The 110,000-nt window shown below is 44.0% G+C and overlaps 2 protein-coding genes across 4 annotated transcripts in view; one reads left to right on the top strand and one right to left on the bottom strand.

The window, feature by feature from the left end:
• The window catches only part of LOC147608751 (synaptotagmin-2-like), a 70,048-nt gene extending 69,391 nt beyond the window's left edge, over nucleotides 1-657 (top strand). For both annotated transcript variants that reach the window (XM_086788769.1, XM_086788771.1), the window contains exon 12: nucleotides 277-657. In XM_086788769.1, the coding sequence (XP_086644895.1) occupies nucleotides 277-405 (129 nt within the window). In that variant the 3' untranslated portion in view covers nucleotides 406-657. The remainder of the gene's footprint in view (nucleotides 1-276) is intronic.
• Nucleotides 658-37,593: 36,936 nt separating this feature from the next.
• Nucleotides 37,594-96,336, bottom strand: LOC147608752 (tocopherol cyclase, chloroplastic-like). 2 transcript variants are annotated; one of them, XM_086788773.1, is made up of 11 exons: nucleotides 96,007-96,336; nucleotides 93,743-93,959; nucleotides 93,121-93,365; nucleotides 76,629-76,708; nucleotides 76,435-76,511; nucleotides 73,679-73,848; nucleotides 73,415-73,512; nucleotides 70,650-70,754; nucleotides 70,431-70,547; nucleotides 70,135-70,284; nucleotides 37,594-38,250 (listed from the first exon to the last, which is right to left on the bottom strand). In XM_086788773.1, exons 2-11 carry the CDS (start codon nucleotides 93,907-93,909, stop codon nucleotides 38,074-38,076), a joined length of 1,386 nt encoding a protein of 461 aa, XP_086644899.1. In that variant the 5' UTR covers nucleotides 93,910-93,959; nucleotides 96,007-96,336; the 3' UTR covers nucleotides 37,594-38,073. The 2 variants fall into 2 exon arrangements, with proteins under 2 accessions (XP_086644899.1, XP_086644898.1); XM_086788772.1 differs by lacking the exon at nucleotides 96,007-96,336 and adding an exon at nucleotides 94,477-94,608.
• Between the last annotated feature and the right edge of the window lie 13,664 nt (nucleotides 96,337-110,000).

Raw genomic sequence — 110,000 nt, forward strand, 5'->3', positions numbered from 1 at the left:
CGAGCTCTCTCCGGCCATGCTCTTGTTACAATAGCTTTGCCAAACCCAAAGCTTAACTAGTAGCCTAGCAAGTTGATCTGTTGAAGACCATGCATTGGGAAAGGGGGCAACGTGACGCTCATTGTCACATGTACGTGCTTTCATGGCCTTTAATAGCAAAAAAGTAATGTAGAGACTACTAGTCCTAGTCCACAACAAGTTGAAAAATTTGATTTCTCTTTGTGGTCAGGTTTGTATCTGACTTCGTTGGTCTTTACCAAGTCTAGTTTTGTGCAGGAAATGTTGGGTCATGTAGAGATTAACCTTGCAGACGTGGTGAGGAATAAGCGCATAAATGACGATTATGTGTTGGTTGAATCCAAGAACGGAAAAGTGCAAGTGGAACTGCAGTGGCTGCCAGGCTAGGAGTTCAAACGGCTCAAGCTTAGAACAAGAATTTTGTATGGTACATTTGGCTCGTTGGGCATGTAATTTACAAGCAATCTACATAATATGAGGTATTCTGGCAGCAAGTCCATTAAGCATGTTAGTGATGCTGGAGGTTGGTTGAGATCTTTGCTTCTGGTTTCTTCGTTAGCCTGACAAAAGAATGCCTTGTAAAGTTTATTTAGAGGGTTGTATGATCTCTTAACATGGGCAGAAAGTAGTTGGCTTTAACAAGTCTCCATGTTAGTTTTTAAGTGCTAAATGTAATCAAAATTAGCGATTTCGAGCAGCTCTTTTATTGATGCAAAATGAGCCTCATAGAAGATGTAAGAGGATTATTCGGGTTGTAACCATTTTGATTCTGTCTGAAGCTATATGAAAGCCTATCCTCAAATGGCATTGCTGTAGGTGGCTTTATTTTATTTGATCTGTGTGATGATTCTAAGGACTCTTGTTCACATTTTCGTTTTAAAAATCTTTGTTTGTATGGTGGGGGCCAATCATATGCCAGAAATTGTAAGCAAATATTGGTGTAGAATTCAATGGATGTGGATAGGTTTACACTCTTGCAGCGTATGGCAATGACAGGTTCCATGCACATTGTTAAAGCAAAGGTCTGAATGAAATCTCTAATACAATTTCAATGGCAAGATTAACGAGGTTTCCTATGTCTTGCAGTAAAGTTCAACTTTTATATTGATTTAAAAAGACCATAAAATACTATTTTGGTAGTACAATGGTATATGCAAGAATTTGTACATGTTTCCTATCTCACGAAATGCATATCGTCAAGACATTTTTAGAAAGTAAACTATTGATGCATTTATTTTCCCTCTAAGTTAATGCAGAGAAGGGCTTATAACTGTATTACAATATCATGGTTTTGTTCTCATTGTGATTAGAATCTCGTTTCCTCTCTTTAGGATAGAAGGTGACCCATTAGGTTATGATTTAGTTAAGTATGCATATTTCACTAGCACATGTTGTTGGGGCGTGTCCCCTTGTGCATATAATGTTTGTCTTGGTTTACTAGGGTGTAGAGTGAAGGCATCATGGGGGAAGTTGATTGCTAAACTTGGCTAATAGGTATTTCTTAATGTGCTTTTGCTTTATACGGTCAACCATAGGATCGTTAGTAGATGATTGTTATTATTATTATTATTGGACGAGTACTAACCATAGAAGTGATGACTAGGTATGAGAAGTAATAAGTTAGAGTTTGGTACTTTCTCTAAAACTTATAAATGTGGGAATGTAGGTTGCCTTTTGATGGGCATCCTTGCTCTTCAAAAGTGTAATGGAATGAATTTGAATGTGAGGAAAAAAATGCATGGTTACATTTACTTTTTGAAAATGATTAGACATGTTTCTCATTGAGGGGACTTGAGACTTATGCAACTTTTCTAATTGCAAAAAAGTACTCTTTATTTAGGGTAGCATAATCTTGGTAGAAGCGTCCTTTTGGGTGCTTGTGCAACATCTCATATTGTGCCATTATTTTTCAAGTTGAGTTGCACGATGAGTGGGTCCACTTTGTATATGGGGTTGATTTGAAAGTGTTGTATTAAGGTGCATGTCACTAAGGGTAGACGCTCATGGGCATAAGTAGATGAGATTTACATTATTATGATCACCTTGTTCTTAGAAGATCTAAATTCTCTTGATAGATCAAAATACAAGATTTTTTTTTGTGTACTAAGTTATCATAACCGCCATTTTTTTTAAGTGTGTATTATCTAGTTTACTTAGCCTAGGCACTTTTACCTTGGATTTTGGGCATTTAATACACTTATAGAAGATTGTGTGGATATAAAAGTTGAGGGAGAAAAATTCATGGCTTTTTGGGAGACTTGAAGACTTCCTACATCACTTGTAGCACATCAAAGTCAATCCTAAGTATCTTTGCTAGTAGGTAGTTATTTTTTTTGAAGTTGTCAAGTATATGTATATCAATGATATAATTAAATCCTTGTATTTGTAAATTCTTTTTTATTTTAATTCTTTGGTTTTTTTCATATTACAATAAATAAGAAAATAAAATTAATAAAGCCTTTTTGACCTTTTTGTTAAGGTAATAATTAAATGTGTAAAAACCTTTTTGTTAAGGTAATAATTAAATGTGTAAAAACCTTTAAGTTGACCATACTGTAGATTATTTATAGTATTTATTAGATGGGTAACTTATTGATCTAGTCTTGCTTCTAATTAATATTTTATCTTAGTCCAGTCAAGGTAGATTATTAAAGTATGTTTATTTAGATAAACCTTTGTAGTATCTATGGGTAAGAAATTGTCATAAAAAAGCCTCTAATTTAGGAACTTAGGATAATTAATAATTCAAGATGTGTTTAAGACAATTTGAGTCCATTTGTGCATATGAACCCTATTTTTAGACGTAGTATGGTAGGGGAAAGCACTTCATCGATGTTTCACACTATAACTTATATACTATTATTAGTTTGGTTTTTTTTTCTAAGAGTAATTCAAAACAGGAGGATTGAGATACACATAGATATACCATCTTATTCGTTCATGAGAAATAGGCAAGTTATTCAAGATGTGCAAATGTCAAACTGGTGTAACCTAGATACACTTTTAAATGTATAGCGTCACATACCATAGCTTTCGTCCGAAAGAATCTTAGAAAAGGTAGTAAATTAATAAGGACAAATTCTCATTAATGACTTAAATAATGGAAAGAGAATCCTTGTGAATGTGACCATAGTACCAATAAAGTTTTAGTCATCTTTAGAGAGACAATACTTGCTCTAATGGAATTATCTCCATAGAAATCAGAATTAAAGATGTATTTTATGATAAAGGTAGAATTATATGAAAAAGAGCTTAAATTTAGAAAAGTCTAGAGTAAGGAAGAGACCTAAAATTCTACAAAATTCTAGGGAGAGGTAGTGAAACTCTAGAAATAAAAAGTTAGGATATAGAAATTAATAATTAGAAAAATCAAGGTCAGTAGAGGTTTAAACCTAAAAGAAATAAAAAGGATTTAAGACCTTGAGGAAAGAATGGGGACTAATACAAATGTCCATTAAGGATCTTTAGAGAAATCTAGAGTAATTTAGAGACCTTGTGCCTTAGTCTAGTGAAAGTATAGATTAACGCTCATTTTAGCAACAAGGGATCAAAGTAGAAACAAGTAACCTTGGGACTTAACCTAGAAATTGAAAAGATCAAAATATTCAAAGGCTTGGATAGAAAGTGGTTGGATCAAAAAACGCATTCGGAGGTTTGATGGTGGAGGACCGAGACTGTCTCATTGAAACTTGTGATGGTTTATCTCGTTTCGCCGATGCATGCGTGATGTATGGCTGCTTGATCGTGTATGATATTTATTTAGATATGGTTTGTAATACACTTCGTGAGAATTATTTAATTACTTAGTGGAACTTGTGAAGGTACCTCGCAAGTTGATATGATGCTTGTGTGAATGTCATCCGAGTGGTGAGTCCTGTCGCGCGAAGATGGTTATGAGACCTTTAACCATCTCGAGGGATGTGGGTGTGATCCTGATACACCTGGTGTGAGGAACAGAGGCGACTTTAGAGTGTATTGGGTAGGCAGGTCTAGGCTAGATCTATGGATTGATCAGAAGACTCTAGTGTGAACATAACTTGGAGTGTTCATGCTTTGGGAAGGATATGGCCATCAAAAGCGGCTCTTGTCGGTTTGGGATGGGAGACTTGTGGGCTCCTTGCCCGTTAGAAAGTAGCTTAAGTTGGAGTATTTAGACTCGGATAAGTTTATATCTTTTTGGTTTGAGAAGCACATGCGTAGTGCGAGGAGATATTTTGATACATGTGACATTACTATTTGTTAAATGATATTTAAGTGTTTTCAGTATGATTCTCAATATATATGTTTTTTATACTTTGAAAAATTTTAAGCACACAATACTTTTTTTGAAGAATTGTATGTTGAGTGTGTGCATGAACTCTTTTTGGTTGGGTGTGTAATGAATCAAGAATATTAATTTTATGAATGTGTTTCTTCACGTCGGCTCCATAGGCCCAGTGGTACAGTGGTAGGCTACACCCAAGGGTTTGGATGGGGTCTAGGTTGTGTCTATGGATCTGGTTGAAGTAGAAGTTGGGGATACATTAGGGGAAATATGGACTACAAAAAGGATCCTTTAGGATTAATTTTAATGATATTTTAATCAAGTTTGGACCAATGGGAGGGCGGACACATTCTATCCAGTAGCTTTAGGGCCTAAAGTAAGGGTATTTATTGATATACTTTAGGCTTGACCTCCTAGTATCCCAATCACATCACCTGTCTTATCTAGTAGTCCCACTAGTGTCACTTCACCTCCCTTGGGCCCCATCAGATTTGCACGACCAAATAGTAACCCTAAAATTTGATTTTTCCTCTCCAAAAATGCGATTTTATCCCCCAAAAAGTGCTTCCATATTATTTTATAGTGAAAAGGATTCTCCAAGCTTCCTAGGCCGTTTCTATGCTCTTAAACTAATTACACCTGTAAACCATTAGTCCTAGAGCTCTCTAATCCCTCTCGAATCTTGCATGTAACCTTCTAATCTCTTTCTAATCTTAGTTGTAAGCTTCAATCCTCTTGTATGTCTTTAATCTCTCCTTAATCTTGCAGCAAGTTTCAACCCTCTTACAAGCTCTATTAATCTTGCTATAACCTCTCTTAATCTTCCATGCAACCTTCTAATCTCTTTTTAATCTTTGCTGTGAGCTTGTAATCTCTCTCCAATCCTCTTGTGTGTCTTTAATCTCTCCTTAATCTTGCAGCAAGTTTCTAACCCTCTTGCAAGCTTCCATATCTCTACTAATCTTGGTATAACCTGTTTAATCGCTCTCTGACCAATTGTAAATATTGTTGCAAGGTTGAATGGCTCTCTAAGCTCTTTTCTAATCCTCTACCTTTTAACCTCCCTATTCCTCCTCTAATCCCATTCAAGTCAGTTCATTCTCTTGTAAGCAAGTTCTCAGCCATGGAAACATCGAATAAGAGAGATTTCATCTCTAAGTATGTTCTTAACAACTCTAGAAATGAGCAAGGTTTGTGGTGGGTTGGAGAGAGATTTAGGGTTAATGATTGGGTTTACTTATAGCCAAGCTCAAGAGGGCCACACAGTCAAAGCTTGTGGTGTTTTGGAACATCAGTGGAAGGAAAGATTGCTAGCTTTCAAGCAAACTCAAAATAAAGACATGGTGGTAGTGGTTCAAGATGTCTACATGGCTTCAGACATCCATCTTCCTTGTCAAATCGCAAAAACAAAGTTTCCTTGTAATTTTATCAGTATTTTGTTACTAATGTGGTTCTATTCAAATCATTTTGTTATCCCCTTGTTCACTTTTTTTTTGGGTGGTTTTGTGTATGCAGACATATTCCCATCAAGTTATATAGAGGAACAACCATTCAAGAGCATAACAGAGACCTTCGGTGCTTTCCCTTCCACCATAGGTGAGGTTTTATTTCCCAACAAGAACCCTAGGACACTTCTTGGTAGTAGAATATTCTTTTTGACACACACTTACATAGTTCCCTCTAGGCCTATGGAAGACTTGAAAACTTCCATTTCCCTCATTAAGCAGTATAGAGTGGCCAATCCCAGTTAAATGGAGTGTAGATGCCTTCAAACAAAAGATGATTCATGATATCCAATTCTCTTTAAAATTTACAAAGATATCTCGATCAGTACGTCTTAGTTGGTATGCTCCCATTCATTTTTTATGTGCACGTGTTTTGTAAGCTCTTGCCACAAGACACTCTAGCAATGTTTAGTAGCAAGAAATTGCAATCTGAGCATATGAATGATATATTTGGAAATGCATGGGATATAGTGGAAGGGGTGCATAAGGGAGATGTATATTCTTGCAGAGTTGTGATTTCAAGTATCATACTTCAATACTTGAAAGAACACTCAAATTTATACATTCGATTTCACTACGAGCGATGGATGAAGAAAAAGGGGGAGTGGATACCATTGTAGCCATGTGAGGGTATTGATTCATCCATAGAACTACTGGTGGTCAAACTACCCAATGGCACCATTGACCTTGTCAACGCTAGCAAAGAATGGAGCTTAGCAAATGTTCGAGAACACCTACTAATTATGGGATTTGAGGAAGTAGAAGATGCAAGCTTCAAGAAGATAAAACGTCGAAAGGTATTAGCTTTTTCCTCATTGATTTTTGAGTTGATTTTTCTTAACCATCCATGCTCTGGTGATATTTGTTCATATGTGTTTGTGTAGATTGGGAGACATATGGAGAAGTCCTTCATGGTTCGTGATTCTTGTTGGAGGGATAATGTAATGAATGGCACGGACTATTTGGATCAAGCTTGAATGATCGCAATAAGTTCAATTTGGATAAGTCTGTACAAAATCATTATTTGGATACACTTGATGAAATATATTCCCTACAGCTTGGCTTACACTCTCATCACGATCCTAATGGATCATTCAATTGGCGTATGAAAAATTTCTTGCATTCTTGGAGAGGATCGAGTGGGCTGGCAGCAAGAGCTATTTCACATTTTCTCTGGCACCATTGACTTCAAAGAAACTATCCTCCTTGCCGCCCGCTACAAGGAGAGATTCTTGTTGGAGGGATAATGTAATGAATGGCACAGACTATTTGGATCAAGCTTGAATGATCGCAATAAGTTCAATTTGGATAAGTCTGTACAAAATCATTATTTGGATACGCTTGATGAAATATCTTCCCTACAGCTTGGCTTAGACTCTCATCACGATCCTAATGGATCATTCAATTGGCGTATGAAAAATTTCTTGCATTCTTGGAGAGGATCGAGTGGGCTGGCAGCAAGAGCTATTTCACATTTTCTCTCGCACCATTGACTTCAAAGAAACTATCCTCCTTGCCGCCCGCTACAAGGAGACCTTGGAGTACATGGAAACATATATAAAGTCCTTTGCTGTGATCATCCCCGACAATAACACTCTTTGGGTCCCTTTGCGAGCTTCTACACTACATCAACAAAACGGATGCAAACTATCCTAAGAGATTGCATAGGTATACCAACAAGCCATACAAGAAGATGGGCACTTCAAGGTGCTCTCCACTCTCAGGTGCGCAAGGCCTCAAAAGAAACAATCAAAAGATTGAAAAAAATTGGGATGTAAATTGTAATGCTTCTCATGTAATCCCTTGTTTTGGTAATAAAAATACACTTTTTTTGAAGTATCTACACTAGAGCTAATTTTAATTTTGTAGTTGAATTTTACATGTGAATTTTTTAATTGTGCAATTGTTTATGACTTTGTAGTTGAATGGAGTGAGTTCAATTTTGTAGTTGAGTTTGTACTAATTAATTGAATTATTATAATTATTTTTGAAATCAATTACAAAAAAAAAAACAATTCGGAACATTTTTTTTGAGCCTGTACTACAGGGCTTGGGGGCTGCATGGGCCCAGAAGGCCTCAGGGCTGCACGAGGCGACCTGGGGCCCTAGATAGGCCTGTCTGCTGGCCCTAGGTTGCCCTCTGCTAGCCTGGGGGAGGGCTTCGAAGGCCTGTATAGGCAAAAAAAAAAAGTTTTGGATTTTTTGATTTTTTTCAAAAAAAGTTTTTTCTGAAAAGTTTTGTTACAAATTTAGAAATCAATTTTGCAATTCAAATGAACAAAAAAAATTGTAAATCTATAAACTCTCTAGAATAATTTACAAAAAATTGCACTTATGTGTTTTATAACTTTGCTGTGGAGAAACATGGTGCAATTGAGTTCAATTTTGCACATGGTACGTTAATAAAATATATTTCAAACTTACAGATTTTAACATGTGTCCCAAAACAAAAATCGATGACTATACAGGCTTAAAATGAGACAAGCCAAAAAAACTTGAGCTTTCTATTGTGATAAAGATAAGTTCTTACATATTATCACTACTGATTACAAGTTTTGACGACGCAAAAGTCTAGCTAATTTAAGATCCTTCGTCATTATAGTAACCCTAGTGGCATGGATAGCACAGAGGTTTGCATCCTAAAAAAAGGTCACTAAAAAAGCTTCTGGAGCTTCTTGTAAATCTCCCAAGGCAAGGCTTTGCACATGATAGTATTGAGAGTAACTATATAGGATTTCTTTTACAAGACATGTGAAAGGTGCCTTGGGAATACGGAGATCCATAGATTTTTGAAATCTGTGTATCTCCTGGAGTACCTTGACTCCATATTTCCTCCTCCTCCTTGGTGCACGTGGAGGCATATTCAAGTTATGAGCCCTTGGAGGAGGACGAGGAGCCTTCATCTAGTCAGGTCCCTTGGGGCGGCCACGGCGAGGTTGTGGTGGAGGTTCTACTACCTACTGTTGTGATGGTGGTGCGCTCCCCCACTTGTAGAGCCTCGTTGCCCTCTGCCTGACTGCTTGGACTTTCTCTCATGTTGGAATGGGACCCATATTGGTAGGGAGGGTCTTCCCAGCACGTTGCCCTCGTGGAGGTGGAATATTTTATCCTTCCCAGGGTGGAGGACCCTGCTCATGCTTGCTGTTAGTTGACGATTCTATGCTATTGGGATCGTGAGGATGCTTTCTAGTACCAGTAGCAGCATTGGCAGGACGAGGAGGTACTTTACATGTAGTATTCTTAGTTCGAGCCATTGTGAGAAAGTGAGGAGAGTGAAAGTGAAATGACAAAAATGAGGCCATAGAGTCTTATTATAGGCACTTCAGCATTAGGTCAAATTTTCAAAAATGACAATTTAGTGTGAAAACAAAAAAAATTTAATGTCCTTTATAATTTAATGTTGTTTCACCCAAAATTTTCCATTTCTAACCATTGTAGCATGCCATGTAGCATGGCATATTGGCCCACTACTTTGGTTCCATTTAGCCTTATTGGTCTTCTTCATGCGGAGTTGGATTGCTTTTGCAATTTGAGATGCCTTTGCTTTCTCCTTCAATAAGCTTCTACTCAATGTGTATCGAAAAAACCAATCAAACATTTCAATGAGGTAATTTGTTCGTGTCACCCCTCCACCATGACGAGTGTTCCTGAAATAGATTCCATTTGTCCTATAATGTGACTTCTCCATTCCTTGGGTGCTCCACATGTCGAGGGAACCATACTTTTCCAAGTAATATGATCCATGAGCGTAAACAATATGCTCGAAACAAGAAATTGTGTACATATAGATTGTAACAACTTGATAATAACAAAAAAGTACCATTCATTGAATGGGCGATTGATGTTTTTTCCCAACTATCAATGACCGGTTGAGTAAACTCGATGATTGTTGTCTTGAATACGCTTCGTTGTTCAGCGTTGGTAGTACTCAATAGCATGATCGACACCATCTTGTCAAAAAACTATCCCAAACCTTTGCCCACTTATTACGAAGACTTGCATCCTTGTGAAAATCAGTAGTACACTTGCATAACTCTTTCCATAACTCCCATCTTGCTTTGGAGTTTTTCCCCGACATGTGCAAAAAATGCCTAGCCTTTGCTCCACTCATTGATACTTGTTGCACCACAACGTGATTATCTCTAGACATCTTTGCATCTTTCACTATTTTGACGTTGCCCCCATGCACCCCTATAGAGTTGAGTAGATCCTCCACTTTTGAAATGGCTTCCATGGATTGAGCAACCGGCTTCATAGTGAATGCAAAGTCAATGTGCAATTTGAGCAACTTATCAAATATTCTCATCATGACATGTAATGTGCAGAAGTGAATTTTTTCACATGGGAATGAAATAATGGGATTCTTCACATGGGAATGAAATAATGGGATTCCATGTAGGATCCTTCACATCCCTGTTTGGTGTGCTTCCAAGTTGCATGACATGACTTCATCAATCCATCACAATTCATCTTCCTTCTTGCACTTTTGCTTTGATTTCTTCACGCATAGAGGGCAAGGAAGTAAAGAGGTAGCACTTGTGTCACAACTAAGCATACATTTGATTGTTTTCAAATCTCCTCCTAAATGCCAATCCACTACAAAGGCACTTACACCTGGAACTTCAAGTTGTTCACCATTTATTTGTTGCTTGATGACCTCAACAATACAAGGAAATCTTTGAAGCATCCAATCTAGCATTTCATGGTTCTCCTTTGGCACCTCAAAAGCTCATAACCACCAATTGTCTTTTTTAGATTGAACATTGAAAGAAGGCACCTTGTCCTTGTCCTTTGCATGTGCCATTGCCTCATTCATGAGTGTAAGTCCCATTCTTTTCAATCTGCGCCCTTTGACAATTTGACACTCATCTAGCTTCAATATGAAAGAGACCACTTCCATAGACTCTACAATCATGAAGCAACACATGATTAGATATACATGCTATTTGATTTTTCACCTAAATAAGAAAGTTTAATTTATACTAATCTTCATGAGACTTTATAAAATTTGATCATTGCTTGTTGAAGTCTCGTTAAATCCACAAAAATATTGGTGAAGCATTGTAATCTATCACCCTTTGATTTGTCCATCAATAATTTTGTTCCCTCCACATGGAAATACTCACCGCCTTTTTGATCCCTCCCTTGTGAAGAAGAAGAGCCTCCTTTGTGATGGCATGGATGGACTCATAGCCTTTGCGACTTATACCTGCTTCATCATAAGCACTTTGAATACCATTTGCACTCAAGTCCGATGGTCAAATTGAAAGGGTTAATCAAGGTATTAAAGATACCCTCAAAGTCTTTTGTGGACGTGAGCCAAAAAGATGGTTGAACTACCTTCATCTGGTAGAGTTTGCCTATAATGCCTCTTATCATTGAAGTATTAATATGAGTTCTTGCAAAGCCCTATATACAGTCAAGATTACCTTAAACCCTTGACTTGGTTTGACTCTCTAATCAAGGTAGAGGTTTCAAAGAAGATGCTTGATGAATTGGACAACCAAATGCAGTCTTTAAGAAAAGATCTCAAAGTTTCTCATCAAGGTAGACAAAAGATATTATGCAGATCCAAAAAGGTTAAGTCCCGAGTTTGAATAAGAAGAGTTGGTTTTCGTCATTATGACCCAAAAGGAGCTCCTTATCCTTAGGGAAGTACAAGAAGTTATCACCAAGATACTGTAGAACTTATGTTATTTACGAGGAAGATTGTAGATCAGGCTTATGAGTTGCTTCTTCCTCCACATCTTAAGGTTCATAATGTCTTTCATGTTAGCTTACTGAGATGAAGAAGTATCATCCGAATCCTGAGCATATCTTAGAAGATGATCACATTATCATGCCAGTGCAAAAATATGTGGAGTTGGAACCCAAAGAAATCTTGGATGTTTGTGAGAGAAACCTCTATGAAATAGGATTATGAAAGAATGTTTAGTTAAATGAAACTTTTTCCCTACTATTAAAGATGGAACATGAGAAAAATAAGAGGATTTGGCTAGAGATTATCCCTAGTTCGCGAGATGAGGACATCTTGATGCTTAAGTGGGAGAGAATGTAAAATCCCTCCTACCCGTGTTTAAAGAAAATGTTAAATAAGAAAAAAAATCAAATCAAAAACTATAAATTCTTGAAAAAATGCACATTGAAAAATTATTAAAAAAACAAGAAAAAGCCTTTGAAATATAAATTTTAGGTGATAAACCTGAAAATTTCTAAGGTTTCTATGCTCATAAAATTATAAAAGTGTAATTGTGAACATGTGCACACATGTGAGTGTACCCATATGTGAAAGCACTTAGATCCCATATGAATTTGAGAAATCTGAACCCATAATTAAACCCAAAATGTGGGATTTAGCCTAGGATCAAGAGCTTGGGCAAAGGTGTTGGTAGCATCTTGAGAAAAAATAAATTAAATCGGCCTAGCCTAAGTGTGTGCATTCCTTGGGAAAGATAAATTGAATATGCTTAGCCTAAGTGTGTGCATTCCTTTGAAAAATTAAATTAAATGGTCTAAGGTTCTAAGCTTAGGTGGAAAACCATAGTTTGCATTAAAACAAGGTAGAAAAGTGGAAATTGGTTTGGGTACTCATGGTTTTTGCAAGGTGGTTTTTATGATAATTGGAAAAAATTGATGGTTTTAGGTTTAGCTAGTGGTTTAGTGGTGTTGGGCTCCCTTAGCTTTAGTTAACTTGAGAAACCTGAGCTCTATTTTTGGCAGCCCACAAAAATGTAAGGTATGCATGAAGCTTGAGCCACCAAGTACTGGGCATTAACTCATAGAGCAATTGTGGTGCATGCATAGGGTAGAACTCTTATAAAAACCTCTTCCCCCAAGCTAAAAATCTATGAATTTTCATGTGTACTTCTAGGTTATCATAATTCCCATTTACTCTTTTTACATTGTATATACTACCTATTTTACTTAGCCACCTAGGTAATTTTACCTTGAATTCTGGGCACTTATTACACTTGTGGAAGCTTGTGTGAATACAAAAGTTGAGGGAAAAACATTTGTGGCTTTTTGGGAGAGTTGGAGACTTCCTACATCACTTGTAACACATTAAAATCAAGCCTAAGCATCTTTGCTAGTAGGTGATGCATTCCTTAGTTAAATTTTTTTGAATTTCTCACGTACATGTGTACCCATGATGTCATTAAATCCTTGTATTCGTAAATTCTTTGTTATTTCAATTCTCTGATTTTTTTATACATAGTATAGTAAATAAGAAAATAAAAATTAATGAAGCCTTTTTGACCTTTTTCTTTTTGGCTTTGTGAAGAAGCTTCTTATATGTCCAACTGATGCAATTTTTCTAAGCTGTTAGCTTTTTCTGCTTCTCCACCATATCTTGTATAGTTGAAATACCTGAAGTGTACTTGATAATGTGTTTTCTCCATTCCTTGGGTTGACCATATTGATAAACTACCATACTTCTTTGCAAACCAAGGAGTATGATTGTGGATAATGTGTTGTAAAAGAATAAAACAATACATTAATTAGTATATTAATCAACAGAAAGTTTAAAAATTTGTTAAATGTATAACCAATCGGATACCATATAGTGGGTGATGCGTTTATCTATTCATGCATCAATCATCGATCTCTTGAACTCGTTAGCACTGTTTGAAAGATGTCATGGTCCATCTTCTTCCACACTTTCTTGCCACATAATTTAAACAAAGTGTTTAGAGATTTCCACATGTTTGCTTTACATGTTCTTGCTTGGCCATCGTTTGCATGGTTTACTACTGCATTGTGAACTCCCTTTTCCATCGATTGTATTTCATGGTCTGCAGTGATGGTCTTCTTCTATGAACGAGGATTATCCTGTGGTGTTAATGGAGAAAGAAACCTTCTTGCTTTAACACCCCCAATGGAAGGTTTCTTAGGTACATCCTTTCCATCCTTAGACCTTTTTTTATCTTGTTTAATCTTTACATGTCCACCATGCAAGCTGATGTCTGATAGAACTTTCTTAGTGCCTTGATGGATTTGACCTTTGCTGAATTAGGCTATAGAGTCCATGCGAAACATATGTATAAGAACAAGAGTTTCTGCTACAAAGAGCATGTACAAATGTGGACTCTCGACAATGGAATATTGAGAACTGGCTTGTAATCTATCTTTCAAGTTCCTATCCGGTGCCTTTTTCCAATACATTGCACATGCAATATATGCAGGGACTTTTTGAATTGGCCGCCTTTGATGCATTATACATACATTTTAGAGTTTTAAGATCACTTGCCATATGCCATTCCGCCTTATATTTTCCCATGCTTTACACATCCAAAATTTTTCCATTTCTCTGCTCATTGATGATATCGGGTATAGATGTCGCATGAAAAACACAGCAAAATATCAAAATTCTCTGAGTCTACCAGCAACTCACAAAAAACATAAGAATGCAACATTCATTGCTTGTTATAGCTTTGCACAAACTGATCTCCAACAAATTTTACCTCAAAGGATTCCAAGGATAATATTTTTTTCGGACTGAACACTAAACCATATAGGATTATCTTTTTTAATAGATAGATCAAGTGCCTTGTTTATCAATGTGATGGTAACCCTTTCTAACTTTCTTTCCTTCACAATTTGACACTCATCAAGCTTTAGCATAAATTTGAGGACACAATCACATTCTTTAGGAGTAAATTCAAAAATTGGATAGCATACGATTGCAAGGCCTCCAAGTCCTAAAAATATTATTGTTTTATTGTAAATCACATCTTCTTTTGGTGCAGCATATGTGTCTTCAATGTGAAATGGGGTTCCCAATGCTTGTAGTACCTCTTCATTTACTTGTCTGAATTGAAGAAGGATTTGGCAATAATGACCCTTTCATACTAGAATCCTTCATCTTTTCCTACAAAGTCTTATAAATGGCTGAGTACCCTCTGTGTGATGCCTCATCAAGTATTGCATGGATGTCTTGTGGATTGAGTTGATTCTTTTTAATAAAGTCTTTGATTTGCTTTTCTGCAACCTTGTTATATTTCTTTACCTTCATCATTGCTTTTGCATATTGGTGATCTAAAAGAAGACTAAAATGTGCGTTAGAAGGTTCTATTGTTGATTCTTTATTAGGGTGTACCAATTCCCTGATGTTAAATTGAAATGAAAAAATTAATATACATGAATATATGTAATAATTATTGAAGTTTATAAAAATATTACAATAACAACAATCAGCCAATTAACATGAAGATTTTACCTTCTACTAAGATCTTCTTAAACCCCTGATTAATGGGGGGATCTTGGAGCAACATTCTAATCCCTATTCTTTTATGCTTAATCTGAGATCTGAATGCATGGTAGAAGACATGTAGACACTTCAAGAGAGAGTGAATGAAGTGCAGATTATTATGCACCATATTGTTGGTGTCATCACTCACAACAAACTATTATAAACACATTTGTTTCTGATAGCTAGGGTGGGAGATACCTTTAAGATCCTAGTTGTTCATTGCATCCTCAACCCCCCATCCTAGAGCATCTACTGCAATGTTGTACATTAGGGGAGCCAAAGGACATCCTTGTATTTATTGATCTTCTTAACATAAATGGATAAAAAAGGAGACCATTCACATACACTTTTACCCTAGCATTACCAAATAGAGTATATACTACTTTAATGAACCTAGGGCCAAGCCCCATGTCATGCATAGGCTGAAGGATAAATTTCCACTCCAATCTATCATAAGTTTTATCAAAATCTATCTTAAATAAGATAAATTCATGATTTGTTTTTTGAGCATATTAAAATAATTCCCACAAACTAATAATAGCATCTAGGATAAATCTTTCCTTTTAATGAATGCTTTTTGCTCCCTCCTTATCCATATATTGAGGTGGCTAGCTAGCCTTTTGGTAAAGACCTTGTAGGTTGATGATAACATAGTGATGGGCCTCTAGTTACCAAGCTCATATGGCATCCCTTTTATGTATGAGCTTAATGACCCCTTCATTAATAGAAGTTGGGAGATCCCCAAATGCTAGAGCTTCTTTTCAAATCAAGAGCAGGTAGGGAATCATAATATTTTTAAAACATTTGAAGAATTCATTGGGGAGGCCATCCAAACTAGGAATTCTACCATTTTTCATTCCCTGTCAAGGTCCTTAGAAGACAAATCCTTTTCCATCATGGCTCTAATTGAGGGAGGGACAATTTTTTTCTTGCATCTAGATATTTTGGTACATGCTTCTTGCCTTTTCTTTGAAATAGGATGGGAGGCACTAAAGATGCCTTCAAAATAGTCATGAACTATTTTCATATTGGTCTATAGAGATTGAGCCAATATCCCATCCTTATCTTTGAGCATTGGAATGACATATTGAGCATGTTTCTTCTTGAGAGCTACAAAGGTTTCTTTGACATGCCTATCCCCTTTGCAGCCCATCATTCGCCTAAATTTCTTTGAACTTGTTGTCTTTCTATCTCCTCTTCCTTTCTTAGATCTGCTTTAAGTTGGAGAAATAGGGGTTTCTTGTCTTAAAAGAGTCCTCAATTCCTAATTGTACTGATGAGGGAAGGCTGAACACCCTGGGGTTAGCATGGAACCATCCCGACTTAACCCCTTGTCCTGATTTCAGGATATGATTGAGGATTGGATTGTGGTAAAAAAGCTGAGTTGAATTTAGCACCTAGACTCTCGTTTTGTTGAAGGCTATAGCCATGGAGTTGTTTATGTAGCATTTGTCAAGACAGGCTTTCCTGATGTGCTCATTAGTTCTCCCATTTGACCAAGTAAATTTAGACCCATTGTTCATGGGTGTCTTCCGAGCTGTGATAGTTCAATGAGATCAACCAGTAAGAGGGAAAACCTAATCTGGTTTTTCCTTTGGGGGTAAGCTTATGTTGAGAGGATCTTGGGCCCTTCCTCTCCTGTTGACCTGTTGAAACCCATCTCTATTTATGTGAACCTCCCTGTCAAACCTCCATGTAAGAAGCTCTAGCTCTCTAATTCTAGCCTCATGCAAAAAAAGTGAGAGAGAGAAGAAGAAGAACTCAAAATTAGCCAAAACAAACCTAGCTTGGCATACCATGTTTAACCACCCAACCATTATATATATTAGTGACCCCGGGCATCCAGTGTGTACCTTACCAACCACACACCATACTCACGTGCCCCTGTGTCCCCGCCCCCACGGTTGGTACCCCCATGCTACACATCAATGGGTATTTGGCCTACAATTGTCACCCACGAATGTTACCCATTCACACTTATTAGTATAAACGATGATGTGCAATAGTATGCCCCTAAGCAACACCCGCGTGCCCCATGCATTACTAGCATCTTGTGTATTTGTTTGTACGCGTCCCGCATGTTGCCATGTGTTAGGGTCGTAACACTCCCCGGTAGTAGGAGGAAGATTCTCTTTTCCAGCATTGGCATGAGGATTTTTAAGTGGGAAATTCTTGAAGAAGTGACCTTGCTTGCTACAATGGAAAGGAACATTTGGGAGGTTTATGTATAAAAATTGGTTGATAAATGCAGTGATATTTGCTACTCAGATTTATGAGCAAGGTTTCTAGCAAATCCTTACTTAGGTCGATCTCTATCAAAGCTTGAGGGTGCCAGCTAGGATTAAGATCTACTACCAAGGGTCTTTGGCCAAGAAGTTTTCCCAAAGGTTCAACTATTAGCTTAAGAAGAAGAGGATGGAGGTGAAGAGGCACATTGGGAAGTGCCACCCATATGGCGCTCCTTTCGCATCTCCGCCCTTCCCGTCTTCTCCACCACCTACGCCCATACCATCCAGTGCCGCCGCTCCTCCCCCCGGGGTGCGGCCTCTAGGTGCCCTCTAACCGGCACTCCACCTGCCTGGGATTGTATGGGCTTGTGAACGTCGTGCCTTTGCCACCATTGATGTTGTCAAGGTTGCAAATGTTGCGTTTCGTTGCCACCGTGGGAATGCCTTGTTCCGGTGGCCTGTCTCTCCTTGGGGTTGACATGGATGCCCAAACTAGCCTATGTCAGTTCTCCTTTCGTGGGGTTGACATGGATGCCCTTCTTGACATGACTTCAGCGAGCTCGTCCATGCTCGCGCCTGGCTGGGCTCTAGGTAGATTTCGGGGTGCCTCAATACGTGGCACCCCATTGACCCCGGTAGCCGGTCATCCGGCTTTGGGACTTAGAAATTTTTCTAAGTCCTAGTGCCATGTCTGGACATTGGTTCGTGCAAAATGTTACGAACATATGTACAAACACATGTCGACGTCACGTGTATAGACATGTGGGAGGTGGGATTCGAACCCAGTACCTCCCTCATCCCAAGCACGTGCCTTACTAACTCCACTATGGCACAACCATGACCAACCCATGTTTGCGCATGTATATAGCCTGGTGTTTATACATAGGCACCTACACTGCGCGGGCGGGGGGCGACTACCGGCTGTGGGCCCGGTCAAATGGGGTGCCACGTATTGAGGCACCCCGAAATCTACCTAAAATTGCCTGGCTGCACCCTTTCTCCATTTGTTCCAAGCCCGTGGAGCAAAAAGATAAGGGCCCTCACACCTATAAAAGCATTGTACATGGTGGAAGTATTATCATAATACAATCATTCTTCTCTGGTGCAACTCCTATCTCTTGTTGTGTGTGTTATCACATCTCTCTCTGTCTCCCTCTCTTCCTTCCACTCTCTCCTATCTTGGTACCATGTTTATTTACATGGTATCAGAGCATGGGCCACCTCTTCGTCACTTTACTTAGTGCCACAGCAGATGATAACATTTTTCTTTACTACATGAAGCTACATTGGTCCTCAAACATAGAGCCACACAGGACCAACATGGCCATTGAGAAGGTTACTAGTAGACTAAGATCCCACTTCTTTTAATGTGAGGAGTATGGAATAGCATCAAAGGGACGGAGAAGAAGCTTGAAGCATATAACTAGAAAACCCTAATATGACAGGATAAGAATGACAAACCAATAACACTGATTGGCTTGGGGCTTATCGACAACCTCATCCATTGGTGGACTTCGACAAAACAATTGAAGAGATATGGGAGAAGCTAGAAAACCTATTTGGCAATGAAATCAACAACTCAAAGGTATTCCTTAAGCAAAAGTTTTTTAATTTAAGGATAAATGAGAATCAAAATTTGGGTGAACATTTGAGCAGCTTAGGCTCCATCATTCAACAACTCCATCACTCTGAAGGGGGGTTGGTTGGATATTCTCGGAGTCTAGTGGTGTGAACACTCTAGGTGTGAACAAGAGATAAAAGATAAGGGACCTAGTGCCTATAAAATAATTGTACATAGTGGAAGTATTACCATAATATAATCATTCTTGTGTGGTACAACTCCTCTCTCTCGTGTGTGTTATCCCATCTCTCTTCCTTCCACTCCTCTCTGTTGTATGTGGTGCAACTCCTCTCTCTTGTGTGTTATCACCTCTTTCTTTGTCTCTCTCTCTCTTCTGTCCACTCTCTCCTCTCCTGGTACCATGTTTATAATTTACAATTGTTTATGCCTCTAAACTTGTGCCATTTTCTAATCATGAGGATCCAAATATGCATTCACACTACTATCAAGGGGTTTGAAGCAATTGTCAGTATTCCTAGTCAGGTTCATAGCTTGGATGATCTGGGGTCCATGATTGACTTCTCAAATTTTAATATAAATGGTAGTGGAATGGCATGGATGGTAGCAAGTGTGAGTCCGTTGTTTGATGATGTAGACGTGATACTGGTGCAAAAAAATTTATGGAAGAAACCAAGGTTATTGGTGGGTAGGACTGGCATGGTCTCATACGAGTTTAATATCAATTGGATTTTAGGAGGGGTGTGAAAGATAGACAAGAGGCATAGTAAGAAAAATGTGTGTGTGTGTGAGAGAGATATCATCCTTTACACCAATACCAACCCCGGACTATCTAATGTCATCACCCCACCTCTATATCATCATCGCCAACCTCTCCCTTGGCCTCTTCGGCACAACCACACCAAGCTTGGGGCTTCACCAACCAAATCGCCACTAGCTGATATGTTGAGATATCGAGCTCGTCTAGTGAGGCGGTGGACACTGATGACCCGCCTAGGGGGTAGGCCCCACACTTACACCACTGGCATGGTTGGTGAGATCTTGGGTGATACGCGGCCAGTGGGTGACAGGCTGTGTGACAGCCATTCTAGAGACTGGCATAGTTATAGCGCCAGCTCATTTAGTTGGGTTCACACTATAGAGAACCCGTGTATGTATTGGTTGAGTACCTTTCTTATTGAGTATACTCTTATCTTGTATATGGTGTGTTGAGTGTTGAGTGATGAAGAAGAAGATATTCAGCCTCTCACCTTGTGTGTTCTCTATTAGGGTTTTGTGAGTGTGTGTGTGCTTGTTGCAAGAGCTCAAGCTCTCTTCCCCCTGCATCTTTTCATGGTATCAAAGCATGGTTCATGCTAAGGGTTGAGCTGCAAGCAAGAGAACCACAGGAAGCGGTACGAGGGTAAGAGCTTCAACTACTCTTCCCTATTTGTGTTGGTGACTACACCCTTGTCGGGAGCTCTACGGGAGGCACCGGCAAACGATCTCTGATTGAGGAGCTTTCTTCGCGGGAGTAAAGCTATAGGGCAACTATACTGTCCTATCGGACAAAATTCTGTCCTATTATTGGATAGAATTTTTGGGCCGAAAACGCGTTTCGGGCGCGTCTGGACCTCCATTTTTCAGAAAGCAGGCGATTTCGAGCACTGCGGGTAAGTCATCGATTCTCTACAGAACTCTGTTTTAAGAACTGCAGGAAGACAGATTGACTGTGCAGACACTGTGGGTGCTGCAAAGAGGTCAACAGTTGCCATTGGGTGTATGTATGCACATTGAAGTCACTGGTTGTGACATTTGAGAGTACTACAGTACCGCTGCAGAAAATACAGTAGTTTGTGCAGGAAAAACCAGAGTGCTGTTTCTGGTAAATTTGTGTATCTGGCAAGATGTCAAATGATGGCATAACCCAGATTGTGGCTGAGAAGCTTGATAAGAATAACTTCCATGCTTGGAGGTTCAGGTTGACGAATTTCCTGATGGGAAAGGGCTATTGGGACTACATAGAAGGTGAACATGAAGAGGCACCGGAGATACCGGACATAAATCCGACTGCTGCAGATGTGAAAGAGTTTAAAGACTGGAACCAAGGAGCCAGGAAAGTTATGTATTGGCTTTCCATTAGTATACAAGACACCATGATTGGGCACATTCAGGATGCCAAGTCCCCCAAGGAGGTGTGGAACACCTTGGTTAAACTCTATGAAACAAATACCAAGGCACGCAAGATACAGTTGAAGAACGAACTTCATACTGTGGAGAAAAAGAGCATGTCTGTGAATGACTATGCGCTGAAGATAAAGGGTATTGTGGAATCCCTTGCATCTATTGGTGTGTCAGTAGTAGATGATGATGATAAGGTGGAAGTCTGTCTACGTGGTCTCGGGCCACAATACAAGGCGTTCAAGACGTCTATTCAGACTCGGGAAAACATTCCTAATTTTACAGATTTGGTGTCTATGCTGATTATAAAAGAGAAGAGCTTGGGTGAAGACCAACAGTCTTCACAAACCAAAAACAGTTCGGAGCAACAGGCCTTCTACACAAGTTCAGGAAGAGGACGAGGTAGAGGAGGCCGTGCATGCGGTCAAGGAGGTGGCCGAACAGGTAATCAGAATTATGGCCAGCAGCAGCAACAACAACAGTCCCAGAATTCACAACAACAACAATAACACGCAGGTGGAAGAGGCAAATTCAGAGGCAGGGGGATTCAAAGAGGCCGTGGAAATTGGCAAAGGCAGTATAATGATGCACGTGAATGCTATTATTGTGGTAAGCCTGGACATGTACAGGCAGAATGGTATAAGAAGCAGGCTGACATGCAAAATGGGAAAGTGCAGCAAAACAACTGTGCATCCTCAAGCAGAAATAATGAGGACAATGAAAGGTTGTTTGTTATGCAGCATGTCGTGAATGCCATGTCTGAAAATGTTGAAGCAGCACAAAAAGATGATGTATGGTATGTAGATTCAGGTGCTTCGAACCACATGACAAGTCATGGGGAGTGGTTCAAGGAGATGAAAAACCCGGAAAGACCAGGTTTTGTGAAAACAGGGGATGACACTGCTCATCCAATTGCCCATGTTGGAGATGTGCCATTGTCTATGCAGGATGGCAAAGTGAAGTACCTTGCAGATGTACTTCATGTTCCAAACATAACAAAGAATCTGGTTTCAGTTGGCCAGATGATTGAGCAGCGTTTGCAGGTTCGGTTTAACCCTGATGGTTGTTATGTTGAAGACTTTAAAGACAAGTGCAGGTTGGTTGCAAAAGGCAACAGAGTGGGCAGAATGTTTACGTTGAATGTAGACATGCCTGAAATGAGTGCTGCGATGTTTGCAAATGGTTCAGGAATTGTTGCTGAGACATTTGGCATAAAAGGATTGGACATGTGAATGTGCAGAGATTGAAGTCTATGCAGACTAAAGGAATTGTGACAGGACTACCAAAATTTAAAGTGGAAGGTATGCAGAAAATATGTGAAGCATGCCAATTTGGGAAGCAAACAAAGCATGTGTTTCCACGTAACAGATATGTGAGCAGAAATGCACTAGATGTTGTGCATTCCGATGTATGGGGTCCTACGAAGACCATATCTATGGGAGGCTGCAGGTATTATGTGACTTTCATTGATGACCACACAAGGAAAGTGTGGGTATATTTCATGAAGGAGAAGAGTGAGGTGTTCACTCACTTTCAGAATTTCAGAGTTTTGGTTGAAAAGCAAACAGGGAAATATGTAAAGTGCCTAAGGTCAGATGGAGGGGGAGAGTACTTCTCCAATGAGTTCTCTGAATTTTTGAAGAAGAATGGTATTCGGAGACAGTTTACATGCAGATACACTCCGCAGCAAAATGGAGTTGCTGAGCGGCAAAATAGGCACATTGCTGAGATTGCGCAAGCATTGATGGAAGAGAAGAATATGCCGCATAGTTATTGGGCTAAGGCTGTTTCTACAGCAGTATAAATCATGAACAGGACTCCAACTGCAGCCATACATCCAGAGGAGAGGTTTACTGGCAGAAAACCAGATTTGTCTCATCTGAAAGTCTTTGGATGCATTGCATATGTGCATGTGCCAGATGAGCTGAGAACTAAGCTGGATCCAAAAGTTAAAAAATGTGTGTTTATTGGATATTTCCTTGAGCAAAAGGGATACAGGTGTTATAACCCTGCTACACGTGAGGTTAGGGTAAGCAGGGATGTTGTCTTTGATGAGATGAGCAGCTGGTATGCTGCTGAAAAAGAAGCTGTTGGGGCTGATGTGAGTGGAAGTGTGGTTGCACAGAATGCAGGTCAGCAATCACAGTCTTTGAGTGGACCAAGAGAGTCCTCATCTAGTGGGTCTGTTGATAGACCATGGAGTGGCAGGTTGCGTCATAATACCAATCCTGCAAATGTGATTAGTACATCACGTAAAGGAAAAGAGAAAGTGGTTGAGCCCCTTGGTATGCCTGACATTTCTGCAGGGCATTCTCATGTTGATGGAGAGTCTAGTGGCTCAGATATGAGCCTTGATGAGGAGCTTGGGATCCCAGCTATGAGAACACCTGGTGTAAAGAAGGCTATGGAAGCCATGAATGAAAAGCTACGAAGATCTGGGAGAGTGAAAAACCCTACCCTGTGTAGAGGTTTACATATGATGGTTATGTGGCACATCACTATGCATATACGGCAAAGGTTGTGCAGGTTGTAGAGCCCACATGCATTGATGAGGCTGTTGTGGAAATGTGTGTTGGGAAAAAGCTATGGATGAAGAGATGAATGCACTATATGGAAATGAGACTTGGGATTTAGTGCAATTGCCTGAAGGCAAGAAAGCCATTGGATGTGCAAGTGGGTGTACAAAGTAAAACATAACAGTGATGGAAGCATAAACAGGTATAAGGCTAGGTTGGTAGCCAAAGGATATGCGCAGACATATGGCATTGATTATGAGGAAACTTTCAGTCCAGTTGCCAAGATGGCAACAGTGAGAGTTGTGATAGCAGTGGCTGCGTCAAAGCAATGGTCTTTATATCAGATGGATGTAAAGAATGCATTCTTGCATGGGGATTTGCAAGAAGAGGTGTATATGTTGCAGCCACCTAGTTATGAGGATGTGAGTCACCCCGAGCATGTTTGCAGGTTGAAGAAAGCCTTGTATGGCTTAAAGCAAGCACCAAGAGCATGGTCTGACAAGATTTTTGAATATCTTGTCACTATTGGCTTTCATGTACCCAATGCAAATTTCTCGCTCTATGTGAGACATGGTGATAGAGGGGTTGTGCTTGTTGTCATCTATGTAGATGACTTGATCATTACGGGGTACCATGATGCAGAGATCTTTGATGTAAAGATCTTGCTTAGACAGAAGTTTGAGATGAAGGATCTGGGGGAGCTCAGATATTTCTTGGGCATTGAGGTGATTAGGTCACCACATGGTATTGGATTACTGCAGAGACAGTATGGCTTGGACATGTTGTCCAAGTATGGTATGACAGGCTGTAAGCCTATCTCAGTGCCATTGGATCAGAATGGTAAGTTGAGTGCAGATTTAGGAGAGATCTTGGAGGATCCTACTATGTATAGGCGCATAGTAGGAAGTTTGATCTACATGACGATCACCAGACCAGATTTGAGCTATGCTGTTGGGTTGGTGAGTCAGTTTATGCAGGTTCCACGAAAACTGCATTTGGATGCAGTGAGACGCATACTGAGGTATGTGAGGTCTACTTTGCATTGTGGACTATTCTATGAGACTGGGACAGAGATATGTGTACATGGGTACACAGATGCTGATTGGGCTGGTAGTATCTCATATAGAAGATCTACTAGTGGATTCATGTTTTCTTTGGGGAGTGCTGCTGTGACTTGGAGCAGCAAGAAGTAGCCTATGGTTGCTCTATCCAGTACAGAGGCCAAGTACAGAGGAGCTGCTATGGCAGCATGTGAGGTAGCTTGGTTGAGAAAGCTACTTGCAGATTTGGGTCTATCAGTGGATAGACAAGTTGTCATTTTCTGTGACAACATTAGCAGTATACAGTTGGCCAGGAACCCAGTTTTTCATGCTCGTACTACGAAGCATATAGAGGTCCACTACCATTTCGTTAGAGAGAAGGTCTTGGCAGGAGACCTTGACCTTGTTTATGTCAGCACAGAGGATCAGGTAGCTGACATCTTCACCAAAGCGTTGGGTACAGAGAAGCTCCACAGATTCAGGGCTTTGCTTTGGTGTACATGAGATGGAGTTGAGCTCGAGGGGGAGTGTTGAGATATCGAGCTCGTCTAGTGAGGCGGTGGACACTGATGACCCGCCTGGGGGATAGGCCCCACACTTACACCACTGGCATGGTTGGTGAGATCTTGGGTGATACGCGGCCAGTGGGTGACAGGCTATGTGACAGCCATTCTAGAGACTGGCATAGTTATAGCGCCAGCTCATTTAGTTGGGTTCATACTATAGAGAACCCGTGTATGTATTGGTTGAGTACCTTTCGTATTGAGTGTACTCTTATCTTGTATATGGTGTGTTGAGTGTTGAGTGAAGAAGAAGAAGATATTCAGCCTCTCACCTTGTGTGTTCTCTATTAGGGTTTTGTGAGTGTGTGTGCGCTTGCAAGAGCTCAAGCTCTCTTCCCCCCTGCATCTTTTCATGATATACCCACAAGAAATTGACATCCCAACCACATCATCAGCATGCCCACAAAGCCACCAACTAAGCACCATCCTATTGGCACATTCAACACACTGCCCATAACCCGACAAAGCTCCAAGATCCTCGGTAAGACGATTGAGATACCGGCACACTAACCTGAAGCTGGCATAATTGCAAGCACCCAATTGGCGCCCTGACCTTAACATCGGCAACAATTGGCGCCCTAACCCTAACATCAGCAACAAGGCAAAGCCCCTTTTGGCACGAAGTAGCTGGTGCAAAGAATACTGTATCTGGATGTTACTGACAATGCAATGATCGACGGCGAGCAACACGCAACATCAATGTCAATATCTTTCCAAATAATCAGTAAGTGTAGGTAACTATTTCACCCTCCTTTTACTGCTTGTTTAGTTTGCCCATTGAATGGGTAGAGTGCTCTCCACACAGAGAGTAGAGCTGATACAACTAGGATTGTTGTTGAGGTTACATCGTGCCTAGATAGCCCAATCGCTAAACCACCCGCAAACCTAAGAAGAAGAGAAAGCATACAAGCAACTTCAATCATAAGAGCAAGAAGACATAGCTTTGAGGAGGCTGTCAGAGTTGCTCGAGAGAAGGAGTGGAAGGTGAAGCGTCTGAGGCAAATGGGAATGCAGGAAGAGCCGAAGAGGTTTGTGAAGATGCCAGAGATTGAGAGTATGCATCCTGGAAGAAAAGCTGCTGTTGTTCCTAAACAGGAGGATTCTTTGAAGAGGGAGGTTCATGAAGCAGTGGAGCTCATGAAGTCTTTAAGCTTGAATTGGATAGACTCTGCAGGAAGAGGAAGAGGCATAGGTGTTATGGGAAGGAAGACTGATGCATCATCTGGTTTTGGAGGAAATTCAGCAGATATTGGAAGAGGGAGAGGGTATCCGAGTGATGTGCAATGCCGGAATTGTGGTGAGTGGGGTCATATCAGTCCACAATGTGAGAGACCAACCAAAGCTAATGGTGGTGTATATCAATTGTCTTTGGGAATGAGTGATAGGGTGATTGGCCCCAATATGCAGATGAAGGATGCAATTCACCCCAATGTTCATGAAGTCCATGAGGTCACATTTGCAGAGCAAGATATGGGACAGATTAACCTGTTGGAAATGAAGAAGGATAAGGTTTCTGGAATCAGCCCTGAAGAGTTTTCAAAAGATGAGGAGGAGGAGGATGGAAGTGTTGATGATACTGTGGATTGTGAAAGTGATGCTAATGCTAAAGAACCTGATGTGTTTGAGTATGGATATGACTTGGGTGATCTCTTTAATTCAGAAATGAGTAATGACTTGCATGTGCCAGTACTTCAGCCAGTCAAGGTGGAGTGTGATGATCAAAGTGTTACTAATGAAGATACTATGGATGGAGAACATATGGATAATCCGGGTGATGAGTTGGATATTGCAGCTTGTGAGAGTGTGGATGGTGAGCTGAACTGTATTTTTGATAATGCATTGGATGATCTGTTGGAATTAGTTTCCTTGGAGAAGGCAACAAATACTTGCATACCAATTGTGCAGGAAGGGAGTGATGGTGTGACTGATGATGAGTTAGATCCTATTTTGGATGCTGATGTGATAGATTCTACATGTGTGGTTGCTGATCATCATAAGGTGTGTGTTCCTTGTCATGCCCAAGAGAATGAGTTGGTTGTGAGTAGTGGGAATGCATGTGAGGCTATTGTTGTTGGTCAGGGGGACCAAGATGCTTTGCCTGGGAGTTTAGGGAGCTTAGACTTGGTAGGGATGCCTGTGCAAGATGTGGAGAATCTTGAAGGATCACCAATGGTCTTAAAGCTAGAGAAACTACAGGGAAGTGACAATGATGAGTCTACAGTGCATGAAGTTGCTATGTTTGATGTTGATGGGTTGAAGGGAAATGGGTTTATGGTGGACACACCTCATGTTGATGCTCAACATATGGATGAGTGGTTTGGCTATAGTTCGAGTCTGGCAGTTTGTCCAGAGGAAGAGTTGGAAACCAATGATGTGGGTTGCAAATTGGATGACCACGAGGTGGAAGTTGATGATCAGATGTTTGTTATTTCGGTATATGATTATGAGTGGGTTGCAAATTGGATGACCACGAGGTGGAAGTTGATGATCAGATGTTTGTTATTTCGGTATATGATTATGAGTGGGAATCAAATGTGTCAGAGAAGAGTAGAGGTGAGGAATGGTTGTTTCCATCACAAGACCATGTGAACTGGTATGGAGAAGGAAATGCAGTAGAATATATTGATGAGGCCATATATAAAGAGCCTAGGGGGTTGTTGAAAGTGGAAGACCATGACAGGGTGTATCAATGGTTATTTGACAGAAGAGAATGCTTGAAGGATTGGAAGGTAGATGCACCGAGGTTTCTGTTTGATCCAGGAGGATAAGTGATTTCTGTTTGTGCAGCTGCTCTGCTGGACATAAATGTCTCAGCAGAAGTAAGGGGGTTGCTAAATATGTGTGAAGTTTTTGGAGAACCTCAAACTCAACTTGTACATGTGTACATGAGTGATGTTCGTGTTGTGGTAGTCATGGGAGAACCCATTGACTCAGTGTGGGCGTCGTGGATACGGCAATCAGGCTTTTGGTTTTGATGGAAGTGTATGCGTAGGAAAAATGATGAAATCCTGGAAGCACAAGCTTGTCCGGAGTGTGGTCTGCTGGAGGTGGTATCAGCCTTTTGGTCGCTTTATATGTGTGCGCGTCCTAAAAAATAAATGGGCACCAGGTTGTATTTGAAGGAGTGCATGGAAACATGGGGGCTATTAATTGTAATTTGTTGGGATGCCCATTAAATGTGTGCATGAGCTAGATCTGAAAGGAGCATAAATGGAAGGAAGGTGATGACATGGCAGGAAAGGTGGCACAAGATTTTTTAACGGAAGGAAAGAAGCTGAATTCGTCCAAGTTGGCGGGTTCTTCCAGAAGACGTCCAAGGCGCAGTTGCTAAAAGCGCAAGAGACGATTACCTTGAGGAGGTCATCATCACAGTAGACAGAGAGACGTGGGCGGCTCTGCAGGGAGGAGTCGAGAAGGGAGAGGCCCGTGGAGCAGTGGTCGTGGGGGGATCCCACCGCCTGCAGGGACTGGGTTGCCGCCTATGGAGGGAAAGATTGAGAACGTGTGTGGTGGACTGGCTATGGATACAGGTGTTGCCTTAGTTTTGGGGAAGGGTTGCTTGTGAACTGGCAGAGGCTGCTGGCGGCGACAGAGAGACGTTGACAGAGGGGACTGGCGACTTGCTGGGGAACCGCCTAAAGTAGCAGTGGTCGTGGGGGGATCCGATTGCTTGCAAGGACTGGCTGTGGTCTCTGACCCAAGGAGGCATGGGATGTCTTGGTGGTGAAGCTGTATGAAACTAATACCAAGGCACGAAAGATTCAATGAACGAATGAGCTTCATACTGTGATGAAAAAAAACATCTGTAAATGATTATGCCTTGAAGATCAAGGGCATTGTGGAATCCCTTGCATCTATTAGTGTTTCTGTTGATGATAAGGTGAAAGTATGTCTACGTGGTCTCGAGCCGCCACAATACAAGGCATTCAAGACGTCTATTGAGAGTCGGGAAAACATTCCCAACTTTATAGATTTGGTGTCAATGTTGATTATTAAAAAGAAGAATTTAGGTGAAGATCAATAGTCTTCACAAAACAAAAACAATTCCGAATAGCAGACCTTCTACACAAGTTCATGTAGAGGACGAGGTAGAGGTTGTGAACGTGGCCAAGATGGTGGCCAAACAGGTAATCAGAATTATGGTTAGCGCAACAGCAACAATCCCATGAATCATAACAACAACACACAGGTGGAAGAGGTGAGTTTATAGGCAGGGGGAGTTAAAGAGGTCATGGTAATTGACAAAGGTAGCATAATGATACACGAGGCTGTTTTTATTGTGGGGCAAGTCTGGACATGTGCACGCAGATTGTTATAAGAAGCAGAATGACATGCGAAATGGAAAAGTGTGACAAAATAACTATCCGTCCTCTAGCAGAAATAATGAGGATAATGAGAGATTGTTTGTTATGCAACATGTAGTTAATGTTGTGTCTGAAAATAATGCAGCAGCATGTAAGGATGATGTATGGTATTATAATGATTTAGGTGCTTCGAATCACATGACAAGTCATGGTGAGTGGTTCAAGGAAATGAAGAGTCTTGAAAGACCAGGTTTTGTTGAAACAGGGGATGAAACTACTCATTCGATTACCCGTGTTGGAGATGTGCCATTGTCTATGCATGATGGTAAGGTGAAGTACCTTTGTAGATGTACTTCATGTTTTGAACATTATAAAGAACTTGGTTTCTATTAGCCAAATGATTGAGCAGGGATTGCAAGTGTGGCTTAACCCTGATGGTTGTTATGTAGAAGACTTTAAAGATAAGTGTAGGTTGGTTGCAAAAGGAAACAGAGTGGGAAGAATGTTTACATTGAATGTAAATATGCCTGAAGTGAGTGCTACAATGTTTGCAAATGGTTCAGGAGCTGTTGTTGCAGATATAGACATTTGGCATAAGAGAATTGGGCATGTAAATGTGCAAAGAATGAAGTCTATGCAAACTAAAGTATTTGTGACAGGGCTGCCTAAGTTTAAGGTTGAAGGTATGCAAAAAGTATGTGGAGCATGTCAATTTGGAAAGCAAACAAAGCATGTATTTCCACGTGACAGAAATGTAAGCAGGAATGTACTAGATGTTATGCATTTAGATGTATGGGATCCTGTGAAGGCTATGTCTATGGGTGGCTGCAGGTATTATGTAACATTCATTGATGACCACACGAGGAAAGTATGGGTATATTTCATGGAGAAGAGTGAAGTTTTCACTTATTTTCAGAATTTCAGAGTGATGGGCTGAAAAATAGATAAGAAAGCATGTGAAGTGCCTAAGGTCAGATGGAGGGGGAGAATAGGTCTCCAATGAGATCTCTGATTTCTTGTAGAAGAATGGCCTTCAGAGACAGTGGATGCAACGTTGGTGCATGCTCACTTTCGAAGATATTTTTGACTTCTACTAGAACTTCAGAGCACCTTCTACCACTAGCCTCCTATGGAGCTTCACTACTGTTCCAAGGATGGAACCGTGATTAGGGAGGGGAGTATGTTAAGCACATTGGCTAACATTACTATGGTAATTTCTTCAAGCCATATTTTTTGTACCACACAATGTGCTTTATATAAAATAATTATGAGAAATATCCGAGCTTACGACTTGTGTAATGCTGATAATGTATATTTAGACTAGGAAATTAGCCTAGACTAACTTTTTGGGGCCCGGACATCATTTGGGCAACTAGGCATTGTAAAAATGAGTCTTGGATATAAGACATTTTGACGAATGAGAAAATACATAATCCTATTCTCACAGTTGAGTTTGAGTCACCTTCAGACGGAGGGTTGGCTCTAGACCAGCCACATACCGCACCCTCTTTATCATCTGCGGGGGTACTTCAGGAATCAAAGCCTCACACCATAGACTCCACAGTCTACCAAACTCAATCAAATACTGATCCACATCCTGACTTCCCTTCTACTGAATGTTACACAACTCCTTTCACACTTCATTCAGACTCTTCACATGGACAAACTGTGCCAAAAATGCAGCTCTGGCTACACGGTACTCAAGATCTTGTTGATGAACATTCCTGTGTGTAGTCACAAACATCCGTAGCCATGCTTTTGCATCACCCTGCAAGCAATAAGTCGAAATCTGAGAAAGGATTTCCGGGGTTGCCTTGTCTTTCATCAAAGCTGTAAACTCCATCTTCTCCAGAAACCTGATTGCACTCTCCTGTGGCAATCCCCAATACTCTGGAAAATCCTGAGCCATTTCCCAAATCTTTCTTCACAAAGACATCTGTTCTCTTTCACAAACCGAAGGAAATTTCTTCCTCTGTGGAGGCACCAAAAAGTGATGACACGGAAGCGGTAAAGCTGTCTACGCCTTTATAGAGTGTCACACTTCCACACACGCATACAAACACACCCAGAACACCAGACCCAAGAGCATGAACAAGACTTATATTTCAGAACAGACCTTCCTCTCTACAGAGTTGGATATCCAAGATACCCTGAGGACCAGCTTTATCTGGCACCCACACACAATCAGCCCACTCCAGCTCCTGGTCGCTCCAAATCCCTTCAATCTTTTGCTTCTCTGTAGGCCGACCTCTTCGTTCTCTGCACTGCACCTCAGCTGAAGACCACTCTCTCCTACACCACCAGCACACTGCCAGTTCTCAAAGCAAAAAACCAGTCACCCTCCAAGCCACAGCACCAAGGCGGCTCTCTCTAGCCCGTCGCGCCAGCTTCCAGTCACCAGTCGCTACCAGGTCTTCTAGGCTTCTCTTCCCTCTTTGTCGCGCCAGCAGCTCTGCAGCTCTCTCAGCTCAGTGAGCTCTACGCCCAAAGGACTGCTCCTACATGGCCAGCCCAGCGCCACTCTGTGCTTCACACCAGTCGACGTAGAGATCACGTAGAAAACCCCAGCAACACCTCTGAACTCTCTGCATCTCAGAGACCGCAGCCAGTCCTTGTAGGCAGTCGGATCCCCCCACGACCACTGCTACTACTTTAGGCGGCTCCCCAGCAAGTCGCCAGTCCCCTCTGTCAACGTCTCTCTATCGCCGCCGCCGTGAGCAGCCTCTGCCAGTTCACAAGCAACCCTTCCCCAAAACTAAGGCAACACCTGTATCCACAGCCAGTCCACCACACACGTTCTCAATCTTTCCCTCCATAGGCGGCAACCCAGTCCCTGCAGGCGGTGGGATCCCCCCACGACCACTGCTCCACGGGCCTCGCCCTTCTCGACTCCTCCCTGCAGAGCCGCCCACGTCTCTCTGTCTACTGTGATGATGACCTCTCAAGGTAATCGTCTCTTGCGCTTTTAGCAAATGTGCCTTGGACGTCTTCTGGAAGAACCCGCCAACTTGGACGAATTCAGCTTCTTTCCTTCCGTAAAAAATCTTGTGCCACCTTTCCTGCCATGTCATCACCTTCCTTCCATTTATGCTCCTTTCAGATCTAGCTCATGCACACATTTAATGGGCATCCCAACAAATTACAATTAATAGCCCCCATGTTTCCATGCACTCCTTCAAATACAACCTAGTGCCCATTTATTTTTGAGGATGCGCACACATATAAAGCGACCAAAAGGCTGATACCACCTCCAGCAGACCACGCTCTGGACAAGCTTGTGCTTCCAGGATTTCATCATTTTTCCTACGCATACACTTCCATCAAAACCAAAAGCCTGATTGCCGTATCCACGACGCCCACACTAATTCAATGGGTGCTCCCATGACTTTACCACAACACGAACATCACTCATGTACACATGTACAAGTTGAGTTTGAGGTTCTCCAAAAACTTCACACACCGTCTCTTAAATAATCCTCGACCAACATGCACCTCCAATGAGCCCTCATGCATGTATCCTCTGCTTCGACTCCAATTTATCCCCAAAAAAATCTCACCCTACCGATGTTTTGGTCACGTAATAGCCCAATCTCTAGGCATCACGATGTGAGCTCCAAGCATAATACCTTGTCATCGCACCAAGATGTCATAGACCTCTATCTACTCATGACAATCACTCTATGGGGCCTTGGCACTCATTTCTCCATTGAGAGGGTGCAGAATGCTTTTATGAACTACCTTATGTTCAAGGGTCCACACCCCTTTCCTAAACCGCAGAGGCCTGACATGAAGAACCTCTACATCACCTATCACTTTCTATGCTGCCTCAACAAGCTGCCTACCATCAAGGCTACCCAATCACTATGCCCTACATCTGGCTACTATGGATCAATCCCAAACTAACCATTTTAGCTCCACCGCCAAACTCCATGGCCTGTCCTGGACCATGAACACTAGTTTCACCACCGATAGGTTTTACCATCGACTTGGTAAACATATAAATCAGTCTCACCATGTGCTTAATGTCAAATAGGGAAATCCTATGGACCATGTACATAGTTTCTTAACGCTAGTAATAAAGGCTAGACCATTTTAAAGTTTGGTTGGCCTAGTGTGAAAGCTATACATTTTAATCTATCTCTTTTTTTACAACAAGCAATACACAATTATTTCCTCGCAATAGTTTTCTTGTGAGTGAGCTCTCTCTCTTCCCTCTTCTTACTTACTTGCATGCTATTAAATCTTGCTTGCTTGCTTGCTTGTGATGGTTTCTCAATGGATGCATGGTAGATAGGAGTGATTGTAGGTTTTCTTCTTGCAATAGCTTCTTCTTCTTCCCCCACCTTTATGAGAGAGAACCACCGCTAAGACTGATCTCTTCTTGCCTTCATCTAGGTATTAAGAGCTCTTCCTTCACCCTTTTATAGCATTCTAGGGAGCTAATGCACACATGGGGAAGTTGCATTTGCGGCTGAAAGATAAGACCCGACAACACATGCTTCGGCAAGGCTAAAGGTAAGCTCTTGACGTAAATACTGTGCTAATCAATCAAGGTAGAGATACCCAAAAGCTCAAACCAATATTGCATGCCCAAGGGTGGGATTTTTTGGTAATCTAAAATTTCACCCCCAAGCCACGGAAGCTCTAAAATGCTTCCCTTGTTTCCACCAACATCGTCATGCTTCAAGCCACCAACATTAAGAACCCAGATCCATTCAGCGCTGTCTGGAATGCCATTCACAGTTTATGGTATATACCAATGTACCTGCCAGATTGGGTGTCCTAAATTCATTCAGCATTGTCTTGCAAGCCACCTATAGTTTATAGTATATACCAATGTACCTGCCAGATTGGGTGTCCTAAATTATTTCAACACTGTTTGGTAAGCCACCCATAGTTTGCGGTATATACCAATGTACCTGCCAGATTTGGTGTCCTAAATTCTTCGATTCTCCTGGACAACCCAACCTCAAGCCATCCATAATTCATTGCTTACCAATGTACCTGCCAGACTGGGTGCCTAAATTCTTCCATTCTCATGGGCAAATTGATCAGGTGCGTTACACATCAATCACACCAATTGCCTATCTCAAGCCATGTATAATAGTTGAAGAAAGAAAATAAGTGTCAAACAAAACAATGTATAAGAGTCAAAGAAAGCAAAAAAAATAAGTGTCAAAGAAAGTACAGTGTTGGAGTTTTCACCAAAAGAAGCTTCTACACATGCCCACCTTTTGCCCAATCCACGGACTTTGTATGTAATAGACACATATGCACTGTTCTTTCACAAACCTACATGGAGCCTCGTTAATGCCAACGCTCTAGGTACATTTCTTGAAGGGGGGACCATGGCAGGCGCACGCCTCACCTATGGTACAACCCATCACCAGGACCTTTCTTAAATTAGCAGGAACCTTCTGTGGCCTCGTCTTTGACCACACCACCCATTTGATCCACACAGCCCTCTATCCCAAGTTCTTGACAACACTAAATCCTTCAAGCCATAGAGGTCACCTAGCTCCATTGCAATAGCAGTTATGGGTACAACCCCACGAGAAAAGCCCCAAACAATGTCATAATCTTGACTCCCAAAGAAAAGGGATGTCAAGTAAATGTTGAAGAAAGCAGCAAAGAGAGTCCAGGAAAGCAGTTGAGTTGGAGAAGCGCACACACACGAGCACACCTTTTTCCCATTGCCCATGCATGTCACTTGTATATATTTACAAGGATCGTTGGGTAGGAACGAATCATAGTAGTCGAGAAGGCATATGTTGCCTTTGGCAACAACAGAGGTGCGGGTGGTTATGACACCATTCTTATCTCTTTTTTGGCTAGTGGGCGAATCAAATCCCCATGTCACTTATATATTTCACTATGGTAGGCATCACATTTTTATTTAACTATCTCTGCTTCAACTCCAATTCATCACCAGCACAGCCTTGACCTGTGGCCGAATGCATTTCCTATGAAGAAGCCTCATCTCTAAGCATCAGGATATACTCTCATGTGGTGCCATGGAGATTCTGACCACCATCTATCCATACAAATCATTCCATGGTGGTCGTGGTGCTCATTTCGACATTCATAGGCACTTCTACCCACTACCTCATGTTGAAGGGTCCACACCGCTTCCCCAACCAACCGAGGCTTAGCATGAAGAACTTCAATATCGCCTATCACCTTTCATTCCGTCTCAACATGTTACCTACCATCAAGGCTTCCCAAATCTTCTCACCACTTTGCCCTGCATTCCAGTCAACCTATACCACTTAACTTCTACCACCAACTTCATGGTGTATCTTGGACTATCCACACCTTTTCACCTAGGCAGTAAACTCACCACCTACTTGGGTGACGTGAGGACGTGATCACCACTAAGAAGGGGGTTATGTTAACCACTCCGTTGGTTAACATGGTTTCATCTACCTGACTACTGTAAGACGCTTTGCCATCTTACCTGCTTGAATGAGCACTTATCTCTTTTACAACAACACTGGAACATATAAAGCAACCTTACCATGTGCTTATGTCAAATAGGAAAAGTCTAAGGACTTCATGTACATTCTTGCTTAAGACTAGTAATAGAAACCGGACCATTTTTAAGTTTGGTTGGCCTAGTGTGAAATTCGGTCACTTGTATATAAGTAATTTTTGACAATAAGAAAGAAACAATCATTCCCTTGCAAAAGTTTACTTGTGAGCTCTTCTCTTCTTACTTGCTTGTATGCAATTGAATCTTGCTTGGATGGTATGGTAGATGCACCATGAATGTTGGGTGTAGGATACGAGACTTTTTTGGTTGTCTTGTTAGTGGATACTTTGTTTGTGAATGATGCAAAATGGGACAAGTACAATTAGTGATCTCACTTGAAACCTTTCCTTAAATTGTCTATATTTGCTAATCTTAGCTTGTGAGTACTTTTGGATGTTGTGATGCCAAAGGCCTCACATTTAGGGTTTCAAAACCGCAACAATTTCAAAATGGCTTTCTCATCCAAGACTTCTTGCCACACTCTGACTGTAGAATCAAATATCTATCATGTGTAGATAGACAATAATATGGAGCCCAACGTGTAGATCTGATTAAGATCTTCAAATTTTACTCTCTATTATTAAATCTCTATCCAAGGTCCATATCAAAAGATACAAACCCTTCTAGACCATCCATGTAATGTCCACCTTGTGAAAGGTGAGGAGAGATGGCATATGGCTTTTACACAGTCATATGAGGTGGACAAATGAGATGGATGTATGAAATGGGCACGTGAGATGGACAAAATAAGTGACACATGGCCGCATGCTTTGCAAGTGTTAAGGCTTAGGACACATGCTCAAAAGTATCGAGAGACCAAAAGTACTAATATAACATGGACCTAAACAAGACACATATCCATTAGGCTTGAATTTTATGGGTTGATTGTTGTCAATACACTAATTAGGATTTGATAATACGACACTAACCCTTTGTACATATCCTACTTTTTACCCACAACAAGGATTCATAGAGCTTCGCTTCCTCCTCAAGCGGTGTGCAAGTGTTCCAACCTTTGTTGAAACTCATTGCATGTCCTTGTAGCTCCCATGTAGACAATCATGGTATTTTGTAAGCCCATCGTTGAGCTCCCAATTCCATCTTTCAAATTATCACCTTCGTAAACTAAAGTTAAAGATTTGCTTGTGGTGGCAAGGCAAGATGCATCCTTTTTGTCTTGACATGACCTTGGTAGATAGGTTCATTTACCTCTTCAAGCAATCTTTTCTCACATTGAAATTCTAATATAGCATCAACCTCGTAAAGAAATAACAATGTCCCCCCCCTCTCCCAAAAAAAAAGCACAAAATGGATCTAAACCATTAAAGCAACTTGATTTACAAAAGCATTTTGGATGTGACATGCTACATCAACATGTGTTATTTAACAAAACCTTGGAACTGTTGCATTCCATATTTTAGTGGGTGTTCACATTTGTTTAGAGTTTTCAAGAGGTTTGATGTCATAACCTTTATATAAATTATTGAAACACTTTTTTTTCAAAGAAGTTGCTATCCATAATATGGAAACTTCAAGTGCTTTATAAGAAACTTCTATGACTAAGTAGTAACTTCTATCATGTGCCACCACCATTTCCCAAAAGGCTTTGGTTTGTGACTAGAAGAGAGATGCTCTTTTAGCAACTTATGCAAAATCTCAAATTTTAATAAAAGGACTAGTGGTTAAGAACATCAAAAACCAAATCATTTCCTCTCATAGGGTTGGTTCTTTTCCTTGCTAGTGTTCTCGCTCTCTCTCTCATGAGATGCTTTGATCCATTTTTTCTCCTCCTCCAAGGAAATAAATCCCAATTGTAATCAAAACCTTTTGTAATTTCGCTAATAAAATAATTGAATGTAACTGTTGTGAAATTGAGAGAGAGACGTCCACATGTTTGTATATCAACAACTCAATGACATTTGTGTGCCTTTGACTCTTGGCTTGCTTTCCTCACAGGTTACCAGCATGTTAATCTCTGGCTTTGTTAGCTAGAAAGTATGAATTTATGCTGTTGATTTGAGCCTTCTCAAACAAGGTACCACCAGCCAAAGATTCGTGGAGTAGGATTTCATGCTCAACCTTATGTCGTCCTTTAAATCACCTGTTGGCTTCATTCATAATCCAGGTGGCTTAAAGGATGGAGCCAAAGTAAATAGTGATTCCACATCAATCGGGAGTCCTAGAAGTGGCTTGATGGCACTTGCTGTTTCACTTCTTCTCTTCCAACTGCTGTACCAAGGCCCTCCACCAACCTCTAACGCTGCCATATCACTAGTTGCACTTAAAATTACCTGATCACGACAAAGGGTTCAAAAGTTAGCATACATCTTCCTAGCTCTAGCAGGCACCAAGTCTCTATTTCATTTGACACCTCTTTCTTTTTGCATTTAAGTGGTTGCATTACTTGGCTGTAGTTTTAACATGTGGCTTACATCTATGGTGCTTTGCAAAAACCTTGGTGGTTTTTTTGTTCAACATGAATATAGTATTTGTTTCTTTCTACAATGTATATGCAATTAGAAAGAATCTCTCTCTCTCTCTCTCTCTCTCTCTCTCTCTCTCTCAGACGACATAGGGACAGTATTGAGAAGACATGCTGAGAGACAAGGCCAGCCCATACAAGACGTTACTGAGAGATCCATCACTGATTTCTTCACGGAACAAGAATCCACATCAGCCACCCACACTGACACCGCCGCACTCAGCTAATACCAGCCACACGGGTGGGTAAGCGGCATTCCCAGATGCTACGCCAAGCCTCATCAGAATTCCCGCTCAGGAAGAATTGGCATAAGTCCTCGACAATGTGCTCATTTCTTGCAGCGAGTAAGGTACCAGTTAGTCTGTTCAGCTTCATGCTTCTGGATTTGGCAGGTAGCTAACTCACGCAAAAGACGTGCACGTGTGATATGGCATTTGTTGTCATACCAACAATTCTAAGGAATGGTACCTGTGCGGGTTTTAGCAGTGGACTGGCAGGTGTGGGGAAACTGTCGATGGCGGATGTGTGGATGATTGTAGTGAGCTGTGAGGTGAGGGTGGTGCAGAATGCAGATGGGTCTACTGTTAGCAGTCATCTCGTGTTTGTACATTACACCAAGGCCTCTGTTGTGGGTGTGCCCGCCAAATTTTGGTTTTCCCCCATTTTTCCTCACTTTCCATATATTTTTCCCATTTTTTCTGGGTGTGAGAGGCATGTTGGCTGTATCAGATGCTGGCCGATTGGTGTGTTGCTACCCGACCTGATCTGCAACACTGGCCGACTGCTGGTTTTCTGGCCGACTTGCTTGTTGCTGGTCGTGGGCTACTGTTGCTGGTCGTGAGCATATATGCTGGCTGTCGGCCTGTTTTGGGCTGCTGACCAGGAGCCTGGGGCCATATAAAATGGCCCCTTGCCCCCCAAACTTGCCATTGTATCATTCGGGATTTTATGGTGTATATAGCAGAGTTACACAGCTTCTCTCTCCCTCTCTCATCTGCATTTTGCTCTCTACAGCAGTTGTCTTCATTTCCACTGTGCATTCTGACATGGTATCAGAGCCCCAGGTGGTTTGAAGCTTGGAGACAGTGGGACCTCGAGGGTTTGCTGATTTGAGGTGCTGATTGGAGATTGCTTGGGCTGTTCGGGACTTGGAGATCGGGTAGAAGGCGACCATCACCGTTGGACAGCCACCTTGCTTATTATTTGCAGCCTCTTCTTCTTCTTTTTTCCCACCCATCCTCCCTTCACAAGACCTTGTCAGAGAAGCGCGTGAAGATCCCTACACTCCCCACGTTCCTGGTGGACTGACAGTTGGATGGGAACAACTACGGCATATGGAAGGTAATGATGGAGTCCGTTTTGGAGTCTTATGACTTGGCTGATTTCATTGTAGTTGGTGTTCCACGGCCAGAGTTGGAAGACAGGGAGTTACCCTCTATACGGAAACAACGGGAGGCTCAGGCACAGTTATGGGATCGTGTCAATGCCCATGTCTATTCTTTCATCTTCCTAAATTACATGCACACCACAGGTGATTAATCATATAAAACATATGACGCTTGGCCAGAGGGATTTGGTAGCATTTGGCTTCTCTGTATAACAGGGTATCACCCATGAAGCGCATCTCCTTGGAAGTGCAGATGCAGGTGATGAATCCTACAAAGTCGTCGACGATGCGGGAGCACATCAAGTTGCAGGCTCTTCAGCAAGAGGTTATTCAGGCAGGGAAAGAGATATCTTTAGAGGACATTGCCATCACATTGTTGTCCCATTTGCCCTCTCAGTACTAGCATTTTCCTCCTCTTTGATAACCAGTGGCAAGCTTAGCACCATCACGTGAGAGGAGCTTGTGCCTATGGTCTTGCATCAGGAAGAGTGTTTTACAAACCCTCCACAGGGCAGAGGTTTTAAGGCCTTGCCTAGTCAACGGTCGAAAGGCCATAAAAACAACAACAAGGGCAAAGGGAAGTCTTCATCGAAGAAGTCTTATGAGAAGAAGCCCGATTCAGACCGTGAGAAACTGAAGGCTGAGCGGACGTGTAACGATTGTGGCGAGAAAGGCCACTATTGGAGAAAGTGTCCCAACCTGAATACTGGGAAGAGTGCTGATTCTTCAACTTCAACTGCAAAGACTCCAGCATTTGTGCACTAGGAGATTTTGGACACGGATGCTTCATCCTCTTCGAGCGAGGAGGCAGTTGGCTTCACTGCAAGGGATACTCAAGAGTGGATTCTTGATAGTGGTGCTTCCAGGCACATGACTCCTTCTCGTGAGTTTTTACAGGATCCTAAACGGCAGTCAGGTCGCATTTTCATTGGCGACAATTTCACTATGACGATTCATAGTGAGGGCAGGATGGAGATCATTCCCGATGGCAGAGGGGGGAAGCATTCCTCTCGTGTTCTTTACGTTCTTGCACTTGGTTTTCATCTATTGTCAGTGCATGAGGTTTGCAAGACTGGCTTCTGGGTGGAGTTTGAGGAGCATTCTATTGCTCTATGGGACAGAGAAACAAGCCAGGTTGTTTGGGAAGGCGGAGTGGAGAATGGTATCTACAAACTCTCAGCACTCTCCTCTCCGACAGGCACTCTGATCGGTGACTTGTGGCACTTTCAGTTTGGCAACTTGAATGTGGATGCGCTGCGGCAGGCTTTCCGGGACCAGATGGTGGTTGGCTTGCTAGATGTTGGCAGCAAGCAGGGGACGTTGTAGTTCTTGCATTCGTGGTAAACAGCACAAGGAATCTTTTCCGAAGCAGGCTTCCACGCGAGCTTCCAAACCTTTGGAGTTCGTACACACAGACTTGTGTGGACCTATGCAAACCCCATCCTTGGGAGGTTCTTTGTATTTTATGCTGCTTGTTGATGATTGTAGCAGATTCACGTGGGTTTATTTCCTTTCCCACTGAGGATACCTTTGCACCGATAGCGAGGATGACCATGATTCAGACCGTTCTTGTCCTTGTCTCTTCTCAGAGGTGGCCCGTATATCAAATGGATGTGAAATCTGCGTTCCTTAATGGTGACTTGCAGGAGGAGGTGTATGTTGAGCAGCCTCCAGGCTTTGAGGTTCCAGGATCAAAGGGGATGGTTTATAGGTTGCGGAAGGCCTTGTATGGTCTTAAGCAGGCTCCCAAGGCTTGGAATCAAAAGTGCATTTCAGAGATCAGTTTGCTGATCCTAAGTTGTATCTCTTTCGAGAACGCGGTTTGGTCACGTTGATCATCCTTTATGTGGATGACCTCATTCTCACTGGCGGTCATGTGGAGCACACTGCAGTGACGAAGGCTACCTTGTCAAAGGAGTTTGAGATGACCGACTTAGGCTTACTCCACTTCTTCTTGGATTGGAGATCTGGCAGACCTAGAGGGTGTTCGTTGTATCTCAGCAGTGGTATGTTCATGAGTTGATTGAGGCCTTTGGGATGGAGAACTGCAAGCCTATCATGTCACCGATGGACCCGAACACGAAGCTGATAGTGAATCATCCTTGTGAGCCGGTTGATGCCTCTCTGTATCGGAATGGACTTAAACTTTCCTATGGGGCTGTTGAGCTCGTTCATGCAGACACCTTTGAAGTCTCATTGGGACGCAGGGTTGCGGATCTTACGATATTTGCAAGGTACGAAGGATCTTGGACTCTTCTACAACACTGGAAGGGAAACGAAGGACCGAGTTCGACTCCAAGGCTAGAGTGACTCAGATTGGGGAGGAGATCCAGACACAAGGAGATATACATCAGGCTACGGATTTACTCTCGGCTCAGGAGCTATATCATGGAGCAGCAAGAGGCAGCCGACTATTGCCTTGTCGTCAACAGAGGCAAAGTACTGGGCTGCTTGTGGTGCTGCTTGCGAGGTTGTGTAGCTGTGGAGATTGCTTGGCAAGATTGGGTTTCCACAAAAGGAGCCCACAGTCATCCAGTGCAATAACCAGAGCTGTATCGCTATTGCTCAGAACCCGATCTTCCATGCTCGGACCAAGCACATACAAATACAATATCACTTTGTTCGTGAGAAGATTTTGGCTGGTGACATCTTGCTTCTTTATTGTTCGACGGAGGACAATGCGGCGGACCTCTTCACGAAGTTCTCTACCTTAGGCTATGCTCCGGTAGCACTCCAACTCACTGGGGTTGGTTCCACATCCAGGAGCTGAGAGGGGGTGTTAGCAATCATCTCCTATTTGTCCATTACACCCGGGGCTCTGTTCTGGGTGTGCCCGCCCAATTTTGGTATTCCCCCATTTCTCCTCACTTTCCATATATTTTTCCCATTTTTGTTCAGTGTGGGAGGCATGTCGGCTGAATCAGATGCTGGCTGACTAGTGTGTCACTACCCGATCTCATCTGCAACACTGGCCGACTTGCTTTCTGCTGGTCGTGGGCTACTGTTGGTCGTGAGCATATATGCTGCTGTCGGCCTGTTTTGGGCTGGCTGACGAGCAGCCTGGGGCCATATAAAATGGCCCCTTGCTCCCCACACTTGCCATTGTATCATTCGGGATTTTTTGGTGTATATATAGCAAAGTTACACAACTTCTCTCTCCCTCTCTCATCTGCGTTTTGTTCTCTACAGCAGTTGTCTTCATTTCCGCTGTGCATTCTGACATCTACATCCAAGAGACGACGGTAGAGCTGATCTACATAGATAAGATCACAGTCATGGGTGAAATGTATCTGGATGTTGTGTGAGATGGTGGTGCTTGTGGTGTGGTAGGTGGTGTGCAAATGAGAGTGAAGGCGAGGTAGCTGTGGTCTGCACCAAGTGGGCATGGTGGGATGGTTAAGTCTTGGAGAGAGAGAAAATGAAATGATATATTAACGTCTCTAAGAGGCCATAATGGCCTATGAGACCAAAACTAAGAGTACATCTAAAGTTGGTGTCTCATCAAAGAGAACAACTTAATAATACTAAAAGAAACAATAAACTGATTGTCTTACAGTTATAAGAACAGAATTGTAAGACTCCGAGATGATACTGAGTAGAAAATACTGGAAAATGTATATCAAGTAGATCCATGTATGCTGATCAGTTGAAGTGTTGCCCTCTCCTTAGATCAAATATCTCCGCCATGGGGCTGTCTAGAATGGAGAGGTCGTAGAAGCGAGGTAGGCGCCTCCGATGCCGAGCAATAATGGCTCTGATCTAGCGATGGTGAGGATGCCGTGGTCGGGATCCTGGTGGGCGTGGCCGACGAGCACAACATAAGATGACTGCTCTATCAGTGGTGGTGACTCCCTGGGAGCGTGGTCAGTGCCCTGATGGCCCAATGGAGGAGGTATCAAGAGGTGTGTGGGCTGGGTTGCTAGTGCTGGTGCCGAAGAAATCTATCAGGGTCCTCTGTCTAGGTACATCATGGCTCGGTCTCCTGTTTGCCAAGAGGTGTCTCCTGAGCTCAAGCAGGAACAATCCCAGGCATCTTTGATCCTCAAACTCCATGACCCTGTGTAACGGCCCAAAACCCTCTTCGAAGAGGCAGTAATATCTCCCTTGGATCTCATAATAGACTGTACATCGGCAAATGTAGTGCTCCTCTGTCTCTGCCTCCTGGTAGCATAGCTGACAAATGCAGTCATCCAAGATCTGATGCACATATCGCCCTATCTCAATCCGCAACTAGTGTGATGAGGTTCGGATCTGTCCAATGGCACAATATATCCCATGTGATAGGTGTACATCCATGTACGCCGGGCGGGTGATAAAATCATTTGGTGAGAGGTGTAGAAAATGGCTCTTGTAATGAGCCATTTTCGTGCCTAAGGGCTCAAGGGGACTAGTCCATGTCCTCTCTGTGTCCACTCTGATGATATCCATCCTGATCACGCGGTTTCGCTCTGAGCGGGTGAGATCCAAAAATGGACAATCCAGACTGTACTGAAAGGGTGGTAGTGCCTCTAACCGCAAACCATGTAGGTCAAACCATGATCTCATCTAAGCGTACTAGCAATGAGTATCTCCATCCTCTGCCAACTGTATGGATGAGGTCAATGCCAATCAGGAGTACCTCTACTGAGGGAGCTCCCATAGCCGCTGCAAAAAGGTAAATGCCTGGAATAGGGCCTCGGTCACTACTGGTGCGGCACCCAGCTCAGCCCGAACAATTTCATGTGGTACTGATGATTTGCTCCGAATCATGCGGGCAATCATCATAATCAGTGGCCTCTCCATTTGCCTCCATCCCTCATCCGCCCCTCTTTGAGATCTGTGGTGTATGCTAGGCCCCCAAATTGGAGCTCCGTACAGGAGGGTCGGTGTGACAAGCGTATCAAATAGGCACAATTTGGTGCACGGCTCCTGAAACTGAAACTGTATGTGTGCACACTACCTCTCAAGTGCCCCAAAGGCTGCATGCCCTCGAGCTAATCTAGCTGCTGCTGCCTCCTTCAGGGAGAAACGCGGTCCTGTGAAAGTAACTCCCAAGTAGACATATGACCTGACGTACTCAACCGGCTCCCCTCAGAAAGTGAACTGAGGCTCTGATTTCGTCACCCATGCCTGTGTGGTGTTAAACACCATAACCTTGGTTTTCCCAAGGTTCACTGTCAGATCTCTATCCGCACAGAAAGTCTGTAATGCATCTAGGTGTCTCTGTTTGGAGAGTCTGAGATTAGAACAATATCATCAGCATATAACAAGATGGGTATCAACACCCCTGCCAGGCATGCCCCTAGGCCTCCCAATCTGTCTACATAATCGGAGACCACATCAATGTACAGTCCAAAGAGGGTGGGCGATAGCGGGCATCCCTGTTTCACCCCTATCGTGCTGGTCACCATATCGGATAGTCCGCCTGGAGCTCAGACTCTGCCTGTCACAAACTCCTACAAAGCATATATCCCCCACTGCATATCCTCGACTACCTCAATGTCATGCAATCTGTGCATAAGCCTGGCACGTGGTACGGTATCGAAGGCTTTGCAAAAGTCCACAAAGCAGCAGTATATCCTTCTCTCTTCTATGCCCTGCCCTCTTCAATAAGTGCCCGAAGTGTCAGTATGTGATCCAAGGTAGTAAATCCTCTCCCGAAGCCGGCCTGTCCATGTGCCCGATGACCATGCCTCTCTGCCCAGCGGCTCAACTCCGACTCCAATATAGAGTCATATAGTTTGGCCAAGTAATGACCAATCATGATCGTCCTGTAATTGCCTGGTACCATGGGGTCCCCACTCTTAAAGAGTGGTACAATGATATGCTCTGTCCAGCTTGCTGGGAAACCCTCACAAATGGCACGATTAAACACATGTACGATCGTCGATGAGCGGAGCCAAAGTGTCGCGCGCATATGAGAAATGCTCTCCAACTAGCCCATCATGATTCTGTGCCTTTCCATTCTGTAACCTGTCTATCGCATCTAGCACCATCCGCATAGTAAGAAAGGTGCTGCTAGCCGATCTAGCTCCCAGTGGAGGGGAGGTGGGGGGCTGTCCTGGTGCATCATATAGCTCTCTAGCATAAGTATGCCATGCCTCAAGTGCAGTAATCGGAGTACCAGGCTGTCTCTCCTAAAACATCTTCCATGCCCTCTTGCTATCCTTCCCTAGGAAGAGTTGGTAGATCTCCTCCTCTAGCTTAGCCAGGTAGACTCGTTTTTTCCTCCGCACAAGCCACAGAGAGAGAGAGAGAGAGAGAGAGAGAGAGAGAGAGAGAGAGAGAGATTTATTAACGTCTTCCAAAAGACCGAACTCGGCCTATGAGACAAATCAGTGTACCTGTGTGGGGTATCCTCTGTCATCCCAACAAAATGAAAAAGTACTGAGCTAGTGGGAGAGAGAGAGAGAGAGAGAGAGAGAGAGAGAGAGAGAGAGAGAGAGAGAGAAAAGAAAGAAAGAAAGCTGTATTAACGTCTACTAGAGGCCGAACTCGACCTATGAGACAAATCAATGTACAACTGTCAATGTCTTCTGGATGTTGAAACCGGCCTCTGGTAGAAACCAAAGTGCGGTGGACTAGCAGTCACCCTTCCACTTGTAGTCTAGATATGAAAACAAAATAGATTGGAGCTAGAGTGCCCAAATCTGAAAACAAAGCGACACCTGTTGGCCCCAAAGCTTGGCGCCCCTTGCGGTATTTCTTTATTCAATTTCAAAAGTATGAAAGGCTGAGTACAACAAAATCAGCCAAGAGAATACACCTGTATGTCCAATCTGACAGCCCACAATACCTCTTAGCACAGAGGATTCACGCACACAGATCTATGTATCAAAGCAACACTCTGTGCCTCCCTCTGATCAGCCAAGACTATTCAGCAAGACAGCCATGAGCATACATCTGGCATATCTCATGCACATGATCCAACATCTCAACACAAACATACATTCACTGTTCAGTCTCTGTCTCCACCCTTTTCAATCTGCAATACCCCTCCTCTCACAAGGGGCCAGATAGCTCAAATCTGCAACACACATAAGGCAATAGAAAGAGAAATAGATGAACAAACTCAGAGCTTACCAAAATCAGCTCGTGGATCTGCACCAGAGGAAGTAGTTGTACCAGTCTGTACTTGCACACTTGTTTCAACAGCTATGCTTCACACGTGTGGGTGTACCTGTCTGTACCTTCCTCTCTGCATCCACTTCCGTGCTGTATCTGTAGCCCTTTGATGCTGCACCGATTGTACCACGATAAACTCCGCCTGTACCAAGGAGAGCGCCGCCTGCAGCTGTACGGCTCTGTCTGTACCAAAAAGTACGCCGCCTGCAGCTGTACTGATGCGCCTGCTCCTGCTGTACCTGACTGTACAGTTCTGTACCTGCTGTACAGCCACCTGTCAGCAGTTGTACAGGTGACTATACCTGCTGTACGGCTTCTGTCAGAACCCACAGCTTCTGTACCTCCTCAGGCTGTCAGCGCCGCCTGTACCTACAGAGGAAACTGCAGCAGAGTAAAGCAGCCGTACTGTACTTGCAGTCGTACAGGGCTGTACGGGCTGCACACGTGGACTGTACGGCTGGTTTGCACAGAAAAACAGCAGCCAAAATCAATATTCAGCAGTCGACTTGCTCTCTCGTTTCTTCTCCACGCTTCCTCATGCATGATTCCCCCAAAAGCTAGAGAGAGAGAGTGTAGAGAAAGAGGCATGCACTCCAAAAGTGGAGTTGCCCCCTCCCCATATTAATCCTAGGGCTCCCAACTTTAATAGATATTAAAGTTCCCTAGGGGCCACTAAGGCCTAGGGGCAACCTTCAATAAAACATTAAAATGTTAATGTTCTAGTTCCCCCCTTCACACCTAGGGATGTCCACACATCATTATCTCTGTCCGGGCACCCCACATGTGAATCATTCAATATTTTGACTCAGCAACCACCATGCCCACACTTGTGCTGTTCCATTTTCACAGGGCCATGACATACCCCCCTCTTGAAAAATGGCAAGCGTCCTCGATTGCATTCTGGTGATACAGCAAAATATCCAAAGTGAAATATACAATATGGCAAGATCAGCGTTCCAATCTCTCTAAGCCATGCACATGTATCAACATTCACTGCAAACCAATGGCATAGTAATAGTCCAAGTTGTATACCACTGTGAACCTTACATAACCACAACATCCCATGTGACTAGTACACATATATCATAGAAGTCCCATAAACAGATGTACTGTCAGCCATCAGTACCTTCGGGTGAGATAAAAACTGCACCAAGCGACCTCTAGATGTCATCTGAGCCTGTCTGTATCAAGGGAGTGGAGGTGCTACCCCCCTCTTGAGCATCAGGTAATGCTCCAGACCCATGCTCTGCTGAACCTGAATGAGCCACAACAAGAGTCGGCTCTAACTCAAAGGCATCGAGATAAAGCTGCAAAACCTGAGGTGAATCTGGTAAGTCACCTTCCTCCATCCACTTCGCATCCATCGGTGAATAGTTCTTGAACTTCACAAGATAGTGACGAGAAACTTTACCTCGTACCTTCCTTTCTTTATGTGCCAGTATCTGCTCTGGAATCAGAACCTCATCAAGTTCCTCAACTTCCGGCTGAGCCTCATCTGATACATCCTCAGGCACATCCCCACGGAAAGGTCTAAGGAGACTCACGTGAAAAGCATTGTGAATCCTCCAGTGATCTGGTAGCTTCAAACGATAGGCTACCTCACCAATCTTTCCCAATACCTGAAAAGGCCCATAATAACGCATGCTCAACTTAGGGAATAAGCGCTCTTTACCCTTCATCTTCTTGAGTCTAGCCTTTTCAAAGCGCAAAAGAACCCAATCACCCAATGCAAACTCTAAAGCACGTCTGTGACGGTCTGCGGCTTTCTTTTGCTTCTGCTGAGTTTTCTGGAGTGCCAACTTAACTCTCCGATAAGCTTCATCCATGTTTTCCACATACTGATCAGCTTCAAAGATCTTATCCTTTGTATGCAAAATAGGTGGTACCTTCTTCCCTCCTTCCACAATCTCAAAAGGCGCCTTGCCTGTCGAGGTATGAACAGTGTTGTTATATGCAAACTCCACCAAAGGAAGATACTTTTCCCATTGTTGCTTGTGCTCTGACACATAACACTTGAGAAGATCCAACACTGTAGAGTTAGCCTCTTCTGACTGACCATCTGTTTGTGGATGAAATGACGATGAAAACTTGAGAGTTGTACCCATGTCAAACAACCCTCTCCAGAACAAACTCGTCATTCGTGGATCACGGTCACTAATGATAGATGTAGGCAAGCCATGATACTTGAAAATGTTCGCCATGAACAACTTCACCATATGATCCACTTTGATCGTCTTACGCACGGGAATGAAATGAGCCTACTTGCTGAATCTGCATATGATAGTCCAAATGCCAGTCTGTACTTGCACACTTGTTTCAACAGCTATGCTTCACACGTGTGGGTGTACCTGTCTGTACCTTCCTCTCTGCATCCACTTCCGTGCTGTATCTGTAGCCCTTTGATGCGATTGTACCACGATAAACTCCGCCTGTACCAAGGAGAGCGCCGCCTGCAGCTGTACGGCTCTGTCTGTACCAGAAAGTACACCGCCTGTAGTTGTACTGATGCGCCTGCTCCTGCTGTACCTGACTGTATATTTCTGTACCTGCTGTACAACCACCTGTCACCACAGGTGACTATACCTGCTGTACGGCTTCTGTCAGAACCCACAGCTTCTGTACCTCCTCAGGCTGTCAGCGCCACCTGTACCCACAGAGGAAACTGCAGCAGAGTAAAGCAGCCGTACTGTACTTGCAGTCGTACAGGGCTGTACGGGCTGCACACGTGGACTGTACGGCTGGTTTGCACAGAAAAACAACAGCCAAAATCAATATTCAGCAGTCGACTTGCTCTCTCGTTTCTTCTCCACGCTTCCTCATGCACGATTCCCCCAAAAGCTAGAGAGAGAGAGTGTAGAGAGAGAGGCATGCACTCCAAAAGTGGAGTTGCCCCCTCCCCATATTAATCCTAGGGCCCCCAACTTCAATAGATATTAAAGTTCCCTAGGGGCCACAAGGCCTAGGGGCAACCTTCAATAAAACATTAAAATATTAATGTTCTAGTTCCCCCCTTCACACCTAGGGATGTCCACACATCATTATCTCTGTCCGGGCACCCCACATGTGAATCATTCAATATTTTGACTCAGCAACCACCATGCCCACACTTGTGCTGTTCCATTTTCACAGGGCCATGACAGATGTCCAGAAAAAAAAAAGGACAAAATGAACACGAAATAAACTATTAAAGTACTGAGCTAGTGGGGGGGTGTGATGGATGGAGCACTACTGCTAGAGGCTCAGTATGCAATCTATATGCGCAGGGTATACAAGAATGCAATGCCTGGTGACACTGTCTCTCTAGCATGGCCAGAGCTGCATACCCTCGTGTGAGTCTATCCCTGGCTGCCTGTGCCATAGTAAATCTTCCTGGCGAAGTCGTAAATGTAATCCCCAGGTACACATATGAGTCTACCACCTCTACTTGTCCTCTTGCTAGTGTGAAGATGGCTTGTCGTCGAACCGGCCATGAGGTGTGGAAAATCATGGCCTTGGTTTGCCCAAGGTTCACTGTAAGAAGGCTATATGCAGGCTTCAGAATGGCCAATCATAGGATCAGGAGGTCGTACAGCTAAGCACCTCTCTTACGCAGGTGACACCCTGGCACCCCTCCTAGCCCATATGGTTAACAAGACCCTCTCAGAGGGCTTTCCCCCCACTTGGTCATCACACATTATTGCGCCTATCCATAAGGCGGGAGACCCCATGGATCCTAATAACTAGGAACCATCATGATCAGCCATATCTTGGCAAAGCTCTATGGATTTGTACTTGTGTCTGAGCTCAGCACACTGGCACAAAGAGAGGGATACGTGGCACCAGGGCAGGAAGGGTTCGAGAGGACCTTCTCCACGCGGATCACATATTCACGCTTCAAGCTATCATCCAGTAGGCCAAGGCACATGGCCGCTGACTATATTGTTGCTTTGTGGACTTCCACAAAGCTTTTGATACAATGCCTTTGGCCCGTCTCCTATAGCGCTCGAAACCCGCCTCTAGTAGAAACCAAAGTGCGGTAGATTAGCAGTCACCCAAACACAGTTGTAGTCCAGCAAATAAGACAGACAAAAGGGAGCTAGAGTGCTCCTACACAAAAAGAACAACGACACCTGTTGGCCCCAAAGCTTGGCACCCCTTTCGGTATTTCTTTATTCACATTCAATGGAAGAGTTTAACTGAATACATCATGGCCATTCATGGCTTATACGTATGCATGTCCAAGCTGTTAGTCCTCTGGACCTCTTAGCATAGAGGTTTCACACAGCCTTGTGCCCCAAAACACCACACTGTTATTCACCTCTAATCAGCCAAGATGGTACATCCACGAGGCCTTGAATAAACATCTAACTGGCCCATGCAAATTGCCAAAAACCAGCCATACGTCCGCCTGTGAACTCTTCCCAAAAACATGCTAAATTTATTCCTGTTTCTGCCCTCTTAGGCTGCAAATCCCTCCTCTCACACGGAACCGAGAGAAGAACCCCCGAACAGCCCTCTGACTGCAAGAAAGAGAAACTATGTACTCCTTAGGCTCGCATGTGTGTGATCAGAGCAGCCATCATCCTTGCCTCAATCTCCATCTTCACCAAGACCATCGAGAGAGAGAGAAGAAAGGCTTCAGCCCACACCTCCGCCTGCAACCTGAGTGTAGCTTCGAGCGTTGCCCTTGCAGTCCAGCAACTCACGAAGAGAGAGAGAGAGAGAGAGAGAGAGAGAGAGAGAGAGAGAGAGGAAAGAAAGAAAGAAAGAAAGATTTTATTAACGTCTTCCAAAAGACCGAACTCGGCCTATGAGACGAATCGGTGTACCTGTATGGGGTATCCTCTGTCATCCCAACAAAATGAAAAAGTACTGAACTAAAAAGCTGAATCTGGGTGTGCAATAAGTACAGTGAGTGGGGGAGGGGATGGAGCTCTACTACTAGGAGAATGCAAAGCTATATGCATGGAGTATACAATCATGATATGCAACCTAGCTAGCTCCATCCTGTACCATACTGGGGGTATAAAATGGTATACATCAATGAAGGGGGTGTCCACAGCTCCCTGAAGAACATGCCTGGGTCGGCTCTGAATCGAGCCAGTCGCTCCGCACCCTCTCTGTGAGACTGAGCTCTGATCTCTGTCATCTCTCTCTGGTATACGCGTGGTGTCCTCAAGCCAGGTGTCCTCTGTCTCCTGTGGGCTCTGAGTGTCTCTGCTCTCTGGAGAGTAATTCCCTGCCGTATAGGGGCTGGGAGTGGGATGGATCTCTGGAAAAATGTAGTAATCTGTGTCTGTCGTCCCCCCTCTGGAGCTGTCTGAGCCTGTAATGATGTCTCTCTGTGACGCTGTATGTCTAGAATGAATCTCCCCAGTATGCGCTGGTCTGCTGCCTCAAAGATCTGGCGTAGGGAATGTGGCTCTCTGAATAAAATGGGATATCTCTCTCTGATGGCTGTATATGCTCTGCATCTGCGTACATAATGCTCCTCACTCTCCACCTCCTCTCTGCACAATCTGCATACCCTCTCCTCTCGGGGGATCCGTGCTGCTCTGCCAGTCTCGATCTCCAATCGATGTGATGAAACTCTAAGCTGACCAATAGCCACTCGGGAGCCGTGTGGTAAAAAGCCCTCCATGTATCTAGGCCTCTCTATAAATCCATCATCATTGATACTCATTAAGTGATCTCTGTAGTATAGCATCTTCGGAGAGGCTGTGTAGGCGATATCCATGTCTCTCGTGTATAGATCTGCCATAGGTCCTGTCTTGATACTTTGTTCCTCTCACCATGAGAGAGACGGATATGTGGTGCATCCCTGTCATACTGGAATGGTGGTAGATGATCCGTGTCTAGGCCATGCTGTGAGAACCAATGTGTGACCTGTGCATACCATGATCCTCTGTCTCCTGCCTCAGCCAGCTGTCTAGATGCCTCAAAAGCTCTGTATGACAATCTGTCATGTGGCATCTCTCTGAATCTGTCTAGCAAGCATATAGTCTGGAATATGGCCTCTACCATCATAGGAGGCGCAGCAAACTCTGCTCGGATAATGTCATAAGGTACTGACGGTTTGCTGCGTATCATGCGTGCCATCATGAGGGCCTGTGGTCTCTCTATCTGTGTCCACCAATGGGTAGCAAGGCCTGGCGCCCATACCGCTGCTCCATACATCAGTGCCGGTGTGACTAACGTGTCAAATAGCCACCCCTTCGTCCGGGGCTCCTGAAAATGCGCCTGGTGGCACTCTCTCTCTAGCATAGCCAATGCTGCATATCCCCGTGTCAATCTAGCTCTGGCTGCTGAACCCATGGTGAAGCGGGTGGCTGCTCTGCAGAGAAGGTAATCCCTAGGTACACACCTCCACCTGGCGTCCTACGAGAGTGAATGTCAGCTGACTCCTGCCCTGTCTCGATGTATGAAAGACCATAACCTTGGTTTTCCCAAGGTTCACAGTAAGACCTCTCTGTGTGCAGAAATCATCGAGTGCATGTAGATGCTGCTGTAGACCCCCTGGAGACTCAGACACTAATACAATATCATCAGCATAAAGCATAATATGTACTGAGGTACCTGCTAAATCAACTCCATCTCCGCCTCCCCGTGTAATGAAGTCAACCACCTCATCAATGTATAACCCAAATAGCGTGGGGGAAAGTGGGCATCCTTGCTTCACACCAATGGTGCTAGCAATAGTCTCGGACATACCTCCTAAACATCTGACTCGCCCAAAAACCTGCTCATATAATGCATAGATGCCCCATGTCATATCTGTTGGTATGCCAAGAGACTGCAGGCGCTGAAAGAGCCTCTCTCGTGGTACTGTGTCAAATGCCTTGCGGAAATCCACAAAGCAGCAATAGAGCTTTCTCTTCCTCTCTCTGGCCTGATCAATCATACATCTCAAAGTGAATACATGGTCAGTGGTAGAGAAAGCTCTCCTGAAGCCTGCCTGCCCTGAGGAGCATAAACCTGCTCGCTCAGCATATAAGCTAAGCTCTTGCTCCAACACTGCACCATAGAGTTTGGCCAACACGGTTATGGTTGGCCAACATGTGGCCAACCATAACCGTCCTGTAGTTGCTCGGATCGAGCATATCCCCTGTTTTGTGAATCGGCACAATGGTGTGCATCGTCCACTCCGCAGGCAAACCCTCTACTAGTGCCCTGTTAAACAGGTGTGCAAGAAAAGGAGCCAAAGAATCTACTGCATATATGAGATGCTCACCCTGCAGGCCCATATGGTCGGCGGCCCGTCCATGCCGTAGACGGCGGATAGCTTCCTTTACCATCGAGTGGGTAAAGAAGCTGGCTGTGGTAGGTCGAGGCTCCTGTGGCTGAGGTATAGGTGGCTGCTGTGGGGCGTGGTATAGGCTCTCTGCATATGTGTGCCATGTCTGTGGGTTTGCAATAGGTGTCGGTGTTCGGGGCTCTCTGAAGTGCCGCCATGAGATAGGGCTATCTCTACTCATGAAGAAATGAAAGATCTCTAGCTCATGTATCTCTGCGAAGGCCCGCCTTTTGTGGCGAGTAAGTCTCCTCATCTCTCTCCTCGACTCCTGCTCTGTGATGGCTCCCAAGGCTCTCTGTATGCGGATCCGTGAGTATAGGGCTCTGCACTCGTCATCATACCATCTGTTCTGGGGCATAGTCCCAGATCTCGCAGGCTCTCCTGAGTGGACACGATGTGGGAAGCTCTGTAATGCAGTCGTGTGTAGGAGTGATGCCAGCTGGGCTGTAATGGTATCCATAGGTGCCAGGGGATCCATGAGTAGGAGCCCATCCTCTACTCTGCCAGTGTATATGTCTACCATGTCATGTGTGAAGTAGATGGTAGTGTGTGGCGTCGGTATGTGGGGGGCTGGTGATACTGGTGATCCGGCTAGTGAAAATGCCAAGTATGTATGATCTGCCCCAATAGGACGAGGTGGAATGGAGAATGAGGTGACAAGCTGTGATGCCTCCAAAGACCCCATAATGTAGTCTACCACTGTGCCTCCGGTCCGTGTATGACCCCCATGTGGGAAGCATGTCAGCCCTCCTGATCCCGGACACTGTAGCATCCCGTTATAAATAACGAGACGATGCCTGGCTCCCAGCTCTAGTAAGTGGTCCCCATAATGTCCTCTGTCTGGTCCAGTGTCCTCTGATGCCCGACTAGCCCCTATCTCCTCTGGATCCACAGGGTGGAGGATCTCCATGTCATCATAGTCATACACCTCACACTGTCTGCTCTGTGTGTGGGCATTGAAGTCACCCGTAAGAAATACTTCCCCTAGTGTAGAATAATGCATAATCTCCTCTGACAGACAAGTGTATGGAGAGCCTCCTGTGTCCTCCTCCTGTGGCATGTCCTCTGTAATGACATAGGAGGATCCTCATGGAGGAAAGTAACATAGGGCTATGTATATAACCCTGTCCTGTGAGAGTTGTAAGCTGATCCACATGTATCTGGCCTCTGGATCCTGTGCTACCACTCTCAGTCTCCCCTGTAGCTCCCGTCTGAATAGAACTGCTACTCCCCCCGACCCTCTCGAGGTACCATGGCGTGTGGTCCTCCTGTATGCTGACTCCCACTGGAATCCCTCTACTCGAGGTAGCCCTCTCTCTGGGCTCTGATGTGTCTCTATCAGAAGTATGATGTCTCTCCCCACCATAACATGCTCCAGTCGTCCAGGCTGCACCCATAGTGAACCATTACAGTTCCATACTGCCATGTGTATCTCTGTCAGTGGCCTGGTCTATGTCCCATAGGCCCCAAACCGCTAATCCATGGGCCGGCCATCAATGTTGACCCGACCATCTCGGTAGAAGGCCTTCTTGCCTTCTCTCCTCGCGTGTAAGACTCATGGCATGCAAGCTCTCCTATGCTCAAGCTGCATCCTCGTGAGATCATCATCCAAGAAAATAGGAGCTAAATCTAAATCTCGTAGTATGACCCTCTTCCTCATGAAGGTGAGTCTCTCCGTCTCTCCTGCAAACTGTAGGATGAGGGCTCGCTTGCGTGTTGAGTCTTTCCCGGCTCTCCATGCTTTGGTGAAGGGGAGAGGGTCCTCTTCCCTGTAGCCTAGCTTCATGCATAGAAGTTGTCCATCTTTCTCGGGAGTGGAGTTGGGTGTCTCGGCTATACCTGTGACTCGAATATTGAGGCGGCGGACATGCCTCATCTTCTCCTCCTCAATGGTGGTGTGAATGATTTGATGTTCTTCCCTTTGAGTCTCCTCCCTCACTTCTTTGCGGATGTTCTTCTTCACCACCTCAACCCATCCTGACTACTTGGCTTCGAGTTTTCCCTCCATGTCCTTTGTGATCTCCTTGGAGATCTCTTCTTTGATGGCCGTGAGAGTGTTCTCATTGATCTCCCCTTCTTCCTTCTCGGTGTTCTTGACGGCTACCAGTTCCACTTTCAATGCACTCACCTCCTCCTTGAGTGCTGTGTTCTCTTGTTCAAGGTCCGTGACCCGTGCTTCGAGGGCCATGATGTGCCGGTGTAGTTTGTTCTCCACCTCATTGAGGTTGGAATCGGATGTCTTCTTGTTCTCCTTGATTAGTGCCTTCATTGCCGTCTCGAGGGCCTCGAGTTTCTCTTGGAGACTCGGGGCCATTCCTCCAGATTACTCTGCAGTCCTTCCCACAGGCAGGGAGGGGAGAGAGAGAGAGAGAGAGAGAGAGAGAGAGAGAGAGAGAGAGAGTTATGTTGCTGCCTTGGGGGCCTGAGCAAGGGTGGGTGGGGAAAGGGCGCGAAGCGAATCAGTGACAGAGAGGCCTGACGAGAGAGACGGGCTACACACAGAGGGGGCGAATGCAGGCGAACAGTGACAGAGAGGCCTGACGAGAGAGAGGGGCTACACACAGAGGGGGCGAATGCAGGCGCACAGGTGCGATGGAGAGAGAGAGAGAGAGAGAGAGTATTTCTAGCAATGGAGGGTAGGCCAGCTCGGGCGGGTGGGTACGAATAGGCGTAGCACAGCGTGGACAAGGCAGCATCAGGCGCAGCAGCACAAGGGTACGCAGCGCGAGCAGGGCGGCACAAGCGGATGGGTACGAACAGAGGGAGACCACCAGCACGTAGCGCGAGCAGGGAGAGACGGGCTACACACACAGAGAGAGAGAGAGAGAGAGAGAGAGAGAGAGAGAGAGAGAGCGAAGATGGGGGAGAGAAACCTGCTGTCCTACAGTCCTGCCGCCAGCCTTCTCACAAAGAGAGAGAGAGTTGTTCACCTGAAGACTGCCCACCCTGTGCTTTTATGCAGCCAGCCAATCATCGAGAGAGAGAGAGAGAGAGAGAGAGAGAGAGAGAGAGAGAGAGAAAGGGAAAAATCTCCTGTCCAGCTCCCACCTGCCAACCTGCTGTCAACTGCCCCTCTGTCCAGCCCGTGAGCAGTACAGCTTGCTTTCCCTGCAGCAAGCCTGTCGCGAGAGAGAGAGCGAATAAAAACACCTGCGCACGTGTCACAAGCCAGTCCCTCCTCCATGTGCAGCATCCAGCCCGACTCTCCAAAAAGACACACCCAATAATAGCGTGGGCTTCCCCTAAAAAGGGCCATGATTCCCTTCAAAAGGTTTTTCTAAATTTTAAAGGGTTTAAACCTTTGTCCCCTTGTCCCCTCCACACATGGGATTGTTTTGATAAAACCCTTGCCCCAAGTATGAACATTAAAAAAATGTCTTGCTCACCGACCACCATGCTCACACTTATGCTGCACAAATTCAGAGGGTCATGACAGTGCTTACATCATCTCAGGGTCCCGTTTGATATGATCTTGGCTATCATCGCCTTATATGAGTCAATTATTGGCAGTCTCTGACCCTCTTTGGACTTTACGTAGATGAGATCTCAGACTTCATTGACAGAACCGGAGGCAAAGAAGCTTTTCTAGGTTGTTTCCATCCTTTTATATGCTGATGATATTGTGCTCATTGCAAATTCTGAGGAGGGGCTACAAAAGCACATAAATACTTTATAGGAATTTTGCACACAGAGGGGGCTCTCAATCAACCTTGGGAAAACGAAGGTTATGGTATTCCACACCTCCTACCCAGTTGCAAGCCATACAGAGATCGCTTACATGGGTAGCAGGGTTGAGGTGGTGCAGTCCTATGTCTATCTCGAAGCTACCTTGACTAGTCCACGCTTCTCTATGAGACAGGCAGCAAAGGATACACTCACTAGAGGATATGTAGCTCTAGCCTTATTGGAGAGCTAGTGTTTCCAGACGCATTTTCATGAGCCGACGACGAAGGGTTGGCTTTTTGACACCAAAGTCATCCCGGCACTTATGTATGCAGCTCCCTTCTGGGCACTAGATTTATCCCCCGCAGATTGGTAGCGCATAGAGCGTCCCCAAATCATGATGCTATGCAGCAAGCCATTTGTTCCCCCATGAGATCATCTAGGTAGAGTTTGCTGCGGCTCCTATGTTGAGGACAGGAACTGGGTGATCCGATACGATCTACTGAGGCTATACACACATAACACATGGATCACAGTGGTGGGCCCATCGCCTACCAAGATGCAGTACAACAAAGATCATTTCTTAAGACTCATAGCAGATGGTTTCATACAAAGACCAAGTTATCTCAATGCCTTCGTGTCCCATGCTATGAGGATAGCCATTGGCCAGCTTAGGGGATCATCCCATAGACTTCGGATAGAGACTCACAAAGCTGAGAGGATACCGGTGCCTTGGACTCTTCCTACTGGAGCTCACCCAACACAAGGAGTCACTACTCAGAGATCCTCACTCCCAACAGCCCTCCTCTCAGCTTACCATCACCAGTTTTTTCCAGCCTAGCAGGGTGGATAGGGAGGCACCAAAGACCACCACAGTGGATATGGGAGCCTATACCACAATTCCCTCTCGCAGTAGGCCCATGGGAGTCGCATCAAATTGGGCACCCACACTCTAGAGAGCTAGACACCCTTGCCCCGTCGGACCCCGACCACCCCCAGCTCATCAGCCCCGGATTCAGGAGATCTTGGCTTGCCATCGAGCAGCCTCATTCTCACAACAGACTATCGACATCTCTAGCCTTCTTGTATCACCCATGATGGACATCTTGGATGGGCCCTTGCTTGACATACAGGGTTGATTGACTGTTTTTATTCAGCTCTCCCTTATCCCATCACTTATTGTACCCTATACCTGGCATAGTAGATTATAGACTTTTCATCTTGTATAATCTTAGAGTCTTGAGATCTTAACTTTCAGTTTTCAGTTTTAGTTTACTGTTGCTTTATCTTATTTCATCAGATTTCATGGCCACTGTACACATCATTTTTGTCTCACGGTCTTTTGAAGACGTTAATATAGCTAACTCTCTCTCTCTCTCTCTCTCTCTACACACACACACACACGCACGCACGCACGCGCACATATATATGTGTATGTGTGTGTGTGTGTGTGTGTGTGTATCTCCTCCCCCCCCCCCCCCCCCCCCCCCCCCCCCCCCCCCCCCGGTTCATTTTTGATGGCCAAGACCTTGTTGCCTAGTCCTACTCACATTTTGTTGGCATTGCTCTTGTTACCACCGTATGTAATGAGGAACCTATTTCTCATGTTGATGGTTTGGAGGATAAGCATTGGGTTGCAGCCATGCGCTCGGAATTGGACTCCATTGAAAAGAATAGTACTTGGGAGTTATGTGACTTGCCTACGTGCAAGCCTGATATTGGCACTAAGTGGGTGTATAAGATTAAATGTAAGCCTAATGGTTCTATTGATCGTCATAAGGCTCATTTGGTCGCCAAAGGTTATGCTAAACATGAGGGCATTGACTATGAGAAGACTTTTGCTCCTACTTCGCATATGACTACCATTCGTATTGTTGTTGCTTTGGCTGCCCACAAGGCTTGGCATGTATATCAATTGGATGTTAAGACTTCCTTTCTTAACGGTGATTTGCAGGAGGAAGTGTAAGTATCTCAGCCTCTTGGCTTTGTTCAGAAAGGGGCAAAAAAAAAAGTATGCAGATTACATAAAGCACTTTATAACCTCAAATAGGCTCCTCGTGCTTGGTACCAAAAAATTCATGCGTACTTGATTGCTAATAGGTTCCGAAATAGTCCCAACTGAGAGTACTCTCTATGTTCATAGAGGTGGGGGCAATCTGGTGATCCTTATTCTTTATGTGGATGACATGGTCATTACTAGTCCTCATGAGAATAAACTTTCAGCTTTCAAAGCTGAATTGCAGCATGCTTTTGATGTCACAGACATGGGGCATTTGCATTACTATTTGGGCATTCAGTTTATATATATTAAGGGGGGTATCTTGCTATCTCAGCGGAGATTAATTGAACAACTCCTTCAACGTTTCCAAATGACAGATTGTAAACCTGTTTCTACTCCTATGGAACCAAGTTTAAAACTTTCACTTGAGGATGCCGGTGAGCCATTTGATGCCGCCACTTATCAGCAGGATGTGCGATGCCTTATTTATCTATGCACTACCTGTCTGGATGTTTAGTTTGTTTTCACAGTTGAGCAGATTTATGCATAGTCTTGGGCCTTGGCACTCAGCATTGGCAAGCATGTAAGTGTGCCTTTCGCTATCTTAAAGGCACCATTGACTTTGTTTTATGGCATCTCTTCTACATTGTGCTTGATTGCTTTTACAGACAGTGACTGGGCAGGATGCTATGACACTGTCACATGCACTCTGCACTGAGTGCATGGTGACAAGATGGCTCATCATCAGAAGTGCAGCAGTTGTACAGTTTTAAAACCCAATAGGATGATAATTGTCGTACGCCGACCCCATTGTACATCCTCAGTCCAGGATAAGTCACGCACGAGCTACGTAGGTCATTCCTCAACCTTAGCGGGTCAGTCAGTCAGTCAAGTCCCTTAACCCACTTGGAGAGAATCATTCATGCATGTAGAGTCAGTAGAAGCCTTAGGGTTTGCATCAGAAAGCACTCTGCATCCTACATAATATGCATTCATATGCCTGTGCATCATTTAGAACATCCCCGAAGCCTTAGGGAATTTACTGGGATTTATCTGGTATTTTTCCCATATTTATTAGTATTTATTTAGCATTATTTGCATTATTGGGCATTTATAAATATAAACTTTATTAAATGACCAACCTCCAGTTAGTATAAATAGGCTTGCATAGAGCCTATTTTCTCATTCAGTCTTCATTGTGCTAAGAGCTCTCCTCCTCAGCCCTAGGAGCATCCTTGCCTTCAGCCCCAGCCCTTGGAGCTCATAAGCTTGCTTCTCCATCCCCTTGAGAACCCCTTGCTTCAGTCAGCCCTAGGCGCCTGCTATCAGCATCCAATCAGCCTGCATTCAGCATCACTTCAGGCCTTGATTCAGCATATAGATCAGCCCCAGTTCAACGCCAGGGTTCAGCCAGTGTTTTCTGCATCTGCCCAGCATCAGATCACCTGCGTTTCTGTCCACCAACATCAGATCCTCTGCGTTTCTGTCCAGCAGCCTCAGAACACCTGCGTTTTCAGTTCAAGAGCTTCCCTACAGGTCTGCGTTTCTGTCCACAGCAGTTTCCAGCCCTGAATCAACAGTCTACAGCAGTTTCCAGCCTTCTGTGCATCATCCATACATGCAGCAGTCATCTGGTGAAGGTAACACAGCATTCATAAGTGTTTTCAGCATTCTAACATAGTGTAGAACAGTCCACCTTCTTCTTCTCTCAGCCTCAGGTGTGCAGCCCTTCCTCATGCCCTTGGGAAGAGTGCATAGGCTCGAGATCAGGTCATCGAGGTGTTTCTACAGCAGTGTACAGATCAGCCACTCTCCGATCCTCCAAGATCTTGCGTTTGGCTTATCTACAGTCCACAGTCATTCTCTCTAAAGAAATAAAGCAAATACTATCTCGTTATCGGGATAGGGGGCCCTTCAGTGGGTAATTCGGGACCCAATCTTCTCATCTCTCTCTCTCTCATCTCTTTAAAGTTTGAAGTATTAAAGTGGATTGCTAAACTCACGAAACTCAGGATACAGAAGACGGTGTGAGCATCTGTGTGACAGGATCTTCCAATACAAAGACTTCCATTGCATATAACATTGGTATCATATTCAGATTGTCCACACACCGTATCCTAGCGTGGGGGCATCCTTGGATGGTTAGATTGCGTTCCGGCACGACCACCGACTTCAGCATCATGTCTACAGGAGAGAGTACTCATCACCTGGAAGACGTCTCCCCCGAAGGAGACCTTGTTATTCCGCCTACAACAGACACCATAGCTCTTCTTAGAGCTCAGAACCAGCTGCTCATGGAGCGTCTCCAACTCTTGGAGGCAGCAGCAGCACGTCCTTCTACAACTCCAGCAACACCCGACTACATCTCCCTCTTCTTTCAGATGGAACAACAAAGGAGAGAGGACAAGGCCCGAAGGAGAAGAGAAAAAGAAGAAAGACGGGACTATGAGGAAGCCCAATGCAGGATCGACGAAGACCGGCGTCAGGCTGAACTCGCCGCTCGGGAACACCAACGTGAGCTTGATCGAGAACGTATGTTACTCGAACACCAACGGGAAAAGGAGGCCATACACTTGAGGTATCAGCAGCTCTCAGTCTCCCCAGTCATAGGTGTCACCAGCCAACAGCCCGCAGTAGCATCAACCACCATCATTCGCAGTCAACCAAACTTCATTAAGTATGATGGAAAGTGTGATCATTCATCAGTTAATCAATTTATTCATCAGTTTAATGCTCATTTTCCATTAGCTAGGATCACAAACCCACAAGACAAAGTCCACTTAGCGGCTCCCCATCTCACTGGTGAGACAGTCACTTGGTGGTAGCATTGGTCTAGTATTCATACAGACCAGGCCACAAGTGTCACAGCCTTTGACTGGGACATCTTTGTCCATGACCTGAAGACCATATTTCTCCCGCCCCAGTACATGACCGGTCTGAAAGACGAGTTCTATGGACTCGGACAAAACGGATCCCCGGTGCTTCAGTTTTCCGGTAAGGTTATTACTTTAGCACATCAGTTAGGGTTATCTGAGCAGGCTAAAATGGAGCAATTCATTCGTGGATTGGACTCTAACATTCGGTTCACAGTTCGTAACTTTGAACCAAGTACATATGACCGGGCTCTGACTCTCGCTCAGAATGAAGAAATGAAGATGAACGGAGGCAAGCCCAAGCAGTCATCTCAGTCCAGTACCAAACCCCAACAGGGGAAGGGTAATTCATCTTCTAAAGACACTAAGAGAGACAACAGTCCTAGCTCTAGTTCAGGGGGTAAGGAATCCAAGCCTAAGAAGACCCCTGAGGAAAAGGCTCAAGCAGGCATCACCGGAGGCTATCTTCCTCCAGAGGAGCAAAGACAGTATCAGTCAGAAAACAGATGTTTTTTCTGTCATACCATTGGGCATGGTAAGAAGGATTGTCCAAAAAGACAAGCGGAGCAAGCCTCCAAAGAGCCTTCTGCCACAGTTGCCGCAGTATCCCCCGCTCCTCCAGACCTGCCTGCTACCACCAATGCAGTTCAGATCTTACCTTCTATGCATTCCGTGCCATCCGTGGTACTTGATGCTAAGCAAGAGGGTGAGGCAACAACCACACAGAAAAGCCTGATCCGAGCTTATGGCTCTGCCAAGGGCCGACAGTTCATAATCCTTTTTGACATGGGCAGTTCTGAGGACGCCATCTCTCCCCACTTGGCTACCAACATGAGTTGTACCTTAGTGCCCTATCATTTGGAGGTAGACGGGTTTACACCTGGTCTCCGCACCCACATCTCTCAAAAGGCACAACAGTTTTCTTTTCAAGTTCAAAAGGCCTCATTCCAGCGAGATTTCATTGTCTCTCCTCTTTTGGGATGTGACATGATCTTAGGAATCCAGTGGTTTCGTCAGTATGAACCTATTCCCAATTGGGGACAGGACAACTTTATTATCTCTAAAGGTTTTCCTGAGCCTGTCATGATTCGGGGGGATAGGAGCATTCTTGGCGTTCCTATGATTTCTCATCTCCAGGCCCGACGAGCTATGTGCAAGGGAGCAGAAGGAGCGTTAATTTATGCTCAGACAGCTTCTCTCTCATCAATAACCGCTGTCTCATCATCTTCAGTCCCTCAGTTGGCAGATCTCCTTTCTCATTCAGACATTTTTAAGGATGATCTACCCAGTATCCCACAGTTAGTAGAACCTCCTAGCAAGTTTCACTCTTGTCTTTCCAAGACTTTCAAGGGCAAGCTAGAACAGCAGTCAGTTCTCAAACATTTGAAACATGTTCCTTATGGACACATTTTCACAGTCACCACACAGACCACCAAGCACTTAAGTGGCTCCCGACGATGCCAAGTGCCCAGTGGAGTGCTCAGCACACTAGACAGGGTCAGCTCTTCCAACAAGTTGGAGGAATGATTAAGTACATCCCTGGTCAGCATAACCCAGTAGATGTTCTTAGTAGAAAGACCAGCATCCCAACCAGTCAGGAGTCTACCATTCTCAACATCTCTGAAAAGGACTTAGAAGATCAGTATGTCGATTCCGCAGAGTTTGGTACTCAACCCAGTTTGGCCCTCAATTTTGAGCCTGGCCATCATTCAATTCACAGATAGGCATGTAAGTTTAGACGAGATATCCACTTCAAGGAAGGGGATTGGGTCTCTCAGTGCATCATGAAGCAAAGATTGAAACAACTGGGCAAACGTTGTCCCAAGCTTTCATTCCGTAGTTTTGGCCCTTTACCATTAGTTAAGAAGATCAGTGATGTCTCAATGAAGTTAAAGTTGCCTGCCAGTTGGACAATGCATGATGTTTTCCATGTTTCTTGGCTAAAACCATATGTTGGTCCAGAAGTGTTTGATGTTTCAGATGAACAGCAACAGCCAGACATGGTAGACGAGGCAGAAGTGATTGAGCCTGAGCAGATCCTTCTTCATCAATGGAAGCATGGTTCCGGTCGACGGATTCGTCAGTTCTATACGAAATTCCGAGATCGAGGCACCCACGAAGCCGTATGGCTCGACGAGGAGTTCTTCCAGGAGTACCCCCAGTTATTGGCGGACTACTTGAAAGCCATGAACCTGCCGCCAAGCTAATCAGGAGGGAATGTCACATGCACTCTGCACTCAGTGTATGGTGACAAGATGGCTCATCATCAGAAGTGCAGCAGTTGTACAGTTTTAAAACCCAATAGGATGATAATTGTCGTACGCCGACCCCATTGTACATCCTCAGTCCAGGATAAGTCACGCACGAGCTACGTAGGTCATTCCTCAACCTTAGCGGGTCAGTCAGTCAGTCAAGTCCCTTAACCCACTTGGAGAGAATCATTCATGCATGTAGAGTCAGTAGAAGCCTTAGGGTTTGCATCAGAAAGCACTCTGCATCCTACATAATATGCATTCATATGCCTGTGCATCATTTAGAACATCCCCGAAGCCTTAGGGAATTTACTGGGATTTATCTGGTATTTTTCCCATATTTATTAGTATTTATTTAGCATTATTTGCATTATTGGGCATTTATAAATATAAACTTTATTAAATGACCAACCTCCAGTTAGTATAAATAGGCTTGCATAGAGCCTATTTTCTCATTCAGTCTTCATTGTGCTAAGAGCTCTCCTCCTCAGCCCTAGGAGCATCCTTGCCTTCAGCCCCAACCCTTGGAGCTCATAAGCTTGCTTCTCCATCCCCTTGAGAACCCCTTGCTTCAGTCAGCCCTAGGCGCCTGCTATCAGCATCCAATCAGCCTGCATTCAACATCACTTCAGGCCTTGATTCAGCATATAGATCAGCCCCAGTTCAACGCCAGGGTTCAGCCAGTGTTTTCTGCATCTGCCCAGCATCAGATCACCTGCGTTTCTGTCCACCAACATCAGATCCTCTGCGTTTCTGTCCAGCAGCCTCAGAACACCTACGTTTTCAGTTCAAGAGCTTCCCTACAGGTCTGCGTTTCTGTCCACAGCAGTTTCCAGCCCTGAATCAACAATCTACAGCAGTTTCCAGCCTTCTGTGCATCATCCATACATGCAGCAGTCATCTGGTGAAGGTAACACAGCATTCATAAGTGTTTTCAGCATTCTAACATAGTGTAGAACAGTCCACCTTCTTCTTCTCTCAGCCTCAGGTGTGCAGCCCTTCCTCATGCCCTTGGGAAGAGTGCATAGGCTCGAGATCAGGTCATCGAGGTGTTTCTACAGCAGTGTACAGATCAGCCACTCTCCGATCCTCCAAGATCTTGCGTTTGGCTTATCTACAGTCCACAGTCATTCTCTCTAAAGAAATAAAGCAAATACTATCTCGTTATCGGGATAGGGGGCCCTTCAGTGGGTAATTCGGGACCCAATCTTCTCATCTCTCTCTCTCTCATCTCTTTAAAGTTTGAAGTATTAAAGTGGATTGCTAAACTCACGAAACTCAGGATACAGAAGACGATGTGAGCATCTGTGTGACAGGATCTTCCAATACAAAGACTTCCGTTGCATATCACAGACACGCAAGTGTCTACTAGTGGAAATTGTTTTCTTCTTGGTGGTTGATGCATTTCATGGCTTAGCAAGAAGCAACCTACAGTGGCCACTTTTAGCTGTGAAGTTGAATATATCATGTCTTTACAGCTTTTGTGGAATGTATTTGGCTATGATATCTATTAGCCGATCTTGGTATTAGACATCCATCTTCTACCACCATCTACACTGACAGTCAGAGTGCTTTGGCAGTTGCCCGGAATCTCGTATTTCATGCTCGCACAAAACATATTGAGATACATTACCATTTTGTCAAGGAGAGGCTCCATGCTACACATATTGACTTGCCTTATGTGCCTACATAGACCAATGTGGTAGATGGATTTACAAAGCCTCTTTCTAGAGAGAAGTTTGAAGCTTTTCGCAAAGCTTTGTGGATAATTCATCTTTGAAATGCTTTTGCGTTATCGGAAAGGATCCACCAATAAAGTGACCGATGCTTTGAGTAGAATAGGTCATGTGAATCAACTTTCATTTGTTGAAATTCAGTCTAACTTGTTTGACTCTCTCAAGGGCTTGTATCCATTCTTTGTCCAGGCTAGGATGACCCCTATTTCTGGTAGCATGAGGGAGATTCCATTCAAAATGGTTTGCTCTTCCAAAACGGAAAGGTTTGTGTATCCGATGTTCATAGTGTGGGGCGTCACATCATATTTGAGTATCATGACACACCTTCTGATGTGCTGAGGACTGAGCATTTGGTAAGAAGAGATTTCTTCTCGCCAAAGTGGAAGGTTGATGTCGAACAATATGTTCGAAAATACCAGTAGTTTGAAAATGCCAGTAATGCTAAGTCAATTAAAGCTGAGCACTTGAAACGTGGTGGCTTGTTGATGCCATTGAAAATACCTAAAAAGAAATGGCCAAGTATTTCTATGAATTTTGTGATTGGATTACCACAGACTTTGAGAGGGAATAATTCATTGACCGACTCACCAAATTGGCTAGGTTCATCCCTACAAAAGAGAAATTCTCAGCTGTACAGCTTGCTCATTTATTTATGGAGAAGCTGTTTAGCCTTTATGGCTTGCCAGTTGATATTGTCAATGATCAAGATGCAAAGTTCACCGGACATTTTTGGCATGAAGTATTCAAGAAATTGGATACTACTAAGTTGAGTATGAGTTCATCTGCGCATCCTAAGTCTGATGGCAGACAAAATGTGCAAATCAAACTTGGAAGATATGTTACGTGCATATGTCTCTTTGAGATAGTCTGATTGGGAAGATTATCTTTCGTTAGTAGAGTTTGCTTACAATAGTGCTAAGCATTCTGCTACTAAGATGAGCCCTTTTATGCTCATGTATGGCTTTCAGTCTAGAGCCCAGAGCCCTCTATGGTCATGTATGGCTTTCAATCTAGAGCCCCATGGATGATCAGAGCCCTTTTATGCTCATGTATGGCTTTCAATCTAGAGCCCCATGGATGATTAGAGAAAGTCTGAGTTGGTGCTGAGGCTGATTTCTTGAAACAGCAGCAAGACATGCTACAGTTTGCAAGAGAGAGCATAAAAGGTGCGCAGGATAGAGCGCAATTTTATGCCAACCAAAAGCGATCAGCTAGAGTCTTGGATGAAGGTCAATGGGTTTACTTGAGAATCCCAAAAGACTCTCAAATAATGAGAATTAGAAAAGTCTCTAAGATTTGCTGGACCTTTTATGATCTTGAAAAAGAGGTGCGTCTTCTGGATGGAGTGTGCGTGCATCCCATCGTTCGTGTTAGTAGACTAAAAGAGGTACAGGGTGCAGAAGATAACTGAGTTTCTGATCAGGAGCTCACAAGACTTGAAGATCCGGTTGTCTATGTTCCCCATGAATCAATGGCCATTGTGGATCGTAGGGATCGTACCCTTAGAAATCGATTATTTCTGAGTGGTTGATTAGATGGAGATATCGTACTAATGAAGACAACATTTGGGAGAATGTTGCTTCACTTCGATGCTAGTATCTAGACTGTCTCCCAGTCTTTCACTTGTTAGGAGGGGGAGAATGTTGTGTCCCGTGTTGTGTGGACAGAATGTGACTAGTGTTAGAGACTGGCCGGACAATTCTTAACGCAGTGTAAACAGGTCAAGTGACTCTATAGTTGGGATTATGGCTCTTTTGTGAGTAGTTCCAGTTGTGGAGCTCTACCTTGGGACTGGGGCATCCCAAGGGTCCCAGCTAGTGGTTAGCCAACTGGTGAGCAGTGCCAGTAACAAACGAGATGGCTCGGGGGTGCATGGTATGGGACACACATGCTTTGTGGGCACGTGTTTGCTAGGGTTGTGCCGGTGTCTAGCTCGGTGGGTAGCTTACTACCACGTGTGGTTTGGAGCCTACGGTTGTGTGGTGAGTACTAGCCAAACCCTTATATTTCCCCTTTGTTGTTCTGTGATCTTATGATGATATGATGCAGTGCCGAGTAATGGACGAGCTTCTATGATGGTAAACAGTGAGAGTCAGTTTGGGGCGAGCACACAAGTAAGTGGATTCTGGAACCTTACGTTGGTGTGTTTCATGCATGGCATATATGGTGGGCCCATTGCAGCGAGGCCATCAAGGGAACTCTCACCCCTACAGCTGAGTCCATCCACTCCATTTGGACTGACATCACTCATACCCTCCGCGGTCAATGGAAGCTTCAGCGAGTCGGATCGCATGTGTAGTTTGTTTTTTGCCTCTTATGAGGGTTCTGAGCATATACATTTAGCCCTCGGGCTGCTGATTTTTGACTTATAGAAGGATCTCTTTCCCAGGAAAAAAAAAAATCCCTCAATAGACCCACTTGTTTTTCCAACAGCAGTGTTTGACTGTATGGGAAAGGAAAAATGCCTAAGTATGAGCACTTAGACTTCTCACATAATTCACACAAACTCTCCAGCTTTGCAGAAAGTGATTGTAAAGCCCCACTACTTGACGAAACCAGTGCCACAATATGCAATCCGCACAGTAGCTACCATCCAACTAGGCTCTCAACACTGAGATGCGAGATGGAACGATAGCATGGAAGACCTCAGTCTGAGAGAACATGCAAGGTTTGCTCCATGGGAATGCCGGAGACAGAGTAGCATACTTTTTTAGAGTGTCCAGCTTTTGTCACTAATCACTCGTGCTTCCCTCACACATCCCTACAGGGCTATTTTGATTCCCCCCCCAAAAAAAAGGGGCATGATCAGCAGTTTAGTGATATGAACCATCTGAAAAAAAAATTGCCCTGTTGTGTGGCTGCACTGGTGTCATGGCCCTACATGGTTTTTGTTTTGCCAGAAATCACATGGCATGATCCACAAGAGGAGGGGAGTCCATTCTTTGAAAACATAAATTCCTGGTGTTTCATAAAATTCATATGAGCATCAGCAAGAGGAGTGGAGTCAAACGATTTTTATATATGAATGACCAACAAGAGGAAGGGAGTTCAGTCACCAGCACTGCAGTCTTAAGAGGGCTATTTTTAAGACCTGCATGGTCTTTGTATTATGTATTTGGTCTCACAGGCCATTTTGGCCTTCCATAGACATTAATACAACTTTCTTTCATTCTCTCTCAGATGAGATTCCATGACACATTGTACACCTTTTGTCTCATAGACCCGTTGGGTCTTTTGCAACACGTTAATAATATCTTCTTCTCCCAAGCTCAAACTCTACACCTCACTAGTTGATGATTCTCACTGCTGACCCTATCTATGAAAGGTATGATTCAATATCAGCCCCAAATCTAGAATATGAATCTTTATTGTTAGAAAAACTGCTCAAAAAGCTAAGATGCTTTACCTTGCCTCTCGCTCCAGTGGGAGTGCGTTCCCAAATCTCAAGCTTGAGGTTACCAGAGAATGTGTCTTTGCAGAAAGGAGCCAATCCGGCCTCATTTGTTGGAGCTTTCAGAGTTGTCCCTGGCTCTTTGGCTGTAGCCTCCAGCTCAACCTACAATTTAAAAGAGAGTGATCATGCATTTGAATGCACAAGCCTTCAAACAGACCCACACCAATCACCATGAAGTGCACCAACAGATGAGAATCATTTTTTTTTTGAGATGCATTAGTTCCATTGATTAGAGTGTGTAAACAAGCCTCATAGAGTGCAGTATGAGCCTTGATATGCCAGAATCCCCACGAGCTTATCTCCCACTCTATGGGACCATTCCATGGTACAAACTCATAAAACTTCCCTCCATAATGAACACCAACCTGTAAAACAGAGAAAACATGAGAGCTTGAGCCTTGAATTGCATCTTTAGGGCACTACCTTCTACTTTCCTGATGTGTGTTTACAGTTGCAAAGTTGCTCACCAAGGCTACGTCTTCATAAAGGCCAGTCAAGGGAAGGTATCTTCGTCCTCCACCTGCCGTCAAGGCTATGTCCCCAGTGCCACCCTCAAAAACATTGCATTGAACCTGATCCAACATGTTGAAGTTTATTTGTAGAAGTGAAAAATGGGAACCAATAGATGATTAGGAGAAAAAACTCCCAGTGACACTGCACTTTCCATTCTATCCAAATGACAAAGCTCACAACTACCGCAAGGATACCTCCTCGTCTCATAAGTGAGCCCAAGGTACACCTATATACTAGTAGCCATACCATAATTATCATATTGCTTCATCAATGAGCTTCTTGCTATTAATAGCCACTAATTAGTTTTGGACTGACCCTAGGTCAACCCAGACTATCATTGCTATCCCTTAGCCCCATGGGCAGGTCCTATCGACCCCTTTGCCTGGCTAAGCCCTAACCCTTGAGCCATAGCTAATTTTGGGTTAGCATATCCCCTTAACTGTAGTTTTCAAAATTTGGTCAACTCTAGCATGAGCCCAATTTTGAGCTCAAAACTTGTTAGACTGGAACTCCATCAGTGGATCCCTGTTACTGTAATGACAGAGTCCCTAAAACATAACTTGCTTACCAATTCAAAGATCGGAATTGGATACGACAAGAAAACCAAAAAGCAATCAGTCCCACCAATTCTAACCCGAGAACCTATTCACTACACTCACTAGAATCTCAATGCAAGGACATTCCCCGGGACAGAGAGAGTTCCAAAAGCTACAAGCCCTCTTGTTGGTGAAATCATACCTGACAGTTCACACTTGCTTTCCAAGGATGCAACCAACTGATTGAAATTCTCCCAATAAAAGCTTGTTACCAAGTTAGAACCAAGTCTGCCCTTCTCTCCATCATGGATCTCGCATGAGAGATGTGTGTGGAAGTTCAAACTTCTTCCTGAAACTAGCAAGCTGGCTCATCAATCCAGCTATCAATCTGCTCGTGACGTAAAGTGATCAGCTTCATGCCCAGATTGTTGTGTGTATAGACCAAACGTTCCCCACTTCCTAGGGAATAAAAAATACACATTTCTTCCACCATTGGAAGCACACTTCCTCCCAACGGAGAAGTCCAAATTTCTTGTCTATTTGCAGTATGGTCTGTAGCCCAATGAACATAGGCGGAACCCCTCTTTGATTACTAGAATCAATGGTTTAGATGCCTCCATGGAGCTGACATCTTGGATCAGCTAGTGCTTTTGTGGGAGCAAGTCCACAACTTGAGCACCTCTGACATATGTGGATACTTCATACCCACGCATCACAAAGTCAGTGAATCGTGGTTGTCCCAAGAATCATCTAAGGCACAACCAAATGGTCTTAGACCCTCAATCACAGGCCTAGAAATCCTCAACTTCTCTTCTTTCTCAATCTAAACTATAGCTCACTATTTGTACATGGCCTACAAGTTTTTACATAGGTTTAGTTATCATGAGAGGGGCTATGTGATGAATCATGTGCTCTCAAAGCACTACTGGGTCTCCTTGACCAGTTTCACACCATCTTGGTGATTACCATGCTCATGACACCCAAGAAAAACCATTATCTTGCTATCCACCACAATTTGGAACCAACTCCGCAAGGTTACCTGAGGTTAGCTATCCATAAAGAATACGGCATCCGAGTCTATAGATAGGCACACAAGAAAACAACAATTCCTCCTAAAGACTAGGCCTTGATGTAGCCAAACCTCCCTCTTGATGCCATGATCAAACCTCTAGGACAACCTAACACTTGGCTAGTAATACGAGGCACAACTCTAGCCTCTTATGTTGCTGTCCATTCTTCCTCCACTGCTTCCTCTACATTTTGAGGTGTAATGAGCTCATTTATGGGCTGATTTTGAGCACCTAGACGCTCGCTGCCCATTAAGCAAAGTTGATGGTTGATCTGTTGTGCCATCGATTCCCAATGGGAGAAGTCCTTCAAACATGTTATGTGGGCCTGAAAGTGGCTGGTCTGAATTTTCAGCAAACACCACCATGTTCCAAACCACAACGTCTCTGCTGTCCAAAATCCTTTGTGTGGAAGGATTAAAAAGATGGTAGCCTTTACTGCCATTGCTGTAACCCACAAATATGCACTTAGTAGCTTTGTCATCAAGCTTACCTCGCAATTGCTAAGGTACATGTGCATAAGCAATACATCCGAAAACTCTTAAGTGATCAACTTTAGGTCTCCTCCCATGCCAAGCCTCATATGGCGTTATGGTTTTCAATGCTTTATTATCCGTATAGAACCTGGGATGAAACACCACCATGTTCCAAACCACAATTCAGACAATATTGTAATCAACCACATCACCACAAACATGTGGACGATTTGAGCCAGCACCAAAAACAACACACCTCCACCTGAACCATACATATGGGTGCTCTTCTTTTATCCATTTTGCTGTTGTTAAGGAGCTATCGCACCATGCTCCCACTAGAATTCAACCTATATGGAAATTATCCAACTCTCAAAAAAAGAAAACAAACTATACATTTCAATTCTTTCTTTAATGAATTAACAAGCTTTCTTTAAAATTCTTGGTCAGGCTAGATAACAAGCAGAATTGTGGAGTCTGCATAATTTTCTTGTTAGCCATGATATCTTAATCTGCATACTGAGTGAAACCTCGTGTGCAAACTTTGAACGTATTAACCAGAGAAACACATTTAATCTCTGATTAAGGTGGAGTTCACAAACGTGAAACAATGAGGCACTATGCTGGGTAGTGGAAAACGAACCCAAAACCATTTTTGTGGAAATGATCCACCCCAATTCTTTTCCGAGTATGATGGTGCATCCTGAAATTCAAATTTGCGATCACCCCATTCAATCCAACCTGCATCAACCACCAGTGTGATTCAGCTGATTCTAAACAATCAAGTATTTGAGACTGAACAGCAAAAACTTATAAAGAATACAGTATCCTTTCACCCATTGGTTTCCATAAGCCAAAGATGCAACCATACAGGTATAAAGGAAAACATGAGACATAACACAGCTACCTGTGGATAGTCCACCAGCCATACATATTTGCCAATGAGGCTCGAAGACAGGAAGTGCAGCCAACCAACCCGCTGTTGCCTTCTGATTTGAAGCTGTGTCCCCCCAGCCATAAACAGGACGAGTAGTGTATGCCCACTTAATTGTTTTTACTGTAGTCATATCAGGTGACCTACACAATTCACATTTTAAACACTTCATCATCTGCAAGAAGCAAATAAATCCAAGCACTCGAAACATGTGTCAATGGTGCAGATAGATGCAACCACAAGTACACTATACAACCGCAAGTACACTATACCACACTAAAGACCAATAGACCAAAACAGCCTGCTGGCCCCCTGAGGATATCGTTTTTTCCTCAATTGGCACCAACATACTAGGCAGGCACTCTGCACCATGATCAAGTCAAACAGATCACAAGTCCTTTAATCGAAGAAAAAGAATCAAGGGTTTGGTTATTGCCACTCTGAGAGTAGGATATCACACTTCCTTCTTGCTGCTTTTTTTGAGATGTGACAGTGGGTATTGAAATTAAATGCCATACAGGTAGATTCAAACCCAGTCCCTCCTCCTTGGGAGATATAGCACTGCCTGAGGAGGCTTCCTTGCTGCTTTTTTCTGCAGGACTTACATGATGGATTGATCCAATGTTCTCATGTGATCAGTATTTTTGGCACATCGTACCGAAAGCTAGATTGCATTATCACTACCAGTGAGTCAAATGAAGATATCACAGTCAAAGTGAAGTTCACTTCGAGATGATTGTTTTGAGTCCACTCTTAATTCTGATAGGGTATAGCTCAATGTGCTTGCCCGAGAACACAGAAGTCATGTCTAAGAAGCACAGTGGGTGACATCACCTCTGACTTCTACGCAAGCAACTCACCTCATAGAGGATTGAAAGTCAAACACCATAATCGTTTCTTCTTTCCTTAAAAGGTAATTATTTGCTTGGCCTTATATAGGCACCAAGACTTTTTCTTTTCTTGACTCACCCTTTACAGACACCAAGAATGTTCCTTACCTGAAAAAAAATAATTACAGGTTGTATGCATCCATTTCGGTAAGACATGTTCTGTCCTGAAGCTCATCAAACCGCCAAGAGTGACTTCTCATAATTTTGTTCTTGACAGAGCATGCACACAACTCTCGTCATCATGTCAAAATGAATCAAATTCTCTACTTGCTTTTCATGACTGCATGCATGAAAAATGAGCTTCTCTAATGAGCATAGTAAAAAGACAAAGCTGGACAACCACAGAACCCTCATTGCAGAGGTCACTTCTCAATCTTAAAGCTTCTCAAATAGTTGGTGTGCTTTTTTGCAAGCGAGCCACAGGCTTAGTTAGTACGAAAGGTACGGTACGGTGCGGTGCGGTGCGGTGCGGTACGATAAAATATGGTACTAATTGGTACCTTAAAATTTTTTGAGGTACGGTACGATATTAGTATGTTTTTTTTTAAAAAAAATACTTCCTAAACTTAAAAATTGCAGACAAGAAGTTACAAAATAGCAAAATCGTACCTGGTCGTACGGATACGTACGGTACCGTACGGTACGAATCGTGCGTACGATCTGATCCGTACGACGTACGGAACTAAGCCTGGCGAGCCACATTTATCAACCAGCATGTTGACACCCACAAGCTTTTGTCCCATTAACTCTATTCTAGCAATCTTAGTAAGTTCTTTTGTGCCCTTTTTAAAATCACAACCACCACCATTTAAACTGCAAGAAAACCAGAGTCACATACGTGAAACACTCGATCATTATTATCATGCATAGGCCAATAAAGGGGTTGCTAGCTAGCTCACCACCGAATCATACCTCCATCCAAAGCACCGCCACACATTAGGTTAGACCAACACACACTGTGTGCGTCAAACAAACCCCAATGTCCCATACCACCAGAGCCCACTATCTCAATTGTCTCGCTAAAGCTTGGTCAATGCCTAATCTGGATCCCGATCTCTTGGAATGTTCCCTCTTGGAAAGAACCAGTGGTGCTCGCTCACATAGGCTTTGAATCAATAACGAAAGCAGCGACTTATAAAAGCAATGTCCTTAAGTTACCTTTAACAGTGTTCCGATTAGAATAAGCCTAACCTCATTAATAATTCCAGCATAGTTATGTTTTTAAGGCACATATGACACAAAGGCTCTCTTTATAAAGAGTCTACAAGTACAATGGAATAGTCACATACATGTGTAGAGTGATGAAAAGATGTGCCTTTCTATGATATAATATCATTCCCGAATCTCTTCTAGATGTTTCAAATAATAGGCTCTGTACTACACTGTCCAAAGGAATTTTCGAAGTCTACATGACAAGAAGATTTCCAAGACATAGATAATGCCAAAGCCCCCAGCATAGTCATCAAAGCGTTCCAACAGAATGAAGACAGCAAACTCCAGAATGTTTTGAAAACCATAAATCAGAAATGGATTCCAACAGCACGTCATATTGCCACATTATAGACCCTTATGTTTTTGCCGAAGATGAGCCATTGCCAACCCAGTGGTTGCTCAAGATGTTGAGTGCCTTCCACACAATAAGCAATCCATACGAGGATAGGTGCAGAAAGTATGTTACATAATTTATATATAAATGGAGAAATTAATTTGTAACTAGGATTTGATACGAGCAACATGCAATGGGTTCCTTTACCTGTTTTTCTTTTCCATCCTTTTAGGCATAAAGGCTTTGAAATCAAAGGAATGTCACGGCATGTTTATAAGCATGAGTCTAATTACCTCCCATCATCGCATAGAAAGCCTTGGTGCCAAAATGGTGTGACTTGAAACCCCTGCTCAACTTTTGCTAAGAAATCCTGTTCTACATTACAATCAACCAAATTAAATGTCCTCCTTTAAAAACCTAGCTTACATTCTTGGTCTTGCATGTGATTTTCCCTAATTTTACAAACAAAAAGAAGTTAAGGCTGCACCTTGTCAGTAGTTTCTGCAACTGGAGGTGTTTGTCCAGGCCTGGGTATGAAAGTATTCCCTAAGGCCAGCTCATGCCTACCTGAAACCATTCAGTATGTGTATAATGGATACAATGTCCAAAAAAAAACTCTTAACATACATTATGCAGAGATTGAGAAATACTTTTAAAAAAAGACAAAAATGATTTTGGGTGTGAAGTGGTTTCGCCAATTCCAAACCACTGTTGGGTGGAACATGTATTTTTTGGCCATTACTAGCAAGTTTTCAAGACCGTCATCATCCACGGTGAACCCGACAGATCTACAAGTTCCATTATCTCTAGTGCATACTTCAGTGGTCCAAAAAAGATGGTTATTGATGTTGATTCTTGTAATTCCCCCCCACTGTGGTCGGGGTTGAGCACAATCTTGACACACACTTAAACTATTAATACTATTAAATAAGATAAAATGGCACAAAACCAAATAAGATAGAAATGCTGAAATTTAAATGACACTACAATAGTGCCGGAAAGGGCCGATGCCACGGTGAGTGAGAGCATGACAAAGTAGACAAGAGAAGCAGAGAGGGAGAAGAGAACATACATCAACACCCACACAATCCCTAAGCATGCATGCAACAAGAAGAAGAGAAAGCATACATGCAACTTCAATTCACAAGAGCAAGAAGACTCAAACTCAATTGTGAGAATGGGATTATGTTTTTTCTCATTAGTTAAAATGTCTTATATACAAGACTCATTTGTACAATGCCCAGCCGCCCAAATAATGTCCGGGGGCCCAATAAGTGAGTCTAGGCTAGTTTCCTAGTCTAAATGTACATTACCGGCATTGCCCATTTGTAAGCTCAATGTTAAACTATTTTCCAGCATTATGTAAGTCATAACCTTGGAGATTTCCCCTAATCATTTTACATTAAGAGCATTGTGCGGTACAATAATATTGCTTGAAGATGTTGCCGTGCATTTTGGAGTCATGTTAGCCAATGTGGTTAACATACCCCCCTCCCAAATCACGATTCTATCCTCGGAATCGACAGTGAAGCTCCGTGGAAGGCTAGTGGTAGAAGCCATTGAAGTTCCAATTGAAGTCGAAGCGAGACTTCATGTATTGGGTGGTTCGATGAAAGGCTTTGTAGGATGTCTAGAAGGCCGTCTAAAACATATCTTCGAAGGTAAGCATGCGCCAGCCTTGCATTTATTGTATGGCCTTGCTGATGATATCTGTGGATGCAGGGTATGGGCATAAGTCAATGGGAACAAAAAGGTTGATGAAGCCCCCCTCGTCTAGGCGGTCAAAGAAGGTAAGGACTTGGCACCAAGACTGGAGGTTGAGACAAAGGACGTGATGAGGGAATCGAAAGATAGTGGAGAGCTCGGTTAAGGAGATGGTGTTTTGGAAAAAGAGCATGGTGAGGGTGGTGTGGGGGGTGTAAGAGACATTGGAGAGGATGGTGGAGAAGGTGGAGGTGGGAAGCTCGTCGTCGAGGAAGAAGTTGTGTTGGAGGAGATTGAGCTGGAGGGTCTTGTGCTGCAATTCGAGGAGGCTTGAGGGTGGTTGGGGACGGATGGCGAGGTTTGGCAGGTTGACAGCGGCATCCATAAGACTGTCGACCTTCCGTTCTATTTCTGAAGCGACCTATGTGCATTGGGGATTAGCTTTCATCTTTGTAATGGTTTGTTCGGGCAGAGCGAGGTTTGGTCCTTGGTTTCAATCGCCCTCCCGAAATCTCGGCACTGCTTGGACATCTGGTTGTGACCTCGTCCATGAGTTGCTACCTGTTGTGTGCCATGGTCTCGGCTTTTTGAAGTGCAGCAGTATGCCAGTAGCCAAGGTTAGTTCTTCCTATGTTTGCGCTCCAGTTCTCTTCGCAAACGATGGAGTTTGGAGTCAGCCTCAAGGACCTGGACTTGCAGTTGATCATTAAGAGTGATGGCGGTGTTCTTTTGAGTCTCTAGCTGGGCAATGTTTGCATGCGCCAGGAGGAGTGCTTGTTGAGCTGTGTCATTCTTTTGGCACGCCAGAAATTCGGTCATGTAACCGGTGAGGGTATGGATCATAGAGGAGAAGGTGGTGGGAAAGTCTAGGAGACGGCCTTGAGAGTTGAAGATGGCCTAGGAGAAGCTTTCAGCCAAGGCTAGATGCCCTTCCTGTATCCACCTGTGGGTTAGATTCTGCGCCTCTTGAGAACTTGAGAATCTGCTCCCCTCAAAATGAATTGAGTGTCTGGCACTTCCTGGAACTGCCTCAACCCTAGGGAATGTTCGGTGGGAGGTAGCACCAGACTGTGCTGGCTTTTCTAGGTCATGACTGCCACTTGTGTCTGCTACTACCAGCCGTGTGGGGGTGTCTATTAGGTGCGTTTCCAAAAATTATCAGCAAAGGCCTCAGTGGCTATGGTTCCCGGATCTAGCCTTTGCTTCTTGGGTTTAGGAGAGTTGGCAAGAGAGGGAACTACTGCGGTTTGCTGCTAAGGAGGCTTGCTCGAAGCGGTGGCCCTTTGGTAGCTATAGGGTTCGGGGAGATCTTCCCATCCTGTGGCGTAGTAGAGAACCCTTGTGAGGATCATGGCGGCTCCGAACTTGCCGGCCAAGTTCGCGTAGATGCTGTGGAGTTCATGATGAAAATGGTCGACCCAGTTCATTGCAGAACTTGCTTGAGGTGGGCGAGGAGGGAGAGGTTGCACCTGTTGTACCTGTCCGTCCATCGGAGATTGGTCAGGATGGTGAGAACTAGGGCTAGGGTAAGCAGGTCAGGTTGACTCCATCTTTCTTGACTGGCCCCAGATGATGTCTTTGACTGCGGTGATTGATATTCTTGCAGGCTGCGGTAGACTTGGAGTCATATGTACCGAGCTACATTGGCACTACTTGTGTATTGACAGTGATAACAAGTTTATGAGCGGCTTCTTAGGCAGTTTGGGGATATAGAGTTTGGGGATATAGAGTTATCTCCTTTAGCAGGACCTGACATAGCGGCAGTGGATGACAGAGATTGGGACCAATATGAGCCAGGATCCCAATGTCCTTAATTTTGATAGTTTTTTGTTTGGCATTGAGTATTGGTGGACTTTTTTTGTACCCACATGCACTATGTCACTATGTGATTGGTGGACTTTTTTGTACCCACATGCACTGTCACTGTTGTTTTGAGTGCAGAATTTTTTCTAGGGATTTGATTGCTCCAACAAAGTTTGGATTGTTGAAGGCATGTTATTGTATGGTTGGTACATGATTGTTTTGTTTGGTATATGGTATTTGCTTGCCTGTGTGTGCATGCATATACTTCTGTAAAACAATCGTAAAGAAAGCAAACAATCTATTGATATAAAGGAAGACTTGAATCTTTTAGCATAAAAGTGTTAGACTACTTTGACTTTATCCAGTTTTCTTTTGATATTCTATGGTACAAAATTAGATGATTGAGCTTCTGAAGCATGGGTATCAACTTGCTTAACATATATATATTTTGCCTAGAAAGTACTTGGTTGGCTTGATTCTTGTATATTTGTGTAAAGTGTAATTGCATATGTTACGATGTGTTGACTTCTTTTTAATTCATAATGTTCATGGAAAAGTTTGCTTATGTTTAATTGAGGGTGCTCTACATTTAACCCAGTTACCCATGCTGCTTTTTTTTTGGATAGTCCATGGCATCCCCTTCTCTTCAAGAGTTAACATTCTTAAAAACAATGGAGATGGCTCTAACAAAGCTTTTTAAAAAGTTAACTGCTGGTCAAGCTGGAAATGCAAGGCTACCTAGAAATGTTGATGAAGAAAGTACAGAGGAAGTAGACAAAGCAAAAAGGTGCACCTTTCATGGAATGCAGCTCTTATCCGACTTGGAGCAGTCCAAGGAGTTCCTGAGCCAACAGACATTGACATGCTGGAGATGGTACTCCCTCAGGTCATTGGATATTGGAGGACCTTTCTAAAGAACATGAGCAGATGTTTCTATTAGCAGTCCTCTATTGTCTGAATATTACACCAGGGCCTCTGTTGTGGGTGTGCCCGCCCGTTTTTGGTGTTTCCCCATTTTTCCTCACTCTCCATGTATTTTTCCCATTTTTCTGAGGTGTGGTTGGGCAGTCGGCTGTCTCCTTTTGCTACTCGACTGGGTGTTGCTACCCGACTTGTCATTTGCTAACCTGGCCGACTGCATGCACTTGGCCGGCCAAGGCTTTTTCAGGTCGTGAGCACACACATTGCTGGTCGTGAGCTTTTGCTACCGTCGGCCCGTTTTAGACTGGCCGACCAACAGCTTGGGGCCATATAAAATGGCCCCTTGCCCCCCCCCCCCCCCCCCCCCACACTCTCAGTTGTAGATCCGGCATTTTCTTGACTGTATATAGCAAACTTACACAGCTTCTCTCTCCCTCTCCCATCTGCGTTTTTCTCTCTACTGTCGTTGTCTTCCTCCGTGTGCTACACACACGCAAGACTAGTTTCGAGGCTTGGGGAATCTTGGAACTAGGCAGGCTGATTGACGAGCTGAGTTAGGGAAATACTAACGGGCGGGCACCCAAGTATGGACGGGCGGGCGCCCAAGTGTGGACGCCCGATGACTGGCCAAGAGCCTATAAAAGGGTGGCCAAGGTTAGTTATTGGGATATAGAGAGTCTCGCGAGCTTGTGAGAGCTCTATGGTCTTGGAGCCTAGATCTAGTGCAGACGTGCACCTGCTTTATGCAGCCGAGGCCGGCAGCAATCTCGAGGCCCGCGAGGGCAGCTTCGTGGCGGTATGGGACGTCGCGAGGAGGAGATTGGTCGGTACATCATACTAGTTAGCTCAGCTCGTGGCTCGGTGGGGACAGCCAAGACTGTGGGCTTGCCCACGGCTGTCATGGTTGGGAGGTGAGTCAGGCCTGCACCCCCTTGCTTGTTTGTTCGTTTGTTTGTTTGCAGGATTCGAGTCTCGAACCTAGATCGATCACGAGGAGATCCGTGGGGATTTGACAGAGGGTAAGCTCTGGCTAAATGTCCCATCTGTCCACAAATGAAGCATTGACCTAGAAGGCCAGAATACTCCACGCGTTGTTGGATGGGGTCGCCCCAAAAGCTAGGAATAGGTATACAATGAGGCACTGAATCCGGCGAGGCCATACAGATGCAGAGGGATGGAATCCCGACTGCCCGTGCAAGGGCCGAGACAGCAGTGGGGGGGGTTTTCCGTCACTCTCCCGATGGCACCACCAATCACCAGGAGAAGAGGAAGGTATTTCTTCCTAAGGCCTGGGAAGCCCGGCACACCAGCTAGAGGGTCAGACGCAGGATCAAAGCCGTGCTGCCACCACACAAAGAAGGCCTATGTCGTACGCAATGCAAGGAGGCTCAGCTGCATGACTCAGTCAGATGCCGTTGGTGAGTAAAACTCCACCTAGTAGTATCCACGCCCCAGAGGATGAATGTCTGTGCTCTTTGCAAGCTTACCAATGAGGCTCGCCTCTAAAAGATCCCTGAGTTGTCCGCACGCAGGGCGACTACCAACAATTTTGCAAACCAGTGTGAAAGCCTCTAATGTTGCAACAGTCGTGGCGAGAACTTGAAGGTCTACTTCAAAAAAGGATATGCAAGCAACGGCGGCCTCAGTAGGGGATGACGGAGCGGCTGCCATGGAGTCCTCCTGAGGGTGAAGACCAGAAAATGCCGAGGCTTGCCAAAATGAGAGACGCCCCGAAGAACTTGAGGATCACCTGCAAGTAAAAGGGGAGGGGGGGGAGCTGAGGCAGGAGAGTCGAGAGAAGAACAAAAAGAGGGGGGGGAGGCGGCGAAGAGGGAAGGTTGCAGCTGGCAAGGGAGGGGGGCAGCGCTGAGAGAGGGGCGAAGGGGAGTTAAGGGGGGGGGAGGAGGGGGGGCAGCGCTGAGCAGCGAAGGGGAGAATGGAAGGTGGGCTAGGGGGCGGAACAACAAGGGGGTGAGGCACAGCACAGCAAAGAGAGGGGGGGAGGGAGCAAAAACGCGAAGAAAGGGGGGGGGAGGGGGGGGTGCGCAGGAAAATTTCAGCTCGGGCGGGGGAGCCAAGGAGCGCACCACATTCCGTTCTATCTGTGTATTGTCCCCACCGACCCAAATTGTCCAAAAAACTCTGTAATTTCCAATCACAACCTCTGATATCGATGCTTCCTCTTTAATTCAGCCTTCTAACACTCAATTCATCATCCCCTGTTGCCCAGCTTCATATTCATTCAGCACCTCAGCTCTCTCTCTCTTCTCTGCTCTGTGTAAAACACCATGTTTTTTCCTCTCCCCCCTGCTGCTGTGCACCTTGCATGCCAAATTAGCAACAACATACTCTTGCTATTCTCAATTGCCAGCTTTCTGCCTTTCCTCGACTGGTGGTGCCCTCTCTCCATGCCAAGTGGATTGCCACTACGTACAAACATGGGACGTACATACCAATACCTCACCCGTATGCACATGAACAGACATAAGTTATCTTTAACATCATCACACATCCATAGTACATACACTTATTTCCATCACTCCTACATCATGGACATGCTATGACTATTTACAGCCAACCTCCCTCAGACTTGAACTCCCAACAAACCTTTGCTACCATGTGAGTAGATTCCATATGAATGTCAAATGCATACATCCATGTATCATCACCATGAACATCACTAACCACAGCTTATTTTCACCACCCTCTACATGCATCTCAGTCATCTTCTATCAAACACCAAACTATCAAAATCCAAATACTACCTAAAGCTACTTATTCTCATATTTACACCTACCATGAGCTTCTTAATGGGGCTCTAATGCCTCTTGCAAGCATCACCAGAATTCTCCTCACAACGTGAATTTAGAATCTCTATCTGATGTGATTGTCCGTGGGCAAACCACCAATGGCATACCAAAACCCAATGAACAAGTGAGCTATGTCCTCAGCAGTGGTTGTCTACTTGTATGGAATGAGCATGCAAAACTTCCTGAATCTGTCCACAATTGTCATACACTCTGCGTTTCTCGATCCAGCTGAGGCGGGAAGAGGGCCTACAAAGTCCATATTGATGTCGTGAAAAGGTCTCTCAAGAATAGGCAAAGGCTAAAGTAACCTTGCCTATTTTGTATGAGAAACTTTCACCTTTTGACATATCTGACATGATTGGACGTGTTGGTAGACATCCCGTCATATCTTAGGCCAACAGAATGACCTCTCTAACTTCTCCAAGGTACTATTGATACCCCGATGACCTTCAACCAGAGAATCCTGGCCATCATGGAGAAGGACTTCGCGATTTTCTTTGAGTACACACAGAGAGTTCTGAAAAACAACCAACCATCCTATAAACTGTAATGGCCTAGTTCTGAATTGAGGACCAATTGATATTGAGTCCTGAACTCTTCCGAATCCGGATATTGTGCATTCATGCTATCCAAGTCTTTGCCTTGAATTTCCAGCACAATGGACTCCTGCAATCTTTGAATGGTGCCTTCGCGACTAAGAGCATTGGCAACAGGGTTGTTTTTGCCAAGGATGTATTCAATCATTCCCCCAAATTGTTGGAACAATTGACTCCATCTGGACTACCTCTCACTCCATTGGGCACTGGGCATGGTTTGCAACCAATTAAGTGCCTGGTGATCTATCTTAATTGTGAAGTCCCTCCTGTACAAGAAGTGCTTCCAATGTTTAAGAGCGGTCATCACCCCCAAAATCTCTTTGTCATACACCGAATAATTAGTTTCGGCGTTATTCAACTTACGGCTATAATAAGCCACTGGCCCACCATCTTGCTATAAAACACCTCCATTGGCAAGGTTACTAGCATCGGTAATCACCTCAAAAAGATCATCCCATGACGCAAACTTCAAAACTAGTGACTCAGAGGCAACTTTCTTCATTGCCTGGAATGCCTCTAGAGCCTTGCCTGTGACAAGACACTTTCTGACGATGAGTCTTCACGGCCTTGAGCAAGTCGGTGAGAGGTACTGCAAGGTCAGAAAACTTGTCCATGTGTGCTATAGGCTTGACAAAGACCCACAAATGAGCGGATTTCTTAGGCTATAGAGGGAACATCCCAACTGAGAATGGCCTGTATCTTTTCAAGATCGAGGCTAATACCTCATGAACTAATGATGTATCCCAGGTAATGGATTTCCAGTACTCCAAACTCACTCTTCTTGGCACTAATAAACAACTCATTGTCTTGCAAGAGCTGCAATACATGTGCCACGTCTCATTCATGATGCTCTGCAATCTTTGAGAAGACAAGGATGAAGACGCATTTGTCAATGAGATCCTGAAAAACCCGAGACATCATTTTGTTGAACGTCGCTGGTTGGGTTGTTGAGTCCAAAGGGCATCACCACAAATTCATAATGGCTGCACTCAGTCCTAAAGGTGATTTTTGAAATGTTGGCCTTGCAAATCTGAACCTGATGGTAGCCACTCTTAAGATCTATCTTGGAGAAAATTGTTGCATTATTGAGTCGTTCTAGGATGCACTCTATTCTGGGGATGGGGAATCTATTCTTAACTATTAGCTTATTAAGCGCCTTGTAATCCACACATAAGCGTGAGGACTTTCCTTCTTTTGGACAAACAAAATGGGAGAGGCAAAAGGGGAGGAGAACGGTCGGATAAATCCAAACACGAGAAGCTAGGATAACGACTTCTCCAGCTCGCTCTCCAATGCCTTAAAAAGGCGGTAGAGGAACTTGTTGGGAGGTTCTAAATGCAAAGCGTGCTCGACTCAGCATCATTTGAGGCACTCTCCTCGAGCATGGGGTTGAGTCCAAAAATCCTTCCTGACCTCGTGTACATGTAAGGGTAATCAGCGTAGAGCACACACCCCCTTAACACAAGTCAAGTGGTAGTCCTAGATATTCTGGATTCAACCAAAATTTTTCAAGTTTTAGTCGCCATTAGACTTGTAAACGTATAGTACGTACATGGCTAAATGCCAAGACCGTATATGGCTAAGTGTCTTTGGATTTATGAACATGCATTCGGATGCGGCGATCTTGCGGCGCCAGGCCTTTCACACCACTTGGCGCAGCGGCCCCTTCTATACCCTACACGCTGGTACCCCCGCTGGCATTACAGGCCACCTGTTTGGATTTTCCCCCCTCCTATTGTATGATATAGCCTCTCAGTTATTTGTACTGATATTTGTACTTTTTTGCACCTAGGGAGAGTCTCCCTAGCTGCCTTGATTGGATCTCTGCTCTGCCTTCTTATGAGCAGGAGAGTTTTTGTAGCCCAGTGGGCGTTTTTTTATAACTAATGAAAGGATCTTTCTCGGAAAAAAAAAAAAGTGAAAACGCACGTTCCCACTTAGGTACATGCATACGTGATTCTGACATGTCTACCACTTGCATTGGTGGAAGTCAGGGCCAGTGATGGTGAGTTTTCAACTGCTTTTATCATTGTGGACATTCATGGGAAGAAATATTTGACCTTTCCTTGATGAGAATATTGTGCAGATCTTCCCTGTTAGACTTAGATATGTGCTTTCCTACTTCTGAACGTACGTGCGCAGACCTAATCGAGCATGTACGCATGCAAACCAGAGAGCAGTTTTCTGTTGTTTGGTCTAAAAATCTAGATTTTGCTCTCTAATTTCCCTTTAATGGTGCATGTTTTTGGATTTTTAATTTGATAGCATACTTTAGCTTTCCCTAACCTATCTAATGATATGCACAATGCAACCTAATCATTTTTCCACAAAGATTAATGGTGAGCTTAATACCTAAAATGAACAAAAACTCAAAAATTTGTAAATACAAGAAGGAACTAGTGAAAATCAAAGGAAATTGAATCGAACACTTACTTGTAATCATGCAATTCAAGCCCAGAGGATTGCTTCATGCTCCATTGCACCAAGAAGGGCAGAATAAACCATAAAACAACAACAAACGAAAGTTAAACCAGTGGATTTACACTCCAACCGAGCTAAGTCGATACTCCAAATGGGCTATGGCTATGTTGAGACTCCAAATGCAAAGTATAGCAAGGGAGTCCTAAGCAAAGGCACTTCCCCGACAACGGTGCCAAAGACGTTCACCGCTTGAGAGCAAGGTAGAGAAAAGGAGAGGAGAATGCAAAGATCTTACTGGTTTTCACCTCAAGCAACTCTTGGTAGATTGTGGCAAGCAAGGATCCTCAACCTTGCCTCCTACGTTGTCATCAATAAAGAGCTTTGCAAATGGGTAGGGAGCAAAGAGAGAGAGAGAGAGAGAGAGAAAGAAAGAAAGATTTTATTAACGTCTTCCAAAAGACCTCTGCCTATGAGACAAATCGGAGTACCTGTATCCTCTGTCATCCCAACAAAATGAAAAAGTACTGAACAAAAAAAGCTGAATCTGGGTGTGCAGGAGATGGAGCTCTACTACTAGGAGAATGCAAAGCTATATGCATGGAGTATACAATCATGATATCCAACCTAGCTAGCTCCATCCTGTACCATACTGGGGGTATAAAATGGTATACATCAGTGAAGGGGGTGTCCACAGCTCCCTGAAGAACATGCCTGGGTCTGCTCTGAAGCGAGCCAGTCACTCCGCACCCTCTCTGTGAAACTAAGCTCTGATCTCTGTCATCTCTCTCTGGTATAGGCGTGGTGTCCGAAAGCCAGGTGTCCTCTGTCTCCTGCGGGCTCTAAGTGTCTCTGCTCTCTGGAGAGTAATTCCCTGCCGTGTAGGGGCTCGAAGGGGGATGGATCTCTGAAAAAAATGTAGTAATGTGTCTGTCGCCCCCCCTCTGGAGCCGTCTGAGCCTGTAATAATGTCTCTCTGTGGCGCTGTATGTCTAGAATGAATCTCCCCAGTATGCGCTGGTCTGCTGCCTCAAAGATCTGGCGTAGGGAATGTGGCTCTCTGAATAAAATGGGATCTCTCTCTCTAATGGTTGTATATGCTCTGCATCTGCATACATAATGCTCCTCACTCTCCACCTCCTCTCTGCACAATCTGCATACCCTCTCCTCTCGGGGGATCCATGCTGCTCTGCCAGTCTCAATCTCCAATCGGTGTGATGAAACTCTGAGCTGACCAATAGCCACTCGGGAGCCGTGTGGTAGAAAGCCCTCCATGTATCTAGGCCTCTCTATAAATCCATCATCAGTGATACTCATGAAGTGATCTCTGTAGTATAGCATCTTCGGTGGAAGAGGCTGTGTAGGCGATATCCATGTCTCTCGTGTATAGAGCGGCCATAGAGCCTGTCTCAATACTCTGTTCCTCTCACTATGAGAGAGACGGATATGTGGTGCATCCCTGTCATACTGGAAAGGTGGTAGATGATCCATGTCTAGGCCATGCTGTGAGAACCAATGTGTGACCTGTGCATACCATGATCCTCTGTCTCCTGCCTCAGCCAGCTGTCTAGATGCCTCAAAAGCTCTGTATGACAATCTGTCATGTGGCATCTCTCTGAATCTGTCTAGCAGGCATATAGTCTGAAATATGGCCTCTACCATCATAGGAGGCGCAGCAAACTCTGCTCGGATAATGTCATGAGGTACTGACGGTTTGCTGCGTATCATGCGTGCCATCATGAGAGCCTGTGGTCTCTCTATCTGTGTCCACCAATGGGTAGCAAGGCCTAGCGCCCATACCGCTGCTCCATACATCAATGCCGGTGTGACTAATGTGTCAAATAGCCACCCCTTCGTTCGGGGCTCCTGAAAATGCGCCTGGTGGCACTGTCTCTCTAGCATAGCCAATGCTGCATATCCCCGTGTCAATCTAGCTCTGGCTGCTGAACCCATGGTGAAGCGTGTGGCCTGCAGAGAAGGTAACCCCTAGGTACACGTATGATGTCACTACCTCCACCTGGCATCCTGCAAGAGTGAATGTCAGTTGACTCCTGCCCTGTCTCGATGTATGAAAGACCATAACCTTGGTTTTTCCAAGGTTCACAGTAAGACCCCTCTGTGTGCAAAAATCATCGAGTGCATGTAGATGCTGCTGTAGACCACCTGGAGACTCAGACACTAATACAATATCATCAGTATCATCAGCTCCACCTCTGCTTCGATGCCATAGTGAGTGATAACATGACAGAGTAGACAAGAGAAGGAGAGGGGGAGAAGAGAACATGCATCAACACTATCACTCACCCACACAATCCCTAAGCATGCATGCAACAAGAAGAGAAAGCATACATGCAACTTCAATCACAAGAGCAAGAAGACTCAAACTCTATTGTGAGAATGAGATTATGTCACTTCTCATTAGTCAAAATTTCTTATATACAATACACATTTGTACAATGCCTGACCGCCCAAATAATGTATTGGGACCCAATAAGTTAGTCTAGGCTAATTTCCTAGTCTAAATGTACATTACCAACATTACACAAGTCGTAAGCTCGGTGTTTGACCATCTTCCAGCATTACACAAGTCGTAAGCTCGGAGATTTTCCATAATCATTTTACATAAAGCACATTGCACGGTACAAAAATATGGCTTGAAGATGTTGCCACGTGTTTTGGAGTAATGTTAAGACAATGTGGTTAAAACTGAGACATAGGAAACCTTAATGGTCAAGCACGCGGATGTAGAGTAGGTTTAGAGAACTTGGAGAAGCTCTTACCATTGAATTTGCACCCAAGAGATAACAGCTGAAAAAGGACTCCCAAGGACTGGACAGCAATGTAGCACTCATTTTTCGGCTAATCCAAGGGTTGGAGAAGCAACCATGCCAAAAAGTATGTGTATGGACCTTTCCACTTTCCAAGCATACAAGTATGCCATGCATAAGAATGTGTTGGACAATCTCCCTTTCATTTAGCTTGTGGCAAGTGGTCATTCCGAGTGTAGACATTATGACCCCAGGTCAACCAGAATATCGTAATCTAGATGAGGTCTAAAATCGGCCTTCAGAAATCTGACGGGCGGTGAAACAAACACTCTCACACCAAACACTTCATCACCCATGGAAAGCTGGAAAAGGAAAACAAACAGGGGGAGCTAGAGTGCTCCTGCAAATATTACAAGGACACCGATTGGCCCCAAAACGCAGTGGCGTCCCTTGCGGTATTTCTTTACTTGATAAAATATAAGTACAAAGTACAACTTGTAGAATCCTCTACCAATAGGATCCCTCGAAACTTTCACCCAGGACTTCCAAATAAGAACTCTCGTTATCACAGCAAAGTATTCCATAGAGAAGACACACCTGTACAACACCTCCCTGCTTGAAAAGGTCTTCTCCATCTCTACCATGGATCCCATAAACCCTTTCCCAGACAGCAGTAGGGCTGAACCAAATCATATGTCCTTCCCTATAGTCACAGCTTGCATGTAACCTCAAGAAAACTAGAACCTGTTCACATGAATCCAGAGACATGCTTTCCATATGAAACCAAAGACCTGCCATAGACCTGTATCCCATAACCATAAGCATGTTTCCTCAATACCAAAGTCTTGCTTCTTCTCAAAAGACCACCAACTGTAAGGCATCAAGATAAAGCTACAATACCTTAGGTGAATCTGCAAAGTCACCCTCCTCCATCCACTTCGCATCCATTGGTGAACAGTTCTTGAACTTCACAAGATAGCGACGGTAAACTTTACCTCGTACCTTTCTTTCCTTATGTGCCAGTATCTGCTTGGGAATAAGAACCTCATCAAGTTCCTCCACTTCTGGCTGAGCCTCATCTGATACATCCTCAGGTACCCAAAACCTGCTTGCACTCTACCCAAGTGGTAAGCACAAGTCCCCATGAAGCATAGTAGATCACCACTGCTAAACATAGAAAGAAGCTGCCTTCCAAACCCCATGACGCCTCCGTGAAGATACCACTGGTGTCAAACTGTCGAAAGCCATAGCCTTCAACCCATCTTTTGCACTATAACACTTCAACTGCTTCTTGTTCCTGACTGACTACTTCATGTCCTTGGTGTCTTTTCTCCTAAGCTTCATCTTTAGCTTTTGCTCTTCACCTCATACAGGCAAAGACACACAATCCTGGACTTCCTTTTCACTTTCCACATGTTGAAGCTTTTGATGTGACAACCACGGGCTCGCCTCCTTGAGAAAGTCGATGATATCCCAGCAATGGAACCATGAAACCGGCCTTCAGAAATCTGACGAGCGGTGAAACAAACACTCACACACCAAACACTTCATCACCCATGGGAACCTGAAAAAGGAAAACAAACAAGGGGACCTAAAGTGCTCCTGCAAATATTACAAGGACACCAATTGGTCCCAAAACGCAGTGGCGTCCCTTGCAGTATTTCTTTGATAAAATATAAGTACAAAGTACAACTTGTAGAATCCTCTACCAATAGGATCCCTCGAAACTTTTACCTAGGACTTCCAAATAAGAACTCTCGTTATCACAGCAAAGCATTCCATAGAGAAGGCACACCTGTATAACACCTCCCTACTTGAAAAGGTCTTCTCTATCTCTACCATGGATCCCACAAACCCTTTCCCAGACAGCAGTAGGACTGAACCAAACCATATGTCCTTCCCTATAGTCACAGCTTGCATGTAACCTCAAGAAAACTAGAACGTGTTCACATGAATCCAGAGACATGCTTTCCATATGAAACCAAAGACCTGTATCCGATAAACCATAGAGCTGTATCCCATAACCATAGGCATGTTTCCTCGATACCAAAGTCTTGCTTCTTCTCGAAAGACCAATGTCCTATTTCCATGAGAGACATACCATCAAATCACGGTTGCCAAAACCTAGAGAGAGAAAGATAGAGGACGTGTCAAGCCATCCCTAAATACACATAAGTCCAAGATGAAGAGCAACACACATCTCTTCCAAGAACATCATCTTGTGCATATGTAGCTTGATCCTCTGCATCCTAATCTTGTAAACAAAACCTGCTTGCGAAGAGAGAGAGAGAGAGAGAGAGAGAGAGAGAGAGAGAGAAACCCCTTGGCTGTTAGCCCCTCGGTGCCTCCTTCAGCTCGCCTTCTTCCAAGAGAGATAGAGTCGTGCTGTCCAACCCAACAGTCACCTGGATAAGTCTCCACTGGCTGCTTCCACACACGCAGCCCACCTACATCGGCCTGGCTCCCGTTGCTAGCTGCAACCCATATGCGCAGCCACCTGGTCTTCCACACGTGCAGCTTCCACCTGAAGCCTGCCTGGCTGCCCGACTGGAGCAGCCCCTACGCACAGCCACCTGGTCGCCTTTGCTGGCTGTATCCCATGTGCAGCCCATATGCGCAGCAGCCGCCTGTAGCCCAAGTGCGCAGCACCCTGTAGCCTATGCGCGCAGCAGCCTGTAGCGCATGCGCGCAACAGCCGCCCTGTAGCACATGCGTACTCGCAGCAGCGCCAACTCCACACGGCGACCTGCATCCAACGATGACCACCAACCGGCACTCGCCGATGAAGCACAATCTGCCACCCTTCACCTTTTAATAGAGATGCGATTCGCTTTCTCCAACAACAACAACAACAACAACCAAAAAAAAAAAAGCAGATATCAAAAACGCATCATCCAAAAAATAATTATTTTTAAGCCTTCCAAGGTTATTAAACCTTATAACTTTAAAATCCCTTTTGTCCCCTTTTCACACTTGGGCTGGCCACCATATATGGGTTTCCTTTTCACATTCAAAGGATGCCTGTTCACACTGTCCATCCTGTGCCCATGCCCATGCCCACCTGCTTGTTGACAGATTCAAGCACACGATTCACGAGAGGGAGTCCCTTACCCATAAACTAGACACCCAGATCTTGCAGGCAGTAAAGCATTTCACGCAAAAAGTGTTCTAAGCATGCCATGGATAAGAATGAAACCCAAATGATGTACGGCTGCCGCCATGGGCTTGTTAATGCCCCGGAATCAAATCCTAAATGACTAGATTTATGTTGAGGTATGCACAGCCACAATGCAGTATCCAAAATGCTTGGCAGATGGTTTACTCGTGTGTGATGTGCCGTGTAGACATATGGACAGCATAAAAAGCGAACACATTGCAGGTATTTTATGCAACATGTTGTGCAGCTAAGCACTATGACACCTTGTATACATTTGGTAGCTTTGTTGCAAAATGCGATCAGCCTGTGCCTTGTGGAGGCACAATGGGTTTAAAGGCTGGTCATAACCAGCATAGTTCTATGTGTGATCTTTGCAAAGGTTATGAGCATAAGCTTTGTGGGTTACATACGATACTTTGAAAGTGCCAAGCCTGTGACATGGGGAGCCAGGATGCTTTATACAGATAAATAAGTTATGGTTACTGGCTTTAAGGCATGTTTTTGGCTCTTCGTAAAGACCATCTGTAGAGACATCTACATCAGCTCTGCATTGGACTTCAAAGGCTTTTACCTTCCAGTGGCGTACAAGTCCTTTATGAGAAAACACTGCTTTGGCAATAGACAACATGGCTTCTGAAAGTCTAGGACAATGCCAGACATGCAAAGATGTAGAATGAATCCATAGACTCTTAAGGCATCCCCTTGCCCATGGCCCCTATAGCTAGCAAAGTGGTCGCTCAATAAAATCTATGTCTTCAAACACAGAAAAAAACTTAAGAGTCAAAGTTTACAAGCTACTCACTGCCCCAGAAGGAACCCGTGCCCTGCGCGTACTGGCAAAGATACCCGTCGTCAGCTCCCATAACTTGTGCTCCAACTCCAGGAAACCTTGGCCCATACTTGAGCTGTTCAAATTGACTTAAGCTGCCAGTGAATGCAGGGTCTTCCACTGAATACATGAAGGCAAAGCTCTGCTTCTCCTCGGGGATGGACACTTTGAAGTACCAGCCCTCAAAGAAGCGGCGTTTGCTACCATCAAAATGGTACCTGGGGCAGAAACAAATCTACTTAATAAATGCAGGCAAAGCTTTACTTAATCAAGTGGTACCCAAATCTTAAAGAAAGTTTTCCAAAATTAAGGCAAAATTGCACCTTGACTGTTCCTTTAATTGTTGCCTAACTACTCTGAGACATCGGTAAACATGGTTGCCTTATATCCTTACTTAAGGGGGTGTATTAATGCCTTAATCAAAGAGTATATTAATACTGTAATCAAAGGGTGCATGTCACGTGATATTCTTACTTGAAGGGTGTGTTAGTGTCTTAATAAAAGGGTGCATAACACATGATATCCTTACTCGTTAGGCATAATTAAAGGGTGGGTGCATGTACAAAACGTGGGGTTGAAAAGCTTCTGGGCTTACCCGCTGTGAGGAGTTCTCAAGGCTCGCTCAAGGTTGGTGCTAGGATCCACAGTCTGTTGAGCAGCTGCTGTTGCTGTTGCTGTTGTGCGAGGCGGATAGCTTTTTCTCTGCACATGAAGGCCTGAAGCAATAGAAGCGACATGGCTTGTTTGAAAGCCCAACGCCATAGAGGATACCCGACACTAGGCTAGCTAGTCGTACATGGATGATGAAAGAGCTGGTATCAAGCAAGCATGTGATCAGATGCAGGATATCACACGTTTGCATGACAGAGATTATAAATACTAGTTTCTCACGTCTTTCGAGATTTCTAAATTCAAAAAAAAATTTGGGGACAATAGATATATTTCCAAAAAACAGCTTTACATCTGTACATTCACACCCAACTCAAAAAAAAACAAACATTAATTTCTACATCTCTATGTTCAGCAAACCACATATTCACTCATTTAAATTAAAAAACCTTAGTTAGTTGCTCACTCCCTCTCTCCCTTCTCCTTCCCCTGCAACATCCTCTCCCAACTCTCTCTCTCCCCCACATAGTCTCTCACACGCACCCATCCCCTCCTCTCTCTCTTTGTCTCATAACTCTCTCGCATCAACCCCACAGAGTCTCTCGCATCAACCCCACAGAGTCTCTCGCACGCACCCACTCCCCTCCTCTCTCTCTCTCTCTCTCATGTCTCTCTCACATCAACCCCCCTCTCCTTTGGCTGAGCTTGTTTTATACATACCCAGCCCCTCCTCTTCACGAATGTGATCGATGAAGCCGCCAGACTCTTGCGGAATTGTCCTAGCAAATTGCCATGCATCGTGGAAAAAAAAAAAAAAAAAGAGCCTTTAACCTAAGCTATCAGACTCTTCCGGAATTGTCCCAGCAAATGGCCACGCGTCGTGAGAAAAAAAAAAAAAAAAAAGAGAGCCTTTAACCTTAATAACCCCACCATCACTAAAATTCACCATACCTCACTACTAATTAATGTGAAACAAAATTTGGCACCCATATTAAACACCATCTATCATCTTCCATTTAAACACCATCTATCATCTTCCATCACAAAAGAAGACTGCCCCTAGGAAATCTGGTATCCTAACTGAATACATGCCTCAATCATAGCTTCAGTTATGCAACCTTTAGGAGACTATTTCTCTAAGACATCTCCTTTCTTGGTCCATATTTTCACTATTGGTCTAGTTCTAACAGGGTGACTTTCATACATATTAGGTAAATCCTAATAGGTCCAAAATCAAATTCTTCCCAAAGTTCTAACAGGTTGACTTTCATACATACTAGGTAAATCCTAATAGGTCCAATATGTAACTAATTAAGTCATCATTATGTTTCATGTCTCTCTAATCATGCTCTTTAATACTATAATAAGAAGCATTCTCTAAACATTATTAAGAGAGTAGAGGCTAATATTATATAGGACTAAACTCTATTTTGAGTTAGTAACCATTTCTTATTTCTAGAGAGAAAGGGGGAGAGAGAGAGAGAGAATGATAAACTTCACTTCTCTGAGAGAAAGGGAGAAGGAGGGTGCTTTGTGAGAAAACTTTTGTGAGAGAGAAAAAGAGTTTTGAGCCTTGCATCTGAGAGAGTGTTTCTTTCAATCAAGAAGCATTACTACAGATCTATTGCTGAGGTAATTTGCTGCTGAGGCCAATACAGAAGCTGCAAAAGAGACTGTTCTTTCCTTGATGTCTGACTGAAGGGTAGCAACCGCAGCCATAAAAGTGGAGAGTGTTGCACTACATCAAGTAGAGGCAATTGTGGTCACAGAAGAGTGTGGTTTGCTCTGCAAAGGACACCTTGGAGAGTGCTGGCCGACTGGTACAGAGTGGGGTCTGCTGCAAAGGACATCTTGGAGAGTGGTGGGCGACGAGAGTGCTGGCCAACTGATAGACAAATGCAGTGGTCATCCTACAGGTGGTCAGAGAAGCTTCAAACTCTTGACTGATATCATTGGGTGTGATCCGTGGCTGCAGATGAGAACTAATTGAGGCTGAGAGTCAGTAACAAGGAAACGATTGCAGCAAAGAAACCAGTCATGGCCGGGTGACAGTGGCAAAGCGACTCTTAGTTCAGCTATTGTGGTCGAAAACAGTCAATAGCTGCTCAAGCGCAAGGCAATGAGCAGACAAGCGAGGAACGAGGAGGTGAACAGAAGAGTGTTAGTGTCTTAATAAAAGGGTGCATAACACATGATATCCTTAAGTCTGTGCATGTACAAAACATGGGTTGGAAAAGCTTCTGGGCTTACCCGCTATGAGGAGTTCTCAAGGCTCGCTCAAGGTTGGTGCTAGGATCCACAGTCTATTGAGCAGCTGCTGTTGCTGTTGTGCGAGGCGGATAGCTGTTGCTATGCACATGATGAAGGCCTGAAGCAATAGAAGCGACATGGCTTGTTTGAAAACCCAACGCCATAGAGGATACTCGACACTAGGCTGGCTAGTCGTACATGGGAGAGCTGGTATCAAGCAAGCATGTGATCAGATGCAGGATATCACACGTTTGCATGACAGAGATTATAAATTATAAATACTAGTGGGCGACCCATGTTTCTTACGTCTTTCGACATTTCGAAATTCAAAAAAAAATTTGGGAACAATAGATATATTTCCAAAAAACAGCTTTGCATCTTTACATTCACACCCAACTCCAAAAAAACAAACTCCTTCATTTCTACATCTCTATGTTCGGCAAACCACATATTCACTCCTCATATTCATTTAAATTAAAAAACCTTAGTTACACTAAAGTTTGCTCACTCCCTCTCTCCCTTCTCCTTCCCCTGCAATGTCCTCTCCCCTCTCTCCCCCTCTCCCATATAGTCTCTCGCATGCACCCACTCCCCTCCTCTCTCTCTTTGTCTCCTGTCTCTCTCGCATCAACCCCACACAGTCTCTCACACGTGCCCACTCCTCTCCTCTCTCTCTCTCTCTCTGTCTCCTATCTCTCTCGCATCAACCCCCCTCTCCTTTGGCTTGGCTCGATGTATACATACCCAGCCCCTACTCTTCACACGAATGTGATCAATGAAGCCACCAAACTCTTCCGGAATTGTCCCAGCAAACTGCCACGCATTGTCAGAAAAAAAAAGAAAAAAAAAGAGAGCCTTAAACCTAAGCTGCCATACTCTTCCAGAATTGTCCTACCAAATGGCCACGGGTCGTGAAAAAAAAAAAAGAGAGCCTTTAACCTTAATAACCCCACCATCACTAAGATTCACATACCTCACCCTCTCCCACTGCTAATTAATTAATGTGAAACGAAATTTGCCACCCAAATTAAACACCATCTGTCATCTTCCATCACAAAAGAAGACTACCCCTAGGAAATCTAGTCTCCTAGCTGAATATATGCCTCAATCATAGCTTCAGTTGTGCAACCTTTAGGAGACTGTTTCTTCAAGGCATCTCCTTTCTTGGTCCATATTTTCACTATTGGTCTAGTTCTAACAGGGTGACTTTCATATATACTAGGTAAATCCTAACAGGTCCAAAATCAAATTCTACCCAAACCTCCTCCTCTCCTTCTAGAAACTCCAAATTCTTACCATGTGGCAACTTTGTAAAACTCTTCCTTTGTAGAATATATATTGTCACGTAGGCTGTAATGCCTGTGTCCGACGGCGGCAGACCGGATGGCCATATCCGGGGTTCAGTGGGAGAGGACGCCCATGCGGAGTCATGGGCGGCCAGGCTAGTGTGGACGGCAGGCCACACACTATATAGCCTGGGGGATGAGGGGCAATCCTCATTCTTCCTCTATGGCTGGGTGGTGAGCCATGGGTGGTGAGCCAGAGGCCGTCCCCTCTCGTGGTAACGCCCGTAGCGGCGTTACGGATATCTAACACTGGTATCAGAGCATGGTTCGAAGGGATCGAGAGAGTCCGCGCGCGAACGGGGGACCGGAGCCCACTCGGTGGTTTTCATCCACAATCTCCTCACCCTTATCTCCACAAGGGAATGTGTGGAGGGAGGAGGGCCAAGACTTTTGAAGGGAAGAACTCTTTCTCTCTCTCTCTCTCATTCTCTCTCCCCGTCACACACAGCATCGAGGTAAGCAAAAATTTGTTTTGTTTTCATTTTTCTTTGTTTTTCTGCGTTGAATCGCTTCGCAATACTCTGCGTTGAAGGTTTTCAAAAGAAAAATCTTGTGTGGAGGTGGGGGGGGCATATACCAACCCCCACGAAATACACCGTATGGGTTAAGGGGGGCGCAGACCACCCCCACGACCAACCCGTGTGTGTGTGAGGCGGTGAAACCCACGGCGAAACCCAGTAGCTTAGGCTGCGTGGGGGGCTTGCATTGCAAACGACCTGTGTGTCGAGGTGGGGGGGGCGCAGACCAACCCCACAAAATATATAAAATATTTAACTCTGTGTGGGATGGGCAGGCGAAGACCAGCCCGGCCAGTCCCATGAAACGCGTTAATGCGGTGTGTGGGGGGGGCGAACAGCAGCTCCTACATTGTTGTGCTGCGTGGAGAAGCTGTTGTGCTGCGTGGAGAATCAAAACCAACGCAGCGTCCTGCTATACACCGCCTTGCATGATCGAAGAAATGCGTCAGCGTTGGGCAAACCCACGGCAATGTCAGACCAGCAGGCGAAGACCCAGGGGGAAAACCATATGGTGCACCGGCGGCTAGCCTACTTAGGCGGCCAGCCCAAGCGCCTAGGCCAGCCAGGCCCAGGCGGCCAGCCATGGGCGGCGGCGGCCGGCCAGGAATGGCGCCAGCCAACCCACCAAACAGCCGGCGACCAGCAACCAGCAGTCGGCCACCAACGGCCTGAAAAAAAAGGAATAAAAAATAAAAAAACATTTTTTAAAAAAAAATAAAAATAATTTTCAATATTCATTTTTGTGAATTATATGAGAAAATTCAAGGAACCCTCTTTCTCGGCTGGGGAAGAAAATCATCCCCGCAAGAAATAATCCCGGCAAGGGATAAGTGTTTCCGGAGTTAATTTTTGTTATGAGTTACAGGCATTTTCTCGTGGATCGGAGCATCCCGGAAGCGTCCTTGTAGAGGCTCGCAACGCAACAAATCCACAGGCGACCGTAAAGGGGGGTGACTATTATTCTCTCTCCACCATTGCTCATTTTTATTAGCGTTTTCTTTTTTATAATTTTCGAATTCTCGCATTATTTTTTGCAAGAATTAAAAATGTCTGCTAGGCGTAGTGTGTCTCCACCGCCTTCTACTTCTCTAGGTTTTTCCAGTCTCTTGTCCTCGGTCGCGGGTTTGACCCCGACCGAATTGTCAGGCCGTACACGCCCGACCGTTGTTCGGTCCGGAGCGCGCTTATCGATCACTCGTGATCCGCCAGCGCCCTCCTCGTCTATTGACCCCATCTTAGGACCCAGCGAGCCCGCAGCGGCCGTATTGGCTGATGACCCCTTTCTGGCCGATGAGCCAGAGGACATGAACACTGACGTCGCCGAGGGGACCGAGAAGGACCTCTTGGATTATGACGACGATGACTATGACCTACTGGACCCTGCTGATGTCCTGACAGAGACGGAGCTCTCTAGTGGACTGTTTAAATATCTTAATGCCAAATTGAATACTATGGGTAAAGTCCAGGCTGATTTAGTCACGATGCTACAGAGCATCTCCACACGGTTAGATGCACTGACAGCTACCTCGGCTAATACTCCGACTCCTCGTGGTAGCCGAGCTCCTGCGGCACGGGTGAGCGTAGCCTCGCCAGTGGTTGCAGGAGTACAGGCCGATGCGCCTGCGGGGCCGTCCGTAGCGACAGCTTCGTCGTTGTTAAAAGACTTAAAGCCGCCTAGTTTTGGTGGCGAGGAAAAGGAGAGAAACAAGGACTCAGTCAATATGTTTCTAGCGAAGTGGTCAGATTTGCACGCGCTGCGACAGCAACCTAGCCGTATACAGCCCGTAGAGGCTAGCCTCTCATTAACCGGCAAAGCATACAAGTGGTGGATGAGTTTGACAACTCGCCCTGCCACTTGGACGGAATTTGAAACAATGTTTCGAAAAGAATTTTTGCCTGTTAATGAGGCAGAGAGAAGCTGGGAGTTATGGGACAAGTGCTCGATGGAGAACAAATCCCTAACTCAGTACATCTCAAACTACAGGGAGATAGTACTCAAGTTAAAAGGAATCGATGCATTCCAAACATTGCGGGGCTTTAAGAGAGGCCTCAAAGATGATTACCTTGAGTACGTAGAACCCCTACAGCCTAATAAAGACTTAGCAGAGGCAATTCAATATGCACAGATATTCGATGACATCAAGCGCCGTAGTGCGCGGGGTGGTTCTAGCAGGGCCGAGGGTAGTGAAAAGAGGAGGTCAAGCCTCAAAAGAAAAGGGTTCCGCAGTGACAAACAAGGGGATAGGACGGACCAAGAAGGACAGGGTGGTCATTGGTCTAAAAAACCGCGACCATCCAGAAAAAAAAGAGACCCCGAAAACCAAAAGAAAGAGCAATATATTAAAGCGCGAAAGGAAAATCGCTGCTTTAATTGCAATGAAGTAGGACACACGAAGGCTGAGTGTCCAAAGCCTAAAGCAAGCACGAGTGGCAACGAGCCCAAAAAAGATGGTAAATCTTCTAGGTAGTTGCATACAGTGCAGAGACTCCCTCTCAGTTCCGCAGAGTTCAGAGAGGTGACAGTGTGTCATTGTGATGAGCATCACGCTTGTTCAGTGACACCAGCGATGTGGCAGCCTACTGTAGGTCCGCATGACATGGTGCGCATGTATGGCACCATAGGTGGCCGTAGAGTCACAGTTTTTATTGATGATGGAACTAGTCACAACTTCTTGAACTACTCGTTAGTCAAGAAATTGGGATTGACTGAGACCCGGAGTGATCATGAGTATACTGTTGGCCTAGCCAACGGATATGACAAAACAGTATGGAATACCGTAGTATTGGGGGTCCCATTATCTATGCAGGACTACAAGGCTCCGCTTGACTTTCAGGTCATGCACTTAGCCAAAGCAGACGTATATCTAGGCAGGGAGTGGCTGTATGGCTTGGGCCCTAGTCTATCTCGGAATTACTTACATAATACGCTATGTTTTGAGCATGGAGGTAGAGTCATCACCCTGCAGGGCGACCGTACTGTCCCTGCCACACCACTTATTTCCTCCATGGAGCTGTGTACAGCGGTCCGCAGAGACCAGATAGCAGAGGTATATGCTTGTTACCCTCTTTTGAATTCTGTTTCCGTAGATGAAACGATAAATGATGTTTGCGTAGACAAACAAGAAAAACAAAATAACCTTGGACGAGACACACTATTTGAAAACCCTGTTTGGCATGCATGTGATTCAAACAAGAAAAAATCCAAGGTGAATGAGACATTAAAGAAAAAGTACGTAGATACTTTAACGAATTTACTAGAGGAATTTCAGGATGTTTTTCCTGATGATTTACCAGATGGTTTACCACCATCTAGGGAAGTAGACCATGGCATCGAAGTTATGCCAGGATCAAAACCTATAAGCAAACCTGCTTATAGATTAAGCCACTCCGAGGCATAGGAGGTGGAAAAACAATTAACGGAATATTTGAACAAAGGCTTTATTCGGCCTAGTTCAAGTCCGTGGGCATCGCCTATTCTTCTGGTAAAGAAGAAAGACGGATCTATGCGGATGTGCATAGACTATAGGGCTCTTAATCAGATAACGATTAAGAACAAGTATCCGATGCCACGCATGGATGAGTTGTTTGATCAACTCTATGGATCGAGATACTTCACAAAAATAGACCTGAGATCTGGGTATCATCAGGTTAAAATAAAAGCAGAAGATGTTGCAAAGACAGCATTTCGGACCCGTTTCGGGCATTTTGAGTTTTTGGTTATGCCATTTGGGCTAACCAATGCTCCAGCGACGTTTATGACGCTAATGGACAGTATTTTACGTCCATATCTGGGAAAATTCGTAGTAGTTTTCCTAGATGATATTCTTGTGTATAGTAAAACACAGAAAGAACACATAGAGCATTTGCGTCTAGTGTTCGAGTTGTTGCAAGAACACAAATTATTTGCAAAGAAAAGCAAATGTGAATTTTTTTGAAACAGAAATTCACTACCTTGGCCATATTATATCCGCCGATGGTACGCGGATGGAACCAGAAAAAGTAGAGGCTATTCTTAAATGGCCAGCGCCGAAGAATCTCGAGGAACTGCAGATTTTTCTTGGCATGTCGGGGTTCTACTGACAGTATGTGAAGGACTACGCGAAGATCGCAGTCCCGTTGACTGACCAGTTACGGTCAAAAACAAAAAACATTAGTTGGGGGGACGCCCAACAGAAAAGCTTTGACAAGCTCAATGTGACCGTAGCAGCTGCACCTGTTTTGACAATTGTCGATCCAAATGAGCCGTTTGTTTTGGAAACAGACGCTAGTAATGAGGCCATTGGGGCCGTACTTATGCAAAAGGGACGCCCAATTGCATTTGAAAGTAAAAAGTTAGATCGTGCGCAGCGTAACTACTCGGCTTACGAGCGAGAGTTACTAGCGATAGTTCATGCACTGAAAAAGTGGAGACACTATTTATATGGTGCCACTTTTGAGGTCCGGACGGACCATGAAAGTCTGAAATGGCTTTCAAGTCAAAATGAACTGAAGGGTAGAAAAGCTCGGTGGGCGGAGATTCTACAAGAGTTTGATCTTCAGATACGTTACCAGAAAGGTAAGTATAACGTGGTGGCAGATGCACTTAGTCGCATGCCACAAATTAATGAACTTAGTTTCACAGTCTTCAAGAATGATTTCTTGGAGTCCCTACGTGGTTTATGTGAGCATGATCCATCTTTTACAGAGGTCTGGTGCGCTGTACGCGTACGCACTTCTTCACAGACGCGACCACCTCCCTTGTTGGCATGTATTGCTAGTCCGGAGAGACTGGCCGAAGGTGCAACGGGAAGGGAAGCGAGAGTTAGTCCGGAGAGACTAGCCGTGTCTTCTGGGTATAGTTTGGAACCGGAGAGTTCTGACGTAGGCCCTTCATCACCTTTGACTGCCACGGCTTCAAAGGGGAGTGATAAACTTCGTCGGGGGAAAAAATATGCTAATTACTCCATTGACGACGGGTACTTACTCTACAAGGGTAGAATATGTGTACCAACTATTGGTGACTTTCGGGCCCAAATTCTTAAAGAAAGTCATGATAGTCCAAGTGCGGGTCATCTCGGGATTCAGAAGACCTATGCACTAGTAAAAAGACAGTTTTATTGGCCTAGTTTGTTTAAGGACGTCCAGACTTATGTGCTGAAATGCAATAAGTGCCAGGTCAATAAACATGAACGTCTTAAGGTTGGAGGACTACTCCATCCGCTGGAGATTCCTCAAGGTAAATGGGAAAGCATTTCCATGGATTTCATTACTGGTTTACCCAGACGAGTCGAGGGAATGACTCGGTGTGGGTGGTAGTGGACAGGTTAACTAAAATGGCAAAGTTTATTGCCACGAAGAAAACTGTTAAAACGCCAGAGTTGGCAAAACTCTTTATTGAACATCTCTACAAGCTATATGGCCTGCCCGTAGATATAGTGTCGGATAGAGATAGAAAGTTCAACAGTCATTTTTGGAGGGAAGTCTTCAAAAAGCTGGATACTACTCTGAGTATGAGTACGGTAGATCATCCGGAGTCTGATGGTCAAACTGAAAGAGTTAACCAAATTATAGAGGATATGTTGCGTTCTTATGTTAGTAAGAAGCAATCTAATTGGGAAGAGTACTTACCCTTACTGGAGTTTGCCTATAACAGCTCCAAACACTCAGCAACTGGATTTACACCATTCATGTTAATGTATGGATTCCAGCCGAGATCTCCAATGGCTGTAGGCCTAGAAAAGGAGAAGATTCAATCTGTCAAGGATTTCCTTGAAGATATGAATGATATGCTCAGAGCCGCACGTGAGAGCATTCGTAGCGCTCAGGATCGCGCTAAAACTTATGCGGATAAAGGACGAAGAAAGGTGACCTTTGCAGAAGGTGACTTTGTATTCCTCAAGGTTCCTGCGCAGTCAGAAACCATGAAAACGGGAAAGTGTGATAAACTTTCTCTGAGATATTGTGGTCCTTTTAAAATCCTTAAGAAGATTGGGGACGTAGCATATAAACTTGAGTTACCGGAGAGTTCTCAAGTCCATCCTGTCTTCCATGTCAGTAAACTGAAGAAATCAGTTCACGGGTTAGAGAACGCAGTCTCTCCAGAGATTTTGGTGGACTTGATAGAACCACCAAAGATACCACATGAACTTGAAAAGATTCTACAGTATCGTGATAGACAGACCCAACATAGAGTGTACCAGGAGGTACTTGTTAAATGGACAGATAGGGATGAGGAGGTAGCTACCTGGGAACGCCGTAGTGCAATTTCCAAAAGGTTTCCCCAGTTTGTTTTCGAGGACGAAAACTCTTCTTAAGGGGGGGGTAATGTCACGTAGGCTGTAATGCCTGTGTCCGACGGCGGCAGACCGGATGGCCATATCCGGGGTTCAGTGGGAGAGGACGCCCATGCGGAGTCATGGGCGGCCAGGCTAGTGTGGACGGCAGGCCACACACTATATAGCCTGGGGGATGAGGGGCAATCCTCATTCTTCCTCTATGGCTGGGTGGTGAGCTAGAGGCCGTCCCCTCTCGTGGTAACGCCCGTAGCGGCGTTACGGATATCTAACATATATATATATATATATATATATATATATATATATATATATATATATATATATATAGAGAGAGAGAGAGAGAGAGAGAGAGAGAGAGAGAGAGAGAGAGAGATAAAAAAGACATGTTTGCATGTGATTGCACAAAAGAAGTGCATATTAGAAGATTTTAGGTGTGCAAGTGTGGATTATGCCATATCTTAAATGTAAAGTACTTTCAAACTCAAAGTTTTAGAAATAGAAAGTGAAGTTAAGTCAACCAAAACAGAAGTGTAGCGAGCATAGTAGATAGTGCAAAAGACTATTCCAGCTGGATGGTCACATCCTTGTTGTCGTCGTCCTTTATCGTGCCATCTTGGGGGTGCTGGATGATGTAGAAGCTAATCGGCTGCTCTAAAAGGTGGGCTTGTTAGATTTTTTTCAGATTGTGGCCCTGATGCGGATTTTGGTGAGTAAAGATGTTGTCTTTGTTGAGAGAACTCAGTTGAAGCCATGCTTTTATGTAAAAAAAATAAAAAATGTATGCTCTAAGACATCTTTGATACACTCCTACCTTTGTACAATGTCGGGCAACCATATGTGGAACAAATGAATGCTCAAAAAAGTACTACAAATCAACCCATACTGGCTAAAAATCAGCTCTAATGTCAACCCACATATCATCTTATTGATGAGACAATTATGGATGATGTAGTGGATGAGGAAAGGGCAAGGATTGTATGTAGCCACAATAAATTGTAATGTAACAACAGCACCAAAGAAGAACTTAATCTTGTGAAAACATTTCATAAAAAATATAAGAAAACCATATACATCCCATGTCCGTGACTCGGTGATACCAACTCTCAAAGTCAAAACCCTAGGGGAATTTTGATACACACTTTTTTTGTGAAAAGAAAATTTGATACACACAAAGACAGGTAGTAAGGGGAAGGGGGGAGGGGAGGTGGGAGTTTTTTGTGAGATCAAACTTGGTCGAACAGGTGCACCAACTCCCAACTAGAACTGGAAAGGCAAGGCTCAATCAAGCATTTTAACAAAGCTGTCAGTAGTAGCAATGATGTCAAGGCTTTCGTCGCTCGTGAATGGGCAAGCGACGCTCCACCTTCACTCAGTGAGGCCACATAGTAAGTCGAAACCTTAAAACCCTGTTGTACATATGTAACATAGCACTTCTTAATAATTGTACATACACATATACCCAAAAATGATTAAAAACTTGAAACCCAAAACTAAACTAAAAACACGCACATGCACATATACGCACACAGCGTATATATACACCCCCACACCCACATGTGCACACACACAAAACACAACCACCTAAAGATGCACACTCTCTACACACACACATGCACCTAAAACAACTTCTAACAACTTGCACATGCACACACACAAAACACAACCACCCAAATGTGCACACTCTCTACACACACATGCAACCACAATCACCCACACATACACAGACATGTACACAACATATACGCTCACAACACGGTAATCACCCACACATACACACACATGTACACAACATATATGCTCACAACTCGATAATCACCCACACATATACACACCCTACACACATGTACACAACATATACGCTCACACACGATAACATACGCACATACACAAAGTGTCAAGGCAATGGTATTACTGGGAGCCTAGAGAGCTCAATCGTCCGGACCGGGCACGGGCAGGGTTTAAGGGAGCCAATACGATCGGTTACAGACTCAAGGGTGATCAGGCACTAATTAGGTTGAACGGGCACATGTGAAGAGCATATTGCGATTAAAAGAGTGTGAGTCCAGATATGGGAGTCATATAGTTTGGCTATGGGAGATGAACCAAGGAGCTCTCAGCACCCATGTTGGGAGAAGGAGGTCGGGCAGTCTTGTTTGCCTTGATATTGGTATCAGAGCCATAGGTCCTCAATTGTTGAACGTTGCAGATATTGGAGAAGTTCGCCAACCTGACTGCGCTTAAACAAGTAGGATTTGCCATCATCATCGCTTGCAGCTGTAACAAGTAGCACCGATAAAAGTTACTGACTACCACAATAGTAGGCGGGCAAGATAGCGAGTCTATGCGTACACAACCTACCACTATAGAGATTGGCAGGCACAACAGCTAGCGCAAACACCCGCATCGTGGCTAAATAGATGAAGCCGCTAGCCACACCTCAGCATCTAGAAAACGCCGGCCATAGTTGACTCTTTGCTCTCAGCGCCTTAATCATCGATGTGTTACAAGACTTAGGAGACGCCGTGTTGCAAGCCTTGGAAGCCGCCGTGTTGTAGGCATTGGAAGACCTATATTTTTTTTCCAAAAAAACTAACGAAAATAAAATAAAATAGTCTTACAAAGGTTTACACCTTTGTACCCAAGGGGCTGTTCATGCGCTAGAATATTCAACTAGAGATTAGAGCTTTCTTATGAAGACAACAACCCTCAACTTTTCATATCGCATCGACGATTTCACTTCGAGCTAACAATCCGATTGATGTCCAAGAGCTTGGACTTGAGGTTGGTGCTTGTGTTCATTCTTTTACATAGAGAGTCCATATGGAATCTAATAACCCTAATGAGTTAGTAAGTGGAGATCCCAATCGTTTGTCACAATAGTGGTCGATCTTGATGTCACAATGACAGACAATGACCTTCTTGATGATAATTTGGTTAGCACTAAATAGTTTAGGGCTCTAGAGTCTCGTACTTTGGACATTGAGGCTAAGTATGATAAGATACCCCTCTTTCTTCAGGAGTTAAAGGATAACATGCAAGCTTCTACCACTGTAAGTGCCTCTATAGGAGGCATGCTAGTAGCTCCCGCTCAAGGGGGCAACATGAATGTCAATAAATCTCACTCTAGAAATGATGCTGCTATTCTCAAATATTTAAAACCTCCGACTTTTAATGGGAAGGAGGAGGAACGCAATAAGGATGCGGTCATCACTTTTTTACAAAAGTGGTAGGATTTGTATCGATTGCATCAAACTCCAGAGGAGATACACAAGCTTGAAGCAAGCTTAACTCTAGGAAGTAAAGCATACAAGTGGTGGATGAGCTTGGAGTCTAAAACTCGGCCTACTACGTGGGCTAAATTTAAAAGTGCATTCATGAAAGAATTTCTTCCTAAGAATGAGATGGATCATAATTGGAAAGCATGGGACAATTATGAGATGAGAAATCTCACATTGACTAAGTATATCTAAAATTATAGAGAAATCATTCTCAAATTGAAAGGAATGGAGGACTTTCAAAAGATTCGTGGATTTATTCGCAGTTTAGACTCGAACTATAAGAATCAAGTTAAGCAAAATGAGCCCAAAACTTTAGAAAAAGCAATTAAGTTTGCTCAAATCTTCGACAACACTGTCGGAAAGAAAAGGAATGTGCAAAATGCACAACAGACATCTAGTGTGTCCGAGGGTTCCAAGTAGCAAGGTCAAAATAAAAGAAAGGGACCTAACCAAAAGAATGACCAATCTAAGAAGTCTAAAGGACCACAAAAATTTGTGAAGCATGAAGATTTTGAAAGAGCTAAAAAAAGAAATTTATGTTTTCACTGCATGGGAAAGGGTCATATAGTAAACTACAATGTCCTAAAATTAAAGAAAATGAGAAGCATCGTTGTGATCAAAGTAAAGAAAAGCAAGTGCACACTATTCAAGTGCTCTCTCTAGAGACTTCTCATAAGTTTAAAGAGGTTCAAGTTTATCATGCTGATTCTACTCATGTGTGTTGTGTCACATCATCGATGTGGGTGCCAACATTGAGATCACATGAGTTGGTTCGAATGTATGGTCACGCTAAGGGTCACAAGGTACGAGTTATGATTGATGATAGTGCCACGCACAATTTCTTGAACTATACATTACATTAATCAAGAAATTAAAGTTGCCAGAAAGCCCAAGTTACCATAAGTATGTGGTTTCCTTGATTAGGGACTATGATAAAGATGTCTGGGATACAGTAGTTTATGATGTCCCATTAGTCATTCAAGGTCATGAGACGCATTTGGATTTTCAGGTTATGCATATCACTCAAGTGGATGTTATTCTAGGTCGTGAGGGGTTATATAACGTTGGTCCATCTTTGTCTAGAATTTATTTGCATAATTCTTTTGAAATTGAAGTAGATGGTAAGAAAGTGTGTTTGCAAGGTGTGCATTTGGATTTTCAGGTTATGCATATCACTCAAGTGGATGTTATTCTAGGTCGTGAGGGGTTATATAATATTGGTCCACCTTTGTCTAGAAGTTATTTGCATAATTCTTTTGAAATTGAAGTAGATGGTAAGAAAGTGTGTTTGTAAGGTTAACATGATGTACCCTCCTTACCTCTTATATGCTCTATGGAACTCAATCGCCTTGTGCAAGCTAATGAAGTAGAAAACATCTTTTTATGCTACATGATTCTTGATGATGTTATTTCCTTTTTCGCATATGAAAACATAAGTGGTTTGAGTGAGCATAGTGTTTACATGACTTCTTTTCAATCCAAGCTTGTTTACATGACTTCTTTTCAATCCAAGCATGTTAACAATAAAAAAGTTAATGAATCCGTAAAGCAATTGTTACAACAATTTAAAGATGTGTTTCCACATGAATTATCGGAAGGATTACCTCCTATCCATGATGTTGAGCATTCAATTGAAGTACCTGGCTTAAAGCCAGTAAGTAAGCCTCCTTATCGGCTTAGTTTTAAGGAAGCATAAGAAGTAGAACGACAGTTAAAGGAATACCTTAAAAGTGGATTCATTTGACCAAGCACTTCGCCTTGGGCTTCACCAATTCTACTGGTCACCAATTCTACTGGTGAAGAAAAAAGATGGGTCTATGTGACTATGTGTAGACTAACGTGGTTTGAACATTATCACAATTAAGAATAAGTACCCTTTTGCCACACGAATAGATGAGTTATTTGATTAACTCCAAGGGGAAAAGTACTTTATGAAAATCGATTTACGATTCAGATATCATCAAGTGAGAATTCGAGAAGCGGATGTCCAAAAGACAGCTTTTCGAATTAAGTTTGGTCACACTGAGTTTTTAGTCATGCCCTTCAGTTTGAATAATGTTCTTGCCACATTCATGACACTCATGGTGGATAGTGTCTTGAAAACTTATTTAGGAAAATCTATCGTGGTTTACACAATATCTTGATCTATAGTCCTACTAGGAAAGAACATCTCAAACACTACGACAAGTATTTGAGTTACTTAGGAAGCATTCACTAGGAAAGAACATCTCAAACACTACGACAAGTATTTGAGTTACTTAGGAAGTATTCACTTTATGCCAAAGAGAGTAAATGTGACTTCTTTGTAAAAGAAATCTAATACTTAGGCCACATAATCTCGGAAGATGGCATTCAGATGGATCTAGCAAAAGTTGAAGCCATATTGAAATGGCCACATCCCACGAACTTAGAAGAATTACAAATTTTTCTTGGTTTGTTTAGATTCTATAGAAAGTATGTTCGAGATTATGCTAAGATAGTTGTTCCAATGATTGATCAACTTAAAGAAAAGGGAAAGACCTTCGTTTGGGGGGATTCCCAGCAAAGAAGTTTTGAAAAACTTGAGGTAGCTATAGC

The sequence above is a fragment of the Cibotium barometz genome, chromosome 52 (assembly GCF_041138505.1).
Source record: "Cibotium barometz isolate CiBa-2024 chromosome 52, ASM4113850v1, whole genome shotgun sequence".
NCBI lineage: Eukaryota > Viridiplantae > Streptophyta > Polypodiopsida > Cyatheales > Cibotiaceae > Cibotium > Cibotium barometz.

Excerpts from the sequence above, each read along its gene's own strand:
- LOC147608752 (XM_086788773.1), bottom strand. The coding sequence starts at position 93,909 with ATGGCGTTGGGCTTTCAAACAAGCCATGTCGCTTCTATTGCTTCAGGC. Across the intron at positions 73,849-76,434 it reads TTTCTATGCGATGATGGGAG|GTCACCTGATATGACTACAG; the intron begins GTAATTAGACTC and ends TGAATTGTGTAG. Across the intron at positions 73,513-73,678 it reads GGCTGGTGGACTATCCACAG|GTTGGATTGAATGGGGTGAT; the intron begins GTAGCTGTGTTA and ends TGGTTGATGCAG.